The 114,584-nt window shown below is 42.9% G+C and overlaps 3 protein-coding genes across 3 annotated transcripts; 1 reads left to right on the forward strand and 2 right to left on the reverse strand.

Annotated features, from left to right (window-relative positions):
- Positions 1-211: 211 nt before the first annotated feature.
- spef2 (sperm flagellar 2) lies at positions 212-52,299 on the reverse strand. Its single transcript, XM_038996837.1, has 36 exons — positions 52,242-52,299; positions 51,563-51,665; positions 51,232-51,484; positions 50,492-50,662; positions 47,469-47,609; positions 43,428-43,516; positions 43,002-43,170; positions 42,436-42,624; positions 40,557-40,744; positions 39,088-39,256; positions 38,583-38,802; positions 37,742-37,815; positions 34,115-34,218; positions 33,750-33,994; positions 27,469-27,586; positions 26,822-26,976; positions 26,500-26,667; positions 25,638-25,688; positions 25,242-25,384; positions 24,088-24,215; positions 17,546-17,684; positions 17,198-17,335; positions 13,421-13,584; positions 12,837-12,905; positions 12,461-12,590; positions 12,219-12,378; positions 11,629-11,754; positions 10,836-10,974; positions 10,455-10,684; positions 8,691-8,797; positions 6,709-6,891; positions 6,213-6,305; positions 5,745-5,915; positions 1,413-1,607; positions 691-813; positions 212-365 (listed from the first exon to the last, which is right to left on the reverse strand). Exons 1-36 carry the CDS (start codon positions 52,297-52,299, stop codon positions 300-302), a joined length of 5,169 nt encoding a protein of 1,722 aa, XP_038852765.1. The 3' UTR covers positions 212-299.
- Positions 52,300-52,766: 467 nt separating this feature from the next.
- On the reverse strand, positions 52,767-83,621 carry lifra (LIF receptor subunit alpha a). The gene is made up of 18 exons (XM_038983247.1): positions 83,446-83,621; positions 77,686-77,838; positions 77,343-77,479; positions 76,959-77,112; positions 74,066-74,341; positions 73,722-73,851; positions 73,022-73,152; positions 72,724-72,869; positions 71,945-72,098; positions 71,264-71,328; positions 70,815-71,037; positions 70,129-70,314; positions 69,893-69,994; positions 60,922-61,071; positions 59,030-59,167; positions 57,240-57,333; positions 56,677-56,743; positions 52,767-56,547 (listed from the first exon to the last, which is right to left on the reverse strand). The coding sequence occupies exons 2-18, from the start codon at positions 77,747-77,749 to the stop codon at positions 55,891-55,893; spliced, it is 2,874 nt and encodes a 957-aa protein (XP_038839175.1). The 5' UTR covers positions 77,750-77,838; positions 83,446-83,621; the 3' UTR covers positions 52,767-55,890.
- Positions 83,622-101,839: 18,218 nt separating this feature from the next.
- On the forward strand, positions 101,840-109,656 carry LOC120037779 (bri3 binding protein). Its single transcript, XM_038984028.1, has 3 exons — positions 101,840-102,835; positions 108,139-108,241; positions 108,383-109,656. Exons 1-3 carry the CDS (start codon positions 102,656-102,658, stop codon positions 108,802-108,804), a joined length of 705 nt encoding a protein of 234 aa, XP_038839956.1. The 5' UTR covers positions 101,840-102,655; the 3' UTR covers positions 108,805-109,656.
- Positions 109,657-114,584: the final 4,928 nt, after the last annotated feature.

Here is a 114,584-nt window from a genome sequence, read left to right on the forward strand (position 1 = left end):
TATTTGATATTGGGGACAATGTTTGTTGAGGATATGTTAAAACCACAATCATTATCAGCATAACAAGACCAACAAAGTCTTAATTTTTGTGAATTTAATAAAACACTTTACTTCAAGAAAGAGGCATGTAATTCATAAACTGAAGGTTAACATTTTGAAATAATTAATTGAAATTATTTTACTTTATAATGCACTGTATAATTTGCTGAATTATTTTAAGTCAACTGCATTTCTAAGTGGATGGGAATCTCAGGTTAGCTTGTGAGAGTTAACTGCGTGATATATTAGGTATATTTATTTTAAGACACCATCAAAGACAGAGGCTCCCCTTCGCTCTGTTGGACCTGCAGAGCTCGGTGAATATCCTGGGAATGAGAGGGAGAGCATGGAGAGGTTAGCTTGATCACTGTTTAATAAGAACGTGAAGAGGGATTGTCTTTCTATATGGGCTCGGACCTGGATTCAAATAGTAGTCGTTTTCTTTCAAATATTTGAGCTGTGTTTGATCAATCTTGGGGACCAATGAAACAGTCCCAAAAGCACACAGATCCCACCCATTCGGCAGACTCAAACAAACATTCAAAGTATGTGAAAGAAAGCCAATACTATTTGAACCTAGGTATCGTGTTGTGAATACTATACAGTGTGTTTATCTTTTGAGTGTGAAGTTTTCTATTGGTCCATACTAACAATGAGTTGGTATTGAGCGGAGCCCTCGATCAGATCTTGTATGACCGGATGCTGGGATAGGATGGAGAATGGAATCTTGTCCTCAACCTTGTACCCCAGTTCTCTGTAGACCTTCACAAAGTCCTGTGGGTAAAGAACAATCCTATACTTAACAAGCAGCTCCAAAACAACATGTACACATTTTCGTTCAAAAGACAGATTGATGTCCCGGCACAGCCAGAAGAGGACTAGCCACCCCTCAGAGTCTGGTTCCTCTCTAGGTTTCTTAACGGCCTTTCTAGGGAGTTTTTCCTAGCCACCGTGCTTCTACATCTGCATTGCTTGCTGTTTGGGGTTTTAGGCTGGGTTTTTGTACAGCACTTTGTGACATCGGCTGATGTAAAAAAGGGCTTTATAAATACATTTGATTGATTGATTGATGAAATCGTTCATCAATCAGCCAGATAGTTCAGTTCATCCCAGTAAATCAAAATTTGGTTATTTTTTGTTAGGTAGGAGTGGGTAAGAGTGGCATCATCATTTGGCAAAAAACAGCAACATAAGCAATATGATTAAGTGGGAAGTAGTGTTTCATATGTCTCTTAGCCTGGTCCCAGATCTGTTTCTGCTAACTCCTTGTCACTCACTGTCATGACAGGGAGTTGTCATGACAGCACAAACAGATCTGGGACCAGGTTATATATATATATCTTACAGAAGGGAGTGAAACTCCTGTCCTGTACCTCTTTATATTCATCAGGACTCTTCCAGTTGGGATGGAAGCGGTTGTGGCATGCCTCCCAGGCTCCCCCGTGACAGATAGCTCTGAGGAGGGCAGGGATGGACACCCCCTCCTCCCCTCTTGGCCCCCCCTGAGTCTCCACCTCCTCCTCTAGCTCGGTCGACTCACTCAGCCCCTCCTCCATGTAAGGCACCGACTATAAATTCACAGTTAGTCATCAAACAATGGATAGAAATGAGCAGATGCTCTGAGCTATCCCACCAAGGCCAAGCTACTACTACTAATGGTACTACTGCTACAACTACTACTACCCCTGTAACTACTGATACTACTACTACTGCTACTACTACTACTGCTACTACTACTGCTACTGCTACTACTACTGATAATATTACTGCTACTACTACTGATACTGCTACTACTGATACTACTACTGCTACTACTAATACTGCTACTACTACTGCTATTACTACTACTACTACTACTGCTATTACTACTACTACTGCTATTACTACTACTACTGCTATTACTACTACTACTACTACTGCTACTACTGATACTGATACTATTACTGATACTACTACTGATACTATTACTACTGCTACTATTACTACCACTACTACTACTACTAAGTTATCAACATTCCATACAGTATGTTGATGACACTGGACTTGAAACATATGCACATGATACATCTAATAGGGACTATGAGGTGTAGTTTAGACAACACGGTACCATATTCCCCTATATAGTACACTCCTTTTGACTACAGCCGGGACACTATATAGTACACTCCTTTTGACTACAGCCGGGACACTATATAGTACACTCCTTTTGACTAGAGCCGGGACACTATATAGTACACTCCTTTTGACTACAGCCGGGACACTATATAGTACACTCCTTTTGACTAGAGCCGGGACACTATATAGTACACTCCTTTTGACTAGAGCCGGGACACTATATAGTACACTCCTTTTGACTACAGCCGGGACACTATATAGTACACTCCTTTTGACTACAGCCGGGACACTATATAGTACACTCCTTTTGACTACCATCGGGACACTATATAGTACACTCCTTTTGACTACAGCCGGGACACTATATAGTACACTCCTTTTGACTACCATCGGGACACTATATAGTACACTCCTTTTGACTACAGCCGGGACACTATATAGTACACTCCTTTTGACTACAGCCGGGACACTATATAGTACACTCCTTTTGACTACAGCCGGGACACTATATAGTACACTCCTTTTGAATACAGCCGGGACACTATATAGTACACTCCTTTTGACTACAGCCGGGACACTATATAGTACACTCCTTTTGACTACAGCCGGGACACTATATAGTACACTCCTTTTGACTACAGCCGGGACACTATATAGTACACTCCTTTTGACTACAGCCGGGACACTATATAGTACACTCCTTTTGACTAGAGCCGGGACACTATATAGTACACTCCTTTTGACTACAGCCGGGACACTATATAGTACACTCCTTTTGACTACAGCCGGGACACTATATAGTACACTCCTTTTGACTACAGCCGGGACACTATATAGTACACTCCTTTTGACTACAGCCGGGACACTATATAGTACACTCCTTTTGACTACCATCGGGACACTATATAGTACACTCCTTTTGACTACAGCCGGGACACTATATAGTACACTCCTTTTGAATACAGCCGGGACACTATATAGTACACTCCCTTTGACTACAGCCGGGACACTATATAGTACACTCCTTTTGACTAGAGTCGGGACACTATATAGTACACTCCTTTTGACTAGAGTCGGGACACTATATAGTACACTCCTTTTGACTAGAGTCGGGACACTATATAGTACACTCCTTTTGACTACAGCCGGGACACTATATAGTACACTCCTTTTGACTACAGCCGGGACACTATATAGTACACTCCTTTTGACTACCATCGGGACACTATATAGTACACTCCTTTTGACTACAGCCGGGACACTATATAGTACACTCCTTTTGACTAGAGTCGGCACACTATATAGTACACTCCTTTTGACTAGAGTCGGGACACTATATAGTACACTCCTTTTGACTACAGCCGGGACACTATATAGTACACTCCTTTTGACTACCATCGGGACACTATATAGTACACTCCTTTTGACTACAGCCAGGACACTATATAGTACACTCCTTTTGACTACAGCCGGGACACTATATAGTACACTCCTTTTGACTAGAGTCGGGACACTATATAGTACACTCCTTTTGACTAGAGTCGGCACACTATATAGTACACTCCTTTTGACTACAGCCGGGACACTATATAGTACACTCCTTTTGACTACAGCCGGGACACTATATAGTACACTCCTTTGACTACAGCCGGGACACTATATAGTACACTCCTTTTGACTACAGCCGGGACACTATATAGTACACTCCTTTTGACTACAGCCGGGACACTATATAGTACACTCCTTTTGACTACAGCCGGGACACTATATAGTACACTCCTTTTGACTACAGCCGGGACACTATATAGTACACTCCTTTTGACTACCATCGGGACACTATATAGTACACTCCTTTTGACTACAGCCGGGACACTATATAGTACACTCCTTTTGACTACAGCCGGGACACTATATAGTACACTCCTTTTGACTAGAGTCGGCACACTATATAGTACACTCCTTTTGACTAGAGTCGGCACACTATATAGTACACTCCTTTTGACTACAGCCGGGACACTATATAGTACACTCCTTTTGACTAGAGTCGGGACACTATATAGTACACTCCTTTTGACTAGAGTCGGGACACTATATAGTACACTCCTTTTGACTACAGCCGGGACACTATATAGTACACTCCTTTTGACTACAGCCGGGACACTATATAGTACACTCCTTTTGACTACAGCCGGGACACTATATAGTACACTCCTTTTGACTAGAGTCGGGACACTATATAGTACACTCCTTTTGACTACAGCCGGGACACTATATAGTACACTCCTTTTGACTACAGCCGGGACACTATATAGTACACTCCTTTTGACTAGAGTCGGCACACTATATAGTACACTCCTTTTGACTACAGCCGGGACACTATATAGTACACTCCTTTTGACTAGAGTCGGGACACTATATAGTACACTCCTTTTGACTACAGCCGGGACACTATATAGTACACTCCTTTTGACTAGAGTCGGGACACTATATAGTACACTCCTTTTGACTACAGCCGGGACACTATATAGTACACTCCTTTTGACTACAGCCGGGACACTATATAGTACACTCCTTTTGACTACAGCCGGGACACTATATAGTACACTCCTTTTGACTACAGCCGGGACACTATATAGTACACTCCTTTTGACTAGAGCCGGGACACTATATAGTACACTCCTTTTGACTACAGCCGGGACACTATATAGTACACTCCTTTTGACTACAGCCGGGACACTATATAGTACACTCCTTTTGACTACAGCCGGGACACTATATAGTACACTCCTTTTGACTACAGCCGGGACACTATATAGTACACTCCTTTTGACTACAGCCGGGACACTATATAGTACACTCCTTTTGACTACAGCCGGGACACTATATAGTACACTCCTTTTGACTACAGCCGGGACACTATATAGTACACTCCTTTTGACTACAGCCGGGACACTATATAGTACACTCCTTTTGACTACAGCCGGGACACTATATAGTACACTCCTTTTGACTAGAGCCGGGACACTATATAGTACACTCCTTTTGACTACAGCCGGGACACTATATAGTACACTCCTTTTGACTACAGCCGGGACACTATATAGTACACTCCTTTTGACTACAGCCGGGACACTATATAGTACACTCCTTTTGACTACAGCCGGGACACTATATAGTACACTCCTTTTGACTACAACCGGGACACTATATAGTACACTCCTTTTGACTAGAGTCGGGACACTATATAGTACACTCCTTTTGACTACAGCCGGGACACTATATAGTACACTCCTTTTGACTAGAGCCGGGACACTATATAGTACACTCCTTTTGACTACAGCCGGGACACTATATAGTACACTCCTTTTGACTACAGCCGGGACACTATATAGTACACTCCTTTTGACTACAGCCGGGACACTATATAGTACACTCCTTTTGACTACAGCCGGGACACTATATAGTACACTCCTTTTGACTACAGCCGGGACACTATATAGTACACTCCTTTTGACTACAGCCGGGACATTATATAGGGGAATAGGATCCTGCTTCACATGCAGCCTTAGATGCAGAGTGACGTAGCCAACCTTGAGAAGTCTACTGCTAGAGTGGTGTCGAAGTGGCTGTCCCATGACGACACTGAGAGCTCGGACAAAGCCCTGCATAGGGTCAGGGTGGGCAGCGAAGTACAGCAGCATGGTCACGTAGTCGACACGAGCTGGCGAACAATTGGGGTCGGCGAAAAGCAGGAAGAAAAACTGCAAGAAATATTTGCAGATGAATTATCAATGCAACATTGTGTGATGATTTGTATTATTCCATTTATAAATTCAAGCACTTGCTTGTTGTGAGACCTGGGTTCAAATACTATTTAAAATAATTTAAAATACCTTATTTGGGCTTGATTGAGCTTGCAATGGAACCAACAGAGTAGTCGCAAAACTGCAAACCCTGCCCATCTGACACTCCAGGCAGGCTTAACTAAGCACTAAAAAGTATTTCAAAGAATTCTAATAGTATTTGAACCCATGTCTGGATGTTGTTGCTATGTGTACCTTCCGTAGATTAGCCAAGCGATCGTAAGGAAGTGGCTCAGACAGGTCTTCGGGAATGGACAGTGCCCGCTCACTGGGGAACCACAACTCAACCTAATAATGAAGCAAGAAAATATGATTCATTCATACATATCAACCAGGTATCACAGTATGAGCGACAATGTCAAGTCTTCGCCTAGCACCTGTAATGATGTAATTCATGAATTTTGGCAGCCATCATTTGATGCTAATCAAGACATAAAGATTTGAGCGCCATATGTTTAAAAAGTGCTAATATCCTTGTGTGTAATGGGAAACGTGATGGTGATAGTAGAGTTTTTTGAAGAGCTGGCAGTGTACTGTAGGTAGGTGGTATATGGTGAAGTTTCCCCTTGATGCTGATCATGGGTCAGTTTAGCATTTCCCCCACTGATGATTAAGGTTAGGATTGGGGAAGGGGAAGCTAAACCTAGATCTGTACCTAGGGGAAACTTCACCCCATAGCGTAGGAAGGTACCTTTAAGTACTGCTCCTCAGTCAAAGACCCTGTGGCCCCAGCGTCCGCCATCTTGAAGCGGGCCAACACTTGCAGCAGCTGAGGCAGAGTGGGGGTGGGCCAGGGGAGGGCGGCACTCAGCAGGAACTGACGCCAGTCCAGCATCTCTGTGTTCTGGGTTAGCGTCGACACCAGCTCCACCAGCTGCACACACACATATTTCACACAAACACATTTAAAACCACACACTCCATGTCTGTTCATGAGAACATGACTGTTTGTGGCCGTGATGACACCCTAGTAGCCATGTTGTGAGTCAGCCAGTCAGTCAGTCAGTGAGTCAGCCAATGGGTCAGCCAGTCAGTCAGTAAGTCAGCCAGCCAATGGGTCAATCAGTCAGCCAGCCAGCCAGTCAGCCCATGGATCAGTCAGTAAGTCAGCCAGCCAGCCAATGGGTCAATCAGTCAGCCAGCCAGCCAGCCCATGGATCAGTCAGTAAGTCAGCCAATCGGTCAGTCAGTCAGCAGGTCAGTGAGTCAGTCAGTGAGTCAGTCAGCGGGTCAGTGAGTCAGTCAGTGAGTCAGTCAGCCAGTCAGTGAGTCAGTCAGACAGTGAGTCAGTCAGTCAGTCAGCCAGTCAGTCAGCCAGTCAGTCAGTCAGTCAGTCAGTCAGTAAGTCAGCCAGCCAATGGGTCAATCAGTCAGCCAGCCAGCCAGCCAGCCCATGGACCAGTCAGTAAGTCAGCCAATCGGTCAGTCAGTCAGCGAGTCAGCCAGTGAGTTAGTCAGTCAGTGAGTCAGTCAGTAAGTCAGTCAGTCAGCCAGTCAGTTAGTCAGTGAGTCAGTCAGCCAGCCAGCCAGCCAGCCAGCCCATGGATCAGTCAGTAAGTCAGCCAGCCAGCCAATGGGTCAATCAGTCAGCCAGCCAGCCAGTCAGCCAGCCAGCCCATGGATCAGTCAGTAAGTCAGCCAATCGGGCAGTGAGTCAGTCAGCCAGTCAGCCAGTCAGTCAGTGAGTCAGTCAGTCAGCCAGCCAGCCAGCGAGTTAGTCAGCGGGTCAGTCAGCCAATGGGTCAGTCAGCCAATGGGTCAGTCAGCCAGTCAGCCAATGGGTCAGTCAGCCAGTCAGCCAACGGGTCAGTCAGCCAGTCAGCCAACGGGTCAGTCAGCCAGTCAGTCAGTGAGTCAGTCAGTCAGCAAGTCGGTCAGTAGGTCAGTGAGTCAGTGGGTCAGTCAGTCAGTCAGCCAGTGGGTCAGTGATGTCTGTTCATGAGAACATGACTGTTTGGGGCCATGTTGACACCCTAGTAGCCATGTTGTGAGTCAGTCAGTGAGTGAGTTAGTCAGCCAATGGGTCAGTCAGCCAGCGGGTCAGTCAGCCAGTGAGTCAGCCAGTGAGTCAGCCAGTCAGCGGGTCAGTGAGTCAGTCAGTGAGTCAGCCAGTCAGTCAGTGAGTCAGTCAGTGAGTCAGTGAGTCAGTCAGTGAGTCAGTCAGTGGGTCAGCGAGTCAGTCAGCGGGTCAGTGATTGAGTCAGTGGGTCAGCGAGTCAGTCAGTCAGTCAGTGATTGAGTCAGTGGGTCAGTCAGTCAGTCAGTGAGTCAGTCAGTGAGTCGGCCAGTGAGTCGGCCAGTGAGTCGGCCAGTGAGTCGGCCAGTGAGTCGGCCAGTCAGTCAGTCTGTGAGTCGGCCAGTCGGCCAGTCAGTCAGTCTGTGAGTCGGCCAGTCAGTCAGTCTGTGAGTCGGCCAGTCAGTCAGCCTGTGAGTCGGCCAGTCAGTCAGTCTGTGAGTCGGCCAGTCAGTCAGTCTGTGAGTCGGCCAGTCAGTCAGTCTGTGAGTCGGCCAGTCAGTCAGTCTGTGAGTCGGCCAGTCAGTCAGTCTGTGAGTCGGCCAGTCAGTCAGTCTGTGAGTCGGCCAGTCAGTCAGGCAGTCTGCCAGGCAGTCAGCCAGTGAGTCGGCCAGTCAGTCAACCAACCAGACAGCCAGCCAGCCAGCCAGTGAGTGTACCTGAGACTCTGAGATGTGCATCCAGGGGTCTGGCAGAGCGTTGGTCCCCATGTTCAGAGAGGTGATCTCCTGCAGGATCTCCCAGAAGTCAGTACTGCACTGCACACCTGATGGGACACACAGAGTCGATCTGTGAATCTCAAGCATATCAGTTGATAAATCCTTGATTCCTCGCATCCTTTCTCCTCACCTCCTTATCAAAATGCAATGGAGGAGGTCAGAGGGGAGGAACCTCGGATCGTCTCCTCCAATGCGTTTTGAGAAGGAAGCAAGAAAAAAGGACATGAGGAATCAAAGAAATACAATTGAGATTCACATAAATCAGGGGAATCCAACGACCCACGTACATTACCGTTCAAAAGTTTGGGGTCACTTAGAAATGTCCTTGTTTTAGAAAGAAAAGCACATTTTTTGTCCATTAAAATAACATCAAATTGATCAGAAATACAACATTAACAATGTCTACACTGTAAATGACTATTGTTGCTGGAAACGGCAGATTTTTAATGGAATATCTACATAGGCGTACAGAGGCCCATTATCAGCACTCCTGTGTTCCAATGGCACGTTGTGTTAGCTAATCCAAGTTTATCATTTTAAAAGGTAATTGATCATTAGAAAACCCTTTTGCAATAATGTTAGCACAGCTGAAAACTGTTGTCCTGATTAAAGATGCAATAAAACTGGCCTTCTTTAGACTAGTTGAGTATCTGAAGCATCAGCCTTTGTGGGTTCGATTACAGGCTCAAAATGGCCAGAAACAAATACTTTCTTCTGAGAAATGAAGGCTTATTCCATGCGAGAAATTGCCAAGAAACTGAAGATCTCGTACAACGCTGTGTACTACTCCCTTCACAGAACAGCGCAAACTGCCTCTAACCAGAACCAGCATAGAAAGAGGAGTGGGAGTGGGAGGCCCCGATGCACAACTGAGCAAGAGGACAAGTACATTAGTATCGACACCTCGCAAGTCCTCAACTGGCAGCTTCATTAAATAGTACCCGCAAAACACCAGTCTCAACGTCAACAGTGAAGTGGCGACTCCGGGATGCTGGCCTTCTAGGCAGAGTTGCAAAGATAAAGCCATATCTCAGACTGGCCAATAAAAATTAAATATTAAGATGGGCAAAAGAACACAGACACTGGACAGAGGAAGTCTGCCTAGAAGGCCAGCATCCCGGAGTCGCCTCTTCACTGTTGACGTTGAGACTGGTGTTTTGCGGGTACTATTTAATGATACTATAAATATATAATTACCAGTGGCGTAAAGTACTTAAGTAAAAATACTTTAAAGTACTACTTAAGTATTTTTTGTTGGTATCTGTACTTTACTATTTATATTTTTGGCTACTTTTACTTTTACTTTGCTCCATACATTTCCCTGACACCCAAAAGTACTCGTTACATTTTGACAGGAAAAATTGTCCAATTCACACACTTATCAAGAAAACATCCCTGGTCAACCCTACTGGTTTGCTTAATATAAGGAATTTTTAATTATTTATACTTTTACTTTTGACATTTTAGCAATACATTTTAGCAATTCCATTTACTTTTAATGCTTAAGTATTTTTAAAACCAAATACTTTTAGACTTTTACTCAAGTAGTATTTTACTGGATGACTTTTACTTGAGTCATTTTCTATTAAGGTAACTTTACTTTTACTCAAGTATGACAATTGAGTACTTGTTCCACCACTGATAATTATATAGATTAGTACATATACTTGGGTAATACTGTGTACATATATTATTGTTGCAGACCTGTGGGCGCCACCTTGCGTAGCTGGCGGTAGAAGGCCTCCAACTGCAGGATGGTGAGAGTACTGTCTGTGGGAAGCTCCAAAGGGGCGGGGCGAGGAGGGTTAGGGGGGCTGACAACAACCCGCATGTCCCCGTTCAGGAAGAAGTCGGTGCATACCAGCATCAGTTCACTCTGGAGCTTGGCGGCCGACTCGATGTGGTGACGCACCACCTCAGCCAGCTGGTCAATGCTGGGGGGACAGAGAAGTAGGGTGAAGTTGACCCTAGATGCTGATCTTGGGTCAGTTTAGCATTTTCCCCACTAATGGTTAAGGTTAGGATTGGGGAGAGGAAGCTGATCCTAGACCTGTACCTAGGGGGAACTTCATCGCCGGAGTATACCTGTTCATCTCAGACAGGAAGCGGGCTCCCAGCCACTCCTCCATGGTCCTGAAGGCCTGCTCTGCCTGTCTGTGCAGAACCCTCACCATGCACAGAGCACAGGCCTTGACCAGCTCCACACGCACCTTCACTGCACTGTCTGGGAAGGTGGGGTGGAGGGGCACGTAAAAGCATTTGTATTTGTTATGGATCCCCATTAGCTGCTGCCAGCTACTCTTCAGTTATACAATTTTAAAAACATTACAATACATTCATTACAGAATTCACAACCCACTAAGTGTGTGCCCTCAGGCCCATACTTCACTACCACATATCTACAACACAAAATCCATGTGTACGTGTGTGTATAGCGCGTATGTTATCATGTGTGTGTATTCATGTGTCTGTACCTATGTTTGTGTTACTTCACAGTCCCCGCTGGTCCATATGGTGTATTTTTACCTGTATTTTAAATCTGATTCTACTGATTGCATCAGTTACCTGATGTGGAGTTTCATGTAGTCATGGCTCTATGTAGTACTGTACATTTCCAATAGTCTGCTCTGGACTTGGGGATTGTGAAGAGACCTCTGGTGGCATGTCTTGTGGGGTATGCACGGGTGTCTCAGCTGGGGAAGGCTGCGTCCCAAAAGGCACCCTATTACCTATATAGGGCACTAATGTGATAAGGGCCCACAGGACTCTGGTCAAATGTAGTGCACTATGTAGGTTATAGCAGGGCCCTGGTCAACAGTAGTGCACTATATAGGGAATAGGGTGGCATTTGGGCTCAGCCAATGCTGTAGTTAGGTACCTTCATGGTCGAGGGCTGCAGCATACTCCTGTCTGATTTTGTTTCGTATGGCCCTCTTGCAGACCTCCTCTGAATCTTCCTCTGGGGCAGGGGGTGGACTGGGCTCCTGAGCAGGGGAGGGGGGGCCTAAAAAAGGAAGTCATCCAATTTACTCATCAAAATAAGGCCTGGCTTCTGAGTAGTCATTTTCAAGAGAAAATCCTCAAAACTGTTGACACAAAAATAAATATGCTTGACACATACTGACGTGCAGGGATCCCAGTCCCATCAAACAAACAATGCTGATCATAGTAGCTTGTGACAGTATGTGATATTTTCCTAACTGTTGACTTTAGATCATGTACTCAATTTTAAGATGGACATTTCTTCTGAATGGTGAGAGGAGACGATTGTGGAGTGAGAGAGTGTACGGGGCAAATCCAAATCTGGACCTTGAAGCTGGTGATTTTCATTGTTCCCCCCCTAATAAAGGACTGATTTAGACCTGGGACACCAGTTGGGTACAATTATTTTCAGGTCGAACAGAAAACCAGCAGTACTCCGGACCTCCAGGCTCGGATTTGAATACCACTGGGGTAGAAAAGTCCAACCTTTCTTCTTGGTGCCAGCTTTCTTCTTGTCCTTGCCAGAGTTGGCTGCGGCGGCGGCGGAGGCGGAGGCTTGGGACATTCTCTGTAGCCGTTGTCTATCCATCTGCTGCTGAGCCTCCTCATTCTCCTCTGCCTCGCGCTGCACCGCCTCCACTGACACCTGGACACACACAACTACCCATGAGAAACACACACGTATGCTCGCACACACACACACACACCACACACACACACTTCTTCACCATGTTGTTGATGGCTGTCAGAGCAGTCTGATAGATGTCATGCAGCAGCTTCTCGTCAGGGTCCTGGAAGCCTTTCTGTTTCATAGAGGCCACTTCAGTAGAGGGAGGTCTGCGGGGAATCAGTGGAACACTGCAATAACAGACAACAAAATCACATGATGCAAAACGCATCATCAATGGAAGTTTTTGCTCTGTACTGAAAATGCCTTATCTTGAAAACCTGACTGCTAACATGCAAACAAAAATGGGATTGCATTAACAGTGGACTTATGTGAACAAAGTTCTACAATATTGTTTTTGTAGGAAATATCCCTTTAACATGTCTATATTTTACCACGGTGAGAGGTAAATTGGGTAGTGCCAGGCTTTATCTTACACTTTGGTTTTCTTCTTCTCATCTCCTTCAGAGTCTCTTTTACCAGCACTCTTGGTGACTCTTTCAGAACTGGAGGGACAGGAGTGTTTGATGAGACGACAGTAACAATTGTTGAAAACCATATACTGTAAATTCCTCTAAATAAGCAAAGGTATTAACTATTGAAATAGCTGTGATTCTCCCTGACTGGCATTGGCATACCAGATCAAATGGGTCCATGCTGTGATTGACTGCACAAAAGGCCACTTCATTATGCTCTGCATAAACGGATAATAACTGACAGAAAATCCAGATTTTGGCTAGGGGATAGCAGCTAGCTAGGTCAGTTTCTATTATACATCAATGGAGAATAACTGTCAGAAAAGCAGGTGTGTATTCATTAGGGCACACCGTAGCAAAACCTTTTTCAATGAAAAAAACTAACATTTTGCAACCAAAACAGGAGTTTTAGTATTGGACAAATGTAGATTGGTCCCTCCCTGTTTGCTTCCATTTGGTTCAGAATGGTTTCTAGTGAATACACCCTAGGTATTTCGGATGAATCTGGACGAATCCCTTCTCCTGAGCAGCAGCCTAATGCTTGCCTCTTGGATTTGTCAGTCTGGGTTCCTGGCTCCTCCAGCACCACGATGTCTAGCAGTGGAATACAGGTGAATTCTGGCCCCGCCTCAGACAGCACCTGTTTGTACATGCCTGTGTAGTAATCCCGCAGGAGACGTAGAGAGTCCTGGAATCGGTCCACTTCCACCTGGAGGAGGACAACATTAGTACATCAGTGTGCATTTCAGCCAAGGAGCTAACCAACCTCGAAATGGAGATAAAAACCAAACCTGAAACATTCCCGTTTTCACTTATACACGTAAGCAATTGTACAGTCGCTCATGACAGATTTAGCAATTAGGGGTGGTTTCCCAGACACATATTAAGCATAGTCCTGGATTATTTTTTATATATATATATACAGTTGAAGTCGGAAGTTTACATACACCTTAGCCAAATACATTTAAACTAAGTTTTTCACAATTCATGACATTTAATCCTTGTAAAAATTCCCTATCTTACGTCAGTTAGGATCACCACTATATTTTAAGAATGTGAAATGTCAGAATAATAGTAGAGAGAATTATTTATTTCAGCTTTTATTTCTTTCATCACATTCCCAGTGGGTCAGAAGTTGACATGCACTCAATTAGTATTTGTTAGCATTGCCTTTAAATTGTTTCACTTGGGTCAAAAGTTTCAGGTAGCCTTCCACAAGCTTCCCACAATAAGTTGGGTGAATTTTGGCCCATTCCTCCTGACAGAGATGGTGTAACTGAGTCAGGTTTGTAGGCCTCCTTGCTCGCACAAGCTTTTTCAGTTCTGCCCACAAATTTTCTATGGGATTGAGGTCAGGGCTTTGTGATGGCCACTCCAATACCTTGACTTTGTTGTCCTTAAGCCATTTTGCCACAACTTTGGAAGTATGCTTGGGGTCATTGTCCATTTGGAAGACCCACTTCAATATATCCACATCATTTTCCTTTCCTCATGATGCCATCTAGTTTGTGAAGTGCACCAGTCCCTCCTGCAGCAAAGCACCCCCACAACATGATGCTGCCACCCCTGTGCTTCACGGTTGGGATGGTGTTCTTCGGCTTGCAAGCCTCCCCCTTTTTCCTCCAAACATAACGATGGTCATTATGGCCAAACAGTTCTATTTTTGTTTCATCAGACCAGAGGACATTTCTCCAAAAAGTAAGATAGTTGTCCCCATGTGCAGTTGCAAACCATAGTCTGGCTTTTTATGGCGGTTTTGGAGCAGTGGCTTCTTCCTTGCTGAGCGGCCTTTCAGGTTATGTTGATATAGGACTCGTTTTACTGTGAATATAGATACCTTTGTACCTGTTTTCTCCAGCATCTTCACAAGGTCCTTTGCTGTTGTTCTGGGATTGATTTGCACTTTTCACACCATAGTACGTTCATCTCTAGGAGACAGAACGCGTCTCCTTCCTGAGCGGTATGACGGCTGCGTGGTCCCATGGTGTTTATACTTGCGTAATATTGTTTGTACAGATGAATGTTGTACCTTCAGGCGTTTGGAAATTGCTCCCAAGGATGAACCAGACTTGTGGAGGTCTCCAAATGTTTTTCTGAGGTCATGGCTGATTTCTTTTGATTTTCACATGATGTCAAGCAAAGAGGCACAGAGTTTGAAGGTAGGCCTTGAAATACATTCACAGGTACACCTCCAATTGACTCAAATGATGTCAATTAGCCTATCAGAAGCTTCTAAAGCCATGACATAATTTTCTGGAATTTTCCAAGCTGTTTAAAGGCACAGTCAACTTAGTGTATGTAAACTTCTGACCCACTGGAATTGTGATACAGTGAATTATAAGTGAAATAATCAGTCTGTAAACAATTATTGGAAAAATGACTTGTGTAATGCACAAAGTAGATGTCCTAACTGACTTGCCAAAACTATAGTTTGTTAACAAGAAATGTGTGGAGTGGTTGACAAATGAGTTTTAATGACTCCAACCTCAGGGTATGTAAACTTCCGACTTCAACTGTATATACAGTACCAGTCAAAAGTTTGGACACACCTACTCATTCAAGGGTTATCTTTATTTTTACTATTTTCTACATTGTGGAATAGTGAATTCATCAAAACTATGAAATAACACATATGGAATCATGTAGTAACCAAAAAAGCATTAAACAAATCAAAATATATTTTAGATTCTTCAAAGCAGCCACCCTTTGCCTTGATGACAGCTTTGCACACTCTTGGCCTTCTCTCAACCAGCTTCATGAGGAATCCTTTTCCAACAGTCTTGAAGGAGTTCCCACATTTGCTGATTACTTGTTGGCTGCTTCTCCTTCACTCTGCGGTCCAACTCATCCCAAACCATCTCAATTGGGTTGAGGTCAGGTGATTGTGGAGGCCAGGTCATCTGATGCAGCACTCCATCATTCTCCTTATTGGTCAAATAGCCCTTACACAGACTGGAGGTGTGTTGGGCCATTGTCCTGTTGAAAAACAAATGATAGTCACACTAAGCGCAAACCAGATGGGATGGCGTATCGCTGCAGAATGCCATGGTAGCTATGCTGGTTAAGTGTGCCTTGAATTCTAAATAAATCACAGACAGTGTCACCAGCAAAGCACCCCCACACCATCACACCTCCTCCTCCATGCTTCACGTGGGAACCACACATGCGGAGATCATCCGTTCACCTACTCTGCGTGTCACAAAGACACGGTGGTTGGAACCAAAAACCTAAAATTTGGACTCATCAGACCAAAGGACAGATTTCCACCAGTCTAATGTCCAATGATCGTGTTTCTTGGCCAAAGCAAGTCTCTTCTTCTTAATGGTGTCCTTTAGTAGTGGTTTCTTTGCAGCAATTCGACCATGAAGGCCTGATTCACACAGTCTCGTTGGAACAGTTAATGTTGAGATGTGCCTCTACTTGAAATCTGTGAAGCATTTATTTGGGCTGCAAGCGGAGGTGCAGTTAACTCTAATGAACTTATCCTCTGCAGCAGAGGTAACTCTGGGTCTTCCTTTCATGTGGCAGTCCTCATGAGAGACAGTTTCATCATAGCGCTTGATGGGTTTTGCGACTAGACTTGAAGAAACTTTCAAAGTTCTTGAAATGTTCCGCATTGACTGACCTTCATGTCAGTAATGATGGACTGTCGTTTCTCTGCTTATTTTAGCTCTTTCTTGCCATAATATGGACTTGGTCTTTTACCAAATAAGGCTGTCTTCTGTATACCACCGCTACCTTGTCACAACAAAACTGATTGGCTCTAACGCATGAAAAAGAAAATAAATTCCTTAAATTAACTTTTAGCATTTCAGGTGACTACCTCATGAAGCTGGTTGAGAGAATACCAAGAGTGTGCAAAGCTGTCATCAAGGCAAAGGGTTGCTACTTAGAAGAATCTCAAATATAAATATATTTTGATACTTTTTTGGTTACTACATGATTCTATATGTGTTATTTCATAGTTTTGATGTCTTCACTATTATTCTACAATGTAGAAAATAGTAAAAAAAAAAAAAAAAACTGGAATGAGTAGGTGTGTCCAAACTTTTGACTGGTACTGTATATATTTAGATATATATATATATATTTTTTTTTATGTTTTATTGTCACATACACCAGTGATATGTGTTGTTTTAAAGTGCAGTGATATGTGTTGTTTTAAAGGGTCAGCCATAGTATTATGGCGCCCCTGGAGCAAATTTAAGATGGAGATTCTCATTTCAACTTGCTTTTTATTGTCAGCTGGCAAGCGCATGTGATATTTGGTTCTGGGTGATGCTAAGATAACATGTTCATGAGCAGGATGGGAGGAGCATCACCTGCATTAGTGTGGAGAAATGGTTGATGAGCACCGCCGTGTGGTCTTCCAGCCAGCCGTCGCACATGATCGCCGCCCGCTCCTGCCCCGCTTCTTCCTTACGCTTATCACAGATGTCCCACAGACGCTCGCGCAGGTCCTGCAGTGTCACGACACCAGACGAGAAAGATAGACAAACACAGACAGAAGGACAGACCGACGAGACAGAAGGACGGACGGATAGACAGACAGACGGACCAACATAGCGACAGACAGACTCTCAGTATTGACAGGCAATGGGAAAAACAGCAGACATGAGCAAATGTCACACAGACACGGCTTTGATGGCGTTTATGTTACTGTAGCCTACATCCAGACGCTGGTGCAGCTCTGCCTTGGTCTCCTCGTCATCTCTCATGTCCTTGGGGATGCTGTTATAGTTCTGCTGCCACTGGGACACGAACTCTTGCTTCAGGTCGGGCCGTCGGAGGTACTGCTTAAACTCCTCTCTGCAAGCGTCACAAGATAAGAGAGTTAGAGTTACTTCTCTCTGTTCACACTGTACATATCCCAAATGCAGTGTGGCAGACGGCAGGAAGAGGTGAGGGGAGTGGTAATCGAGGAGAGATATCTTGCAGGTCGCTGGCTCCACCCCAAAGCCTTATATGGACTTCCTACCCCAACGAGGCAAGACTGTAACTCGTTAAGCCACGGAGTGCTTGGGGATAAAGGAGGAAGCAGCCTGCACAAAGGGGCAGAGGTGGTGAGAGAAACGAGAGCAAAAAAATTGTGACCTGGACTGTTGGATTACCCCCCTTGTGTACTGGATTGGCTGAGGACCAGAGTGTGAGGATTACCCCTGGAAAACGGAATGGACAAAGAGAACAGCTTGTGGATTGTGAGGTGATTGGTGAATTCCCCGTGTACCAAAATCCCCAATAAACTTCCCCTGTGCATTCTATTTGTGCCACTGGTGCCTGTTTTGTTATTGAACATGGTGACGTGGAAACCCCACACCCTTGATCTTTTTACAGCAGTAGTATAGATCCAAGTCATCAAGGCATCCTCACTGATGCGAGATCAGATCAAAAAACAGACATTACTTGGAATCACTGGCCACTTTAATAATGTTTACATATTTTTGCATTACTCATCTCATATGTATATACTGTATCTTAGTCTATGCCGCTCTGACATTGCTCGCCCAAATATTTCTATATTCTTAATTCCATTCCTTTGCTTTAGATTTGTGTGTATTGTTGTGAAATTGTTAGATGTTACTGCACTGTTGGAGCTAGAAAAATAAGCATTTTGCTACACCCGCAATAACATCTGCTAAACATGTATGTGACCAATAACATCTGCTAAACACTTGTACGTGACCAATAACATCTGCTAAACACTTGTATGTGACCAATAACATCTGCTAAACACTTGTACGTGACCAATAACATCTGCTAACCACTTGTATGTGACCAATAACATCTGCTAAACATGTATGTGACCAATAACATCTGCTAAACACGTGTATGTGACCAATAACATCTGCTAAACACTTGTATGTGACCAATAACATCTGCTAAACATGTATGTGACCAATAACATCTGCTAAACACTTGTATGTGACCAATAACATCTGCTGAACACTTGTATGTGACCAATAACATCTGCTGAACACTTGTATGTGACCAATAACATCTGCTAAACACTTGTATGTGACCAATAACATCTGCTAAACACTTGTATGTGACCAATAACATCTGCTGAACACTTGTATGTGACCAATAACATCTGCTGAACACTTGTATGTGACCAATAACATCTGCTAAACACTTGTATGTGACCAATAACATCTGCTAAACACGTATGTGACCAATAACATCTGCTAAACACGTGTATGTGACCAATAACATCTGCTGAACACGTGTATGTGACCAATAACATCTGCTAAACACGTGTATGTGACCAATAACATCTGCTAAACACGTATGTGACCAATACAATTTGGTTAGAGATCAGCACAGATGAAATGTTGTGAGATGGTATGTCAAGTCAAATATATTTTAAGTGCATTTAACAGACGTCACAGTTCCAAGAAAGGAGGTAATACTACCGTAGCCTGATCCCAGATCTGTTTGTGATATAGGAGTTTACAGATCTGGGACCAGGCGAATAATATGGGTTTGTCAGAGTTGGGTTAAATGCGGAAGATACAATTCAGTTGTACAACTGACTAGGTATTCCCTTTTTTCTTACATCCATTGTGCACTAAACAATGTCAAATTTAATTTTATTAGTAACCTGCACCGAATACAACAGACCTTACAGTGAAATGCTTACTTACGAGCCCCAAACCAACAATGCAGTTTAAACAAATACGGATAAGAATAAGAAATAAAAGTAACAAGTAATTAAAGAGCAGCAGTAAAATAACAATAGCGAGACTATATACAGGGGTTACCGGTACAGAGTCAATGTGCGGGGGCACCAGTTGAGGTAATATGTACATGTAGGTAAAGTTATTAAAGTGACTATGCATAGATAACAAGAGAGTAGCACTGGTGTAAAAGAGAGGGGGGGGCAATGCAAATAGTCTGGGTAGCTATTTGATTAGATGATCAGGAGTCTTATGGCTTGGGGGTAGAAGCTCTCTAGAAGCCTCTTGGACCTAGAATTGGCGCTCCAGCTTGCCGTGCAGTATCAGAGAGAACAGTCTATGACTAGGGTGGCTGGAGTCGGACAATTTTCAGGGCCTTCCTCAGACACCGCCTGGTGTAGAGGTCCTGGATGGCAGGTAGCTTAACCCCAGTGATGTACTGGGCTGTTCTCACTACCGTCTGTAGTGCCTTGCGGTCAGAGGCCGAGCAGTTGCCACACCAGGCAGTGATGCGACCAGTCAGGATTCTCTCGATGGTGCAGCTGTAGAACCTTTTGAGGATCTGAGGACCCATGCCAAATCTTTTCAGTCTCCTGAGGGGGAATAGGTTTTGTCGTGCCCTCTTCACGACTGTCTTGGCGTGCTTGGACCATGTTAGCTTGATGGTGATGTGGACACCAAGGAATTTGAAGCTCTCAACCTGCTCCACTACAGCCCCGTCGATGAGAATGGGGGCGTACTCGGTCCTCCTTTTCTTGTAGTCCACAATCATCTCCTTTGTCTTGATCACGTTGAGGGAGAGGTTGTTGTCCTAGCACCACACGGCCAGGTCTCTGACCTCCTCCCTATAGGCTGTCTCGTCGTTGTCGGTGATCAGGCATACCACTGTTGTGTCATCGGCAAACTTAATGATGGTGTTGGAGTCGTGCCTGGCCGTGCAGTCATGAGTGAACAAGGAGTACAGGAGGGGACTAAGCACCCACCCCCGAGGGGCCCCTGTGTTGAGGATCAGCGTGGCGGATGTGTTGTTACCTACCCTTACCACCTCAGGGCGGCCCGTCAGGAAGTCCAGGATCCAGTTGCAGAGGGAGGTGTTTAGTCCCAGGGTCCTTAGCTTATTGATGAGCTTTGAGGGCACTATGAGGTTGAACGCTGAGCTGTAGTCAATGAATAGCATTCTCACATAGGTGTTCCATTATCCAGGTGGGAAAGGGCAGTGTGGAGTGCAATAGAGATTGCATCATCTGTGGATCTGTTGGGGCGGTATGCAAATTGGAGTGGGTCTAGGGTTTATGGGATAATGGTGTTGATGTGAGCCATGACCAGCCTTTCAAAGCACTTCATGGCTACAGACGTGAGTGCTACGGGTCAGTAGTCATTTAGGCAGGTTACCTTAGTGTTCTTGGGCACAGGCACTATAGTGGTCAGCTTAAAACATGTTGGGTTTACAGACTCGGACAGGGAGAGGTTGAAAATGTCAGTGAAGAAACTTGCAAGTTGGTCAGCGCATGCTCGCAGTACACGTCCTGGTAATCCGTCTGGCCCTGCGGCCTTGTGAATGTTGAGCTGTTTAAAGGTCTTACACACATCGGCTGCGGAGAGTGTGATCACACAGTCTTCCGGGAAACAGCTGGTTCTCTGATGCATGTTTCAGTGTTATTTGCCTCGAAGCGAGCATAGAAGTAGTTTAGCTCATCTGGTAGGCTCGTGTCACTGGGCAACTCTCGGCTGTGCTTCCCTTTGTAGTCTGTAATGGTTTGCAAGCCGTGCCACATCCGACGAGCGTCAGAGCAGGTGTGGTATGATTTGATCTTAGCCCTGTATTGCCGCTTTGCCTGTTTAATGGTTCGTTGGAGGGCATAGCGGGATTTCTTATAAGCTTCCGGGTTAGAGTCCCCGTCCTTGAAAGCAGCAGCTCTAGCCTTTAGCTCAGTGCAGATGTTTCCGCTAATCCATGACTTCTGGTTGGGGTATGTACGTACGGTCACTGTGGGGACGATGTCATCGATGCACATATTGATAAAGCCAATGACTGATGTGGTGTACTCCTCAATGCCATCGGAGGAATCCCGGAACATATTCCAGTCTGTGCTAGCAAAACAGTCCTGTAGCTTAGCATCTGCTTCATCTGACCACTTTTTTATTGATCTAGTCACTGGTGCTTCCTGCTTTAATTTTTGCTTGTAAGCAGGAATCAGGAGGATAGAATTATGGTCAGATTTGCCAAATAGAGGGCGAGGGAGAGCTTTGTATGCGTCTCTGTGTGTGGAGTAAAGGTGGTCCAGAGTTTTTTTTCCTCTGGTTGCACATTTATCATGCTGGAAGAACATTTCTAAAACTGATTTAAGTTTCCCTGCATTAAAGTCCCAGGCTACTAGGAGCGCCGCCTCTGGGTGAGCGTTTTCTTATGGCGGAATACAGCTCATGCAATGCTGTCTTAGTGCCAGCCTCCGTCTGTGGAGGTATATAAACAACTACAAAAAATACAGATGAAAACTCTCTAGGTAGATAGTGTGGTCTACAGCTTATCCGGCGAGCAATAGCTCGAGACTTCCTTAGATATCATGCACCAGCTGTTATTTACAAAAATACATAGTCCGCCGCCCCTTGTCTTACCAGACGTCGCTGTTCTGTCCTGCCGGTACAGTGCATAACCAGCCAGCTGTATGTTGATAGTGTCGTCGTTCAGCCACGACTCCATGAAGCATAAGATATTACAGTTTTGAATGTCCCGTTGGTAGTTTAATCTTCCGCGTAGGTCATCGTTTTTATTCTCCAAAGATTGCACTTTTGCTAGCAGAATGGAAGGAAGTTGGGGTTTATTCGAATATTTACATATTAGGGTACCTGAGGATTGATTAGAAATGTTGTTTGACTTGTTTGGACAAAGTTTATTGGTAACTTTTAGAATTCCTTTGTCTGCCAGTTGAACGAGTTACTGAATCAAACGCGCCAACTAAACTGACTTTTTTGGGATATAAAGGACTTTATCGAAACAAAATGACCATTTGTTGTGGAGCTGGGACCCTTGGGATTGCAAACAGAGGAAGATCTTCAAAGGTAGGTAATTTATTTTATCGCTATTTCAGATTTTTGTGACGCCTCTGCTGGTTTGGAAAATGTTTTTAATGCTGGTGTATGCGGAGCGCTGTCCTTAGATAATCGCATGGTATGCTTTCGCCGTAAAGCCTTTTTTAAATTTGACAACGCGGTTGGATTAACAAGAAGTTAAGCTTTTAAATGATGTAGGACACTTGTATGTTCATGAATGTTTAATATTACGATTTTTGTATTTTGAATTTCACGCTCTGCAATTTCACCGGATGTTGTCGAGGTGGTTCACTAGCGGTTTTAAAGGGGGAAAAAGTATTCTGGCAGTCCGTGGTGAGTAATCGCAGTCCTGATGTCCAGAAGTTATTTTCGGTCATAAGAGACGGTAGTGGCAACATAATGTACAAAATAATTTAAAAAATAAGTTACAAACAACGCAAATAAACAAACAAAAAACACAATCGGTTGGGAAAACGTAAAACGTCAGCCTTCTTCTCTGGCGCCATTGTTAAAACTTCTTAGGGCTAGGCCCCTTTTTTCTCCACTTCCTGCCTGAATGACGTGCCCAAAGTAAACTGCCTGTAGCTCAGGCCCTGAAGCCAGGATATGCATATAATTGGTACCATTGAAAATAAAACACTTTGAAGTTTGTAGAAATGTTAAAATAACGTAGGAGAATATAACACAATAGATATGGTAGGAGAAAAACCAACCGTATTTCTTTGTTGTTGAGAGAAACCAACCTCTTAGAAATGCAAGAGATATTGAAAATTAGCTCCCTGGATGCAATTTCTATGGCTTCCACAGGGTGTCAGCAGTCTATGTTCAAGGTTTCAGGCTTGTAACTTCAAAAACAAATAAGAAATAACAGTTTTAGTAGGACAAAGTCTTGGAAATTCGTGTTTGCGCGCGCCATGAAGACATTATGCACCTGATAAAATCGGTTTCCTGTTGGACATACTTCTTTCCGAAAGAAATATTATAGTTTGATTACATTTTAGGGTGAGTAAATAGATTTTTTTTTTGACTTGTTGAAACAAAGTTTAGGGGTAGATTTTCGGATTTCTCCTTCCTCGATGGCCCAAACTAAACTGACTTTCTGGGATATAAAGAAGGATTTTATCTAACAAAACGACACTACATGTTATAGCTGGGACCATTTGGATGACAAATCAGAGGAAGATTTTCAAAAAGTGAATATTAAATCGTTATATGTGAATGTATGAAACCTGTGCCGGTGGAAAAATGTTGATGTGGGGCGCCGTCCTCAAACAATTGCATGGCGTGTTTTCACTGTAATAGCTACTGTAAATCGGACAGTGCAATTAGATTAACAAGAATTTAAGCTTTCAGCCGATATAAGACACTTATATGTACTTAAATGTTTAAAATCCATAATATTTATGATTATTTATTTGAATTGCGCACCCTCCAGCTTCACCGGAAGTTGTCCCGCTAGCGGGACACCGATCCTTTCTCCTCACCTGATGTTAAACAGATGGTGAATGATCAAGATGCGTTCTGTGCGGAGGTTCTGCATCACGGCCTTGACGTTAGTCACATAGGAGTTACACACATTCTCCCAGTATGGAACCAGGTACTCTGGTATCTCCTGGGGAAAAGACAAAAGATGCTCTGGGGTGAAGTTTCCCTTAGTTACAGATCTAGGATCAGCTTTCTCTTCCCCAATCCTAACCTTAACCATTAGTGGGAGAAATGCAAAACTGACTCAAGATCAGCGTCTAGGGGCAACTTCACCCTACTCCACAAAAGAAAGTCGAATGGGGAAATGCAGGCTCAAACATAGACAGAGACCAGGCCAATGAGTGTAAATAGAAGTTTGGGAGGTCCCTCTTGTGGCCATCCATGGCTATTGCAAATGACTCAACTCAACCTTGTAGTTCTAGACCTCATTGATTTCAAGAATGAGAGCAGAAGGACCAGTGCCTGGTTCTCTTTGTTAATTGATTCGTAATTGGCCTGAACCTTTATGCTGAACACATCCATGCATTCTGACTGAGAGCTAATGAGACTACGATTTCTGACTGGGAGCTAATGAGATTATGCATTCTGACTGAGAGCTAATGAGATTATACATTCTGACTGAGAGCTAATGAGACTATGCATTGTGACTGAGAGCTAATGAGACTATGCATTCTGACTGAGAGCTAATGAGACTATGCATTCTGACTGAGAGCTAATGAGATTATACATTCTGACTGAGAGCTAATGAGATTATACATTCTGATTGAGAGCTAATGAGATTATACATTCTGACTGAGAGCTAATGAGACTATGCATTGTGACTGAGAGCTAATGAGATTATACATTCTGACTGAGAGCTAATGAGACTATGCATTCTGACTGAGAGCTAATGAGATTATACATTCTGACTGAGAGCTAATGAGATTATACATTGTGACTGAGAGCTAATGGGAAGAGAAAAAGCCCATGCAAACCTATAATGGTTCTCTTGTCTTCCACCAGTATGCACCAGTACAGGGTAAAGTTCCCCCTAGGTACAGATGTTGGATCAGCTTCTGTTTTTCCCAATCCTAACCTTAACCACTAGTGGGGAAAATGCAAAACTGATCCAAGATTAGCATCTACGGGAAACAACACCCTACTCCTACTGTACCTTGGGAAGGGGCTCGTCCACGTACACCCAGTGTGCAGTTCCAGGGGTGGGAGCAAGGGGCTCTGTAGGGCTGGTGTTCCCACCATGGGAATTCTCATAGGAGGAGGCTATGGACAACGTCCTAGAATGCCCCACGGCTCCTCCTGGAAGCAATGGGGAAAAGGGATATTTTATTTTTTAAAGGAGCGGGGCAGTCCCACTCCTCTCATATTAATTGTTTATTGGATCGGATAGAGAAGGGAAATTGAGTGTCTTCCAAAGACCCTAGGCCACCATACATCTTTTTTTTTAATGTGGTTTAAAAACAGTGTGAGAGCAACTGTTGTTTGTTGTAGAATGTTAGTAATAGCTAGGCTGATATGAGTAATGGACCTGATCCAGACTTGGACAGCTTACGATGAACATCTTTCCCTTCGGATGTGCTCTTCTCGATGTTGCTCTGTGAACCTACAGAATGGAACAGAACTGTTTGACCACATGGTTCTCTTGTCTTTGAAACAAACTATCTGTCCCAAATGGTACCCTATGCCTTATATAGTGAAGAACTTATTTATTTTTTTACCAGGGCCCATAGGACTCTGGTCAAAAGTTATTTATTTATTTATTTCACCTTTATTTAACCAGGTAGGCAAGTTGAGAACAAGTTCTCATTTACAATTGCGACCTGGCCAAGATAAAGCAAAGCAGTTCGACACATACAACAACACAGAGTTACACATGAAGTAAAACAAACATACAGTCAATAATACAGTAGAAAAATAAGTCTATATACAATGTGAGCAAATGAGGTGAGATAATGGAGGTAAAGGCAAAAAAAGGCCATGGTGGCGAGGTAAATACAATATAGCAAGTAAAACACTGGAATGGTAGATTTGCAGTAGAAGAATGTGCAAAGTAGAAATAAAAATAATGGGGTGCAAAGGAGCAAAATAAATAAATAAATACAGTAGGGGAAGGGGTAGTTGTGTGGGCTAAATTATAGATGGGCTATGTACAGGTGCAGTAATCTATGAGCTGCTCTGACAGCTGGTGCTTAAAGCTAGTGAGGGAGATAAGCGTTTCCAGTTTCAGAGATTTTTGTAGTTCGTTCCAGTCATTGGCAGCAGAGAACTGGAAGGAGAGGCGGCCAAAGGAGGAATTGGCTTTGGGGGTGACCAGAGAGATATACCTGCTGGAGCGCGTGCTACAGCTGGGTAAAAGTAGTGCACTATGTAGGGAATAGGGTGCCATTTGATACACTACGTGGTTGTTAACCGACCTTTGGGGGAGCGAGAGTTGGACTTGGAGCTGGAGCATTTCACAGCTGGAGTCAGGCCCTCCTGGGTGAGGGTGGACTCAGTGGGAGCTGGGACCGCAACCGGAGTTACCTGGACGAGAGCAGTTGAGACCGCTGGTGCCTTTCCACTGTCCAAAACAACGACCTCACCTGGTGGGTCAAAATAATTACACATACAACAACTTTAGGTACAGTAGGCATCTCACTGGACAATTTTAGAGTCAAAGTAGCATTAAGTCAAATCTCCCATTTTGGGGAATTAATATATTATCTTAAAACCAACCATTCCCTTAGTGCCCTGTACCTTTTTCCGACTGCATCATGACCTGGTACAGGATGGATTCCACTTTTCTAAAGAGCATGTCCTCCGACATCTCAGCATTCAGTCTCATCAGAATGCTCTGTTTACCAGAGAACCACTTCTCCAGCTTGGGCCAGGTATCCTGGAAGGCTGTGATCCTGCAGTGATAATAACAAAGGCTGTATTCATTAGCGCACACCATAGCTAAATGTTTTGCAATGGGAAAAAATTGTGTTTGTTATTGGACAAATTAAGGTGGGTCCCTCCCCGTTTTGGCCTGTTTTGCTTCTGTTTGGTTCCTAGTGAATACACTCAATGTGTGAAGAGAACAATGGTGTGTCAGTGGGCTAGTTTAAAAGTTCAAAGACACACTCAGAGCCCTGAAAATCACTTACAACAAAGTTAGATGAGATGATGTACTCAATAATCAGACCTGGGTTCAAATAGTATTTATTTTTCTTTCAAACCCTTTAGCTCTACTCGGTTGATCTTGACTGGCACAATGGCACCAATGGAGTAGTCCCAAAACTGCAATGCCCACCCACTTTGTCACCTAAGGCAGTCTCGATCGAAAGGCTCAAATTATTTGAAGGAAAAAAAATACTATTTGAACCCAGATCTGCGTCTTGTGGTCATCGTACTAACTGTACCTGTGCTGGATCTGTCTCTTCCCCAGGCTCTTGTCCCTGGCGATGACAACATTGTGCTCTCTAGCAGGGGCACAGCTCTCCTCACCAGCCCCGGCCGGGCCAGACCTCTCCTCCTCATCTACAAACACAGTACGTCTGTGTCATTCATTACACACATGCAACTCATACGACATGTGGAGAGGGTCAAGAGCAGGGGTGGGCAACTCTAGTCCTCGGGGGCCTGATTGGTGTCACACTTTTTCTCCATCCCTAGCAAACACAGCTGATTAATCAAATGACATTCTAAACTGAAGATCATGATTAGGTGATTATTGGAATCAGGTGTGTTAGCTGGGGCAAAACTGTGACACCAATCAAGCGCTCGAGGACTGGAATTGCCCATCCCTGGTCAAGGGCTTCAAGTTCCTCGGTGTCCACATCACTGAGGACTTAACATGGTCCTCTCACACCAGAACAGTCGTGAAGGCACGGCAACGCCTCTTCTCCCTCAGGAGGCTGAAACGATTTGGTATCCTCAGGAATTTTTACAGTTGCACTATCGAGAGCATCCTGACTGGTTGTATCGCCGTCTGGTATGGTAACTGTAATGCCCATGACCAGAAGGCCCTACAGAGTGTGGTGTGGATGGCCCAGCGCATCACTCGGGGCGAGCTCCCTACCATCCTGGACATACAGTGCATTCGGAAAGTATTCAGACCCCTTGACTTTTTCTACATTTTGTTACGTTACAGCATTGTTCTAAAATTGATTAAATAGTTTATTCCCCTCATCAATCTACACACAATACCCCAGAATGACGAAGCAAAAACAGATTTTTAGACATGACGCTACATGACGCTACAAGCTTGGCACACCTATATTTGGGGAGTTTCTCATTCTGTTTAGGGTCGTTGTCCTGTTGGAAAGTGAACCTTTGCCCCAGTCTGATGTCCTGAGCGCTCTGGAGCAGGTGTTCATCAAGGATCTCTCTGTACTTTGCTCCGTTCATCTTTCCCTCGATCCTAACTAGCATCCCAGTCCCTGCCTCTGAGAAACATCCCCACAGCATGATGCTGCCACCACCATGTTTCACCGTAGGGATGGTGCCAGGTTTCCTCCAGACGTGACGCTTGGCATTCAGGCCAAAGAGTTCAATCTTGGTTTCATCAGACCAGAGAATCTTGTTTCTCATGGTCTGAGAGTCCTTCAGGTGCCTTTTGGAAAACTCCAAGCGGGCTGTCATGTGCCTTTTACTGAGGAGTGGCTTCCGTTTGGCCACTCTACTATAAAGGCCTAAGTGCTGCAGAGATGGTTGTCCTTCTAAGGTTCTCCTATCTCCACAGAGGAACTCTAGAGCTCTGTCAGAGTGACCATTGGGTTCTTGGTCACCTCCCTGACCAAGGGCTTTCTCCCCTGATTGCTCAGTTTGGTCGGACGGCCAGCTCTAGGAAGTCTTGGTGGTTCCAAACTTCTTCCATTTAAGAATGATGAATCCCGCTGTGTTCTTGGGGACCTTCAATGCTGCAGAACATTTTTGGTACCCTTCCCCAGATCTGTGCCTCGACACAATCCTGTCTCGGAGCTCTACGGGCAATTCCTTTGACCTCATGGCTTGGTTTTTGCTCTGACATGCACTGTCAACTGTGGGACCTTAAATAGACAGGTGTGTGCCTTTCCAAATCATGTCCAATCAATTGAATTTACCACAGCTGGACTCCAATCAAGTTGTAGAAACAGCTCAAGGATGATCAATGGAAACGTGTTTCACCCGAGTTCAATATCGAGTCTCATAGCAAAGGGTCTTAATACTTGTGTAAAGGTATTTCTGTTTTTTATTTTTCATTAATGTGCTATTTTTTTCAGAATAACCTGTTTGTTCGCTTTGTCATTATGGGGTATTGTGATGTCATTATGGGGTATTGTGATGTCATTATGGGGTATTATGTGTAGATTTATAAGGGATTCTTTTTAATCAATTTTAGAATAAAGCTGTAAAGCAACAAAATGTGTAAAAAGTCAAAATGATCTGAATACTTTCCGAATGCACTGTACATGCCAGGCGGTGTCTGAGAAAGGACTGAAAAAATGCCAAGGACTCCAGCGATCCAAGACATGGACTGTTCTCCATGCTCATGTCCAGCAGGCAGTACCGGTGCATCAAGGCTCAGACCAACAGACTCCTAAACAGCAAAATAGACTCCTAAACAGCTTCAATGCCCTGAACATAAGACTGTTAATAGCTAACAACTAGTGCTCTCCCTCTCCCATACTATCCATACTGACTCTATGCCCATCCACAGGTCTCTACCCACTCAGACACAACCTAAGCTGCTGCTAAAATGATTATTGATTCGATTACTCCTGTTTACATGTATATATTACCATTAGTATCTACATATTTATCCTGCTACTGGTCACTATTACTCCTGTTTACATGTATATATTACCATTAGTATCTATCTATTTATCCTGCTACTGGTCATGATTACTCCTGTTTACATGTATATATTACCATTAGTATCTATCTATTTATCCTGCTACTGGTCACGATTACTCCTGTTTACATGTATATATTACCATTAGTATCTATCTATTTATCCTGCTACTGGTCACGATTACTCCTGTTTACATGTATATATTACCATTAGTATCTATCTATATATCCTATCTATCTACAGTGGGGCAAAAAAGTATTTAGTCAGTCACCAATTGTGCAAGTTCTCCCACTTAAGAAGATGAGAGAGGCCTGTAATTTTCATCATAGGTACACTTCAACTATGACAGACAAAATGAGAAAAAAAATTCCAGAAAATCACATTGTAGGATTTTTAATGAATTTATTTGCAAATTATGGTGGAAAATAAGTATTTGGTCAATAACAAAAGTTTATCTCAATACTTTGTTATTTTCCCTTTGTTGGCAATGACAGAGGTCAAACGTTTTCTGTAAGTCTTCACAAGGTTTTCACACACTGTTGCTGAAATTTTGGCCCATTCCTCCATGCAGATCTCCTCTAGAGCAGTGATGTTTTGGGGCTGTTGCTGGGCAACACGGACTTTCAACTCCCTCCAAAGATTTTCTATGGGGTTGAGATCTGGAGACTGGCTAGGCCACTCCAGGACCTTGAAATGCTTCTTACGAAGCCACTCCTTCGTTGCCCGGGCGGTGTGTTTGGGATCATTGTCATGCTGAAAGACCCAGCCACGTTTCATCTTCAATGCCCTTGCTGATGGAAGGAGGTTTTCACTCAAAATCTCACGATACATGGCCCCATTCATTCTGTCCTTTACACGGATCAGTCGTCCTGGTCCCTTTGCAGAAAAACAGCCCCAAAGCATGATGTTTCCACCCCCATGCTTCACAGTAGGTATGGTGTTCTTTGGATGCAACTCAGCATTCTTTGAGTTTTTACCAAAAAGTTCTATTTTGGTTTCATCTGACCATATGACATTCTCCCAATCTTCTTCTGGATCATCCAAATGCTCTCTAGCAAACTTCAGACGGGCCTGGACATGTACTGGCTTAAGCAGGGGGACACGTCTTGCACTGCAGGATTTGAGTCCCTGGCGGCGTAGTGTGTTACTGATGGTAGGCTTTGTTACTTTGGTCCCAGCTCTCTGCAGGTCATTCACTAGGTCCCCCCGTGTGGTTCTGGGATTTTTGCTCACCGTTCTTGTGATCATTTTGACCCCACGGGGTGAGATCTTGCGTGGAGCCCCAGATCGAGGGAGATTATCAGTGGTCTTGTATGTCTTCCATTTCCTAATAATTGCTCCCACAGTTGATTTCTTCAAACCAAGCTGCTTACCTATTGCAGATTCAGTCTTCCCAGCCTGGTGCAGGTCTACAATTTTGTTTCTGGTGTCCTTTGACAGCTCTTTGGTCTTGGCCATAGTGGAGTTTTGAGTGTGACTGTTTGAGGTTGTGGACAGGTGTCTTTTATACTGATAACAAGTTCAAACAGGTGCCATTAATACAGGTAACGAGTGGAGGACAGAGGAGCCTCTTAAAGAAGAAGTTACAGGTCTGTGAGAGCCAGAAATCTTGCTTGTTTGTAGGTGACCAAATACTTATTTTCCACCATAATTTGCAAATAAATTCATTAAAAATCCTACAATGTGATTTTCTGGATTTTTTTTTCTCATTTTGTCTGTCATAGTTGAAGTGTACCTATGATGAAAATTACAGGCCTCTCTCATCTTTTTAAGTGGGAGAACTTGCACAATTGGTGGCTGACTAAATACTTTTTTGCCCCACTGTATGTATCCTGTACTGTTATACACCTGTTGTATCCTGTACTGTTATACACCTGTTGTATCCTGTACTGTTATACACCTGTTGTACCCTGTACTGTTATACACCTGTTGTACCCTGTACTGTTATACACCTGTTGTATCCTGTACTGTTATACACCTGTTGTATCCTGTACTGTTATACACCTGTTGTATCCTGTACTGTTATACACCTGTTGTATCCTGTACTGTTATACACCTGTTGTATCCTGTACTGTTATACACCTGTTGTACCCTGTACTGTTATACACCTGTTGTACCCTGTACTGTTATACACCTGTTGTATCCTGTACTGTTATACACCTGTTGTATCCTGTACTGTTATACACCTGTTGTATCCTGTACTGTTATACACCTGTTGTATCCTGTACTGTTATACACCTGTTATACCCTGTACTGTTATACACCTGTTGTATCCTGTACTGTTATACACCTGTTGTACCCTGTACTGTTATACACCTGTTGTATCCTGTACTGTTATACACCTGTTGTATCCTGTACTGTTATACACCTGTTGTATCCTGTACTGTTATACACCTGTTGTACCCTGTACTGTTATACACCTGTTATATCCTGTACTGTTATACACCTGTTGTATCCTGTACTGTTATACACCTGTTGTACCCTGTACTGTTATACACCTGTTGTATCCTGTACTGTTATACACCTGTTGTATCCTGTACTGTTATACACCTGTTGTATCCTGTACTGTTATACACCTGTTGTATCCTGTACTGTTATACACCTGTTGTATCCTGTACTGTTATACACCTGTTGTACCCTGTACTGTTATACACCTGTTGTATCCTGTACTGTTATACACCTGTTGTACCCTGTACTGTTATACACCTGTTGTATCCTGTACTGTTATACACCTGTTGTATCCTGTACTGTTATACACCTGTTGTATCCTGTACTGTTATACACCTGTTGTATCCTGTACTGTTATACACCTGTTGTACCCTGTACTGTTATACACCTGTTGTACCCTGTACTGTTATACACCTGTTGTATCCTGTACTGTTATACACCTGTTGTATCCTGTACTGTTATACACCTGTTATATCCTGTACTGTTATACACCTGTTGTACCCTGTACTGTTATACACCTGTTATATCCTGTACTGTTATACACCTGTTGTATCCTGTACTGTTATACACCTGTTGTATCCTGTACTGTTATACACCTGTTGTATCCTGTACTGTTATACACCTGTTGTATCCTGTACTGTTATACACCTGTTGTATCCTGTACTGTTATACACCTGTTGTATCCTGTACTGTTATACACCTGTTGTATCCTGTACTGTTATACACCTGTTGTACCCTGTACTGTTATACACCTGTTGTATCCTGTACTGTTATACACCTGTTGTATCCTGTACTGTTATACACCTGTTGTATCCTGTACTGTTATACACCTGTTGTACCCTGTACTGTTATACACCTGTTGTACCCTGTACTGTTATACACCTGTTGTATCCTGTACTGTTATACACCTGTTGTATCCTGTACTGTTATACACCTGTTATATCCTGTACTGTTATACACCTGTTGTACCCTGTACTGTTATACACCTGTTATATCCTGTACTGTTATACACCTGTTGTATCCTGTACTGTTATACACCTGTTGTATCCTGTACTGTTATACACCTGTTGTATCCTGTACTGTTATACACCTGTTGTATCCTGTACTGTTATACACCTGTTGTATCCTGTACTGTTATACACCTGTTGTACCCTGTACTGTTATACACCTGTTGTACCCTGTACTGTTATACACCTGTTGTACCCTGTACTGTTATACACCTGTTGTACCCTGTACTGTTGTGGTGAATAAATGTGAAAACTAGAAACATACAGCCTGGATACCTACTGTTTGTGTTGTCATGCCGACCCCTATGGTCAAGGTAACGCTGCGTGACAATGACCATAGGACCTGTGACAATGACCATAGGAGTTGGCAAGACAACACAAACGGATCTGGGACCGGGGCTATGAAACTCACAGGCCTGCTTGGCCGCCCTGTCCAAAACGTGGTCATCAGACACGTCAAGCAGCAGAGCTAGGTCCAGCACAGGAGAGGGAGGAGGCGGCTCCTTAGGCGCGTTGCTATCCACAGACAGGTTGGACCGCTTGTTCTTCCTCTCCTTCCCGGTGTCCGAGCCTCCCAGGGCCTTCTCCAGAAGCTTGGCCTGGGTCAAATCGACCGGGAAGCCGTCCAGAATCCAGCCTGAGTCTGCTGGGATTGCCCTGGGGTAAAGAGATTACAGTCAATACACGTTCAACACGAAAGGGCTATTTGTTTAATTTAGCATTCGATTCGATATATTGCTTCTAAAGAACAGAATAGGATTTTGTTTGTGTTTAAACCTGATAGCTTCGACTGCAATGTCCACAAGCAGCTCGTCTGGGACGGATCTCCCTTTCCTGAGAAACTTTTCCACTGCTGCTCCATGCTGGGCCCTCACAGAGAGCTGGGAAGGATGTTCTTTGTTATTCCAAATACAAGTATTCAAGTGATATTATACAGTACCGGTCAAAAGTTTGGACACACGTACTCATTCAAGGATTTTTCTTTATTTTTACTATTTTCTACATTGTAGAATAATAGTGAAGACATCAAAATTAAATAACACATATGGAATCATGTATTAACCCCAAAAATGTTAACCAAATCAAAATATATTTAAGAGTGTGCAAAGCTTTCATCAAGGCAAAGAGTGGCTACTTTGAAGAATCTGAAATATAAAATATATTTTGATTTGTTTAACACTTTACTACATGATTCCATATGTGTTATTTCATAGTTGTTTTTATTTCACCTTTATTTAACCAGGGAGGCTAGTTGAGAACAAGTTCTCACTTACAACTGCGACCTGGCCAAGATAAAGCAAAGCAGTGAGACACAAACAACAACACAGAGGTACACCAACGGATTAAACAAACATGTAGTCAATAATACAATAGAAAAAGTCTATATACAGTGTGTGCAAATGAGGTAGGATAAGGGAGGTAAGGTAATAAATAGGCCATAGTGGCGTAATAATTACAATATAGCAATTAAACACTGGAGTGATAGATGTGCAGAAAATGAGCATGCAGGTAGAGATACTGGGGTGCAAAGGAGCAAAATAAATAACAGTATGGGGGATGAGGTAGTTGGATGGGCTATTTACAGATGGGCTATGTACAGGTGCAGTGATCTGTGAGCTGCTCTGACAGCTGGTGCTTAAAGCTAGTGAGGGAGATATGAGTCTCCAGCTTCAGTGATTTTTGTAGTTCGTTCCAGTCATTGGCGGCAGAGAACTGTAAGGAAAGGCGGCCAAAGGAGGAATTGGCTTTGGGGGTGACCAGTGAGATATACCTGCTGGAGCGCGTGCTACGGGTGGGTGTTGTTATGGTGACCAATGAGCTGAGGTAAGGCGGGGATTTACCTAGCAAAGACTTATAGATGACCTGGAGCCAGTGGGTTTGGCGGCGATTATGAAGCGAGGGCCAGCCAACGAGAGCATACAGGTCGCAGTGGTGGGTAGTATATGGGGCTTGGTGACAAAACGGATGGCACTGTGAGTTTGATGTCTTCACTATTATTCTATTTTGTAGAAAATAGTAAAAAACTAAGAAAAATCCTGGAATGAGTAGGTATGTCCAAACTTTTGACTGGTACCGTATATATACAGTATTAGATATTAGGTAGAAATATAAACTGGTTGACAAAACATTTATTTTTACTGTTCTGATTACGTTGCATCGTGCCTAAAAACAGCCCTTAGCCGTGGTATATTGGCCATATACCAAACCTTCTCGGGCCATACTGCTAAAATAGAACACCTATGCACCTACAGTGCATTTGGAAAGTATTCAGACACCTTGACTTTTTTCACATTTTGTTACGTTACAGCCGTATTCTACAATTGATATTTTTTTTTATCAATCTACACACAATAACCCATAATGACAAAGCAAAACAGGTTTTTGCAAACATTTCTAAAGTTATTACAAATCAAAACAGAAATACCTTATTTACATAACTATTCAGACCCTTTATTATGGGACACGAAATTGAGCTCAGCTGCATCCTGTTTCCATTGATGATCCTTGAGATGTTTCTACAACTTCATTGCAGTCCACCTTTGATAAATTCAATTGATTGGACATGATTTGGAAAGGCACACAACTGTCTTGATAAGGTCCCACAGTTGACAGTACATGTCAGAGCAAAAACCAAGCCATGAGGTCGAAGGAATTGAAAGTAGAGCTCAGAGACAGGATTGTGTCGAGGCACAGATCTGGGGAAGGGTACCGAAACATTTCTGCAACATTGAAGGTCCCCAAGAACAGTGGCGTCCATCATTCTTAAGTGGAAGAAGTTCGGAACCACCAAGACCCTTCCTAGGGCTGGCTGTCCGGCCAAACTGAGCAATCAGGGAAGAGGGGCTTGGTCAGGGAGCCGATCGTCACTCAGACAGAGCTCTGGAGTTCCTTTGTGGAGATGGAAGAACCTTCCAGAAGGAAGACGGAAGACACTCCTTAGTAAAAGGCACATGACAGCCCGCTTGGAATTTGCCAAGAGGCACCTAAAGGACTCTGACCATGAGAAACAAGATTCTCTGGTCTGATGAAACCAAAATTTAACTCTTTGGCTTGAATGCCAAGTGTCACGTCTGGATGAAACCTGGCACCATCCCTACGGTGAAGCATTTGTGGCAGCATCATGCTGTGGGGATGTTTTGCAGCGACTGGGACTGGGAGACTAGTCAGGATCGAGGGAAAGATGAACGGAGCAAAGTACAGACAGATCCTTGATGATAAACCTGCTCCAGAGCGCTCAGGACCTCAGACTGGGGCGAAGGTTCACCTTCCAACAGGACAACAACCCTAAGCACACAGCCAACACAACGCAGGAGTGGCTTCGGGATAAGTCTCTGAATGTCCTTGAGTGGCCCAGCCAGAGCCTGGACTTGAACCAGATCTAACATCTCTGGAGAGACCTGAAAATAGCTGTGCAGTGACGCTCCCCATCCAACCTAACATAACTTGAGAGGATCTGCAGAGAAGAATGGGAAAAACTCCCCAAATACAGGTGTGCCAAGCTTGTAGCATCATACCCAAGAAAACTTGAGGCAGTAATCGCTGCCAAAGGTGCTTAAACAAAGTACTGAGTAAAGGGTCTGAATACTTATGTAAATGTTATATTTCAGTTTTTATTTAAAACATTTTCAAATAAAACTGTTTTTGCTTTGTCATTATGGGTTATTGCGTGTAGCTTGATGATGATTATTATTTGTTTATCAATTTTAGAATAAGGCTGTAACATAACAAAATGTGGAAAAAGTCAAGGGGTCTGAATACTTTCAGAATACACTGCATGTGTTTCTCTGTCATTGTGTAGGTATAAGAGATACATGGTCATGTTAAAATACCTCTGTACTGTACTTGCCTTGGTTTTTTTCTTGGCTCCTTGCTGCTGAGGCTCCTGAGCGAGTGGGCCTACCAAACAAAAAGCTTGTTTACAGACGGGCAATTCAGGATGAAGTAAGAAAACACAAGTTACATTTCTCATTGGCTTAAACATGTGCTGCTGATTCTCCTAATATTGCGCTCTGGCGTGATGTTTCCCCTAGGTACAGATCTAGAATCAGCTTGCCCTCCCCCAATCGTCACCTTAACCATTAGTGGGGAAAATGAAAAACCGACCCAAGATCAGCGTCTAGGGGTAAATTCACCTGAATCCTGTGACGACTCCTCCTCCATCTCAGTATCCGTCTCCACCTGGTCGATGTCTTTAGTGGGCAATGTTTCACAGCTCTCTGTGCTCTTATACAGTATAAAAAGGTTCATGTTTTTATTTAAATACAGATAAAAAAAGGGAATATACAACTGCATACAGCTGTCATTCATCCATTACTATGACAGTTTATCTATGTGTTATTCCAATTCACTTCAAAACATTTCAGACACGTTTTAGATTATTTTTTTTTAAACCGGTTTTCTGACCTCACGTCCAAGCTGATGTGCATCCAGGGCCTCCTGGATCAGAACATTAGCTGACAGGATGTGGATGTGATGGACTGGGTTAGAAGATGAGAGAATAGATGGTGGTTTGCAGAGAGATCCTATTTTCATATATATATATATACTGTATACATACACTGACTGTACAAAACATTAAGAACAAATTCCTAATATAGCACCGCCCCCCTTTTGCCCTCAGAACAGCCTCAGTCTGTCGGGGCATGGACTCTGCAAGGTGTCGAAAGCGTGAAACTGTTGAGTGTGGAAAAACCCAGCAGCGTTGCAGTTCCTCACACAAACCGGTGCGCCTGCCACCTACAACCATACCCTGTTCAAAGGCACTTAAATATTTTGTCTTGCCCATTCACCCTCTGAATGGCACACATACACAATCCATGTCTCAATTGTCTCAAGGCTTAAAAATCATTCTTGAACCTGTCTTCTCCCCTTCATCTCCACTGATTGAAGTGGATTTAGCTACGGGACATCAATAAGTGATCATAGCTTTCACCTGGATTCACCTGGTCAGCATTTTAGCATGATGGGAAGCTAACTGCTTAATTAACTCAGAAACCATACTTGTGTGGAAGCACCTGCTTTCAATATAGTTTGTATCCCTCATTTAGTGTTTCCTTTATTTTGGCAGCTACCTGTATGTTATTCTATGGTTGTTTTAGCCAAAGAATATAGACGACTCTCACGGGGCAAGACACACGACAACACCTAATCTGTTACCTAATCTTTTGCCAGAAATGCAGTAGCATGGTAATGCACAATACTGCACGATACTGTGTGATACTGCATCATATGGTTGGAGGGATACCTTTGGCAATCCTGGTTAAGCATGTGGTCTTCCCGGAGAAAAGCTTCCCCAGCACACAGGCTTTCAGTGTGAACCGAGGAAAGAACGGAGGAAGGGTGTCTGGTTTGGGGGGGTTCACAATAGTCTGCAAGCGGAGCACCACATGTCCCAGGATATTGTTGTTGGATGGGGGGGGCTTTGTCTCCCCATCCTCTGGCCAGGTCCACTCACCAGTCATACTCTAACACACAGAATCAACACACAGAACACACCTAAAGACACTGGGATTACTGCCAACAATAACACTGAACCTACTAGCCTGGGTACCAGGCATACAAGGAATTATCATGATAGCACAAACAGATCTGGTACCAGGCTATAAACCTGCACCATTGTGAAATTCAACATATCAGTGAAGTCATATTCTTGACTTGCGACACCATTTCAAGACAATTTGAGAACCACTGAATTCCATTTACACACTGAACAGAATTTCTAGGGCATGACCTCACACTAATGAACTCACCATATACTCATCATAGTCCTGGTTGTTAAGGATCTCCTGTTTCTCAACCTCAATGAACTGCTCTGGGGTGGGGTCAGCAGGTAGCTCCTCCAGACTGCCACTGTCATACAGGGGCTTCCCGCAAAACATGAGCTCCTTCCATTCCCGCATCAACTTCCCAGGGATAAGACTGCAGGACAGAGTAGCAAAGTACACTCAGAGCTGTGTTGCATCTAAAATGATGCCGTCAGAATACTGTGCCGGTCCTGCTGGAGTATCACTCTACTGAATTAACGATTAAGGTCTTGAAGATTAAATTTTAAAAAACGGTCCCAAAAAGGAAAGGTTGCTCTCCCACCCTTGTCTACTTGTCTCCTGCTTTGCCTTTACATATCATTTCTAATTCTCTTCCCTCCAAGTACATTCTAATTGTTGTTGTTCGAACCAGTACAAAGTGAACAAGTTACACTAAAACTTTCACGAGAAGAATGAGACAGAATGTTAGGTTGTTTTCTTTATTTGATTTTGTTGGTCAAGTCATTTGACAAGCAAAAAAATACATGATTCTGTCATGTCGTGCCTTGAGCTAACCTAACGATTTTGCACAAGCAAAGCTATAACGGTATGAGCATGAGTAAACACAACTTCCCACTGGGCACAGACGTCAATTCAACGTCTATTCCACGTTGGTTCAACGTAATTTCATTGAAATGACGTTGATTCAACCAGTGTGTGCCCAGTGGGTGGTGAAATACTCACATTCTGACACATTGTTCATTTCTACGGGGGTTAACACTCTTAGATTGTCTTAGCTCCTCAAAATCTATAGCTGGCTTGTGATATTGTGAGTGCTTTTAGTATATTAAATGGATATAGGAGCCTTTTCACTTTCATTATTTTATAATTCAACAAATTACAAACACCCTTCTCTTTCAGATTCTATCAAACATTTGTACAGAACGTCATGAAACTCTACTTAAAGAGCGACTGAATAAAATAAAAATGTATCTGGTTGAAAACAGCCTATGTGGCATCGATGGGAGTCAGAAACATTTACTCTACAGTCAAAATTGACTACAAAGTGTAAATTGGATAATTTTGGTCATTCAGTCAGTCTCTTCCAGAACAGAGATCTGAGAGATTACTAGGACAAAGGGGTATGTCACATAATGAAGGGTATGTAACAGTTTTCCTTGGATTGGGTTCATTTCAACCCTGCCCACATGCCCACAGCTGGCAGCACTCAAGCCATAATCAATTCGGAGCACAGTTGCACGTGACCAGATTGTAACGCCCATCACACTGACCATGGTCAATTTGGTTTGACTTTGGTTATCCGTATGGGGCTAGTTTGGGACATCAGTAAATTACATAATGTACATGGGACAATATTCAAACATTTCAATAACTCCAAATGTCAATGACATAAAAACCTCAAACAAACTTTGAATTTGTAGAAATTAATAACACTCTCGAAGGGTGGCACGTACTTTCCAGTGAGGAGGCGGTACTCTCCAGCTTTCGTGGCCAGGTCCACTATCTGCTCCAGTATTTCTCGGCAGCTGTCAGAGTGCTTCCTGTAGCGAGCCTGGGCGCGCTCCGTCGCTATCCTGTCATGTAGCTCAATCTCCTTCCGAGTTTCCTCGGCGTGATCCAAACTGGCCTGGCGTGCTAGAGCCTGTTACACCATTGGCGGGTCAAAGGTCAAACCTCACATCAGCTTTTAGTTTAATAGTTAGTGCTATCCGGGATCCTTGGGACGTCCTAACCTAAACCCTAACCTTAACCCCTACCTTTATCGGATAGTAAGGACCTTAGTTAAATTGCCCCTCGTGACCAGAATCCAGCCACTCCAAAAACATATTGTTAGTAACACTAAGTAATCGAAAATAAAGTAATATTCTCCTGAAAACACCCAAAACTATACTTGGCTTTACACTGTGTTTCTTTTGAAGCATGGCTATACATGAAACAAATGCAAACCTTTTGTTTGTTAATAATAATATCATTACAATTTTGAACAACTAAGTAGCTTAACTAGATGAGGCTTTACTTTCCATGCATGATGATATGCTGATTCTAGGTATATATGTACAATGGGCAGGTGTAATACATCCTCTACTTGCCGAGGTCAGGGTCTCACTGAAGGGGAAATCCTGCACACTACTTCATCTGACATGTTGGCTGCTGATGATTGACTAAAGGAGGGCATTGCTCAAGCAGACCATCTATGGTCTATTGTCCATCTATGATCTATTTGTCTGTCTATGGTCCATCTATGATCTATTTGTCCGTCTATGGTCCATCTATGATCTATTTGTCCGTCTATGGTCCATCTATGATCTATTTGTCCGTCTATGGTCCATCTATGATCTATGTGTCTGTCTGTGGTCCATCTATGATCTATTTGTCTGTCTGTGGTCTATGGTCCGTCTATGGTCTATTTGTCCATCTATGGTCTATGTTCCACCTATGATCTATTTGTCTGTCTATGGTCCATCTATGGTCTATGGCCCATCTATGATCTATGTGTCTGTCTATGGTCCATCTATTATCTATTTGTCTGTCTATGGTCCATCTATAATCTATTTGTCTGTCTATGGTCAATCTATGGTCTATGGTCCACCTATGATCTATTTGTCTGTCTATGGCCTATGGTCCATCTATGGTCTATTTACGGTCCATCTATGGTCTATTTACGGTCACACATTGGTCTATGGTCCATCTATGGTCTATGATCCATCTATGGTCTATGATCCATCCATGGTCTATGATCCATCTATGGTCTATCTATGGTCTATGGTCCGTCTATGGTCCATCTATGATCTATTTGTCTGTCTATGGTCCAGCAATGGTCTATGGTCCGTCTATGGTCTATGGTCCGTTTATGGTCTGTCTATGGTCCATCTATGATCTATTTGTCTGTCTATGGTGCATCTATGGTCTAGAGTCCATCTATGGTCTATGAGCCATCTATTGTCTATGATCCATCTATGGTCTATCTATGGTCTATTTACAGTCCATCTATTGTCTATTTACGGTCCATCTATGGTCTATGGTCTATCTATGGTTTATTTACGGTCCATCTATGATCTGTTTACGGTCCGTCTATGGTCCATCTATGATCTATTTATGGTCCATCCATGGTCCATCTATGGTCTATCTATGGTCTGGACTCCAAGGGGTGCACGGTTTAGTTTTTGCCCAAGCACTACACAGCTGATTCAAATAACCAACTAATCATGTGTAATGTTAGGGCAAAAAACAAAACTTGCTCCCCTTGGGGTCCCAAGGACAGAGTTTGGGAAACGCTGGTCTATAGTCTATCTATGGTCCATCCTATGGAGCGATGGACTACATGGATCTCACCGCCTCCCTCTCCAAGGCCTCTTGGAAATCCCTCAGCCGTTGCTCTTGGTACTGTCTCTCGCGGAACACTCGGTTCTGTCGGAGAACGTCCTTCTGCTGGCGGAGCTGCATGAGCTGGACGGCCAGGCGTCTCTCCAGCTGGGACTGACGGGTCAGACGCTCCACCAGCTGCTCCTCTCGAAGGGCCTCCTGCACCACAAAAGGACACAATTTGTGTAGGGTGAAGTTGGCTCTAGACGCTGATCTTGGGTCTGTTTTTAATTTCACCACTAGTGGTTAAGGTTATGATTGGGGGAGGGGAAACTGATCATAGATCTGTACCTAGGGTAAACATCACCACGGAGCGACACATGACAGGGCGATCGAACAGGTCTAAATGTACATTTTATTTGTTTATAATCGTGGAAGTAGCTACCAAAGTCTAAGCTGAAATGACATGTGTAGGTTTTACACCTGTTCACAAATGACTATGTGACTGGTTACTAGTGCTGAACATGGATCATCATTAATAACATCATCATCGTGTAGTATGAGAGGTCATACACTGTCTGTGGGTTGCTGCTCACCTCTTGGGCCTCGTGGGCTTTCATTTGTTCCACTAGGACGCGGCGGCGGCGTTTCTCCCTCTGCTGACGAGCTGCTGCATCCTCCTCCAGCCTCTGGCGGATTTTCTGGATGTACTCGCTGTTGGCCTGAGCCAGCTCCTCAGGCCTCTGCAACTGGGAGCCATGGCTTCTGGGGGCCTCACTGTGGAAAGAGGACATCTGCTGGGCACTGTGGGGAGGATGGATGGTAGTCCAAGGGCCGCATATATCAAGCTTCTTAGAGTAGGAGTGATGATCTATGATCAGCTTTGCCTTTTAGATCATAATGAATACAAGCAAATAGAAAGGGGGAACCTGATCCTAAATCAGCACCCCTACTCTGAAACAGTTGATACAAATTTTGGGGGGGAAATATTTGGGAAGATTTGTGGTTGGGATTTTTCCAACACGTACCTCAAAGAGGAGGTGCCAAAGCCGCCAGCAGGTGACAACTTCTTCCTGATCTTCTCAAACTGGGCGATTTCCATGTGAACCTTCTGTTAGGAAACCACAATGGAGAGATTGGTCAAAAAGGGCCTGTGAAGTTCTATGGAAATGATCCACAGCGGAGGGGTATGATGTGAAGCCAACCAGTTGCGTAGCTTAATCATGATGGGCCCAAGTGCCCAAAAAAATGACAAGCCCCTATCACCACCCATATTTCCCTTAAAATGTAAATAATTTTGTTGGTAAGACTGTGTGTTAATATTACTAAGCATTGTAACAGCAGAGCAGAACCTAATCTAAGGGCACATTTGAAGCTGTTACCAGAGAAGTAATATAGCCAACACGTTCAGCACCATGGATGGCGGCCAGAAATGAACCCGTATAAATCGATCAGCACCATGGATGGCGGCCAGAAATGAACCCGTATAAATCGATCAGCACCACGGAAAGCACAAAGCGGTCAAAAAACACCATATTTAATCTGCAAATAATAGACAACAGCCTATATTAAAAAACATAAATATATAGATCAATATCTTGACCGAAACACAGCTAATGACCCAGTACATGATCGCTGAAGTTATGCACGGCGGCAAAACTGACATACCGGTATTTCAAATGACCTGCCTCCCGCAGAGGCCTATAGCAGAAACACCAGCAAATCAGTCAAGTGGACTATTCAAACAGATTGCTTAAATGGCAGCATGCCTTTTAACAGTATATGATGTGTATGTGCTTACTATTATTCTTGTAGCCTAGTTAAACGTATAGGCTATGATGACAATGAAATGGCTCAGCGGTCGTGCACCAGAACATGGTTTCCAAAGACAGATTGAGCATAGTCGTAGATTGACAAGCAATGTCAATTAATCTCAATAAAGTTTGATTTATATAGGCTGTCTGGGTTGCCTGCCCTGTATTAATATAAGCTTACTCACTCATTTGATTGGCATTCGACGGGCCTTGCGCTCTACGAAGTCGTTGACTATGGCATTCAAATCCATGGTCCTGGCCCTGGTGTTTTCAATGGACAGAATGGCCAACAGTGTGTTGTCTCTCCTGCCCCATGCTGCTCCTCAGGTATGATTTAATTATTTTCCGTTTGGAAAAGGAGCGCTCGGCATTGGCTACCGTTACAGGCAGTCATAAAAAGGAGCATGTATATAACTACTTCCCCAAATGTAGCAGTGACTGAATTGTAATCCACAATGAGCATCTTGGCCAGGTCTCCCATTGTAGTGTGCTTTGCTATTTCCTTCTTAAAACAGGCCCTGAAAGAGAGTAATTGGCCAGAGAAGCTTGCTGATATATCTTTGCTGTAATGTTCAGCCAGCCGGCTGGCGGTCTCGCAGAGCGCATCATCATCTGCGTTGGCCAGGGTAGTGGGATGGATGGAGTCAAACAGACTCGATGTTGCCCGCAGGCTTTTAAATCTGTTTGACAGCTGGTGAATAACGATGTCAAGGTTTGCATTAAAGACGTTGACTCTAAAACTACTCTCCCCATCAGACAGTCGCTCGTCCTCGCATAGCTCATCAAAATGACGCCTCGCCTTCCTTCTCCGAGTGTCTTCAAATGCGTTCTGAGCTCTACATTTGTCGGCAAGGGTCTTTGCAGTGACTTTGGCCTTCTCAAAGTCCTGTTGTAATACGGATCATTTTGGAGACGACGTTCCCATTTTCTAAAACCTAAGTCTGCAGAACAATAATAATTATTTTTATTTTTTAAACAATTTTCTTTTTCAGTGTTGCTGCATCCCTCTCGTTCTTGTCACTTAAAAGCACAATCTTGTTGAGGGCCTTCATTACGTCCACATATCTGTATCTCAGGGCGGCAAGGGACTCGTATCTAGATGACCAGCGGGTGGGACACGGTCGTTTTAGAGATACAATTTCTTTTTCTGATGCAAAATCAAATATGCCACTCAACATTGACCATCTCTTTATGCTATGCCTGAAGAAGGTGTATAACAGTTCAACAGTATTATAAAACAGTTTAATCTCTGGCACATGTTTGACAGAGTCGTTGAGAGCCAGGTTAAGGTTGTGCGCTGCGCAATGCACATAAACAGCAAGCGGCTCTTTTTCGGATATTCTGGCCTCCACACCCGAATAGACCCCGCTCATGTTAGCAGCTCCATCATACCCCTGCCCACGACATTTTGAAATATCCAGCCAATTATCCTCTATGCTGCCCAGGATTTTATGTTGAAGCTCAGCTGCTGATGTGTCAGCAGTCTCCAGAAATCCCCAAAACGACTCTGTGATGGACAGATCTGTGGCGACATTATTTGCATCCCTTATCACTCTCACATAGCAATAAACTTGGCTTAACTGGTCTACTTTGGATACATCCGGTGTGGTGTCCATAATAATATTGTTTTTTTAAATGGGGCTTCCTGCATCTCTCCCTGAATGTCACACTTCACTCGCTCGGCTAAGATATAAATCAGCTCATTTTGGATTTCAGGACTGATATAGTTAACGGATCCTGCGGGGCGTCCTAAAAGTTATTTTTAAGAACTGGGTCGTAAAATGTTCGATTATACTGAGAAAATTCCCACTGTTGGCCTGCCCCAGCTTTTCACGGTGCCCTCTGAACGCCAAATTACATGATGCAAGTGTGAGAGTTACATTAACTATGCACTCCAACAACTGTCGACAGAAATGTGCTGCGTTACGCACGCCTCTCTCCATTTCTGCGTCAATAGTGCCATTGAGCTTCCATTGCTCATATACCAAACAGTCATCCATGTGAATCTGGGATGTCTCATAACATGCCATTTTGGATGTTAGATGGCGCCAATCTCTCACCCCATTCACTCACGCATCAGATAAGAATGGGGAACTCCGATCTCCGAACAAGCAGCAAGGCTCACAATACGCGCAATCTAGCGTGGCCGAATAACACGAGATAATAACACAAGACGCCACGATTCTAGCCTCGCCCTGCTCCTCTTCCTCCCAGGGGATAGCTTGTCCAGCCTGGCTTGTCTGGGTCGTATCCGCCGATACCTGACAACATGTATCCTCCTCTGTCAAAGTTGCTTCTTCTGGCACGATGGAACAGCTTGGCCTTGGTTCACTTGACCCGCTAAAAGCTGCTGCTGGCGATGATAAACCTACATCCTCTTCTGGTCCCGCTACATTGGTTGCACTTGAACTGCATTGAAAAAGGAATCTAATTTAACACATTTTGATACCTCCTTTGCTTTCTCATTTTTGGCCTTCCTCTTTTGGGCTCCACTTTTGTGTTGATACATTGCTGATTTTTAAATCCGTAATTTTCTATTCTCGACTTTCTCAATTTTTTGGCCGTTGTCTCGTTAGCTAGCGCAACTGTTGCTTAAAACAATGACAGAAACAACAACGCTTTGGAGAGTATTTGCACAATGAATCCCAGAATGCATTTCATGATCTTAACATGATATTGAAACTATTGAATAATATGATTTATTTAGCAAATTAATTCGATTTATTGTCATCAATACACAAAAATATCATGCTGACCTTTGTAGTGGCAAAAAAACATATTGTTGGTGAAACCATCAGTTGGATCATTTATCATATAGGCTAAGTTAAAGAAAGACATTCTGGTTAAATTTGTAGATATGATGAACCCACATCAACAAATAATACTTGAGCATGGTGGGACGGTATTTAAATTACATAGGGTTCCCGCGGCTCCGCAGATCTGGCCCGTCACCTGGCCCTAGTGCGGTCTACTGAACGGGCTGAAGCTTCCCCAATGAGGCCAAAACATAGTGGAGGTAGGGGGAAGTTACACCTAGATGCTGATCTTGGGTCAGTTTTGCATTTTCCCCTCTAATGGTTTGGGGAGGGGGAGCTGATCCTAGATCTGTAGCTAGGGGAAACTTCACCCTGGAGTGTATAATACGTTATATTATCTGTCCCATATTGTCATGTATCCTCTAATTGCCATTACACTCCAAACCCTTTTTACATAGCCTGACACTTTACAATATAGACATTCTTCATTCACCTGAGCCTCCTGCTTCTTCCGGTTCTGTTGTTGTTTTTCCAGGGCCTTCAATGTCCGGTTGGGCGGGGGTTTGGGAATTTGGATGATGGCGGTCTGAATTCGAGTCATTATCTCATGCTGCTTTCTGCGTGCATGTCGGTGCTGCAAAGACAATATTATGTCAATGTAGTTAATATGCATACTAGCTAGGCATCCACATTGAGTAGCTAAACATCTCACATCATTCATTCACTTCACTATATGTATGTGACCAGAGCCGTTCAGTATGCAGTAAGCACTGTTTGACATTGGACAGGAGCAGCTTTTCCTTCAGTCTTTTCAATGTCCACAACAACGCCACAATGCAACAATGGAAGTCTGTGATTGGCCAGAACAAAAAGGTTGGCGCTAACCCTGCTCCGGAGCAGGGCCAGGTAGCCCTGGCCTAAGTTTTGTGCTGTCCCACTGTGCAAATGTGAACATTAGCTTAGCTCTGGGCTACAATCTCTCTTAGCCCAGGGCTAAGGAGGCTGTTAGGGATGGAGCAATAATGTATATAAACCCTGGATTGCTGATGCTATGTATTGGCCATTGAGAGGCTTTGAAGCCACCGGTCGGCCATATTGGCAATCCCCAGTAGGAGCAGTCCTCCATAGAAATTAATGTAATTCTACAGTGTTTCAGTATTATTATATGTATTATTATACAGTGGCTTGCGAACGCCTTACAACCTGGAATTAAAATAGATTTTTTGTGGGGTTTGTTGTATCATTTGATTTACACAACATGCCTACCACTTTGAAGATGCAAAATATTTTTATTGTGAAACAAACAAGAAATAAGACCAAAAAACTGAAAACTTGAGCGTGCATAACTATTCACCCCCCCAAAGTCAATACTTTGTAGAGCCACCTGTTGCAGCAATTACAGCTGCAAGTCTCTTGGGGTTTGTCTCTATAAGCTTGGCACATCTAGCCACTGGAATATTTGCCCATTCTTCAAGGCAAAACTGCTCCAGCTCCTTCAAGATGGATGGGTTCCGCTGGTGTACAGCAATCTTTAAGTCATACCACAGATTCTCAATTGGATTGAGGTCTGGGCTTTGACTAGGCCATTCCAATACATTTAAATGTTTCCCCTTAAACCATTCAAGTGTTGCTTTAGCAGTATGCTTAGGGTCATTGTCCTGCTGGAAGGTGAACCTCCGTCCCAGTCTCAAATCTCTGGCAGACTGAAACAGGTTTCCCTCAAGAATTTCCCTGTATTTAGCAGCATCCACCATTCCTTCAATTCTGACCAGTTTCCCTGTCCCTGCCGATGTGAAACATCCCCACAGCATGATGCTGCCACCACCATGCTTCACTGTGGGGATGGTGTTCTCAGGATGATGAGAGGTGTTGGGTTTGCGCCAGACAGTGTTTTCCTTGATGGCCAAAAAGCTCAATTTTAGTCTCATCTGACCAGAGTACCTTCTTCCATATGTTTGGGGAGTCTCCCACATGCCTTTTGGCAAACACCAAACGTGTTTACTTATTTTTTTCTTTAAGCAATGGCTTTTTTCTGGCCACTCTTTCGTAAAGCCCAGCTCTGCGGACTGTATGGCTTAAAGTGGTCCTATGGACAGATACTCCAGTCTACGCTGTGGAGTTTTGCAGCACCTTCAGGGTTATCTTTGGTCTCTTTGTTGCCTCTCTGATTAATGCCCTCCTTGCCTGGTCCGTGAGTTTGGTGGGCGGCCCTCTCTTGGCAGGTTTGTTGTGGTGCCATATTCTTTCTATTTTTTAATAATGGATTTTATGGTGCTCCGTGGGATGTTCAAAGTTTCGGTAATTTTTTTATAAACCAACCCTGATCTGGATTTCTCCACAACTTTGTCCCTGACCTGTTTGGAGAGCTTCTTAGTCTTCATAGTGCCCCTTGCTTAGTGGTGTTGCAGACTCTGGGGTCTTTCAGAACAGGTGTATATTTACTGAGATCATGTGACAGGTCATGTGACACTTAGATTGAAAACAGGTGAACTTTATTTAACTAATTATGTAATTTATGAAGGTTATTGGTTGCACCAGATCTTATTTAGGGGCTTCATAGCAAAGAGGGGAATACATATGCACGCACCACTTTTCTGTTTTTAATTAAAAAAAATATTAAGTTATTTTAAGTTATTTTTTTCATTTCACTTCACCAATTTGGACTATTTTGTGTATGTCCATTACATGAAATCCAAATAAAAATCTATTTAAATTACAGGTTGTAATGCAACAAAATACGCCAAGGGAGTGAATACTTTTGCAAGGCACTGTATGTGTTATATTTGAGTATTTTGTTGTTAGTGGGGCAGTAACATTAGCAGGCTCTAAAAAAAAATACTTGAAGGATTTAAAAAAAAATATATATTTTCATTTTTATGTTTAGCTCACATAATATAATGTAAAAGTATGCATTAAGGTGTCTGTAATAGAATAAAAGTGTCAAAAACAAATGTAGACATTAATAAATGCATTTCTATAGCTTCCCAAACCTTTTTTAAAAACGGAGGAGGAGTACCAAGATGGCTGCGCTATAATACAGCGCGCCGTCAACCTGGGTTTATACACATCACTGGTTAGGAGGCTGTTAGGATTAGGGTTAGGAGGCTGTTAGCCCAGGGCTAAGGAGGCTGTTAGCCCAGGGTTAGGAGGCTGTTAGCCCAGGGCTAAGGAGGCTGTTAGCCCAGGGTTAGGAGGCTGTTAGCCCAGGGCTAACGAGGCTGTTAGGATTAGGATTAGGAGGCTGTTAACCCAGGACTAAGGAGGCTGTTAGCCCAGGGCTAACGAGGCTGTTAGGATTAGCGTTAGGAGGCTGTTATCCCAGGGCTAAGGAGGCTGTTAGGATTAGGGCTAACGAGGCTGTTAGGATTAGGGCTAACGAGGCTGTTAGGATTAGGGTTAGGAGGCTGTTAGCCCAGGACTAACGAGGCTGTTAGGATTAGGGTTAGGAGGCTGTTAGGATTAGGAGGCTGTTAGCCCAGGGCTAAATGTAGTGTGAACATGGATTCTTTCTGATACCTTTTCAATGTCCTGGAGTCTCATCTCTTCCTGCACTTTCTGCCGTCTCTGCTGCTCCACAAAGTGGGCCATGACAGACTTGTCATATATCTCTCGACCTTTGATTTCGTACTTCAGAGCGATTTTTTGGAGTTTCAGATCAGCCTCTCTCTTGACGACTGTCCTCAGGCGCTGGGATAATAAAGACAGATACAATTTTTTAAAATAAAAAACGTATTCTTATTGGTCAAAGGAGAGATTGTGGAAAATATAGACAGTATCTGTCACAAAGGCAGTGGGTCAGATTCAAAGCCACGTCGACACTGGCAAACGTGTACTGTAGGCAAACCTGGTCACAGGCTTGGATAACGCTGGAGGCCCCTTCGTTCTCCACAGAGTTGGGTAAAGCAGCTCTTAGTTTTCAAATCACATTTTTTCGCACCCTTTATGTGGAACAACTCACAGAGATCTCTGAAATTAGATGTTCTGGTCTCCCTTGGTCAGTTCAGAAAAATAATTAGAGACCTCTATGTTGATAAATGTGTCTGTTTTTCTTAATGTTTTGTAATTTTGTATATTGTATATATGTTTCATGTATTGATGCAGGGCTAATCTGAAAAAGAGACCCTAGTCTCAGTATAACTCAATATAACCCTGTCAATACAAACGTTTAATTACAAAAATGACAACGCTAGACCACCCAGGCGACTACAAACGAATGAAGCCGACGTGAGGTGTTGAGGGAGCCTTATTCCACTTACCTCAGAGTAGATGTCATTCTCAACGCGGTGGAGGCAAGCTGTGGCAGCTGGCTGCATAGCCTCCATAGCTGTGCCTGTCAGGCCGGCTTTCCTCTTCTTCTGCAGCAGTATGAAGAGCTGATAAAGCAGCCGCGTGGCAGCACCGTGCTGCTCCCGCATCACTGCTTGGGCCATGCTCAGGTCGAAGGAAACTCCGAGCAGTTGCAATGTGGGTTCCATGAGTGTGAAGTTATTCAGCTTTGAGTTTGCAGTGCTAGGAGAGACAATTGTTTTGTAACCTAGGCAATATTGGAACATTGTTGATTAAAGAAATATCAGCTGATTAACTTACTTGCTCTTTAAGAACAGGTCAAAATCCCCCTGCAGTTGATATTTATGCAGGACCTCTCCAATAAGATAGCCATTTGCAAAATCCTTAGAGATGGACCTGGGGTCTGCAAAAAGACAAGAGTGTAGCATTTAGGACCACCCTAGGCAATAGGCACCTAGGCTACCAACAACTGGAACTCCTATAGCTACACTTGATTTTGAGATGAGAAGGGAAAAAAGCTAACCAACAAACTAGCTTATTAAAGTCACATATTGCCATGTCAATACCCTGCGTTAAGTATTACATTGTTTACAAACAAAAGAGTAAAATAAACTTATATTTGTGATTTTGATGGGGTAAGACTGTTGAACTATGCTCACGAGGCATTTCTTAGTTATATTCTTCAAGAATCAATGACAATATATAATTCATTTAAAAGTACGTTTATCCCGGATTGCCCTTTTAATTTATCACTATTGAACAGCAGGAAATATTGCAGACTAACGTTATGGCTTTAATAATGTTTTTTTTTGCGAACTATAAATACTACACAACACAATACCCAAAACGTACAATGCAAACCACAAGTTGCACTCATTGCATCAAAATATAATTGTCTACAGGCTGGCTATATAAGTTGTTAGTTTAAAGTTAATACATTACCTAGCTACAGTAGCTAACGTTAGCTGTTCACACTTACCAACGGTTTTTGATAGCCGGAGCTCTACGTTTAGCCACCTGCATAATATATCCGACATTTTGACGTTTTCGTTATTGTTGTGTAGCTAAATATTATAATTATTAAACTACATGATAGCTCTTAACTTGTTCTGGCTAGCTAGGGGGGAAATTGACAACAACCACAAGGTGTGCCGTTGCCATAGCGATATACCAACTAAAAGTGGGGTTTGGGGAAAGCAAGCAGGACCTGCCTCTCTTGTGGGTTGTGCTTGTGACTGAATCAGCAGCTCCTTGAGTAATCATTGTTTCGTTCACAAAAAATAGCCTGCCAAACCTGCCCTGTAGTGATTGATTGCACCAATAGCAATATGTAGCCATGCATGTAACATACAGGCAAACATTTGCAAAAGGAAGCCAATAAAATGTATAAATTCACAGGTAGAAACGGTGACCTTTGATACATACCTCAGTGTTTCACCCAATTGTACCTTTATGAAATACAATATATGTCTGAGTTTCTTGTTGTAAAATAATTGACAGTAAGAGAGGTTTACATTTCTTTATTGCCTTAAAAACAGGTTACATTGCAGTGTTAGCACTTAGCAGTGTTTACAAGTAGTGTTCTAATTTTGTTCAGTTGATAATCTTCCTGAAGAAATGTTCAGTGTTTTCCTTGAATAAACCAAGGCTGCTTCCCAAAATGGGACCCTATAGAGTACCACATTGAGTCATAATACCTAGCGGTCAAAACAGAGAAATGGTTCCAAACTTTTTTTACACCATTCATTTTTCCCATCGTAGATTTTTAGAAACACTTAAAATAAGGGCTGTGTTTCATGTAGGCTTACCCTTGTGTGATGTTTTGGTAACTGTGCAAATCTCTTTAGGACAAGGTGACTTTTATCAATATAGTCACCCACCCAAAATGAAATGCTAATTAGATGCTAATGTGGCTATCTACAAATGCCATGATGATCTGGACGAGACTGCCGAATCGAGGCAAAGGTAAGAATCTCTGGATTAATCTAATGTTACCTAAATGTAGTAATGAATAAATTGGCTACATTTCTTTAAATGTTAAATTCTGTGAACTGTCTTGTGCAAGTTTTATGGGTATTATGAAACCTCCACTGTGTGGCTCTATTCCCTATGTAGAGCAGTGCACTATATAGTGAATTGGGTACCATTTGGGGCATAACCAAACCAAGCATTTTCAGTGTTAAGAATAAGAGCTGCATCATTTTCTGAAAGACATGAGTCAAGCACAATGTCATTATTAGTGTTTACATATTAAGTAGTATATAGTATATATATATCTTCATTATTTTGATGTTGAAGGAAATTCCACTCTAAAATGGTTAATAGCTTATACAACATGCACAAACTTACAGGCAAAACAAGAAGCCATGAGCCATTAGCAGACATCACGATTCCTATCACTATAAATCCCTACAACACAACCCAAGCAAGCTGAAGCTGTCAGTAATTCCATTACAAGGACTGTTTGGACAAATACATATCTTACATCAGAGTGAGTGATATGGCTTCATTCAAACCCTGTAACGTAACAGACCTAACAAGATGGATACATTGTCTGTTGACCCCCCCCCCCAAAAAAAACCTAGACTACTAGAACTCCAAAACAGAGTCGTGGTGAGACAGAGAAGATAGGAAATACACAATTTACGATATATAAAAAGAAAAATAACTAACTTCCGAGCAAGAGGAAAAGTGCAGAGTTAAACAAAATGTTAACGCATAGCATTAGGTTAGTCTCTAACACTCTGAAGACAACTTCAGAGGAGCGTGTCTATTAAAACCATTTATTATGGTTAATCTATTAACCTTCCACATATGTCACAGTAGTACTCAAAGCTTTGTTGCTGGAGGTGCTCAGAAAATGGAAGAGTGACATCATGCCAAGCTCCTTGTCAATGGAGCTGGCAAGTGCATAAACAGATCTGGGACCAGGCTACGACAAGATATCAATGTTCGCTGGAAAGTTTGACACCAGCTCCCAGATTGTCCTGTATTCTCTGACAACAACCCAGGAAATACTATACTATAAGCAATAAGGCCCCAGGGGGTGTGGTATATAGCTAATGTACCACGGCTAAGGGCTGTTCTTTTCACAACGCAACGCGGAGTGCCTGGACACAGCCCTTAGCCGTGGTATATTGGCCATATACCACAAACCTCCGAGCTGCCTTATTGCTATTATAAACTGGTTACCAACGTAATTAGAGCAGTGAAAAGTAATGTTTTGTCATAACCTGATATGCCACGGCTTTCAGCCAATCAGCGTTCAGTGCTCGAACCACCCAGTTTATAATACACTATATCCAGATCATCTGGATCTCCCTGAAACACATCAACAGGCACTCACAGCAAATCTACTGCAACCACTGCAACTAGCGATTCAGGCTAACTTAGAACAGCTGTTCTCAAACACCAACAATAACTCCCAAGCCTGTATTTACGTAGTGCATGTGCCTTCACAGTAACAATTCCATAGGCATATGTAGTATGTCTGAATAATGCCAAAAATAGTGTTAATTACTATTTCAAAGTAAAACCGTTGGACAATAATCTATTTTTAAACTGCGCTAGGCTTGGGGTCAATTCCACTTCAATTGAGGAAAGTAAACAGAAAAGTCCAATCTTTTCGTTGAAAAGCATTGAGGAAATGTTTAATTGCAATTTGAGTTAACTTCCTGAATTGACTACATTGAAATTGACCCCAAGCCTGCGTTGCACTATTATGGAGGATTACCTCTATATCCATATCCCATTGCATTGGAGGGTAAACTCCAAATCCCATGATGCAAATCTGCATAATGTGTTCAGTTGTTTTGATACCCCATATCTATCTACAAGGCAAAGAAGGTTTGTCGAAACAGGCCAAAATGATTGGAAGCACAACATTTTCAAGGCAACACTTATGTTTGTTTAAACTGTCAAGACGTGATTTGGTAAAGGGCTGTAGAACAATCAACAGTTCAATGGTGGAGGCCCAACATATCTGCAATATATCTAACAATACAACCATGCAAAAGACAGAAAAAAATTGTGTTATATCTTAGAATGTGCAAGTGAAAAGCGGTGTTTTTCAAATGCATACTTAAAACAATGGGGGGGAACTAACTTATCTTCCACATTTAACACCTTCTGATGCCCCTGGCTTAGAACGAAAACACAAAAATACACAACAAAATATAACATGATAGTACATTTTTCCATATACTACTAGCTTATTTCAGTGAATATTTGCTATTTCCAGAAAGTTCCAGAGGACAACAATAAGTAATTCAGACCTTTTCATTAATAATGTTAGAATCTAACTGCTAGTATGTGAGGCAGACGTCACGGTGATTTTCAGGGCATATGTTTTAGAAAATGCTGTCAACTTTCTTTGAACAGGAATGCCTTCAACTCTCTCAGTAGCACAAACTGCTCAATCTCCACAAATGCAGTCCAGCAAAACTAGGATTAGTGTAATTAGTGTTCTCTTAAGAGTGTCCATTAGTAGATTCACACCAACATGAGCTTAGAAACATAACATTGAAATGTGTATTGTAACATCAACAAATGCCGGTAGGGAAGGTGAGAGAAGGCAGTGGCGAATTGGACGTGAAGCTCATGACTCGTCGTCATGACATTGGGCTGCCTCAGGGTTTTCCTGTCAGGAGATTGTGGAACCAGGTGCTTGCTGATGACGGGTGCTCCTTGCCCTCCTCTGAGGTGTCATAAGGGAGCAGGAACTGGGAGGAGGTGACCGAGGTAGGGCTGCCCAGGCAGGCTTGGTCCAAGCCGCCGCCTTCGCCATCAGCCTCGGGAGAGTCCTGTTTCCAGGAGCACTGGGGCTGGTACCCTCCAAAAGAGCCCACAGGGGGCTGAAGGTGCTCCTCAGGGCCAGTTTGGGGCTCCTCGGGGCATGATGCAGACTGCATTTGGGGCCGGTAACTTCCACCGCCAACGCATTGGGATGCATCAGGCTGAGGCTGGAAGTGGGCCATGGGGGCCAGGGAGCAGGCCGAGGTCTGGATGCCGGTGTAGGTAACATCGGTGTGTCCTGAGTCCATGGAGCCGGTGGAGGAGGCTGAGGAGTCGGAAGCATGAGGACGACGCTGGGAGGAAGAGCCTTCCTCCACCACCTGGTTGTAGTAGCGAAGCGAGGTGGGCTCGTCGGTGTCGGCCGCCTCGTCGCCTGTACCCTCCTCGTCCTCCTCGGGAACGGTCACTAGAGCCTCCTTGCTGGAGTCCCACACAGAGTCCTCCACAATGTGCACCATGCTGTGGGGCGAGGGCTTCACGTCCAACGTCCCCTGGAAACAAACACATATTAGTCCTGTGCCTGGCATCATGTTTTCCACAAGATGGTGAAGATGGAGAAAGAGAACCCAGTGACTAGAAGGGATTAGGCCACACTGATAGGATAAGAACAGAGAGCTTACCTGTGTTATCCCCCATTCTCCTGGTAGCTTGGGTTCTGGAATCTCAGGGTAGAAGGCCTTCTTCACCCTTTTCATGAAAAACAAAAAACAGAACATTATTCTCTGTTTATAAACTGGGTGGATCGAGCCCTGAATGCTGACTTGGCTGAAAGCCGTGGTATATCAGACCGTATAGCATGGGTATGACAAAATATGTATTTTTCCTGCTCGGGGGTTTGTGATATGGCCAATATACCACAGCTACGCGCTGTATCCAGACACTCTGCTTTGCGCCGTGCATAAGAACAGCCCTTAGCCGTGGTATATTGACCATATACCACACCTCCTCGGGCCTTATTGCTTAATTATAACAGACAATCTGGTGTTGGTGATTTAGTTTACTGGCTCCGGGGTGAAGTTTCCTCTAGGTTCAGATATGGGATCAGCTTCCCCTCCCCCAATCCCATGGCTTTATAACCATTAATGGCTGGTAAATGCAAAAGTGACCCAAGATCAGCGTCTCTATGGGCAACTTCAACTTATTCCTTTTGACTCTGCCAAAGCAGTGAGAAACACGAGCCTACCATTTCCTCTTCCTGTAGCAAGCGATGGTGATGACGATGAGGAGACAGGTCATGGCGCCCAGAGCAACCAGGATCTCCATAATCAGCCAATAGGCTACAGGAAAGAAAGGGAAATATTAGAGATGCCATGGTGCTGTGCTGGAGAAATAAAACTATTTTTACATATCTTTGCATCCTGGTTCAATCGGAGCAGACTAAAACCACTGCCATGAAACTCACAGAATGACTACTACACATACTAGCAGTCAAATACTAACACATTACTTACAGCACTGATCAATTCTAATCCAAGAGTACAACAAACAAATGTGAGAGAACATACTGTAGAACAGTGAGACATAGAAACAGCTGTGAGAACATTGACAGAACATACTGTGAGGCCTAAAAACAGCTGTGAGAACATTGACAGAACATACTGTGAGACCTAAAAACAGCTGTGAGAACATTGACAGAACATACTGTGAGACCTAAAAACAGCTGTGAGAACATTGACAGAACATACTGTGAGGCCTAAAAACAGCTGTGAGAACATTGACAGAACATACTGTGAGACCTAAAAACAGCTGTGAGAACATTGACAGAACATACTGTGAGGCCTAAAAACAGCTGTGAGAACATTGACAGAACATACTGTGAGACCTAAAAACAGCTGTGAGAACATTGACAGAACATACTGTGAGGCCTAAAAACAGCTGTGAGAACATTGACAGAACATACTGTGAGGCCTAAAAACAGCTGTGAGAACATTGACAGAACATACTGAGGCCTAAAAACAGCTGTGAGAACTGTGAGAGAATGTTGACAGAACATACTGTGAGGTCTAAAAACAGCTGTGAGAACATTGACAGAACATACTGTGAGGCCTAAAAACAGCTGTGAGAACATTGACAGAACATACTGTGAGGCCTAAAAACAGCTGTGAGAACATTGACAGAACATACTGTGAGACCTAAAAACAGCTGTGAGAACATTGACAGAACATACTGTGAGACCTAAAAACAGCTGTGAGAACATTGACAGAACATACTGTGAGGTCTAAAAACAGCTGTGAGAACATTGACAGAACATACTGTGAGGCCTAAAAACAGCTGTGAGAACTGTGAGAGAATGTTGACAGAACATACTGTGAGGTCTAAAAACAGCTGTGAGAACATTGACAGAACATACTGAGGCCTAAAAACAGCTGTGAGAACTGTGAGAGAATGTTGACAGAACATACTGTGAGGCCTAAAAACAGCTGTGAGAACATTGACAGAACATACTGTGAGACCTAAAAACAGCTGTGAGAACATTGACAGAACATACTGTGAGACCTAAAAACAGCTGTGAGAACATTGACAGAACATACTGTGAGACCTAAAAACAGCTGTGAGAACTGTGACAGAACATACTGTGAGACCTAAAAACAGCTGTGAGAACTGTGAGAGAACATTGACAGAACATACTGTGAGACCTAAAAACAGCTGTGAGAACATTGACAGAACATACTGTGAGACCTAAAAACAGCTGTGAGAACATTGACAGAACATACTGTGAGACCTAAAAACAGCTGTGAGAACATTGACAGAACATACTGTGAGACCTAAAAACAGCTGTGAGAACTGTGAGAGAATGTTGACAGAACATACTGTGAGGCCTAAAAACAGCTGTGAGAACTGTGAGAGAACGTTGACAGAACATACTGTGAGGCCTAAAAACAGCTGTGAGAACTGTGAGAGAATGTTGACAGAACATACTGTGAGGCCTAAAAACAGCTGTGAGAACTGTGAGAGAACGTTGACAGAACATACTGTAGGGCTCCAGTGAGATGGACACTGTGGCGCCTCCGTCCTCCCCTGCTGCGGTATAGGCCTTGACAGTGAACTTGTAGGAACCTAGGACCAGGTTCCTGACTGTGTGGTTGGTAAGCTGTGGATCTGTGATGTTGGCTGTCAAACAGAGAGAGAGGAAACATAGATGTTGTCCATGGTTACCACTGGTGAGTTCCTCAGGTTGAGAGGCTTAAACACAGCCCACTGATATGTCCTTGTTGAGGGCTATATGTATGTATGTATGTATGTATGTATGTATGTATGTATGTATGTATGTATGTATGTATGTATGTCACAGGAGGTTGGTGGCACCTTAATTGGGGAGGACTGGCTCGTGGTAATGACTAGAGAGGAATAGTATCAAATACATCAAACACATGGTTTGATGCCATTCCATTTGCTCCATTCCAGCCATTATTATGAGCCGTCCTCCCCTCACCTGCCTCCACTGATGTATGTATAGAGCTGGGACGATAAACCTAAAATTACCAACAACGACATTGAAATCGTCTTAACAAAGCATTTTGCTTACGCCGATAATATCCGATGATTTTGCTACACAACGTTGCTCTAAACTGTTCTAGAACCATGATCTGATCAACAGTAGTAATAGCTTATGCATTATGTTGATTCCTGCTATGACACCATCTTCCTGTCCCCGTTTGGCTGTCAGCTACTCACTCACTCCCTCTCCTCACTGTGCGCACAGAGGACTGAGAGATGCATTCTGAGAAGCACAATCACATGACCGTTGCTTAGAATGCTATTGCGGCAACAATAAAACGTTTTCAAAGCAACTACTGTTATTCTAGTTAGAGGAGAGTCACAGCTTTCTGTGAGTATATCATATATTTCTCACCTCTTAATATCGAGTTCACAACCGGAGTAGGCTGTAGTTAGTATGGTTTTGATGCGCCCGCGGAGCCGAGTTGGGCGGAGCGCGCAATTTGCAGTGAATTGGTCTCCAACAAATAGCCTAGGCCTAGCGCTGGAAAGTTCTGTAGGACATTAGTCTACATTTACTGATAGCCATGTAGGCCGATTGCTAACTCCAAATATGATATTGTTGCTAGATTGATTAATCAGAGTTCCCCCTTCCTCAGGTGGTGTATAATATAGCTTATAGTCCAATGTGCACAAAGATGTTGGCAAATTCTCTGATGAGGCAAAAATAAAATCGGATAATTCTGGATCCTACGGTATGTTGACAGGTTGCATATCAAAATATCCATCATGCATTTCTTGGATATGTTAGATGAAATTGCTTTTTTATTTATCATCATAGGCTACCATCTCAGTTGTTTTACTTGCCACTGAAAAAAAAAATGAGAGCCCTGATGCTAATGTAAAGTAGGCCTAACTCCATTAAAACCTTAATTGTTTTGTTGTTATCGAGCAAAATAGTTAAATTTAAATTCGCCCAGCTCTAGCATCCCCCCCTCAAAAATGTATTGTCATTTATCGCAGATTCATCATTATCGCTAAAAATGTGACAATTTATCACGATATCGATTTTGTCCATATGGCCCAGCTCTATAATACACAGTGTGAGGCAGAGTTTTTCTGATTACAGCCTTGGGACCTAGCTAGCTCAGACCAGTGTTCTGTCAATGATTGAATGACAAACTGAATGACAAAAATTCCTAAAGTGTCCTACAGTAGGAGAGCTGATCTAGGATCAGTTTAGCCTTTTATATTTATTTGATTTCTATCGTAATGAATAACATTAGACGGGGGGGGGGGGTCTGATCCTAGATCAGCACTCCTACTCTGAGATGTTTATAAATCCAGGCCCAGGGTCTAGTTCGAAGAATTACCCAGTAGGGTAAAGTCTGAAGGGTTACCCGGCAGGGTTAGGGGTGAAGGGTTACCCAGTAGTGTGAGGTGGGATGCGTTGGTCAGGTAGACGGTATATCCCAGGATGAAGCCTCTCTGATGCTCCAGTGGAATCTGATCCCAGGTCAGCTGGACGTCAGAGCCCTCCTGGTTGGGTGACAGCCTGGGGACGGTCCGAGACGGAACTGCAAAGGAGGGGAGAGGGAGGGTCAGATGTGACAAGGACATATTTAAAGGGATAGTTCACTCAAAACACATTTGAGTATTTTGTTCATTAGTCCACTGTTGATACTGTCCCATAAAATTGTACACGTAAGCCGTCAGGTTTGCTACTGTAGATAGAGCACTTTTAGTACACAGAAGGAAAGTGTGGAAATAGAAAATGCATCATATGACGCAAAACGCTTCATCAGCACACTTTGATTTATCTTAAACTGTTGAGACCATATGTTGTTTTTGTTTGATTAATTCAGGGGAACCCATTGAGACCAGGGAGTCATTTACAATGCTACCCTGAGGACAACAATACCACAAACTCTAAATTATCCATAAAAATGACATACAGAATCAATACTACAACTTCAAACACCACAAATACAATTAATTATATTCAATCCAAACAGTTGCAATTCTCTTTAAATCCACTCAACATTGAAGTCCTAAACTGCCCCAGAGAGACCAGAGTTTTCCAAAAATGAGCGGCACTAAAACTGAAGGAGGATTTACCAACAGTGGGATGAAAAAGTATATGAACCCTTTAGAATTACCTGGATTTCTGCATAAATTGATCATAAAATTTTAGGAACTTAATCTAAGTCACAACAATAGACAAACAGTCTGCTTAAACTAATAACATTTATAATTGTTCATGTCTTTATTGAACACACCTTGTAAATATTCACAATGCAGGGTGAAAAAAGTATCTGAACCCTTGGATTTAAATAACAGGTTGACCCTCCTTTTGCAGCAATAACCTCAACGAAATGTTTTCTGTAGTTGCAGATCAGACCTGCACAACGGTCAGGAGGAATTTTGGACCATTCCTCTTTACAAAACTGTTTCAATGCCACAATATTCTTGGAATGTCTGGTGTGAACCGCTTTCTTGAGGTCATACCACAGCATCTCAATCGGGTTGAGGTCAGGACTCTGACTGGGTGTCACGCCCTGGCCTTAGTATTCTTTGTTTTCTTTATGTTTTTTAGTTAGGTCAGGGTGTGACATGGGGAATGTATGTGTTTTGTAGTGTCTATGGGGTGTTGAATGTGTATAGAGTAGAGTAGAGTTGTCTAGTTATGTCTATGGCTGCCTAGATTGGTTCTCAATCAGAGACAGCTGTCATTCATTGTCTCTGATTGGGAGCCATATTTAAGGCAGCCATAGGCAGTAGGCTTTTGTGGGTAGTTGTCTATGTCTTATGTTGCACGTGTGCACTTAGTTCAGGTTTAGCTTCACAATCGTTTGTTTTGTTCATTTTGTAAGTGTTTGTTTTTCCTTCATTAAAAGAAGATGTATTTTTCACGCGCTGCGCCTTGGTCCTCTCTCTCTCACGAAGACGATCGTGACAGAACTACCCAACTACCATGGATCAAGCAGCGTGAGAGGAACCAACAACAGCGGCAAAGAAACCAGGACTCGTGGACATGGGAGGATGTATTGGACGGCAAGGGTTGCTACACATGGGAGGAGATCCGAGCTGGAAGAGATCGCCTCCCATGGGAACAGCTGGAGGCGATTAGGAGAGCAGAGGCAACCGGAGAGAGGAACCGGAGTTATGAGGGTACGCGACTAGCAAGGAAGCCTGTGAGTAAACCCCAAAAATTTCTTGGGGGGGGGGCTTAAAGGGAGAGTGGCGAAGTCAGGTAGGAGACCTGCGCCTACTCCCTGTACTTACCGTGGAGAGCGAGAGTACGGGCAGACACCGTGTTACGCAGTAGAGCGCATGGTGTCTCCTGTACGAGTGCATAGCCCGGTTCGGTACATTCCAGCTCCACGTATCGGCCGGGCTAGATTGAGCATTGAGCCGGATGTCATGAAGCCGGCTCAACGCATCTGGCCACCAGTGAGTCTCCTCGGGCCAGCTTACATGGCACCAGCCTTACGCATGGTGTCCCCGGTTCGCCTACATAGCCCGGTGCGGGTTATTCCACCTCCCCGCACTGGTCGGGCGACGGGGAGCATACAACCAGGTAAGGTTGGGCAGGCTCAGTGCTCAAGGGAGCCAGTACGCCTGCACGGTCCGGTATTTCCGGCGCCACCTTCCCGCTCCAGGCCAGTACCACCAGTGCCTACACCACGCACCAGGCTTCCAGTGCGTCTCCAGAGCCCTGTTCCTCCTCCACGCACTCTCCCTGTGGTGCGTGTCTCCAGCCCAGTGCCTCCAGTCCCGGCACCACGCATCAAGCCTCCTGTGCGTCTCCAGAGCCCTGTACGCACTGTTCCTTCTCCCCGTACTCGCCCTGATGTGCGTGCCCTCAGCCCGGTACCACCAGTGCCGGTACCACGCACCAGGCCTATAGTACGCCTTGAGAGTCCAGTGTGCCCTGTTGTTGTTCCCCGCACTAGCCTGATGGTGCGTGTCCTTAGCCCGGTACCTCCAGTTCCGGTACCACGCACCAGGCCTACAGTGCGTCTCAGCCGGCCAGAGTCTGCCGTCTGCCCAGCGGCGCCTGAACTGCCCGTCTGCCCAACGGCGCCTGAACTGCCCGTCTGCCCAACGGCGCCTGAACTGCCCGTCTGCCCAACGGCGCCTGAACTGCCCGTCTGCCCAACGCCGTCTGAACTGTCCGTCTGCCAAGCGCCGCATGAACTGCCCGTCTGTACTGAGCCTTCAAAGCCGCCCGTCTGCCATGAGCCTGCAAAGCCGCCCGTCTGCCATGAGCCGCCAGAGCCGTCCGCCAGACAGGAGCCGCCAGAGCCGTCCGCCAGACAGGAGCCGCCAGAGCCTTCCGCCAGACAGGATCAGCCAGAGCCTTCCGCCAGACAGGATCAGCCAGAGCCTTCCGCCAGACAGGATCAGCCAGAGCCTTCCGCCAGACAGGATCAGCCAGAGCCTTCCGCCAGCCATGACCAGCCAGAGCCGTCAGCGAGCCATGACCAGCCAGAGTCGTCAGCGAGCCATGACCAGCCAGAGCCGTCAGCGAGCCATGACCAGCCAGAGCCGTCAGCGAGCCATGACCAGCCAGAGCCGTCAGCGAGCCATGACCAGCCAGAGCCGTCAGCGAGCCATGACCAGCCAGAGCCGTCAGCGAGCCATGACCAGCCAGAGCCGTCAGCGAGCCATGACCAGCCAGAGCCGTCAGCGAGCCATGACCAGCCAGAGCCGTCAGCGAGCCATGACCAGCCAGAGCCGTCAGCGAGCCATGACCAGCCAGAGCCGTCAGCGAGCCATGACCAGCCAGAGCCGTCAGCGAGCCATGACCAGCCAGAGCCGTCAGCGAGCCATGACCAGCCAGAGCCGTCAGCGAGCCATGACCTGCCAGAGCCGTCAGCGAGCCATGACCTGCCAGAGCCGTCAGCGAGCCATGACCTGCCAGAGCCGTCAGCGAGCCATGACCAGCCAGAGCCGTCAGCGAGCCATGACCAGCCAGAGCCGTCAGCGAGCCATGACCAGCCAGAGCCGTCAGCGAGCCATGACCAGCCAGAGCCGTCATCCAGCCATGACCAGCCAGAGCCGTCATCCAGCCATGACCAGCCAGAGCCGTCATCCAGCCATGACCAGCCAGAGCCGTCATCCAGCCATGACCAGCCAGAGCCGTCATCCAGCCATGACCAGCCAGAGCCGTCATCCAGCCATGACCAGCCAGAGCCGTCATCCAGCCATGACCAGCCAGAGCCGTCAGCCAGCCATGACCAGCCAGAGCCGTCAGCCAGCCATGACCAGCCAGAGCCGTCAGCCAGCCATGACCAGCCAGAGCCGTCAGCGAGCCATGACCAGCCAGAGCCGTCAGCGAGCCATGACCTGCCAGAGCCGTCAGCGAGCCATGACCTGCCAGAGCCGTCAGCGAGCCATGACCTGCCAGAGCCGTCAGCGAGCCATGACCTGCCAGAGCCGTCAGCGAGCCATGACCTGCCAGAGCCGTCAGCGAGCCATGACCAGCCAGAGCCGTCAGCGAGCCATGACCAGCCAGAGCCGTCATCCAGCCATGACCAGCCAGAGCCGTCATCCAGCCATGACCAGCCAGAGCCGTCATCCAGCCATGACCAGCCAGAGCCGTCATCCAGCCATGACCAGCCAGAGCCGTCATCCAGCCATGACCAGCCAGAGCCGTCATCCAGCCATGACCAGCCAGAGCCGTCATCCAGCCATGACCAGCCAGAGCCGTCATCCAGCCATGACCAGCCAGAGCCGTCATCCAGCCATGACCAGCCAGAGCCGTCATCCAGCCATGACCAGCCAGAGCCGTCATCCAGCCAGGATCCGCCAGAGCCGTCATCCAGCCAGGATCCGCCAGAGCCATCCAGCCAGGATCCGCCAGAGCCAGCCAGCCAGGATCCGCCAGAGCCAGCCAGCCAGGATCCGCCAGAGCCAGCCATCCAGTCCGGAGCTGCCGTCCCTCAGTCCGGAGCTGCCGTCCCTCAGTCCGGAGCTGCCGTCCCTCAGTCCGGAGCTGCCGTCCCTCAGTCCGGAGCTGCCGTCCCTCAGTCCGGAGCTGCCGTCCCTCAGTCCGGAGCTGCCGCCCCTCAGTCCGGAGCTGCCGCCCCTCAGTCCGGAGCTGCCGCCCCTTATCCCGGTGCTGCCCCTTATCCCGGTGCTGCTCCTTATCCCGGTGATGCCCCTTAGTCTGGTGATGCCCCTTAGTCTGGTGATGCCCCTTAGTCTGGTGATGCCCCTTAGTCCGGAGCTGCCCCTTAGTCCGGAGCTGCCCCTTAGTCCGGAGCTGCCCCTTAGTCCGGAGCTGCCCCTTATCCCGGTGATGCCCCTTATCCCGGTGATGCCCCTTATCCCGGTGATGCCCCTTAATTTAGGTGGGTTTATTTGGAGGGTGGTCATTGAGAGGGGGATACGAAAGCGGGTATTGACAATGGTGGAGTGGGGGCCACGTCCCGCACCCGAGCCGCCGCCATGATGGGGTCCACCCCGGACCCTCCCCTTTCTATTTCAGGTTGTGCGGTCGGAGTCCGCACCTTTGGGGGGGGGGTACTGTCACGCCCTGGCCTTAGTATTCTTTGTTTTCTTTATGTTTTTTAGTTAGGTCAGGGTGTGACATGGGGAATGTATGTGTTTTGTAGTGTCTATGGGGTGTTGTATGTGTATGGGGCAGAGTAGAGTAGAGTTGTCTAGTTATGTCTATGGCTGCCTAGATTGGTTCTCAATCAGAGACAGCTGTCATTCATTGTCTCTGATTGGGAGCCATATTTAAGGCAGCCATAGGCAGTAGGCTTTTGTGGGTAGTTGTCTATGTCTATGTTGCATGTGTGCACTTAGTTCAGGTTTAGCTTCACGATCGTTTGTTTTGTTCATTTTGTAAGTGTTTGTTTTTCCTTCATTAAAAGAAGATGTATTTTTCACGCGCTGCGCCTTGGTCCTCTCTCTCTCACGAAGACGATCGTGACACTGGGTCACTCCAGAAGGAGTATTTTCTTCTGTTCAAGCCATTCTGTTGATTTACTTCTGTGTTTTGGGTCATTGTCCTGTTTCATCACCCAACTTCTGTTGAGCTTCAATTGGCAGACAGCCTTACATTCAAAATGTCTTGATAAAATTGGGAATTCATTTTTCTGTTGATGATAGCAAGCTGTCCAGGCCCTAAGGCAGCCCCAACCACGATGCTCCCTCCACCATACGTTACAGTTGGGGTGAGGTTTTGATATTGGTGTGCTGTACACTTTTTTTCTCCACACAGTGTTGTGTGTTCCTTCCAAACAACTCAACTTTAGTTTCATCTGTCTACAGAATATTCCAGCTCTACTGGAACATCCAGGTGCTCTTTTGCGAACTTCAGACGTGCAGCAATGTTATTTTTGGACAGCAGCGGCTTCTTCCGTGGTGTCCTCCCATGAACACCATTCTTGTTTAGTGTTTTACGTATCGTAGACTCGTCAACAGAGATGTTAGCATATTCCAGAGATTTCTGTAAATCTTTAGCTGACACTAGGATTCTTCTTAACCTCATTGAGCATTCTGCGCTGTGCTCTTGCCGTAATCTTTGCAGGACGGCCACTCCTAGGGAAAGTAGCAACAGGGCTGAAATTTCTCCATTTATAGACAATTTGTCATACCGTGGACTGCCTTTTAGAGTCAACAATTCTTAATCTTAGGTCTTCTGAGATCTCTTTTGTTCGAGGCATGGTTCACATCAGGCAATGCTTCTCGTGAATAACAAACTCCAATTTTGTGAGTGTTTATAGGGAAGGCAGCGCTAACCAAAATCTCCAATCTTGTCTCATTGATTTGACTCCAGGTTAGCTGACTCCTGACTCCAATTAGCTTTTGGAGAAGTCATTAGCCTAGGGGTTCACATACTTTTCCCAAACTACACTGTGAATGTTTAAATGATGTATTCAATATAGAAAAATACAATAATTTATTGGTTTAAGCACACTGTGTCTGTCTATTGTTGCGACTTAGATGAAGATCAAGTCAAATTTATGTAGAAATCCAGGTAATTCCAAAGGGTTCACATACTTTTTCTTGCCACTGTAGATCGATACTTACTAGTGGAACCTTGAGAGTTAACCAACCCTGTGAACGTGTTTGGTATCTCATGTTATTATATTTTAACAGTGAAGTGAGGTAGGTTGGAAACTTCTGTTGTAGAGCTTTGTAAACAAAAATGGAGTAATGGAATGCTCTACGGACATTAATGACGACCAGTCAATCTTTTGATACAGGATGGTAGACGGCATCCAAAGGTTTAAGAGTAGTGGCTTCTGCATTCCAATAAATAGTGTCACCATATAGTCAAGAACTGGCAGGAAAGTTGACTGTACAATCTGCTTCCTACTGTTTAGGGAGAGGCACGATCTATTTCTATAAAAGAAGCCTACTTTAAATCTCAGCTTCTTAACTAGCTCATCCGTATGTTTTTTAAACGTCTAATTATTGTCATTCCAAAAGCCCAAATATTTATAGGCTGGAACATGCTCGATGAAAGAACCATCCAATGCATAAATGTGTAAGCCATCTAAAATATTGCTACAAGAAAACATAACATTTAGTTTTTCCCGCATTAAGTAACACTTTTAAATCAACAAGGGACAAAATCTGATTGCAGCTCCAACATAGCCTAGTCAGCCGTAGGGACAATAGAGTACATAAGTGTCATCTGCATACTGAGGAATGTTACAGGTCTTTGCAAATAGCCCAATATTATTTATATAAATAGTAAAGAGGTCAGGTCCCAAAATTGACCCCTGCGGGACACCTTTAGTAATATCGAGGTAACTTGACACCATCAGAAAGCACACATGGTCTCCTGTCTGACAGGAGACAGCCATTGCATTTCAGACAACCATTGAATGAGTAGGGGATGGTTGACAGTATCTAAGGCCTTGGATAGGTATATAAATATGGCAGCACAGTGATTCCTATGATCTAAGCAATTTAATATATACTTTAACTTTTTAGGGATAGGGGGCAGTATTCAGAAGTTTGGATGACTGAGGTGCCCAAGTAAAGTAGTAAAGTGCCTGTTACTCAGGCCCAGAAGCTAGGATATGTATATGTATGGTAGTATTGGATAGAAAACACAAAAGTTTCTAAAACTGTTAAAATAATGTCTGTGAATATAACAGAACTGATTTGGCAGGCGAAACCCCGAGGACAATCCATCCAGGACTTTTTTTTTTGGAGGTCATTCGACTTTCCAATGCTTTTCTATGGGGAAGCCGAATTATTAGGACCCAGATTGCAGTTCCACTAGATGTCGACAGTCTTTAGAAATTGTTAGAAGTTTTTTTTTTTTTTTTTAAATGAAGAAGTATTCGTATTCTTTCTAAGTGGCACTCAGAAGGACTCTAGTATTTTGGTGCACGTGAAAGACTGCGCATTCCTCGTTGTTTTTCTCCGGTATTGGAAACAGTTTATTCCGTCTTAAATTTGATCGATTATTTACATATTAGGGTACCTAAGGTTGGATTAGAAACGTTGTTTGAAATGTTTGGACCAATTTTACAGGTTACTTTTTACATTCCCTTGTAGGCATGTTGGGCGAGTTGGAACAGGTGTATTTCTGAATCAAACGCGCCAAATAAACTGACATTTTTGGGATATTAAAGCAGGACTTTATCGAACAAAACGACCATTCATTGTGTAACTGGGACATTTGGGATTGCAAAAAGATGAAGATCTTCAAAGGTAAGCAATTTATTTTATCGCTATTTCTGACTTTCGTGATGCATCTGCTTGGTTGGAAAATGATTGTGACACTCTCCGGTGAAGGCGCGCACTTGGTTATTTATCTCCGGTATTGAATATACTATTTTCCGTCTTAAATTTTATTGTTTATTTACATATTAGGGTACCTGAGGATTGATTAGGAACGTTGTTTGACATGTTTGAACCAAGTTTATTGGTAACGTTTGGGATTCATTTTGTATGCATTTTGTATGCAACCAGATGAAGATCTTCAAAGGTAAGGGATTTATTTAATCGCTATTTCTGACTTTCGCGATGCATCTGCTTGGTTGGAAAATGTTTTTAATGCTTTTGTATGCGGGGCGCTGTCCTCAGATAATCGCATGGTATGCTTTCGCCGTAAAGCCTTTTTTAAATCTGACAACGCGGCTGAGTTAACAAGAAGTTAAGCTTTTAAATGATGTATGACACCTGTATTTTCATGAAAGTTTAATATTATGATTTCTGTCATTTGAATTTGGCGCTCTGCAATTTCACCGGATGTTGTCGAGGTGGGTCGCTTGAGACACGCCTAGCCCAAAGAGGTTTTAAGACAAGCGTAGTGTATTAACGAACAAAATACTCAAATGTGTTTTTTGGAGTAAAATATCCCAGAAAAGACTAATACAATATGCTCAATTGCAGTCCTTCAATTGTCAGCCAACCTACCCAGTTCCTGCATGTACCCATGCCACCTCTCTAGCAACACAGTGGACTCCGATGAACAGGCATACAAAGAGAACGTGTATCTCACTCCTGCAAAAAAGTTACCTGCGAAGGAGAAAAAAGCATTTATTGAGACACACTCCGTGATACACTGGCTTTCTGGCAAATGCAGATGGGCCAGTCACACACTAAATCGATTATGTAAACTTGAAAAAAAAAAGTTCTCATCCCAGACTTACCGGATTGAACCATGGTGTTGGTGTTGTCCGCTGCCACCCTGGTCCACTCCACATTGCAGTCCTGTGTGCAGCTAGTGTTGTACCAGTCCACCACGTAGCCACAGCTAGCGTTAGCGTGGGCCACCCAGGACAGGGGAAACCCACTGCCATTGAATGCGACCCTGGAGATGGTGGTGTCCTCTGCATCTAAAAGATAGTCGGAGCTCAGTCTCAGTCCAAGAGCCCTATTTTTCCCAACATGCATCACTTTTAAAAAGTTACATGTGTAAAGGAGAGAGTGCCATGGCAAGTATTCATAAAGCGGCTCAGAGCAGGAGTGCCCTATCATTGATGATTTCAAAAGCCAAACTGATCTTAGATCCGGAGTCCTATTCTGAGATGCTGAATTCGGACCCCTTTTCCCCCCATTCTTACCTGGCAAGTGTCTGGGGATGACGGACCTTTCCCCCCCCCATTCTTACCTGGCAAGTGTCTGGGGATGACAGCCCTTTTCCCCCCATTCTTACCTGGCAAGTGTCTGGGGATGACAGCCCTTTTCCCCCCATTCTTACCTGGCAAGTGTCTGGGGATGACAGCCCCTTTCCCCCCATTCTTACCTGGCAAGTGTCTGGGGATGACAGCCCTTTTCCCCCCATTCTTACCTGGCAAGTGTCTGGGGATGACAGCCCTTTTCCCCCCATTCTTACCTGGCAAGTGTCTGGGGATGACAACATTCGCTGGGAGGGAGACTCCTGCAGGATTCCGAGCGGTGACCGTGACCGTGACTTTACTCCCGCGGTCAGTCACGTTGATGGGGAGACTAAACACGCTCTGGTGGAGGGTGAGAGTCTGTTGGCTGTTCTCCTCGGGGCTCCACAGGATCACCTCATAACCGCTGATCTGGCCGTGGCTCTCGCTCTTTGTTAGAGGCTTGAGGAGAAATATATAGCCGGTGAGGAGTACATTTAGGAACAGTTTGGCAGACACAGATTAAGGCTCGTGCTGGACAAAAAAAAGATGCTTAATGGAGTATTTCTATTGAAAGTGCTTTTAAATCCAGGACTAGTCTGGAAAAGGCCCTTAGTATTGTAGCTACTTTCTCACATGACCACTCAGAAACCCAGAATATTATGATAAGCAGCTAGGTAGTACTCACTTTCCACAAAACACGGCCTAGGTTGTCGCTGTCCATCCACAGCCATATGTCAGGAGCAACAGGGCCTGGCACAGGCACAGGAGAAAAAAACAGAGCTTTAAAGCTGGGAATCCTTAATGGTGAAACTGCCACGGCCGTTGGTGACATTACAACAAAGAAGTTACTGCAAACAATGAACACTGTTTTCCCCCCTGACACGTGTGACAGAACAGCAGCATATGTACTGCAACATGTTTTACCATGATGCACCATGCTCCCCAGCTCTGCTTCCTCAACAAAACAAAAACAACGGTAGAGGAGCCGCTAGTGGCGCCGTTTCCCCTACTGCAGAATTCCATCTTTTAAAATAGTGTTTAGTTCTGTATTTCAGTGTTTTCCTTGTATTTCAGTGTTTTCCTTATTGTCTAATGAAAGCAGTATGTGTGGAAACAGCAATGCCATGTAACCAAACAATGCGTCATGACCAGGTCAAAGGCAGCTCCTAGTCAATGGAATGTCAAGTCTCATTTCAGAGTTAAATGTTACTGTGATTGTTGCATTTCTCTTAGATGTTTTGTATGATATATATATAATCTCTGTCAGTGTATACCTCTGTATAGCATTTCATCTCAATACCACTATTTATATTTAAATAAAATAATGTTCACAAAAATATCTCCAATGACAGGGGTGTGTGCTTACGGTCCATTTTGGTTTGGAAACTCAGCGGCAAACTCCACTCTCCCCATTTCCAGAAGTTCTTCTGGGATCCACAGCGAACCTTAACGCTGTACTTTTCATCGGGCTGCAGGTCCTTCAGTACCACTGTGTTCAGTCCGTAACCAGTATAGGTTTGCTAGATTCGTTTATTTTTTAAAGACAACACAAAGCCATAAGCATACAATATATTATTTCAATGTCATATACCTATTCACAGGATCCTTTCCTACATGTTTTCATGGTCACCCCCTCGTTGAAATAGAATTGAATAAAGGTGGTAGTGGTCGAATATTTTGAGATGTTCCAATTTCCCCCTTAAATATCTAACTCCTTACTTCCTTACTCCCTTATAATTTAAATAACATTCCAAAAATGTATCACACACATTTGTGAGGACGTTTGGTAACATCAGGGATATTGGATTACATCCATTTTTGAGGATGATGCTAAATCATGTTAGCTACTGCCTGTATTAAAGGTAAACAACATATTATTGTGGATGCTATCACTACTGGCTTACAGAGACAACTCAAGGTAAGATTAAAATGACCCGTTTGCTTTTTTCAACCAAATCTCCATTTGATGTAAATGGCATGTTATAAAAGTGCCCAGACGGACACCTGTTTTGCGATTTCACTTAACTGATTGGGTAAGTTTCTCAAAACCAAGTGAAAATCGCAAAAAAAGAAACAAACAAACGTGTCCTTTAATGTAACCCAAACATGTATATTGGATAAATAATCCCCTTTAAGTCCACTCACCGTGCTGCTGTTCAAGTGGCTGGTCCGTTGCACCTGGCAGATAAGGGACAGCCTCTCGTAACCATTATACTTCCAGAGCCAACCCACACTGGCATTCCAGCTATAGACCTCTGGGGTGGTCAAATTCACAGGGGCCACTGGGCGGACTGGCAAAAACATTACATTCAAAAGAGTGTTTAAAGACCTTGCTCTGCAGCACTGCTGATGCTGTGGACTTGTTGTATTGAGGTTTACATACAGTCCTCTAATATTAATAATATTTAATAATAATGAGACTCTATCGAACAGCAGCACTTACCTCTGTGACCCAGCTCGGCTGCGTCTGTAAGCCTGAACTCGCCCAGCAGGTTGCGTGCGACTAGGGTCCAGTTCCCCTCCCACTGCTCCAAACCACAACGCATGTTGCTGTTCCTGGCTTTGGGGCAGTTCCTGAACATTCCAAATGGCAAAGAAAATGGATGAAAGTAGACATTATTGGAAGCTTTTTCCCCCCTCCAATAGCCAAGTTATGCAATAGGGACGAGTCCTAAATTACATCCTATTTCCTATACAGTGCACTACTTTTGACAAGAGGCCATTTGCAACACAGACATATCTAAAGCTGCAATATGTTACTTTTTAGGGCGACCCAACCAAATTCACATAGAAATGTGAGTTATAGATCTGTCATTCACATTGAAAACAAGTCTAAGAAGCGGTAGATCTATGTGCACTATTTCTCTGCTTCCCATGCTTAAGTTTAGTTTTTGCTCATTTACTTTCAGTTTTGTACACCAGTTTCAAACAGCTGAAAATAAAATATTTTGGTAATTGAAAATATATTTCACAGCGGTTTAGATGGTAAAATGATTCTCTACACTCCGAGTGCTTGTTTTCTCACAAACTGAAATTAGGAGAATTATTCAAATTTTATCAACCAGGAAATGGCAGAGTGATTTCTGCATATTGCACCTTCAGGAAACATAGAGGATGAAATGTGAATGTTTGTAAGACTGTACCTTCCATTCAGGGTGTAGTACGTCTGACGGGTCATTCCAAACAGATAGGTATCTCGGCCCTTTGACCACTGACAGTCCACAGAGATCAGGTCATGGGTTTCACACACCAAGTCACTGGGCAGAGGGGGGTCTAGAGATGGTGGGGGGGGGGGGGGGGGATATGGTCAAGGAAAATCTCAACATGTTTAGCCAATAGACATTCACATACAATAGATAAGACATACAATGCAGCTTAGCCGCGATTGATTCACTACTAGTGAAAGTTTGAGGGTTTGCATGTAGGGAATTCTACATTGAACACGACAGTACGAGAGAGTAGAAGCAACACTACAAAGTGGACTTACACCCCACAAACACAACAGCGCCAGCGATAATCATTTTCTTCTCGTTGCTGCAGACCACATTGGTCCCGGAGGGGTTGGACGGGCCCTGATTGGTCATTGTGGTAGCGTAGGTCCGCCTACTCAGCATGTTCACTTTCACAAGTGTGTCTTTGTACCACAGGCTTCCAAACTGTTGACCCTCTTCCACGATGCAGCAGAACGTCATGTTGCTGCCCACGGGAACCGTTTTCCCCTCTGGGTACATTTGTGAGTCTGTGTTGTCCGGGAGGTCCAACCCTGGGAGAAGAAAAAAAATGGAGATCAAAATGGAGTGGTGGGCATCACCAATGGTACGGTCGCTGACTGAACACTGAAGAGGCCCTCTTATTTAGCTGTTTTAATGGAAATTTCCTGCAATTCTACACATTTTGCCATGTGGCGGAAATAAAATATACCTGTTTTAAAGCTAATTAGGCCTACCTGCAATTCTACACCTTTTGCCATGGTATCTGAATGACTTGAACATAACAAAATCAATATGACAAAATAATACTCCTGCCTGTCGAGCTTTTATCTTTTCCACACACACACACACACACACACACACACACACACACACAGTTATATATATATACTTAGGTTGAAGTCATGAAAACTAACAAACTGTAGTTTTGGCAAGTCGGTTAGGACATCTACTTGGTGCATGACAAGTAATTTCAACAATTGTTTACAGACAGATTATTTAACTTCTAATTCACTGTATCACAATTCCAGTGGGTCAGAAGTTTACATACACTAAGTTGACTGTGCAATTAAACAGCGTGGAAAATTCCAGAAAATGATGTCATGGCTTTAGAAGCTTCTGATAGGCTAATTGACATCATTTGAGTCATTTGGAGGTTTACCTGTGGATGTATTTCAAGGCCTACCTTCAAACTCAGTGCCTCTTTGCTTGACATCATGGGAAAATCAAAAGAAATCAGCCAAGACCTCATAATTTTTTTTTTATAGACCTCCACAAGTCTGGTTCATCCTTGGGAGCAATTTCCAAATGCCTGAAGGTACCACATTCATCTGTATAAACACCATGGGACCACACAGCCATCATTCTGTCTCCTAGAGATTAACGTACTTTGGTGCGAAAAGTGCAAATCAATCCAAGAACAGCAGCAAAGGACCTTGTGAAGATGCTGGAGGAAACAGGTACAAAAGTATCTATATCCACAGTGAAATGAGTCATATATCGACATAACCTGAAAGGCCGCTCAGCAAGGAAGAAGCCACTGCTCCAAAACCGCCATAAAAAAAGCCAGACTACAGTTTCCAACTGCACATGGGGACAAAAGATCATATTTTTTGGAGAAATGTCCTCTGGTCTGATGAAACAAAAATAGAACTGTTTGGCCATAATGACCATCGTTATGTTTGGAGAAAAAAGGGGGATGCTTGCAAGCCGAAGAACACCATCCCAACCGTGAAGCACAGGGGTGGCAGCATCATGTTGTGGGGGTGCTTTGCTGCAGGAGGGACTGGTGCACTTCACAAAATAGATGGCATCATGAGGAAAGGAAAATTATGTGAATATATTGAAGCAACATCTCAAGTCATCAGTCAGGAAGTTAAAGCTCGGTCGCAAATGGGTCTTCCAAATGGACAATGACCCCAAGCATACTTCCAAAGTTGTGGCAAAATGGCTTAAGGACAACAAAGTCAAGGTATTGGAGTGGCCATCAGAAAGCCCTGACCTCAATCCCATAGAAAATTTGTGGGCAGAACTGAAAAAGCTTGTGCGAGCAAGGAGGCCTACAAACCCGACTCAGTTACACCAGCTCTGTCAGGAGGAATGGGACAAAATTCACCCAACTTATTGTGGGACGCTTGTGGAAGGCTACCTGAAACGTTTGACCCCAAGTTAAACAATTTATAGGCAATGCTACCAAATACTAATTGAATGTATGTAAACTTCTGACCCACTGGGAATGTGATGAAAGAAATAAAAGCTGAAATAAATCATTCTAAACTTCCGACTTCAACTGTACATACACACACACACATTCAACTGTACATACATACATACATACATACATGTAACAGTATAGCTTCCGTCCCTCTCCTCACCTCGAACCAGGGACCCTCTGCACACATCAACAACTGACACCCACGAAGCATCGTTACCCATCGCTCCACAAAAGCCACTGCCCTTGCAGGGCAAGGGGAACAACTACTTCAAGGTCTCAGAGCAAGTGACATCACCGATTGAAACGCTATTAGCGTGAACCCCGCTAACTAGCTAGCCATTTCACATCAGTTACATACACACATACATGTGTATTTACATACATACACACACACACACAGTATTATTACTTTAAGTTTACACTGAATGTTTTTTTTTTTTACTGTTTGGACATAGCCGGCCACAAAAAAACACTTAGGCGACCCGCTCAATACTTTTCTATGCAGAAGAAACGCTGATTATGGCGGCATAGGCCTGCCCCACTGTAAAAACACTTAATTTATTCCAGAGGAGCAATTAGTTTGAGTAGGTCTGCAACAACCACGACACCATACCACACCCATCCACTCACATCGTCATCAAATCCTCCTAAACCACCAGACATTACTGGCATCTAAAAAGGCATCAAAACAATTCTGTCCATAAAAAGGACATGTCCAGCTCACCACACCTATTGTTTTCTGAGTACATAATGCTATTGGTGAAAATGTGATATTCCTGTTTTTTTTGCAAAATTCCAGGAACTTTCCCCAAAATACCCAGTTTTTCCAGAAATTCTGTTTGGAGGATTCCGGATATGTGCTCATTCCCATCTGTTGGCGTGAATCTTACCCTCCTCTAGGAAAAACAACATATAGGGAGTGTTGCAAGCCCCCCCGTGTGCAGAGAGAGACCAACCTGGAAGTATCTGTTGAGAACTCCATTCGCTGACATCTTGGCCGTCTCTGGAGCGCACTTTGACCGACAGAGAGGTACACTCCAGGGGTACTGGAGAGGTCCAGTTCCATTGGTGCTTCCCTGTGCTCTGGTCTTCTGTTACACCCACTGTCTCCTACCAAAAACAAATAGTCGAATTGTTAAGACGTTGGTTTCCTGAGCGGGAGACCAGGGTTCAGATCCCACCCGTGACAATAGCACGTGCTCCAGTCAAGAGACACGACTGAAGAGCAAGACACTACAAGTGAACATGTAGCCTACCGACGCTAAGAAAACGTAAGGATCTGTTACAATATACTTTTTAAATTTAAACACAGTCTTGATCAAACATAATACTTCACTTACATTCAACACAATCTCCATGAGTTCAGTGCGTAGAATCTCCACGTCAAAGGCAGAGGCGTGGCTGTCCTCCCATGTGACCGACAGCTTTTGTGTTTCCTTGTCTGCATCCAGCCTCACTTGCTGTGGAGTTGCGAGTCCTGCAGACCCATCGAACAGTTTGAAAACCCAAATAGAGAACGCTTCAGTTAGTGACTCTATCAAGTCCTGAGCATCAATATTATCTGATAATAAAACGTTATGATGCTTTATTACTTGTTATGTGCATGTAACCTTTCTAAAGTCGTATTAGAAGAGTTATATAATATGCTATAAACACTAATTCCATCTCACTGGATAGACTTACCACTGGCCTGGCTCTCTGTGACCCTCAGGCCCAGGAGCAGAATGCAGAAGAACAGACTTGGCATGGTGGTTAGTTAGATCCTTCCAGGTGATGCAGTCTGTGGTTCACTGCAACGGCAGTTGAGACATGGCAACGGGAGACAACAGCACTTCCCTGTCGACACACACAATAAGATAATATTAGACTAAATTAAAATATGAATAAAAGAGCCTTAGTCTCTCCATCACGTAATTTATCATGTGATTTACCTGAAACCCCAAAATTACAATGCCAGTTACAGACACCCTATAATGACGTGGCACAAGTCGGCGTGGTTGTTCCGACTTGAATTCAGCAGAGCCACTTCAATTTCGAGAAAGAGTAGCAACAAATACTAGACTACTACGTACAAGAGAAAGTCATGTTTTCTTTAAAGTCTACAAAAAAAAATGCTGTGACCGGCATAAATATACAACTAGCAGGTGCACTAGTAAAAAAATGTCACGGACAAATTGTTCCCATTTCCCCTACAGTAGATTTGCCTGCAGTAGCCTAGCTCTGGCACAAGGCCTTAGTGCACATCCCTTTACAAAGAGAGCAGAGGGAACTCGTAAGCGCTTGCTATAGCCTAATAATTAACAAGATACAAGCTGTTATGACTAGCCTAGCCCTACATGGAGCCACAACATTTTGGATGACTTGACTTGCCTCTGCTTAAAATGTCATTAAATTGCTAGATTTGTTTTGAGAAACGTAGGACTGTAAATACATGCATGTGAATAAGTTGAAGTGAGCTTTTAGTAGACAGTGATAGGCCTATGAAGATCAAATTCTTCATTATTCCATTACACATGAACATAGCCAGATGTGTTTACTGCAGTGGTACATATGTAGGATCTTAACATGATCAGACTTGTGTTGCTGAGAATGTTCCTACACAACAGGAAATGCAAACTTGTAGTGTATTCGAGCGTTAAAACAACTTTAAAAAAGGCTTATAAAGTTTGCAATTTCAACTTTAAAATGTCAAGACTTGATTTGCCCTAAGGATTGTTCCATGTCACATCAGCAATCTCATATTGTTCTGAAATAATTTCTGTAGTTAGAAACAGAAAAGATTAATATTCCTGCAACATGTTGTAATCTCTGAATCTCTGAGAAAGCAATCAATTATGCTAATTGATTGCACTCAAAATTGGCCATTTTACATCATAGGATTCATATAATATTCAATAAATAGAGTACCTAATATCTGATTTGGACTAAGATTTTTTCTTACAATGAGTAAGACATGGGGAAAACAAAGAAATGGTCAAAAGCCAATGAGTATATAGTATCAGTTCTCTATGTCTGACATGTAGTATGGTTTCTTCATACTATTATTCGGTTCCAAATAAACAGAGAAAAAACCTCACGGACGCTTAATCATGCTCAAACCATGTTCATTCACCCACTGGGTCATACAGCTGCATAAGACAATGACCAAATTCACACAAGCACTGATATTTAACAATTTCTCCTATGCTGAGCCCCTCCTTACACATCTGAACAGCCAATACACCTCTGTTGCTATCCAGAAGATTAGTGATATATGTTCTTCCTCACTTCATCTAACCTGACCTCTGCCCAAATTCCTCACTCCTCCCCAACTCACAGCTGTGGTGACTTGTACCAGGCTGTTTTCTGTCCTCCCAGAGGATCCCTGATGGGTAACAATAACATATCCTGACATAATGTAAACATTATACATTCCCCTTTCTCCCTCAGTGACATGAATAACTATATTTCATGATTTCAAAAGTTAAGAAAACAGAACCCATCACTATGTAATGTATTCTCAGGGAATGTTATGTTTTTGTCCTCTCCCCTTTTTAGGGAAATTAGTCATTTAATAGGGGGCAGTATCCTGAATTTCCGCCTGACTGACGTGCCCAAAGTAAACTGCGTGTTACTCAGGCCCAGAAGCCTCACACCAACATCTAGTTGTCAGAACCTGGTATTATCAGGATGTTGAATGGGACATACAGTGTCTTCAAAGTGTGTGCCTGAGCACCACTCTCCATATTTTCAAGCATAGAGGTGTTCCCACCACTATTCTTGAAAATAGGGAGAATGGTACTCAGTAATGTGTCGTATTAGATTTGCCCCAAACATAACACTTTGTATTCAGGACATAAAGTTAATTGCTTTGTCACATTTTTTTGTAGTATTACTTTAGTGCCTTGTTGCAAACAGGATGCATGTTTTGGGATATTTTTTATTCTGTACAGGTTTCCTTCTTTTCACTCCCAATTAGGTTAGTATTGTGGAGTAACTACAATGTTGTTGATCCATCCTCAGTTCTCCTATCACAGCCATTAAACTATGCAACTGTTTTAAAGTCACCATTGGCCTCATGGTGAAATCCCCGAGCGGTTTCTTTCCTCTCCGGCAACGGAGTTAGGAAGGACGCCTGTATCTTTGTAGTCACTGGGTGTATTGATACACCATCCAAAGTGTAATTAATAACTTCACCATGCTCAAAGTAATAACCAATGTCTGCTTTAAAAAATATATATACCCATCTACCAATAGGTGCACTTCCCTTTATGGTTGAATCTGTGTTTGAAATTCATTGCTCAACTGAGGGGCCTTACAATTATCTGTATGTATGTGTGGGGTACTGAGATGAGGTAGTCATTAAAAAAAATCACATTAAAGACTATTATTGGACACAGAGAGTCCATGCAACTTATTATGTGACTTGTTAAACACATTTTTACTCCTGAATTTATTTAGCCTTGTCGTAACAAAGGGATTGAATAGGGATCAAGACCTTTCAGCCTTTTGTTTTTAATGAATTTGTAGAAATTTCTAAAAACATAATTCCACTTAGACATTATGGGGTATTTTGTTTAGGCCAGTGACATCACAATCTAAATGTAATACATATTAAATTCAAGGTGTAACACAACAAAATGTATCAGAAGTAAAGGGGTGTGAATACTTTCTGAAAGCATTGTAAACCCAACAGTTTCAATTACTAATTGGTGTGGTGTGTCCGTGGGTGGCTTTTGACCAGTTTTTTGGATTCCTCATGTCTAACTCATTGTTATAAAAAGGTTTGGTCCAAATCGGATGTTAGGTACTTTATTTATTGAATATTATATGAATCCTATCAATTTAAAAAGGCCAATTTGGGTGCAATCAATTAGCTTAATTTCTCAGAGATCAAATTATATTTCCACAAATAATGCTGCAGGAATGCTAAATCTTATCTGTTTCTAAGAAGAGAAACAATTTCAGAACAATCTCAGATGGTGGGTGTCAGAATCATCGTTCTTGTACTTTCTGAGGTGGAATGACCCCAAATAAATAAAACAAATGTATCAACCCCTCCAAAATAAAATGGCCATTAATTATAATCCACATATTAATTCACATTTCTTGTTGCTCCAGGATTATTTTCATGCTGTAGCAAACTGGCTCAAATTAAGATCCGACAGCTGTTAAATGTAGCCTGGTCCCAGATCTGTTGGTCCCATCATGTCAATTCACTGTCATACCAAACATACAAGGAGTTGACATGATAGCAGAAACAGTTCTGGAAGCAGGCTATAAAATGCCCTTAGGTGTGACGCATCTATGTGCTCGAGACAGAGATTTGGGGTTAAATCAAATTAGATGTAACATTGTGTTGTGATGTTGTCATGACTCCACTCCAGTTGGTCCAGTTCCCTGGGACAAGCTTGAGCAGGCCTATCATCCTGCATTACAATGATAACACAACCGTAACTTAAAGGAGTGTCCATCTCTACCAAACCCATTAAAGGAACATTGTAGGCAGTTAACTGGGTTTGCTATTATTAGAAAATAAAAGACTCTACAGGTGAGGAAAAGTAGAGCCCAGCCCTAAAGCAGATTTCCCTTCTGAACAATGAAAAAGACATGGGGCAGCAGGTAGCCTAGTGGTTAGAGTGTTGGACTAGTAACCAAAAGGTTACAAAATCAAATCCCTGAGCTGATAAGGTAAAAATCTGTTGTTCTGCCCCTGAACAAGGCAGTTAACATTGACAATAAGAATGTGTTCTTAACTGACTTGCCTAGTTAAATAAAGGTTAAAAAAAGACAGTTTTGCATTGCATGGATTGGCTCCACACATCCCCCCAGATGTGGATAATAAAGTGACCCTTCACATCCAAACGACCTCAGAATTCTGTGGAAAATGACACGCTGAAGACAGAAGTGATAAAACACACAAGTGCAAAGTCCCATTAGGAGAAGGAAGTACAAATGCAGAGTAGAGGAACCAACATTGGCTGCTATGTCTACTCCTCTTACAGCATCAAATGCCTAGAGACCACAGACACCACAACTGATTGCTTTTGATGAGAACCATGTTCAGTAATGCATTTCTGTGGAGCCATGGAACCAAGGATGTGAAACAGTATGCTTCTGTCCTTGGCAGTCTTAGGAACATGAGCAACTAATTAGAGTTCCAATCCTTCCTTCCTTCCTTCCTTCCTTCCTTCCTTCCTTCCTTCCTTCAAGTGAAAGATGAGCACTGTCTTTCTATCTGTTCTCTTTCTGGGGAAAATACAACTCACTACAATGAGAGACAGACAGAATAATAAGGCTAGCACGTATCCTAAATGAAAAGGGGTATAACTTCAAAAGCTTGCAGCAGCACCTCACTTGAACACAGCACTAATTCTTCCACTTGTGTAAATAATCAGCCGAGTGAGAAAAGGAACATGGTCATTGCATTTTTAAATACACAAGTCGAACAATTCACACCGCATCCTTTTTATGCATTTTAAGTCATGTTGAGTCAGAGCTGGGATGCTAGAGGAAAACCTTACGGTCACAGTTGAAGCTCTGTTCTGAAAGTACTCCATCTTGAAAACAGTGCTAAAATGCTAAATTGGCCATTGAACAAGATACCAAAAGATTGTTTTTGAGTAAAGTGATCCGTTCCTCCCATTCTAGATCCACTTAATAATATTATCTAGCCTACATGCACTAGCTTGTTAGTTGACACTATTCAGTGATAAATAACTATTGTAAATCAACACATTGAGGTAGCTAGCATGTGTTCAAGTACAGAGAGATAGTAACGGGCCATTCCAATCCAAAACACCAGTGAGTACTGTTAACAATGTATTTCGTAACTTAGTTTAGTTAAAATAAATGTAATTTCTGGAGATTTATAAAATGTAAATAATGGTTGAATATTAGGTATTAAGGACATTAATGCAATTGTAGGGTGGTGGTGGTGGGGGGCCTACCTAGCCATCTAACGTTACCTGCCTATAAAAAATAGCTAAATCTGTTTTTGATACCTGGTTTACTAAACTAACGATAATTAACGTGAACTATGTTCATATTCAAATAGCTAACCATAAATTAATAGAAGTAAATGGTTATCAAACTCATGATAGCCAGTAAGGTTAGTTATGATTATAATAACACATTGTATTTCAAAACATGCCATGGCCTTTACTTTAGCTAACGTTAACGTTTTATAATTTGGCTAATTTTAGATAAGTAGCTGACGTTAGGCCTTGATGCTACCTCACACCAATGATTCTGTACAAAATGTATCTAGACCAATACCATAATAATAACAACCTCACTATAACGTTAGCTAACTAGTTTAGAGTTTAACCAAATTCTACTAGGCTACTTGCCAGCAAGCTATATTTGGCTTTCTAGCTAACTCCGTTACACGCAGACATGATGTTGTTTCATGTTATGGAGAGCGCGTCAGTTAACCCAATAATAAAAAATATCCGAAATTACCTTACGCCGACCTGGGATCACGTAGTAGATCGTATTTTATAACAATTCGCCTTTTAATTATCAACAACCGGTGGATATAAGATATAAAACAAATCTAAAGAGAGTTGAAATGTGAGTTTCAACAAGCTAGCTGTCTGGTCAAGCTTCGCCGTGAGTATAGAGAATTCAGAATTCCAGAATGTCGGATTTACTGGAAAAGGCGTACGATACACGTCCGATTCCATTTCGGTAACGAGCCTCCCTTCCCTACTGCTTTATTCCTTAGCTGTTTGCAAACCTGAAGTTACTTGAAAGGTAAGATCAAAATGGTGATTGATACATACATTATCATGATAGGCCATCGAATTAACGTGATATTTTAAGAGCTTTCAAGTCCAGTGCATCAAAGGGATTGAAGAATAAGAGACTAGAGACTGAAATGGAACTGGGCCTGAAAACGTCAAATTGGCGACAACTGGACAGCATTTCCGGTCTCGCCTATATTGAATAATTTTGTTGACCATCCACTTTGTTGACTGACGTTAGATCATTTTCCTTTGCCGTAGTACTTCACAGTGGCCAATAAATATATTTGCAAATAAGTACAAATATATATTTATATGTTTGAAAGAATTCAGAGAGCTTTATGTAAGGTAGCGTAAAAAGAAACACGGCTCCCTCTCAAGAACCCCTGCTGTGCCATGCAGGTCAAGGAAAGCACGAGTCGCACGGGATTGGTTATTACTGGGGGATATAGGTTACGAGCACAAATCAACACATCTGTAATTTAAATTTCGTCCTTATCTGTAATTCGGTCATTTTTTACATAGCAGGAGAGAAATAATTGCAGCCGGAAAAAACAACAGTTTATCGACTAACTCCACCGAGGTCCTCTGATAATACTAGTCCCGTGCAAATCGACATCCATGTGCTTTGAGAGAATTGTCTGAGCTTTACATTTCTCTCAAGTGTTTCTCGCGGTTTCAGCAAGAAAACAGTAACTGATTCGATCATTTGATGCTTAAAACGAAGTGCTGCGCATAGCCAATATATGAAAAGCCTATGTATCAACTTTCAGTGAATGCTTATAGGTGTGCCAATGAATTGGACATCGCGAAATGCGTCAGTTGTAAAAACATTGCGCCTATGTAATGCAACCCTTGCTGTTAATACATCGCAAATCAGCATTACAACTGAGCTAAACGTTTGGAAATGACAAGTGCACTTTCTCATTCATAGACTAAAAATGCATCTCAAGTGCGCCGTTCAGCTCAGATCTGCAGGCTGGGGCCATTTAAGGACGTCTTCTACTGCGGATCGCGAAACTATCCTAATGATTATAATTACACTTCCTTAATCCAGATATTATGGCGACACTATACCGAGGATGCTTTGGTGTGGTTTAGAAACGTGGGAGCCAAACTGGAGTTATCAGTGTTTCCTGTTATCACCTAGACATGTTGAAATATCTTCACGCCTAGATAAAAAAACGTCCAGGCTTCAGTCATAACTATACTTACAAGCCCATAATAAATAAGTAATTTATTTTTTAAAATTACTTATTACAGAAGGCGGTTAGATTTTTTAAAAACGAATCGTCGACTGGAATAATGGGCATTCTGTGGTAATAATTACATAACCAACGTTCTCTAGTAATACTAGTCCTGCGCAAATAGGGTTTTCACTGCTTTATCAGACCAAATTTCATAGATCATTTTCGTTAACTGAATACAGTGCAAGTGATTTTTTGCATTTTTCAGACCTTCCGCTTCGTTTACACAGGCAGTCCAATGCCATGTTTACTTGCTATCGGAAACTCGGAACCTCCGAGTAAAAATGAACATAAGTTATTTGCTTAGAGCTTCATACTGGTTGATTCTGATACTGTCCAAGTGGTAAACTCGGGATCATCTTTATAAAACGAGATAGCAAGTCGAAATGTCAGAGTTTCATAGTTCCCGACTAGCATTTGAACGCGGCACAATTCTGTTTATTTGCTACTAATTGGTCTTTTGACTATAATTGGGCAAAATATCAGAATTACGCTTCCTGTGTACACAAACTAAACGCCTCACTTGCTTGTCAGAGCTTTCTATTTCCTAGTTGTGATGTCGGAAATACAACTTTTTTTCATTTGTTGGGTTCCCGAGTGGTGCAGTGGTCTAAGGCTCTGCATCTCAGTGCAAGAGGCATCACTGCAGTCCTTGGTTCAAATCCAGACTGCATCACATCCGGTCGTGATTGGGAGTTGCATAGGGCGGAGCACAATTGTTCAACCAATAAGATTTTAGCTAGCTTGATAAGCTAACATTTTTTTAATTTAATAACAAACAAACAAAAAATACCTTTATTTAAACTAGGCAAGTCAGTTGAGAAATCATGTGACTAAACTGAATAAAATGAAGAAGAAACTACAGTACACTATGAAACAAAGATAAATTACATAAAGAATGATAGTAAAAAGCTTTGGAGCACCTTAAATTAAATTGTGAAAAAAGGCAAACTCAGCTCCATCTTTCATTGAATCAGATGGCTCATTCATCACAAAACCGACTGATATTGCCAACTACTTTAATGATTTTGTCATTGCCAAGATTAGCAAATTTAGGCATGACATGCCAGCAAATAATGCTGACACTACACATCCAAGTAAATCTGACCAAATTATGAAAGACAAGCATTGTAAATTTGAATTCTGTGAAAAGTGAGTATGGAAGAGGTGAAAAAAGTATTGTTGTATATCAACAATGACAAGCCACCGGGGTCTGACAACTTGGATGGAAAGTTACTGAGGATAATATCGGATGATATTGACACTCCTATTTGCCATATTTTCAAATTAAGCCTACTAGAAAGTGTGTGGCCCCAGGCCTGGAGGGAAGCAAAAGTGATTCCGCTACCAAAGAATAGTAAAGCCCCCTTTACTGGCTCAAATAGCCGACCAACCAGCCTGTTACCAATCCTAACATTTTATTTTACCAGATACAATGCTATTTTACAGTAAACAAAAAAGCTTACAATGTATTCTATAATTTCTACCGTTCTGTGAGCCAGCTATGATTTTCCCTGCCTTGGCAGCAGCTAATGGGGATCTCTAATAAATAAATACAAATATAAATGTGGTACAAATATTGCACTACAGGAAAATATATTGATTGTGGGTCTATAAATCCAAGGTTCAGTCTACTCATTAGAGTCCATAGTATCCAGTTTTGAACAAATATTTAGGTCCCTCAAACTCAACTCTGCATCTCGAAGACAGTTCCACTGCATTTTTTCATTGTTCCCCTCTAATTTAGACCTGGGACACCAGGTGAGTGCAATAAATTACCGGTTAGAACAGAAAATCAGCATGCTCTGGACCTCGTACGGTAAGAGTTGAATACCCCCTGATCTAGATCATAGACCCAGGTACACAAAAAAAAACATGGGACAGGACTCTTATTCTGAAGGATTCCAAAAATCTGTGACTCGGAAGTCTCTAATTATTTTGATGGCTTTGCCGCAATAGTGCCAATCTGACCTCCATTATGCCAGCAAGACCGAGCAAGAATATTGCTCGCCAGTTTGTAGACCTAAAACCTGGAAATTAGTTACCTATGGTTCGTTCAGCCATTCCTATGTGGAAAATTCATGGGGAACGAATAGGGTTTTGGGATAAATGCCAAAAATAAGGTCTGAAGTTAACACAGGCTTAGGAGATCTGATACATTCTACTCAGGAGCACCTCTAACTTCCAAATCCATGGATAGAGTATAACATTTAAAGCAACGTGTATTTTATCTTCACAATGTGCTTATAATATTTACAAAAAGATAAAACTACCTGTTGTGATATCACGACAACAATGACATTGACAATTAAGCTTCCACCCATTCTGAAGCTGCAGTGACAGCATATATTCCATGAATGAATTGTAGTCATACTGTATCCCATATGAACATATGGTAGAGCACATTGAGAAATGGTTGGAGCTTAAGTAAATGAATGTAAAGAACATAATATTCAACAGACCCTATTGATCTAGCACTAGAATCTATATATGGTGTTATATCATGGGGAACTGTGGTCTAAATACCCAGCAACCCTTTCTACTCCACCCATTCCATTGGTCCCAATGGAACACCACTGTATTGTAGGCCTTTAAAATGTCATATTGGTTTATAGAGAAAAACATATATTCTATGTGCCGATGTAACAGTGGGGTTAGAATTACTCAGTAGGGTCTGTAGAATCTATATATCTAATCAAATTTTATTTGTCACATGCGCCGAATACAATAGGTGTAGGACCTTACCGTAAAATGCTTACTTACAAGCCCTTAACCAACAATGCAGTTCAAGAAATAGAGTTAAGAATATGGGTCAATATGCGGAGTCAATAGAGTCAATGGGTGGGGGTACAGGTTAGTCGAGGTAATTTGTACATGTAGGTAGGGGTAAAATGACTATGCATAGATAATAAACAGCGAGTAGCAGCAGTTTAAAAACAAAAAAACGTGTGTGTGTGGGGGGGGGGGGGTCAATGTAAATAGTCCGGTGGCCATTTGATTAATTGTTCAGCAGTCTTATAGCTTGGGGGTAGAAGTACACTTTCTCATCCACCCACTCCATTCACTGCAATGCAATACACCGTAGGCCTATGAATTACATATTGGCTTGCTCACACGCTCTATATAGGTAATGTATATTATAATTTTGTATTCATACTATGATTCTCCCATTCCATGGAATGTTCACCGTCCTCATATGACGACATGTCTGCTAAAATGTTTTATCTGGTTCTTCAATGATTGACAAAACAGACAAGGTTGACTGATTCTATACAAGTAAAGACCAACAAAATCCAACTCCTTACATGGAATGTGCACGGGCTCCATGATGGCAAAAAAAAAAAGAGCACAAGTTTCTTGAACACTTCAAGAGATTGTCAGCAGATGTGGCTTTCCTGCAAAAATTACATTTCAAAAAAGGAGAAATTGAATATTTAAAGAGGAGCTGGGTTGGTGAGGCCTATGCTGCCACCTACTGTAACTGCAGCGGTGTAGGCGTCCTGATGAATAAGAATACACGTTTCCCTTAATATCGCAGCACACAGACCAAGAAGGACATTTTCCAATGTTGAATTGTAACTTACATGGTAAAAAATACACATTGATAATACCAATTACCCCACCAACGACATTCTGGGCCATAACAGACAAAAGGAAAGCTTTATAGCCTCCCAGACTTGGAATTGTATCGACTCGCCCACCCAAGGCTTTTACTTGAGACATTGTTTAATGCACTAAAGACGAACAATGGGTAATTATTGATGATGTACATGCTCACCCCCAAAATCTTTTCACATGTTTATTTGAAAGGATAAAGCTAAGAACATAGTTAAGAACACTATAACAATATGGAATAAAATGAAACGGATTCTACAAGAACCAATATCACTCCCTAAAACACAACCCTATGGAACAATCCTTTGAATGCACTTCAGAATGCACCAATAAATTCACCCACATGGAAAACTAAAGGCATAGAAACCGTAAATGAATTGTTAATAGGAAATAGATTAATTTTGACAGAATGACAGAATTAAAAAGCCATTTTTGACAAACCAATGCAGGTATTTTCAAATACATGCAACTAAAAATGTTCATATCACGAAATCTTGATTTAAAATATTTTGGACACCAGAGCAATCTTGAGGAAATCCTATTTGAGTCATAAAAGGATATTCATATGATTGTTAAGATACACAAAACCTTGCCTATCCAACTGACAATCTCTTAGAAAAAATATAAACTATTGGAACCAAGACTTAAAAATAACTGATATTCGCACACAGGGTCGCAACTTTCACTGGGTGCGGGTTGGACATGACCCCCTCACATTCTGAAATTGCATTTTTGTCCCCCACAATTTTATAATTGCACTGTGATACAAAACGCGTCGCCTATGTGCTTTAGGACCATGTGGACGCCTCAGAGCAGTTGGGTAGGCTGTTTTCCAGTTTCAGCTGGCTGGATTAAGGACTGCAACTACACGGACACCACCGAGCATGCAGACAGGCTGTGTGAAGGCAAAGCTTCTGAAAGGCTGGAGTTTAGGACCAGCACAGCAGATGTTAACAGAGGCAGCTGCTGTCTTTGTTGCGCATTTACTCTGAGTTGTAAAAGCAAGCAGAGCAGAAACTGGCTACTCTTTAGTTGACTGATCTAGCTGGCAAGGTAACTGCTGTTTGACAGAAGAAGAAAACAATATTCACAGTGCTGAGCTAGTAGGGTAACTGACATGTTACGTTAGTTAATGTTTCATCCCCTCTCAACTGAAGTGAATTAACTACTAGCAGCTAGTTAGCTAGCTAGTAGCTACCACACCCAGTTCAGCTCTAGCTAGCTATCTGTCAGGTAGTAGTATCAAACAGATTTTGTGTATATGAAAATGTTTTGTAGCCTTTGTTTTGTCCCATTCAAACAGAAGTACATTTGATGATGTACCACTGTACCATTAGCAAGAGCTAGCCAAAAGTTGGTTTAAGTTAGCTATCTAGCTAGCGCACCAACGTTTGCAACTATTTTAAGGCAGTCTGACAAACCTCCAAAGTTGATTTCCAAACTGTATCAAACCAATATCTGAAGAAGACCTGGGAGATGATGAAGAATGGATACAGATATGTTAGAATGTCCAGTCATGTTCACATAATCTCACACATAAATTACTGCAGTTTAAGACCACCCATAGAATGTACTATATGCCAGTTAAACTGAATATCATGTAATTCTGCTGCTGGAGGTGTAAAACACAAAAGGGAACATATTGCCTACAGTATGTTATGCTCTTGTGAAGGCTGGCTGAATTCCGGCAAAGAGTATGTACTTTTATCTCAGCATGTCTACAGATTCTCCCTTCACCCTGTTTTTGTTTGCTTTGAAATGTTGACACTGGAGACTGTTATGAAGTTAAAAGAGCTCTACAGTACTATTAGGCTTATGCTATGAAATACAGTGTGTTCGGAAAGTATTCACACCCCTTCACTTTTTTCATGTTTCCATGTACTTTGTTGAAGCACCTTTAGCAGCGATTACAGCCTCGAGTCTTCTTAGGTATGACGCTACAAGCTTGGCACACCTGCATCTGGGGAGTTTCTCCCATTCTTCTCTGCAGATCCTCTCAAGCTCTATCAGTTTGGATGGGGGGCGTGGCTGCACAGCTATTTTCAGGTCTTTCCAGAGATGTTTGATCAGGTTCAAGTCCGGCCTTTGGGCTGGGCCACTCAAGGACCTTCAGAGACTTGTCCCGAAGCCCTCCTGCATTGTCTTGGCTATGTGCTTAGGGTTATTGTCCTGTTGGAAGGTAAACCTTTGCCCCAATCTGAGGTCCTGAGCGCTCTGGAGCAGGTTTTCATCAAGGATCTGTGCCACTCGGGAGCCCTCGAAATGTACAGCGACAGATTTCAAAAGATTCTTACAGTATTCACCCTGCACACCAAGTCAGAACCGTAGGATAAATAAAGGGGGCATTTAAGCAGACAATGAAAGCTCTTACAATATTAAATTGTTACATTTCTCTAAAACAGGCTAAAGGCTACATGTGCACCACCAAGCCAGAACTGTCGGCAAAAATAGGAGGGGAAACGGGACCAAACTATTATGGTGAGGCACATGGGCTCCGTACAGCTTACTGCACAACACAACACTTTGTATTACTTTCTTAGCTACAGTATAAATATCTCCCTAGCATATTACATTATTCATGAAGCAGCATACAATACATTTTTGGACTCACCTTGTTGTGCTATGAACACTTGAACAAGAAGGTGGCGCAGTGGTCCTTCGTGATCAAACTTTGTCATCAAAGTCTGGCATTCTCTGGATTGATGATGCTTCAAGATAACTGGGAACCCAGAAAAAAAAGGTAGAATCATGATGATGTCAGTAATCTTCAGGTCAGAGCTCTAGAAAGAGGCCCGAGTTCCCGACTTGCAATTCCGAGTTGGATGACCGTTCAAAACGTATTTTCCCAGTCGAAGCAATTTTTTTTCCAGAGTTCCCAGTTGTCTTGAACTCACTGAAATTAGATTTCCTAGTTTTGAGTTTCCAGTTGTTTTGAGCGTGGCAGAAGTCGTGCTGGATTGACACCATAGCCAATGTTGAATGTTTATTATTTTAAGCTTGGGAGAGACCCTTAAACCCAGACGTGGGACCAAACACCCACTCCACTGAACACCAATTCCTACCAAACCACTCATTGTTGAATTTGCGATTTCCAACTTGTTATGTAATGTTTATGTCCAATGGCCGATGAGCACCGATACGTTTTATTTGGTACGGCAACTGCACCGCCCTCAACCTCAACCGCAAGGCTCTCCAGAGGGTGGTGCGGTCTGCACAACACATCACCTAAACTACCTGCCCTCCATGACACCTACAGCACTTGATGTCACAGAAAGCCAAAAAGATTAAGGACAACCACCCGAGCCACTGCCTTTTCACCTCGCTATCATCCAGAAGGTGAGGTCAGTACAGGTGCATCAAAGCTGAGACCGAGAGATTGAAAAACAGCTTCCATCTCAAGGCCATCAGACTGCTAAACAGCAATCACTAACCCAGAGAGGTTGCTGCCTACATTGAGACCCAATCACTGGACACTTTAATAAATGGATCACGAGTCACTTTAAACAATGCCACTTTCAATAATTCCACTTTAATGTTTACATATCTTACATTACTCATATCACATGTATATACCGTATTTTATACCTCTACTGCACCTTGTCTACGCCGCTCATCTATGTACATATATGTACATATTCTCATTCACCGCTTTAGATTTGTGTGTATTAGGTAGTTGTTGAGGAATTGTTAGATTACTTGTTAGATATTACTGCACTGTTGGAACTAGAAGCACAAGCATTTCGCTACACTCGCATTAACATCTGCTAACCATGTGTATGTGACTAATAAAATTTGATTTTCAAGCTCTACCCTTAGATTTGGTGATGACGTAGTCTCCCCACGCAACTCGAGAACATGACCAACCCTTACACTCCGTATTTCCACTGGCTGCCCCACCACCACAGAAAGCACTGTGCTAGGCTGAAACACCTGCATTTTGGAGCTGCCTTATTCAAGAAAGCAAAAAAGAGACCTTCGTTTGTATGCGGCTTTATTAACTAAATTGTTGTATATATTTTTTTTTACATTCTTTGCAAACTGATATGTGACACGTATTAATGCCAAAATAACATGCAAAACAGGCATGTTTTTGTTTTTATAGCTAGCTAGAAGGGTGGGGCTCTGCTCTGATTGGTCGCCACTGCCCTGTTGGCACAAGTTGGAGGGAGTTGGAATTTAACTAACAAATTAGTTTACGAAAAGGTACGCTTAATCCATTATAAACCCATCTATATAATTTATTATACAAGAGACAAAATTCACAAAATCTACAGCACAACGACAGAGTCATGTCTTCAGTACACTGGAAATGAATATGAATACGACCTTTAGATCGCGAAAACGTCTATCAAACATGTCAGATTTCAATACTGGTCGATGTCATAACGCGGGAGGTTGTGTTCTCCCGAATGAGACATTGGTCATATTTTTGCGATATTCCTACCTCTAGAAATGTGTAACTTAACAGAGGGTCTAACACATATATTTGTGCGTTGCATAGTGCCGTCGCTAATGTCAGACTCCACTCTTAGAGCCACATCGACCTGCAAATTGAACGTGATGAGATTGTAGACTCCTAAAAAGCTAGCCAACCAGCTCATAGAGAGAACATTGCATTATGGGTTTTGTTGTCGACTTCAGCTGCATTATATTTCAGCAACGATTTTCACATGTTGCTACCAACCTTACTATAACGACAAAAATAAAAATTTGTTCACAAAAAATATTGTTCTCACATATTAGTGTTATGTAACACTGTAAAGTGTAGGAATGAGTGGATTTTTCCTTTAATGTTTAGACAATTATTGTTCATATCATGAATAAATACAGGTTATTGATACTTCTCTACTATTCGAAATTCCGTTACCCGGAAGTGCTTTTTATGTGTTACTGAAGAGACGCTGATCCAATCTGGATTCATCAGTCTTCAAAACGGTATCGCCAGTATTTATAACTTCTTACACCTTCAATCCATTTCACCCTCAAAATGTCTAAACTACAGCTGCTTAATGTGCTTCTCAAAGAAAAATTAACCTCAGTTCCGTTGGAGATATCCGTGGCAGTCCAAAAAACGATGGCAGAGTACCTAGAAGAAATCTCCCGTTTGAAACGGGCGAATGCACGTCTACGAAAATTGCTGGATTTGGTTTTTAAACCAGAGATAAAGTTGCATAGATTAGCAGGTTTGTGTCTATTTGTCATTCATTATACCTTGTAGCCTAATTGTCGTCATTTACATTTTAGATATATATCTTAAATGACCGCGTTATTCGCGTTATTCATGAATTTCATGAAGCAAAACATTTTGAAGCAAAACAGTGTGGTACTGGATACCGGAAGAAAAGCAGAAATGGAAGTCACTGTCCCTATTTTTAGTGGAAGTCACTAGACCTATTTCTTGTCTCTTTTCAGTGTTTACGGTTTAATCAAATTTCATCCTTTCTCGTTCCCTCCAGTCCTCCAGCAGCTCAGTCTCACTGAAGAGGAGATTAACCCAGAGCAGCAGGAATGGAGCCCTGGTCTGGGTCCAGTGGAGTCTGATGCAGAAGAGTCTATATGGGACTCTTTCAACATCATAACTGAAGAGAACCAAACAGAATCTGATGGCGAGAGCTACGGTGAGTCCGAATTAACCAGTGATTATGAGCCCCCCTCTGAAGTAAATGCAGACAGTGACAACAGTGGAAGTCATAAAGGAAAAATGGATGGAGTGGAGAAGAGAATATCACTGTCAGGGTTAAAGCCTCTTAAATCAAAGCGAGGAAGAGGACGGCCAAGAAAAGAAACCAGTGAGTTGCCTGATCTGATATGTGACGTGTGCGGGAAATGCTTGGCGAATGAACGTAGTCTGAAAAGGCATCGGCAAAGCCGGCACAGTAAAGACAGACCATACATGTGCGACACATGTGGACACTGTTTTGCCATGAACTGCTCCCTGAGGAGGCACATGAAGATTCACATGGAGGAGAGACAACATGGCTGCACCGAATGTGGCAAGCGTTTTTTTCACAAGAAAAGCCTGAAAAATCACATGGATACTCATAAAGGGCTAGTTTTTAAATGTGATTTTTGTGGAAAATGTGTGATGACAAAAGCAAGTCTGAAACTACATCGGCGAATTCACACTGGGGAGAAATCGCATCCGTGCAAAGAATGTGACAAAGCCTTCTACCGCGAGTCAGACTTGATAAAGCACATGAGAACTCACACTGGGGAGAAACCATTTCGGTGCAAAGAATGTGGCAGATGCTTCGTTGAGAAGGGAACCCTGACAAAGCATATGATGACTCACACAGAGGAGAAACCACATCGCTGCAACAAATGTGGCAGGTGCTTTGGTCTGAAGGGAAACCTGACCGTGCATATGAGGACTCATACAGGGGAGGGAGTTCAATGTCATCTATGTGGAACTCACTTGAAATTAGCATCAAGTCTGAAAAGACATCTACAAACTCACAGAAGGAATATTCACAACAACGCACACTCCCCTGGTTCCCACTCGAAGCGTACATCCTCTTCAAGACCCTGGTGTTTGCCTACGGAGCAGCAAGGGGAACTGCCCCTCCCTACCTTCAGGCTATGCTCAAACCCTACACCCCAATCCGAGCACTCCATTCTGCCACCTCTGGTCTCTTGGCCCCCCCATCCCTATGAGGGGCTGGCTCCCGCTCATACCAGTCAAAGCTCTTCTCTTCCCTGGTACCCAAATGGTGGAACAAGCTTCCCCCAAATGAAAATGACTGAAAACCAGGAGCCCCCTCACTAAGTATCTTGATTAAATCCCACAGCCCCCCCCCCATCTTGTTATTGTTTTTGAACACTTATTTGTTTACAATCATGATAGCTGTACTTTGTTTAAGGTTGACAGTTTGTTGGCCATTAGCCAATCGGTGAGTTCAAAGCTTGTGAATGTATCTAACTGGTATTTACGACTTCACAACTGGTAAATACTACCTTCCCCAATTGGATATGAACGCAGGATTATTGACTTGTTGGTTTATCCAAATGTACTGGTACAGATCTACTGCTCACACCACTGCTCTCAGGATCACTCCCCTTGACCCATCTTCCTCTACTTTCTTCACTGACTCAGCATATGACAACTTCTGCACTACTCTAACCCTGGAAACCTCAACCTGCCTCTTTTACATATGACATTTTTGATTCCCAGCCACATGGGCACCCGTACAATTAACACATACCACTACTTACCCCAGTGCTACACATTCCTTTGTCTCATACCCTTCTGCACACTTCACACCTAGGAACCTCCCTCCTACACACTGCTGCCACATGCTCATAAGCTTGACACCTGTAACAGCTAGGGATGCACGATATATCGGTGAGCATATCAGAATCGACCGATTTTAGCTAAAAATGCCAACATCGGCATTGGCCCGATGTCTAGTTTAACGCCGATGTGTAAAACTGATGTCAAAGCTGACGTGCATATATAACGTAGGTAGATGGCGTAATGACGCCACGGAAAATACAGCGCTACACAAAACAAAAGCAGAAAAATACTAAGCGCACACTTCCAACTAAACAAGTTCAAGTCCAGCAGTCATTTGAAAGAGTAAGAACATTTCAGTGAGACAACTCAAAAGGTGAAATCCATTAACACCAAGATAATGGAATTCATTGCCCTTGACAATAAACCATTCTCTGTCGTGGATGATGTTGGCTTTCGCCGACTGTTCGAGCACCTCGAGCCCTGGCACACAATACCAAGTAGGCGCTATTTTTCAGATGTTGCCCTACCGGAGTTACACAGTACTGTTGAAACGTACATCTTTGAGCTACTTGCTATGGGCGTCACTGCTATTAGCTTCACGACTGACATTTGGACCAGCGATGTCAGCCCCATGAGCATGCTGAGTCTGACAGCACAGTGGGTCGACGAGGATCTCATACTGAGGAAAGCCGTATTGCATGCTCAAGAATGTGCTGGTTCTCATACCGCTGCTGCCATTTCAATGGCATTTGAGAACATGTTTGAAATTTGGAAAGATGAACACACTCCTAGCTCCATTCGAACAACTGACTGGAGAAATAAGCTCATCAACTGCGTCTGTAGCAGACGTGATACCCTCTGTCATGGCATTGAAACACCTGCTCAACAAAACTGCTGACACAGACCGTGGGGTTAAAACTTGCAAAAGTACTTGAGGCTGTGAACAAGCGATTCGGTGGCATTCTCTCTGAGCCTCTTTACTGTGTCGCCACCATGCTCGATACTAGGTACAAGGACCGCTACTTCGATGCAGACAAGAAACAGGGTTTACGTAAAATGTTAGACACAGCTGGACAAGATGGAAATGAACACAGTGACAGTGCGCACAGAGGAAGAGAGGCCACGAACAGATAGAGCTGAAACTTCACTGCTTGACATGCATGATGAAATTCTGGTTGAGACTGAACAAATGAACAATGAAACAGCAGAGCAAGTAGGTGAAAGAAATGGGTTTTGATTATGTTTGTTTTGCTCTCAAGGAAATTTTGTTGGCATTTACGTATGTCCCCATTACCAGTAAAACATAATCAAAACCCATCTCTTTCCCCAATTCGTTTAACGCGGAGCTTCTGCTCCTTCTGACCAGCAGAAACACAAACAATTATAACAGGACCACTTCTGGTTCCCTTCCGATTCCACAGCACCAGTGGTGAATTTAGCATGTAAATCTTGGTGGTGCAAAAGAAGCGTGGAATGCATGCCAGCAAAGCCACTACACAACACAACACTAAACAATACATCAATTGCACTATAACGGTGCAAAACTGTGCCCACAAACTGTTAGGGCCTACATAAAGCTGTCCCAACAGCAGAGTCCTAACATCTTACCGCTGCTACACCTGGCTATCAGCAGAGCCTTGTCTGGCAGCGAAACAGTTCATTCAGCCTCATTTACTGCCTTTAAAAAAACATAGCTGATTTGACTGACTTGCTTAAACAAATGTGGTTTCTAATGACAATTGAGATGTACAAACTATGGCATAAGGGGACGACAAGCGGATAAGAGGCAATCCGTAATTTTGATTAAGAAATTAATGAGCGAGCTAGGACGGACGTAGACATAGCTATTTGTTTAGCACTTTTGAAATATAAAGCGACAGAATTCAGAACATGGGTCGTTCTTACAGTGTTCTAACCCTGTACACCAAGTCAGAACAGTAGGACAAATAAAGGGGGCATATAAGCAGACAATGAAAGCTCTTACAATATTTGATGATTACATTTCTCTAAAACAGGCTATAGTCTACATGTGCACCACCAAGTCAGAACAGCAGGTGAAATTAAGAGGGGTAAATAGACAAAATTATTAGGGTGAGGCACATGGGCTACTAACAGCTTACTACACACCCCTTAGTATTACTTTCTTAGCTACAGTATACATTTCTCCCTGGCAAATTACATAATTTATGCAGCAGCATACAATACATTTTTGATGTTACCTTGTCGTGCTCACTTGAACAGGAAGGTGGCGAGGCGGTTCTTTGTGGGCAAATTTTGTCACTAAAGTCTGGCATTCTCTGGATTTAAGGTGCTTTCAAAACAACTGGGAACTCTGAGAAAAAGGTTGAATCGTGATGACGTCATTGCTTTTCAGGTCGTAGCTCTAGAAAGAGGCCGGATTTACAATTCCGAGTTGGATGACCGTTCAAAATGTCTTTTCCCAGTCGGAGCTCGTTTATTCCAGACTTCCCAGTTGTCTTGAACTTACTGATGTCAACTTTTCGCAGTTCCGAATTAAGTTGTTTTGAGCGCGGCACAAATCATGCTTCATTGACAGCATGGCCAATGTTGAATTTTTATCATTTTAAACTTGGAAAAGAGCTCCTTAATCCTAGATATGGGACCACACAGCCACTCCACTGAATAGCAGGCTAGTGATGGCTTTGCAATGCTTGCAGTTAGCCACTGTCACTGATTCCTTCCAAACCACTCATTGTTGAATTTGCGATTTCCAACTTGTTGTGTAATGTTTATGTCCAATGGCCGATGAGCACTGATACATTTTATCTATAATTTCTCTTCATTATTTCTCTTCATATGACAAGGATTAAAAAGAATTTGCCAGTAGATTGTCCACTTGATTCATGATGACTGACTGCTAGCTAAGATTTTGAAAGTATGATGTTGACATGATCAGTCCAATCAAAGCTACTGTACATATAATGTGATTTGACATCATTTTATCTGTGGCCAATGACCTTGAGCCTTCTTGGATGGGCACTTCTAATGTAACTCTACGGCAGCACCCAAGGGGCTAGAATTTTATAGCTCGACCTCTTGCACCCTCTACAACCACTGTGATTATTATTATTTGACCCTGCTGGTCATCTATGAACATTTGAACATCTTGGCCATGTACTGTTATAATCTCCACCCGGCACAGCAAGAAGGGGAATGGCCACCCCTCAGAGCCTGGTTCCTCTCTCGGTTTCTTTCTAGGTTCCTGTCTTTCTAGGGAGTTTTTCCTAGCCACCGTGTTTCTATGTCTGCATTGCTTGCTGTTTGGGGTTTTAGGCTGGGTTTCTGTATAGCACTTTGTGACGTCGGCTGATGTAAAAAGGGCTTTATAAATACATTTGATTGATAGACTTGGCGGTGACGTAGTGTCCCCATGAGTGAGAGAACACTGAGCCAATCTCTGTGCAACGCTCCATATTTTCTGCTGGCTTGCCCCACCACCACAGAAAGCACTGAGTGAGGCTGAAACACCTTCATTTTGGAGCTGCCTTACTTCAGAAAACAGAAAAGTGACCATGTTTTTATATGCAGCTTTATTAACTCAATGATATATATATACACTGCTCAAAAAAATAAAGGGAACACTAAAATAATACATCCTAGATCTGAATGAATGAAATATTCTTATTAAATACTTTTTTCTTTACATAGTTGAATGTGCTGACAACAAAATCACACAAAAATTATCAATGGAAATCAAATTTATCAACCCATGGAGGTCTGGATTTGGAGTCACACTCAAAATTAAAGTGGAAAACCACACTACAGGCTGATCCAACTTTGATGTAATGTCCTTAAAACAAGTCAAAATGAGGCTCAGTAGTGTGTGTGGCCTCCACGTGCGTGTATAACCTCCCTACAACGCCTGGGCATGCTCCTGATGAGGTGGCGGATGGTCTCCTGAGGGATCTCCTCCCAGACCTGGACTAAAGCATCCGCCAACTCCTGGACAGTCTGTGGTGCAACGTGGCGTTGGTGGATGGAGCGAGACATGATGTCCCAGATGTGCTCAATTGGATTCAGGTCTGGGGAACGGGCGGGCCAGTCCATAGCATCAATGCCTTCCTCTTGCAGGAACTGCTGACACACTCCAGCCACATGAGGTCTAGCATTGTCTTGCATTAGGAGGAACCCAGGGCCAACCGCACCAGCATATGGTCTCACAAGGGGTCTGAGGATCTCATCTCGGTACCTAATGGCAGTCAGGCTACCTCTGGCGAGCACATGGAGGGCTGTGCGGCCCCCCAAAGAAATGCCACCCCACACCATGACTGACCCACCACCAAACCGGTCATGCTGGAGGATGTTGCAGGCAGCAGAACGTTCTCCACGGCGTCTCCAGACTCTGTCACGTCTGTCACGTGCTCAGTGTGAACCTGCTTTCATCTGTGAAGAGCACAGGGCGCCAGTGGCGAATTTACCAATCTTGGTGTTCTCTGGCAAATGCCAAACGTCCTGTACGGTGTTGGGCTGTAAGCACAACCCCCACCTGTGGATGTCGGGCCCTCATACCACCCTCATGGAGTCTGTTTCTGACCGTTTGAGCAGACACATGCACATTTGTGGCCTGCTGGAGGTCATTTTGCAGGGTCTTTGGCAGTGCTCCTCCTGCTCAAAGGCGTAGGTAGCGGTACTGCTGCTGGGTTGTTGCCCTCCTACGGCCTCCTCCACGTCTCCTGATGTACTGGCCTGTCTCCTGGTAGCGCCTCCATGCTCTGGACACTACGCTGACAGACACAGCAAACCTTCTTGCCACAGCTCGCATTGATGTGCCATCCTGGATGAGCTGCACTACCTGAGCCACTTGTGTGGGTTGTAGACTCCGTCTCATGCTACCACTAGAGTGAAAGCACCGCCAGCATTCAAAAGTGACCAAAACATCAGCCAAGAAGCATAGGAACTGAGAAGTGGTCTGTGGTCACCACCTGCAGAACCACTCCTTTATTGGGGGTGTCTTGCTAATTGCCTATAATTTCCACCTGTTGTCTATTCCATTTGCACAACAGCATGTGAAATGTATTGTCAATCAGTGTTGCTTCCTAAGTGGACAGTTTGATTTCACAGAAGTGTGATTGACTTGGAGTTACATTGTGTTGTTTAAGTGTTCCCTTTATTTTTTTGAGCAGTGTATATATAGTACGTTGTTTGTTTGCAAACTGATGTGGCACATATTAATGCCAAAATAACACGCTAAACGGGCAACCCCCCCCCAAAAAAGAAGAATATATATACAGTTTAAGTCAGAAGTTTACATACACCTTAGCCAAATACATTTAAACTCAGTTTTTCACAATTCCTGACATTTAATCTTAGTAAAAATTCCCTGTCTTAGGTCAGTTGGAGTCACCACTTTATTTTAAGAATGTGAAATGTCAGAATAATAGTAGAGAGAATTATTTATTTCAGCATTTATTTCTTTCATCACATTCCCAGTGGGTCAGTAGTTTACATACACTCAATTAGTATTTGGTAGCATTGCCTTTAAATTGTTTAACTTGGGTCAAACGTTGGGTGAATTTTGGCCCATTCCTCCTTACAGAGCTGGTGTAACTGAGTCAGGTTTGTAAGCCTCCTTGCTCACACACACTTTTTCAGTTCTGCCCACAAATTTTCTATGGGATTGAGGTCAGGTATTGTGATGGCTACTCCAATACCTTGACTTAGTTGTCCTTAAGCCAGTTTGCCACAACTTTGGAAGTATGCTTGGGGTCATTGTCCATTTGGAACACTGGAATTGTGATACAGTGAATTATAAGTAAAAATGACTTGTGTCATGCACAAAGTAGATGTCCTAACCGACTTGCGAAAACTATAGTTTGTTAACAAGAAATTTGTGGAGTGGTTGAAAAACGAGTTTTAATGACTCCAACCTAAGTGTATGTAAACTTCCGACTTCAACTGTACATACATTGTACATTCATACTTGTACTGTACATACATCCTGAAACCACAAATGGATCTGCCAAAATGCAAGGGTCCACTTTTTCCTAAAACCTCATCCTACGGTCACAGGCTCGTCTTCATCCAGACCCTCAGTGCAAGCATCGGGTTTCGAGAACTTCACCACACCTACCATCTCCGATACCTCGCCCTCATTCACTTTATTTCTCCTCTTGTCTTCGATCCGGCATACGGCTCTCTGCTTACATTTTCAACCATTCTTCTTTAACAAACCATCTCTCTTTTTTACGCCATTTTTAGCCGACTCAAGCTCACCCTCTTCCTCCCTCTCTCTCAGACCTCCTCTGCCTCTCTCCCCCCCCAATTCCTCCTCCTTATTCCAAGTATACGTCTCCTTATTATGATAATACTGCACTTCTCCTGACAAACATCTTGTTCTTGTCCTCTCAAGGGACGCGATTTTACTGGCTGTCACAATCTCCGTACAATCAGCACGAACCCCTCGAGATGTAGCGCTCAACTGTGCATCCCACTCGTAAAGCCATTGTGAATATTTTTCATCATTTCGTCTTAATTACCGGTATTCATTTAGTGACCCGGCAGGGCTTAACTATGCCGCGTTCATGTACTATTCGGAACTACTTAACTTGGAAATGTCAGACTTGCTAACTGGTTGTAGTTATACACGTGCTGCGTTCAAATCAGCAAGTCGGACATTTCCGAGTTTTCTAGTTGCGACTAGCACGTGAATGCGGCATTATTCTTGCTGACTTCATAACGGTGTTTCTTCCGGGATCACTGTCATCACTCCGCTACGGAGGTGTTCTTACTGGCAGCTAATTGTTAATCTGTATTTAAATTGACCTAATTTAATACAATTCACGACTGGAGTAGTATTGCACGTCGGAAATATGAAGGGAATGAAACCGCACCTCATTCTGTTGCTGCTCTTCGCGTCTTTGCTTTGTGCAGAGACGGCCAGAAGCCGGAAAGATTCCACCAACCAGAATAGTTTCAGAAGGGCGGCCAACGGATTCTACCAAATGTTAAGCAATATTTTTGGAGAGGACAACATCAGAGGTCTTTACAAGGTTAGTAATGGTTGATCAGCAAACCAAATGTTCCGTCCAATTAAGCCAATGTTATATGACAAGAGGTGTCCAAAGAAATGGTGGTAGTAGCTAACGGGCAGGTAGAGAGCTTGCTAACCAAGGGCGCCTAGACATTAAATGCATAAATGGTTGCCATTTTGAAAATAGTCTAGCTAGCAAGATAAGATGGACAAGCCAATAAGTAATATATTTTGAGATATCATTTTTATGTGGCACGACACATTTTCATGACTATTTATAGGTAGAAGAAACTAACGCTTTGAATCCTGACCAGACGATGCAGACACAGACTTCATGCACCTGACCTAGCCTCAGAGAGGAAAGGGGGATACCTACTCAGTTGTCCAACTGAATGCATCTTCCGCATTTAACCTAACCCCTCTGAATCAGAGCGGTGAGGGGGGCTGCCTTAATCGAATTCCACGTCATTGGGAAACGTGGGTTAACTTCCTTGCTCAGGGGCAGAACGACATTTTTACCTTGTCAGCTCGGGGATTCGATCCAACAACCTTTCGGTTACTGACCCAACGCCGTGTCTCGGTGGCGGCTACTCATCGACCTTGGCAACATTTCAGTGTTCTCTTGGAATCGCATTTTTTTTGTAAAGCATATTTGAGTTGTCCCTGTTGAAGTTCGAGACTGTCTAACGTTATGCAAATTCACGAGGCTAGCATAGCGTCTCACTCCATTGAATACCGGTGGTTGACGTCAATTTTTATATATATATATATATATATATATATATAAATAAAATCACACACACACTCCTCCACTTTTATTTTGGAATCTATAGAAATGCATTTGTTTTTGCCTCATGTATTCTATTACAGACACCTTAATACATACTTTAAAATGACATTATGTTAGCTAAACATAAAAATGAAAAATTTTGTAAACAATTTCCTTAAAGTATATATATTTTGAGATTAGTAATGTTACTGTCCCCACTCCACCAAAAAAAAAAAAAAATGTAATATCATTTTATCCTTAATACTGAAATACTGTAGAATTCATTGGAGTGCCAACTGGTAGCTTGAAAGCCTCTCAATGGCCAATACATAGCATCAGCAATTCAGTGTTTATATACATCATTGGTTGAGACACAACATGCTCTTGAATACAGGGTGGGTGTCATTTCAATCCATAGAAATATAATTAATAGAATGGATCTATCCATTTAGACCACTGCAGTTTAACTGGTACACCATTTTAAATTGAATATACATTTTAACTTCTAATTACTACTACAAAGATGAATGCCGGTCCACCCACCGTGGAATGTGAACTTAAATGTTCATGTCTTTAATGCTATCTATATTTCAATGGATTTGACTTTATAATTTAAAACACATATGCCCATTTACGGCAAACATTCTCTGATGTGTGGACCAACCATCTTTGTGGTATCATTTGAAAGTTTAAATGTTTTATTTATATTCTCATTTTAGTTCGGGCTGTGAAGATACCAGTATCACAATATTTTTTCCATGGCTAAAATGAAACCACAAAGCAAACTCTTTGGTCCTTTATAAACCTGCTGTATGTAAAATGTGTGCTATATCTTGGAATAAATACATGTGAATCTAGATGAAAACATAAGGATGTTTGTTTCCAACATTAGGGCTGTTTGCCTAAAGAAGTAAAATGATTTGTGTTTAATTGCCACGACACTAACAAGTATCGATTAGAGGTCGCCCGAATAATCGGCATGGCCGATTTGATTAGGGACGATTTCAAGTTTTCATAATAATCAGCAATTTTGGACGCCGATTACATTGCACTCCATGAGGAGACTGCGTGGCAGGCTGACCACCTGTTACGCGAGTGCAGCAAGGAGCCAAGGTAAGTTGCTAGCTAGCATTAAACTTATCTTATAAAAAACAATCAATCTTAACATAATCACTAGTTAACTACACATGGTTGATGATATTACGAGTTTAACTAGCTTGTCCTGCGTGGCAAATAATCAATGCGGTGCCTGTTAATTTATCGTCGAATCACAGCCTACTTCGCCAAACGGGTGATGATTTAACAAGCGCTTTCGTGAAAAAAGCACTGTCGTTGCATCAATGTACCTAACCATAAACATCAATACCTTTCTTAAAATCAATACCACAAGTATATATTTTTAAACCTGCATATTTAGTTAAAAGAAATTCATGTTAGCAGGCAATATTAACTAGGGAAATTGTCACTTCTCTTGCGTTCTGTGCAAGCAGAGTCAGAGTATATGCAGCAGTTTGGGCCGCCTGGCTCGTTGCGAACTGTGTGAAGACCAGTTCTTCCTAACAAAGACCGTAATTATGTAACAGCAATATTTAGACTTATGGATGCCACCCGTTCGATAAAATACGGAACGGTTCTGTATTTCACTGAAAAAATAAACATTTTGTTTTCGAAATGATAGTTTCAGGATTTGACTATATTAATGACCTAAGGCTCGTATTTCTGTGTTTATTATAATTGAGTCTGATTTGATATTTGATAGAGCAGTCTGACTGAGCGGTGGAAGGCAGCAGCAGGCTCGTAAGCATTCATTCAAACAGCACTTTCCTGCGTTTGCCAGCAGCTCTTCGCAATGCTTGAAGCACAGCGCTGTTTATGACTTCCAGCCTATCAACTCCCCAGAGATTAGGCTGGCAATACTATAGTGCCTATAAGGTCAAGAAGATTACCTTTCAGCTATTGTGTGAGGCCGACAGTCGTTAAAAGAGAAGTTAAGTGTGAAGACAACACAGAAATTACATGATGCACAAAAACATTGGTACCTGGAAAATTAACACATCTCTATTTATTAATTAAATAACAAAATTAAAAACATCCAATAGTCAAAGGTATATGAAATACAAATGGTATGGAGAGAAATAGTCCGATAATAACTACAACCTAAAACGTCTTAACTGGGAATATTGAAGACTCATGTTGAAAGGAACCACCAGCTTTCATATGTTCTCATGTTCTGAGCAAGGAACTTAAACGTTAGCTTTTTTACATGGCACATATTGCACTTTTACTTTCTTCTCCAACAATGTGTTTTTGTATTAGTTAAACCAAATTGAACATGTTTCATTATTTATTTGAGACTAAATAGATTTTTATTTGTTATATTAAGTTAAAATAAAAGTGTTCATTCAGTATTGTTGTAATTGTCATGATTACATATATGTAATTATATATATATATATATATTACATACAGTGGGGAGAACAAGTATTTGATACAATGCAGATTTTGCAGGTTTTCCTACTTACAAAGCATGTAGAGGTCTGTAATTTTTATCATAGGTACACTTCAACTGTGAGAGACGGAATCTAAAACAAAAATCCAGAAAATCACATTGTATGATTTTTAAGTAATTAATTTGCATTTTATTGCATGACATAAGTATTTGATCACCTACCAACCAGTAAGAATTCCAGCTCTCACAGACCTGTTAGTTTTTCTTTAAGAAGCCCTCCTGTTCTCCACTCATTACCTATATTAACTGCACCTGTTTGAACTCGTTACCTGTATAAAAGACACCTTTCCACACACTCAATCAAACAGACTCCAACCTCTCCACAATGACCAAGACCAGAGAGCTGTGTAAGGACATCAGGGTTAAAATTGTAGACCTGCACAAGGCTGGGATGGGCTACAGGACAATAGGCAAGCAGCTTGGTGAGAAGGCAACAACTGTTGGCGCAATTATTAGAAAATGGAAGAAGTTCAAGATGACGGTCAATCACCCTCGGTCTGGGGCTCCATGCAAGATCTAACCTCGTGGGGCATTTAAGATCATGAGGAAGGTGAGGGATCAACCCAGAACTACACGGCAGGACCTGGTCAATGACCTGAAGAGAGCTGGGACCACAGTCTCAAAGAAAACCATTAGTAACACACTACGCTGTCATGGATTAAAATCCTGCAGCGCACGCAAGGTCCCCCTGCTCAAGCCAGCGCATGTCCAGGCCCGTCTGAAGTTTGCCAATGACCATCTGGATGATCCAGAGGAGGAATGGGAGAAGGTCATGTGGTCTGATGAGACAAAAATAGAGCTTTTTGGTCTAAACTCCACTCGCCGTGTTTGGAGGAAGAAGGATGAGTACAACCCCAAGAACACCATCCCAACTGTGAAGCATGGAGGTGGAAACATCATTCTTTGGGGATGCTTTTCTGCAAAGGGGACAGGACGACTGCACCGTATTGAGGGGAGGATGGATGGGGCCATGTATCGCGAGATCTTGGCCAACAACCTCCTTCCCTCAGTAAGAGCATTGAAGATGGGTCGTGGCTGGGTCTTCCAGCATGACAACGACCCGAAACACACAGCCAGGGCAACTAAGGAGTGGCTCCGTAAGAAGCATCTCAAGGTCCTGGAGTGGCCTAGCCAGTCTCTAGACCTGAACCCAATAGAAAATCTTTGGAGGGAGCTGAAAGTCTGTATTGCCCAGCGACAGCCCCGAAACCTGAAGGATCTGGAGAAGGTCTGTATGGAGGAGTGGGCCAAAAATCCCTGCTGCAGTGTGTGCAAACCTGGTCAAGAACTACAGGAAACGTATGATCTCTGTAATTGCAAACAAAGGTTTCTGTACCAAATATTAAGTTCTGCTTTTCTGATGTATCAAATACTTATGTCATGCAATAAAATGCAAATTAATTACTTAAAAATCTCTCTCACAGTTGAAGTGTACCTATGATAAAAAATGACAGACCTCTACATGCTTTGTAATTTTAGTACATTTATCTGCAAAAACGTAATATCTAAAGCGACTTACTGTCACGCGCTTAAACATTTTACATATGGGTGGTCCCGGGAATCGAACCCACTACCCTGACATTACAAGCGCCATGCTCTACCAACTGAGCTACAGAGGACCATGTGTCACACCCACCCTGTATTCAAGAGCATGTTGTGTCTCAAATGATGGGGCACAACACAAAGACCTTAGATTATATAAAATAGGGTCTAAACTACAAGGTGCTAAAGGTAAAAAAATATCTATAAAATAATCCAGAAAGATTTTTTTTTTTTTGACAACCCTGTTTAAAATTTCAAACGATATAAATCTCAACCATTTATATTTTCCAGAGATGAATACATGGATGTCTCATGGTATGGTGGGGTATGCAAAATGGGTCAACTTTAAGCATCTCTTCAGTGTTTTGGCATTCAATTCCAAAAAGTACATTTTTACAAAGGGCAAATATGTATGGAAGGTATTGTTCAAATCAAAATGGGTGCTGTCAAGAAGTGATTGAAATCAAATGGATTTCCCCTATATGATACCTCTTGTTTACAGTTCTTCTCCAAGACGACAGAACGCTTTGTCCATGGTGTCGACTCCTTCCTGGACACTATTTGGAAGATCTGGACAGAGCTGTTGGATGTGATGGGCATTGATGGTAAGTTGATTTTTATTTAGTGGGTATGTTCAATGTCGGGACATGTCTGTGATATGTTGTAAATTATGACTGTGTCTGGGAAGTTTGTCTATTGTCCTCTGTTATCCATGTACTGTCACTCATTCTTTCCTCTCTCCCCAGCCTCCAACCTGAGCCACTACTTCAGCCCAACGTCTTTGACAAACTCCCCGGCTCGTGCCCTGCTCCTAGTGGCTGCTGTGTTGGTGGCTTACTGGTTCCTCTCCTTGTTTCTGGGGGGATTCTTCTACCTGCTGCACATTGTATTTGGCCGTTTCTTCTGGCTGGCCCGAGTTACACTCTTTGCCCTCTCTTGCCTGTATATCTTGCAGAAGTTTGAGGGGGACCCCGAGCGTGCTGTGCTCCCTCTCTGTTTCGTAATGGCTGTGTACTTCATGACGGGGCCTGTGGGGGCGTACTGGCGTAGAGGTGGGGGTACTGCCTCTCTGGAGGAGAAGATCAATCACCTGGACACCCAGATCCGCTTGCTCAACATCCGGCTGAGCAGGGTCATCGACAGCCTGGAGCGCGCCGGGGAGAAGTAGAGCTGACCCCACACACCCCACCGCTGACAGCGGCTGTATCCGTCGGGTGCCGGGGGTTTGGGTGTATAAGGGCCGGAAAATCTAAGCAGATCGAGGCTTTCTGTTACGAGAAAGAGCTTGTTTTTTTTTGTGTTTTTTTTATTTTATTTTTTATCCTGTCTTGTTGATATTTTGTTATATTGTGTAACATCTGCTGATGGTTGCTCTTTTTGGAAATTGTGTTCAATGAAAAAAATGGGATGGATGTTTGTTTTGGGTATGTGATGGTGTCATAGCGGGACCAGACACAACTGTAAGTATTCCCATCCCAGTTAGCTCAGTAGTTAATAGACCAATGGCAGATTTATTTATTGCATTTTCCGTCCTGACACTGAGATGTATAGTCAAAAATAATGTCACCATTCCATTGTAGCAGTAGGTCATTCCTAGCGTATTTCAGGACCTCTCTTTCTATATAATGGACATACTGTGTGCGTGTGCAAGCGTGTGTGTTTTATGCATGTGAATCATTGGAAAAGCACTGGAAAAAAAGTTAAGACTGGCGAAACCTGGGCAGGCACGAAAATCTCAGGGAGAAATTTTTAAAAAAGAATATCAAGAACAATTATGTAAATATACCCCACATCAATATCAACTTAACCCTTTACACTCGTGGGAATTGGCCTATATGAATAGGGCTAAATTGGTAGCAATTGAAAGGAAACTATTTGGAGATTAGGGGGAAATTATTTGACAAGTTGAGGACACAATAGTTCACAAGACTGAATCCAAACATTAGACTGTTGATTTTATGTGCATTTTACATTTACTGTACTTTTCACCGCATTAGTTTATAACGAAATCTGAAAATACTCTGGATACGTTCAGTAACATGATTTTTTAAATTTTTATTTGACCTTTATTTAACTAGGGTTGGACTCACAGGTGTTTGGCTTGCTTGGATCACATCAAAGTGGTATTTATTCTAATCAGTTAAGAACAAATTCTTATTTACAATGATGGCCTAGGAACAGTGGGGTTAACTGCCTGTTCAGTGGCAGAACGACAGATTTGTACCTTGTCAGCTCGGTGATTAGAAACTTGCAACCTTTCGGTTACTAGTCCAACGCTCTAACCACTAGGCTACCCTGCCGCCCCTGATGAGAATATTCCAGGATTTTTTTTAAATAAAAATAAATAAATCCTCAGATCATATTTTTGGTGCACATAGAAAGAGTCATGAGTGTATTCAGGTGTGTTCTGCAGAGATGATTTTTTCTTTCTTCTTCACAATAGACAAACAGGCTCATTTTGTTCAAAACAACACAGGGTATGACGCCATGTCATCTTGTAACTATACAAACAAAGTGATCATAAATGTTGACACTGTATATATTAGTTTTATGATATGGAAATGTGAAGTGCACATTTGGACTCACAGGTGTTTGGCTTGCTTGGATCACATCAACGTGGTATTTATTCTAATCAATGTCTCATCGTTGAAAATACACAGAGTCCTCTTAATTTACAGCATTTCCCTCGGACAACAAAAAAGCTAAAGTTGCCAAATTAGTGGGAGGGATGGTGACCACTTCTTGTCGCGTGAGGTGCTCAAGTTCAGAACATCTGTCAGTCAAAACCCATACAGAGCTGTGAAGCACAGAGCCTGAGCTATGATGTCATTTATAGCATGTTACTCCACAGCCACTGCGTTCCAATTTAGACATTTATCAGTGCCCAAATCTGTCATTTTCAACCCGTATATAGGTGCGAGTGTAAAGGCCTACTATGTTACAGTGACACTGAATTTAATGCACAACCATGTTTGAATCATGGCCAGCCATCTGCAGAAGGATGGAAGGTGTACCTTTATACTCGGCTTGTCATCCACATTGAGATATGGGTGTTAATGGTAGAAATACCATAATAAAGTATAGTTAAAATGGAAGCGTATTAGTAGTTCCCATAAAAACATAATTCTATTTGCCGTGTGACAAGTCCTCCCTGTTTCAGTGGATGGCACATTATGCATGCCTAGACTATATCTGTACTTGTTGTGAATTTGGATGCACTTTGGTCATATCTGCTTTGCATAATTGTACATCGCAAAGTGTACGTTTTTATAGGGCCATAGTTTTAAACTTGTGTGTAATTTCTTAAAGGGGAATTTTATCATTTAACTTTAATCTACTTTTGTGCTACATTTAATGTGTTTTCATTAGAATATATATATATATATATATATAATCCCATAGAAGTCCATTTTGTTGGGCGGGTGTTCAGTAAGGGGTTTGGTTTAGTTGGTGCCAGTTCAAATGTTGTCATTGGCTACCATACCATCTCTCCAGCCCCACCCCTCCAGAAGTGAACTTGTCTACACAAATGTAGTTTTGATTATGTACTGTATACCGTATGTGCTATTCTATAGCAAAATGTTACAATGTTGTATTTGTTAAAAAGTCAGTATTTTAACATTGTAAGTGTTGGAAATATTAAGAATTGAATGAGTATTAAATGTGTATTGATTTGTAAAATAGGTCATCTTGGATCATTTTGTACTGATTCATGTACTGTAGAGACCAAACCATGTATTTTCCAGCCAACACATATCATGCTGTCATCCGTAGGTTCATTACAGCAGAGGGAAGACATGAGTATTTACGACACTAATATGTAGTCTGCTGCTGAGTTGTCATACAAATCCTCAAAAAATAGAATTCTCAGCATTTCATCTTTATTTCAGTTTTGAGAATGGACTAGGCCTAATATTGTGAACCGTTAGGTGGAATGATGGTGTATGACGTCCCAACTCGTTATAAAGAATTCTCTCTCTCTCTCTTTCTCTCTAATGCCTCTTTGGCCTTGACACTGCAGCAGATTTAGTCAGATCTAAATCTGCTGCAGTGTCAAGTAAATGACAGCAGAATGTCTAGACTTGAAGTCTCAACCTCTCACTGAGTAGAGTAATAGCTATAAGGGTCAATAAGACCCATATTCATTCCAACTGAACATCCGTTCTTTTCTGTCTATGTAGTCCCCACATGTGCTGTGCCAAAATGAATGTTCTTCGTCTTTCTTTTAGAAGCACTTAATCTTGTGAAACTTGAGTATATTTCCCTGTAGTTCTTTAGCATTACCTTGTGTGTTCATATCCTGTTTTTCTATCTTTGTTTTCCTTTGTGGTGTGGGGATGTTCTTCTACCCTACTGCCTGGCTGTTAAACCGTGTCATGTATTGTGGAAATGAATCTTACAGAGGAGTCATTTTGAAGTGAAATTGAGGTCCCAAGATTTGAATAAATCAACTTTATCACCACATTAAGGCTTGACTTTGCTTTGCACGAAGTCAAAAACATAGGCAATTCAATATATCATTTGAGTGACGTGACCACTAAGTACATGTTCTCTCCACTCTCTTTTTTTGGCGTAATGAATGCTGAATAACTAGCAGGGTTGGTTTCCACACAAGTGTAGCTGATTTGAAAAGTACAGACAAAAAAAGAGCGAGTAAAGAGACCTCTTGCACATCATTGCTCAAAATTGGCTGTGGCTATCTTTCAAGTGATGTAATTGTGATGTGGACACACAGGAGTACACTCACTCACTCCTGGCAATTGGGGCCTTGACAATGACCTTAGGCCACTGTTACAGGAGCCTTTTCCAAACTTTTACTTTGGCTCTCCCTTCGTTCATATTTCAGCCAGCCCCACCAAACCTGGCATTTTGGCATGGTGGAACAAGTCTTTCACATCTTCCCAAGCCATGTACAAAGATCTTTCCCAATTGCTGTACTTCAAGCCAGCTTGTTTGTCTTATCACTGCATAGGCTGAGTGTACTCCAATGCTTCCCACAGTTGTGTCAAGTTGGCTGAATGTCCTTTGGGTGGTGGGCCATTCTTGATACACATGGGAAAAACCCAGCAGCGTTGCAGTTCTTGACACTCAAAACGGTGCGCCAGGCACCTACTACCATACCCCATTCAAAGGCACTTAAATATTGTGTCTTGCCTATTCACCCTCTGAATGGCACACATACACAATACATGTCTCAAGGCTTAAAAATCCTTCTTTAACCTGTATTCCCCCCTTCATTTACATTGATTGAAGTGGACTTAACAAGTGACATCAATAAGGGATCATAGCTTTCACCTGGATTCACCTGGTCAGTCTATGTCATGGAAAGAGCAGGTGTTCCTAATGTTTTGTCTACTCAGTGTATAATAAGCATGTGTTGGTACAGATGGCATGGATGCCCTCAACCTATTTATTCAAATCTATAGGGTAATTAGGCTTGACTTACTTACTCATCAGTGAATCAAGGTCTATTCTTTCATTAGGCTGAGTTGTTCATTCTTGCTTTATTTGCACTGTTACTTAGAATCTCTCATATTCAAGGAACGCTTCCATACACTAATGGTCATGCAAACAGATGGACTGTAGGCTTTCATTTTTCTGGCCTCACCAACACGAGTATTAGTAAGTCAAAAACATACCAATTTATGAATTGCTCTCTTAAAAGGTGCAATCTGCAATATCTAGTGCTCTAGAATGGTCATTTCAATTCATAATCTATACCCATTGCTGAAGAATATAATTTATAAATTCCCAATGAGCTTTACAACGGTCTCCAGTGTCATAAGCAAGCAATGCCTTTAAAAACAAGTAATTTATAGGTTCAATGTATTGTATGTTTAGAACAGGGGTGTCAAAGTCATTCCCCGGGGGGGGGCCTGAGTTTCTTCGGGTTTTCTTTCAATTAGGACCTAGACAACCAGGTAAGGGGAGTTCCTTACTAATTAGTGACCTTTATTCATCAATCAAGTACAAGGTAGGAGTGAAAACCCACAGACACTCAGCCCTCCGTGGAATGAGTTTGACACGTGGTTTGGAACTGTCATGTTGATTGAAGTCATGGACCGTCAGTCCTTGTGTTCATAATTCTGTAAATTTGGCAGAATTCCCCTAAGATTTATATCAAACCAAGTGGTGGGGTTGCTGTATGATTGGAAAACAAATTAAGGATTGTGCCTTTAACTGTAACAAATGAGCGATATCTACACATCCTGTTAGAGGAAGCTAGTGATGAGATAACCATGTATAACTAGTCCACCCACTCACTGTTAAAATGGAATACTATCAAACACTGTATGCTAATATTGACAATCAAGAAAGTGAGCTATGTGTTAAATAAAAAGTTGACAGTGTTCAGTGCTACTTTTACTGTAGCCGATGAACAGGGCATGAGTACAGCATCTACTGTACACTGGGCTGGGATCTTTTATTGTGGGTTTCACAATCTGATATAAACAAAAGTTTGAACTATTTCACCGTTTTTATTTTACTTGGGTAGAAGGTGGCAATGGATGTTATCTGACCTGCACTGGGCTTTATGTTGCTGGTCCATCAACTAGCTACACATGTCTCAGTTCTAAGTCCAGGGCGTAGTGCGTTTACCTCCACTAGTAATCACACCATGACCTGGACCAGAGCTATAATATGGCATGTTGAGTTAGACACACTGATCTACAGGCTCCCTCTCATTGATCTTTCACAACACAAGATCCTGCTCTCTTTTCACTTGCATCATCGCTCCGATCCATAATCAGACTTTGATTTGGCATTCAAGAGTAATGAAAATCCATCCACTCAGCTCTTTTTTTTTTGGTAGGTGGACTGATGCTTTAGAAATAATTATCTCTGTGTTTCAAAACTCTCTGGGTTTCAAAACTATTTCCTCTTTCACTGTGAAACAGCAAAGCATATTTGTCTACCACATGCTGTAGCAGTCTGAGAGTATCAAGA

The sequence above is a fragment of the Salvelinus namaycush genome, chromosome 1 (assembly GCF_016432855.1).
Source record: "Salvelinus namaycush isolate Seneca chromosome 1, SaNama_1.0, whole genome shotgun sequence".
NCBI classification, from domain to species: domain Eukaryota; kingdom Metazoa; phylum Chordata; class Actinopteri; order Salmoniformes; family Salmonidae; genus Salvelinus; species Salvelinus namaycush.

What these genes read in the sequence shown, in the direction of transcription:
- LOC120037779 (XM_038984028.1), top strand. Translation starts at nt 102,656, where the DNA reads ATGAAGGGAATGAAACCGCACCTCATTCTGTTGCTGCTCTTCGCGTCT. An exon ending in ACATCAGAGGTCTTTACAAG is followed by an intron (nt 102,836 to 108,138) that starts GTTAGTAATGGT and finishes TCTTGTTTACAG; the next exon opens with TTCTTCTCCAAGACGACAGA. An exon ending in GGATGTGATGGGCATTGATG is followed by an intron (nt 108,242 to 108,382) that starts GTAAGTTGATTT and finishes CTCTCTCCCCAG; the next exon opens with CCTCCAACCTGAGCCACTAC.
- spef2 (XM_038996837.1), bottom strand. Translation starts at nt 52,299, where the DNA reads ATGTCGGATATATTATGCAGGTGGCTAAACGTAGAGCTCCGGCTATCA. An exon ending in ATTTCTCCACACTAATGCAG is followed by an intron (nt 13,585 to 17,197) that starts GTGATGCTCCTC and finishes GTCCTCCTCCAG; the next exon opens with GTGGAAGTGGACCGATTCCA. An exon ending in GTCCTGATGAATATAAAGAG is followed by an intron (nt 814 to 1,412) that starts GTACAGGACAGG and finishes CTTTACCCACAG; the next exon opens with GACTTTGTGAAGGTCTACAG.
- lifra (XM_038983247.1), bottom strand. Translation starts at nt 77,749, where the DNA reads ATGCCAAGTCTGTTCTTCTGCATTCTGCTCCTGGGCCTGAGGGTCACA. An exon ending in CACAGAGAGCCAGGCCAGTG is followed by an intron (nt 77,480 to 77,685) that starts GTAAGTCTATCC and finishes ATGGGTCTGCAG; the next exon opens with GACTCGCAACTCCACAGCAA. An exon ending in TACTACACCCTGAATGGAAG is followed by an intron (nt 73,153 to 73,721) that starts GTACAGTCTTAC and finishes TGGAATGTTCAG; the next exon opens with GAACTGCCCCAAAGCCAGGA.